At 40.4% G+C, this 139,129-nt stretch overlaps 5 protein-coding genes across 38 annotated transcripts in view; 4 read left to right on the plus strand and 1 right to left on the minus strand.

Moving 5' to 3' along the window:
* Positions 1-9,506: 9,506 nt before the first annotated feature.
* LOC118241146 (uromodulin-like) lies at positions 9,507-16,881 on the plus strand. Its single transcript, XM_035525062.1, has 8 exons — positions 9,507-9,576; positions 10,723-10,785; positions 11,765-11,972; positions 12,520-12,589; positions 15,371-15,562; positions 15,695-15,758; positions 16,452-16,574; positions 16,691-16,881. The coding sequence occupies exons 1-8, from the start codon at positions 9,507-9,509 to the stop codon at positions 16,879-16,881; spliced, it is 981 nt and encodes a 326-aa protein (XP_035380955.1).
* An 8,497-nt stretch (positions 16,882-25,378) lies between these two features.
* LOC113589463 (uncharacterized) lies at positions 25,379-63,644 on the plus strand. Of its 2 annotated transcripts, XM_081716692.1 has the most exons (45): positions 25,379-25,509; positions 25,915-25,972; positions 26,167-26,193; positions 27,307-27,783; positions 28,205-28,594; positions 28,677-28,745; positions 30,386-30,877; positions 31,085-31,474; positions 31,567-31,635; positions 33,275-33,757; positions 33,968-34,357; positions 34,454-34,522; positions 36,282-36,764; positions 36,925-37,311; positions 37,866-37,928; positions 38,467-38,865; positions 39,817-39,840; positions 40,557-40,943; positions 41,031-41,096; positions 43,805-44,311; positions 44,538-44,924; positions 45,032-45,100; positions 45,952-46,446; positions 46,669-47,055; positions 47,145-47,216; positions 48,324-48,818; positions 49,044-49,430; positions 49,529-49,600; positions 49,864-50,358; positions 50,890-51,279; positions 51,411-51,473; positions 54,899-55,306; positions 55,614-56,030; positions 56,543-56,626; positions 57,007-57,057; positions 57,767-57,841; positions 59,372-59,788; positions 59,876-59,992; positions 60,311-60,430; positions 60,549-60,733; positions 60,910-61,070; positions 61,243-61,488; positions 61,673-61,838; positions 62,900-63,002; positions 63,206-63,644. In XM_081716692.1, exons 2-45 carry the CDS (start codon positions 25,924-25,926, stop codon positions 63,211-63,213), a joined length of 11,091 nt encoding a protein of 3,696 aa, XP_081572818.1. In that variant the 5' UTR covers positions 25,379-25,509; positions 25,915-25,923; the 3' UTR covers positions 63,214-63,644. The 2 variants fall into 2 exon arrangements, with proteins under 2 accessions (XP_081572818.1, XP_081572819.1); XM_081716693.1 differs by lacking the exon at positions 57,007-57,057.
* A 622-nt stretch (positions 63,645-64,266) lies between these two features.
* LOC113589462 (GTPase IMAP family member 7) lies at positions 64,267-73,627 on the plus strand. The gene is given in 4 exon segments (XM_081715200.1): positions 64,267-64,569; positions 70,467-71,291; positions 71,642-72,316; positions 72,319-73,627. Coding segments are annotated over 3 exon segments (972 nt in total). The 5' UTR covers positions 64,267-64,569; positions 70,467-71,137; the 3' UTR covers positions 72,462-73,627.
* A 666-nt stretch (positions 73,628-74,293) lies between these two features.
* On the plus strand, positions 74,294-109,375 carry LOC113589459 (peroxisomal membrane protein PMP34). Of its 31 annotated transcripts, none has more exons than XM_027029134.3 (23): positions 78,334-78,355; positions 80,394-80,469; positions 80,584-80,766; positions 82,139-82,464; positions 82,574-82,631; positions 82,796-82,864; positions 84,239-84,444; positions 90,519-90,584; positions 98,137-98,192; positions 98,299-98,374; positions 100,557-100,718; positions 100,969-101,108; positions 101,263-101,373; positions 102,076-102,314; positions 103,253-103,421; positions 103,891-104,313; positions 104,606-105,217; positions 105,623-105,820; positions 105,914-106,021; positions 106,912-107,046; positions 107,793-107,879; positions 107,973-108,030; positions 108,119-109,375. In XM_027029134.3, the coding sequence occupies exons 7-23, from the start codon at positions 84,276-84,278 to the stop codon at positions 108,670-108,672; spliced, it is 3,363 nt and encodes a 1,120-aa protein (XP_026884935.3). In that variant the 5' UTR covers positions 78,334-78,355; positions 80,394-80,469; positions 80,584-80,766; positions 82,139-82,464; positions 82,574-82,631; positions 82,796-82,864; positions 84,239-84,275; the 3' UTR covers positions 108,673-109,375. The 31 variants fall into 31 exon arrangements, 27 of the variants coding, with proteins under 27 accessions (XP_026884941.2, XP_026884940.2, XP_026884935.3 ...); XM_081716700.1 differs by having other exon boundaries at positions 82,802-82,864; XM_081716697.1 differs by having other exon boundaries at positions 82,139-82,239; positions 82,358-82,464; positions 82,574-82,864.
* A 10,465-nt stretch (positions 109,376-119,840) lies between these two features.
* LOC113589465 (protein shisa-8) overlaps positions 119,841-139,129 on the minus strand; it is a 42,805-nt gene continuing 23,516 nt past the window's right edge. For all 3 annotated transcript variants that reach the window (XM_081716741.1, XM_027029146.3, XM_027029145.3), the window contains 2 exons: positions 133,975-134,088; positions 119,841-127,036 (listed from right to left, as the gene is read on the minus strand). In XM_081716741.1, the coding sequence (XP_081572867.1) occupies positions 126,573-127,036; positions 133,975-134,088 (578 nt within the window). In that variant the 3' untranslated portion in view covers positions 119,841-126,572. The remainder of the gene's footprint in view (positions 127,037-133,974; positions 134,089-139,129) is intronic.

A 139,129-nucleotide genomic window follows, 5' to 3' on the forward strand; every position in this document is an offset into this window, starting at 1 on the left:
ATGTTCCTTTAAAATTGAAGTGATACATTCAACCAGTGTGACAAAATCCAGCACTGAAATGTGACAAAAGTTGGTCATATGCTCATCTACCTCGTTCAAGGAGGGTGCGTCCTCCTGCCAGGAGAGCTAAGCTTGTAGCTCGCCTCTTATGCCATCCACAGGCTGTGATTATAACCAAGATTCTGGATTTAATCTTAATAAATCTCACTCCTCTCAGAATTTGCATCTGTCTCCCAAACGCTCCATGTTACAGAATGACCAGCCCACCAAGGACACAGTGAAGGACCGAGACTGGTATGTGTTTGTTTCGCTGGGACAAAAGTCCAGCTTTTTCCACACAGTCTGAATCTGCCAAGTCTCAACACGACCAAGCCAGAGACAACAAATCCCCTGGCACTGCGGGTACACACACATCTCATCGTTCCCTGGAAAAAACAGGATTCTATGCATTATGATCCCAGGTAAGCACCATGAGCATGCCTGTCTCTAGGAACAAGCTGCAGTGCAATATGTGAGTAGATGCAGTGAATGCACAGATAATTGTTGGTTTGGTTTGCCCCTTGTTGTGTTATCCATCCTTGTGCCTGTTTCTGTGCCTGTTCCTGACCCTTTGTTTTTGTCCCTGTGTCCATTCATGTGTCCATTCCAGTGCCCATTTCTGTTTTTGTTCCAGTCCCATTAGCCCTAGACTGGCCTATGTTGCATTTTTGTTTTCCTCATCTTTTGTACCTCCGGTCATCCATCCTTGTTTGTCATCTTTTGTTGTGTTTCCTCATCCTCCCTCCAATCCTTCTGTCATCCCCAGTCTGTTTGTGCTCCCACTCCAGTGTCTGCATTTGTTCAAGTTCAAAGTTCAAAGTTCAAAGAGGTTTTGTTGTCATTTCAGCTATATACAAGTACACAACAAAAATGAGACAATGTTCCTCCAGGACCATGGTGCAACACAAAACAACAGTGCAACAGACAACATGCTACACAAGTGCAAACAGTCCAATATAGTGCAAAAATGTCATTAAATAAACATTAAATAAACAATAATAAATACAGGACAGGACAAATACAAAATGAGTAGACAGTGCAATTATTTAGTCCAGTACACAGTACTGGGCATATGTAAAGTGAGTTGAGCATAGGAATCAGTGACATGCTACCCTGAACATAGCAGTCACTGGTAGCAGCCAGAACAGTTCAGAGTACAGTGCTGGTTTAGTACAGTACTCTAGCAGCAAGTAGGATAATGTGCAAGACTGCAACAGGACTGCATAGTTTATTTGTGTGAGGTTTGACTTCAGCACTAGTTCGATGCAAAACAATGTGTGAGTGTGTGTATAGATATGTATGTATGTACGTATGTATGTGTGTGTGTGTGTGTGTGTGAGTGTGTGTGTTTCAATTTTAAGTTTCAAGTTTGGTTTATTTGTCACATACATAGTCATAAACAATATAACTCGCAGTGAAATGGTTGAGAGTGCTCTTTCCAAACTGAGGAAAATGAAAACAGGGGTGCATAGAGAAATATATATATTCTAAATGTGTACAAAAATATATTAACAATGTATGTATAATATATGTATATTATGTTTATATACACAATGTATATGGTTGTGTATATATATATGTACACAATGTATATATATATACACACACACACACACACACACACACACACACACACACACAGTTATGTTACATGGTGGTGGTGGTCTCGGCCCGAATGGCCTGTGGGAAGAAGCTTCTCTTCAGTCTCTCTGTCTTGGTCTTCAGGGAGCGAAAGCTCAGAGAGAAGAGCCTATTGTTGGGATGGGTCGGGTCCTTTACAATCCTCCTGGCCTTGGTCTGGCACCGCTTGTAGTAGATGGTCTGCAGGTCAGGAAGTTCCATGTGAGTGATGCGCTCTGCTGAATGCACTACCCATTGGAGTGCTTGTCTGTCCTACTTGGTGCTATTCCCAAACCAGTGAGGATGCTCCCCGTGAGGATGCTCTCGATAGTGTAGGTGTAGAAGTTCTGCAGTACCTTTGAGGGCATTCTGACGTCTCTTAGGCGTCTGAGGTGGTAAAGACGCTGATGAGCCTTCTTTGCCAGGGAGTTGGTATGGCGGGACCAGGACAGGTCCTGCGAGATGTGAACACCAAGGTACCTGAAACTATCTACTCTCTCCACTGTGGCTCCACTGATCCTCACAGGTTGGTAGTGCCGCTCCTGCTTCTTGCTGCAATCAACAATCAGCTCCTTTGTCTTACTGTCGTTTAGGAGGAGATTATTTTCCTGGCACCAGTTTTCCAGGTGTTTAATCTCCTCCAGGTATGCCCTCTCATCGTTGTCGGAGATCAGGCTCATGACAACGGTGTCATCAGCAAACTTGACAATGATGGTGGAGTTGGAAGTGGCTGTGCAGTCGTAGGTGTACAGTGAGTAGAGCAGGGGGCTTAGGACACAACCCTGAGGAGCTGCAGTGCTGAGGGTGAGGGTAGATGAGACACCCATACTGATTGTGATCTGTCTGTTAGGAAGTTGGAGATCCAGTCGCACAGTGAGTAGGGAGGGGATGATAGTGCTAAATGCTGAACTGTAGTCGACAAACATAATTACCCCTCCCTTTGTCCAGGTAGGTCAGTGTGGTGTGGAGCAGATGTGCAATTGCATCATCAGTGGAGCGGTTGTGGCGGTATGCAAACTGCATTGGGTCCATGGAGGCTGGTAGTGAAGATGTGATGAAATCTCTGACTAGCTTTTCAAAGCACTTCATCACGACTGATGTGAGGGCAACAGGGCGGTAGTCATTGAGGCCGGAGGGTAGAGGTTTCTTCAGGACGGGGACGATGGTGGATTGCTTGAAGCTCGATGGGACGATACCGAGCGTCAGGGAGAGATTGAAGATGTCTGTGAATACCGGTGCTAGCTGGTCTGCGCAGGCATTGAGAACTCTCCCGCAGATACCGTCTGGTCTCGCCGCCTTCCTGGTATTCACCCTTTTAAACACTCTCCTCACGTCACTCTCCGTGATGATAAGAGGGCGCTGTTTTATGGTGGGCTCTGCGCATGCGCCGTTGGCTGCGCCGATAGTACCATTAGCACTAGTGCTGTTAGCATTAGTGCTACTAGATGTACCCTCGAAGCGAGTGAAGAATGTGTTCAGCTCGTTCGACAGAGACTCATCCGCACTCATTAGTCCGGAGAGTGGGCTCCTGTAGTCCGTGATCATCTGTAGTCCCTGCCACAGGGATCTAGAACAACTCTGCTGGAGCTGTGTCTCTAGTTTCCTCCCGTAGTGCCTCCCTCACCGCGCTGCGAACTCCGTATGCTGCAGACTTGTACTCGTGTTCCCGCTGATGATCCCCACGTTGTAGGCAGCAGTGCGAGAGTTCAGAGCCTCGCGGATGGTTTTGTCCACACAGGGCTTCTGTTTGGGAAACTTCTTGATGGTGGTTCTTGGAATCGTGTCGTCCACCAGTTTCCCAGTAAACCCTACTACTGCCTCCGTACTCGTTGACATCATCAGTGCTGCGCCGGAACATGTCCCAGTCTGCGTCATCCAGAGCATCCTGCAGAGCGGCCACTGATTGCGTCTCTGCTGAGAGCGTCTCTACTGTATGAGAAAACCTGCTAATGCTCATGACAAAGTACAGCTTGTGAAACATTCAGGGTCAAACACTGACATACACTACTGACAAAACAGGGACTTAAAAATACACCTTAACAAGGGCAGTGACAACCAACAGGTGAAACAGACAAGTAACTAACAAGATGGGGGCATGGTAATGAGGGAATATACACCCCCCCCCCCCCCCCCGTTTTTCTCCCAGGCGCTGTGGCTGCTTAAAATCCCCAATGACTATGACAAGCAGCCTTTTCTGCTCCTCCATTAACTTCATATTACAAATACAAACTAACAAGCCTGATCGTGTTAGGGAATATTATCTGATTGCTGACTGGCTATGTTCTTTCCAAAGTCTCACAATATCAAGATTGCCTAAAATCCCCTGATTTTGCTCCACCCATATGAAAAATTATCGAGGGAGCAGTTCAGTGTGACCACCTCTGTAGCATATACATACCATGATGTTTTAGCATAGACTGTATGCGTTTCTGTAATAATGCCATCGCCCCTTCTTCAGAATGCTGTGTAAGGCCAGACTGCTGCAGGCTTTAGTGAAAATTATACATTTCATTGATTAAATTTCCAGGTTTGCATGTACATAGCAGCAAGTTCCTGCAGCCATACTAATGAGCAGTTTTGATTAGTTCCACTCTCAGACAGAAATGCGTCCTACAGTAAAAAATAAATAAATAAATAAATATGACTTTAGGAATAGTTTGAGCTTTTTTAAAATTTCATTTTATTTATGAAAGATGTTTATAAATTTTTTTAATCCAAGTTTTGTTATCCCTTCTAAAGGATTTGAAGGGCCTAACTGCTCACTGCTGCACAGCATTAACAGGTATTAAACCACTCATTCTGCATGATATCCAAGTCATTCTATTATTAAGTCAAAACTTTAAAAATGCTGAAGTACACTCTGTACACTGTGCAAGGACGAGTCGTGTTTACACAAGCACAGATGGTTAGTTTAATACTTAAAACTGTAACAAAAACACAAACAGAACACTTGAAAACAAGACGAAGACACAGACACACACACAGACCACGTCACAGAAAGACAGGGAGGAGTCTAGGAGGACGTGGCTGTGCCGTGACACACTGTGAATATGAATAATTAATACATTGTTTATCTTTATTGTTGAAAACACTGTACTATATGTTAGAAACTGGTTCAAAGTGACCAGTCCTTCAGGTTCAATCTCCTCTAAGTTACCCTCTGCCTTCCATCCTCTGTAGCCGGATACAGGGAAGTCAAGAGACACTGACACCAGCGTAGTGAATCAAGAGAGTTCCACTTTATTGAGGAAAGCACAGAGTACATATGTGTCCTATATCGACTATCTAAATCTACAGGATGACGGGGGAAAGTGAGGCATGTTCTAAGGGTCTACATAGAAAGGAAAGAGGCAAGGTTGGTAAAGATTAGATTAGAGCCATGAACTGTTCCATGAGCCACCTGTGTGTAGGGAGAGAGAGAAAGAGAAAGGGAGGGGTAAAGGAGACACGAAGAGGGAGTGGATGACCTCGGGCGACCAGCTCACGGTCAAGCCGCCATGTCATGGCTGATAGGTAGAGAACTTGCGTTGAGTGCCTGAAGGCAGAAAGGCTCCAGTGTCTCTCAAGTGCTAGTAGTCACTGTATGTTCATCCTGTCACTGCTTGTGTTTCTGTACTTGTTATTTGTTCACTGTTTCTATCACGCTGCACTAGTTTGTTTTCTGTGACTGCCACAACATTTATGGCTAATCCATGTTTCATCTTGTTAATAAATTTCTGTCTGCGTCAAGAGATGCTTCACCCTGTTCCTTGCCCTGAGAAACTCGGGCCATCACAGTGAAAGCCATCTAGAGATCTACTCTTTCTGTCCAGTCTCAGTGCTTAAAAGGCTGAAGTGTAGCTGAAATGTTAATCAGTCTGCATGGGCATTGTGTAACGGCACCCCGAGTGCCGCAGGGCGTGGGGCAGGGTGCACAGACACCCTTGACTTGGTGAAACATTGATTAACAAATAACATAAAAGACAATGGTGGCACTCACATTCAATAGCAACGTTAAACACAAACACACTTAAACGGAACATTAACAGGAACATGCAAAGACAGTTTACATCTACATTAACAATGACATAAGCATGCTACATCAACAATAACTAACGAAGAGGCACACACAGACAGGGGTTTAATAGACAGAACACTGAACTCTGTGCAGGTGTGTGCCATCACAGAGGGCATGGCTAGATACACATGTGATCCCCCTGCACCACATAACTCGTGGCAGGGGGGAATCCCATGACACAATGTTTAGTGTACCATGAGATTTATGCCACAGCCATGCTCATCATTATCAAAATGGAACAGCAGTCTTCCATTTTGGACTATTCCTCTGCAGCTGGATACATTCAGGTCAATTTTTTTAAAGAAAAGAAAGAAAATATACCTTTATTCAACACAATATACAAACAGTAATGTCCATTTAATCCACATTCATAATAAAGAGGAATCTAAAATAGGTTTAGAAGCATTGCAGACTTATGGCAAGGCAGGTCAGAGAAAGTGAGTGAGTGAGAGTGATACTCTTATACCCTGATTGTCTCTCACATTGGTAATCCTCTGACTTTTTTTTTTACATATTAATTTGGTAAACCTAGAAGTTGTACAGGCATTTGTTTTATATATATTAACTGTAAGTGATATGGAAATATCTGGAACCACTTCACATAAGAGGAAGTGGTTTTCCATGTAAATTCTTTTGTTGTTATAATGGTAATTGTTGTTCTTGGAGGAGTGGTACTGATTATTCTTGGAGTGGCAGTGTTTGTCAGATTGATACACCTTGGTGGTAGTTCTCGTTTCTGGACTTCTTGTTCATTTTCCTGGACTGGTACTTGGAATTGGAATGTTAGTTGTTCCTTGTCTGACTGTTGTTCTTTCTGGCATGGTAATTGTTCTTGGAGTAGTAGCTTGTGTTCTTGTTCTTAAACTGATACTTGTTCTTGGAGTGGTGTTTGCCATTCCTGGACTGGTACCTGCTTTTGGAGTGGTAATAGTTGGTCTTTCTCGAGTCACAGTTATTGTTACTGGATTGTTACTTGTTCTTGGAATTACACTAATTGTTCCTGGAATGGTAGTCATTGTTCTTGCAGTCACAGTTTTTTCCTTTCTGAACTGGTAGAGTGTTTTTCTCCTGATGTGGTAGCTGTTGGTTCTGTGGTAGGAACTATTTCATGTAACATCTATTACATATCATCTCCCCAGTGACAAGTCCACACAATGACAAATTCACTGGACAACAAACCTTTACAAAAGGCATGCTTCTGAGATAAAATTAGCCAATTTTAATTAAGTTGAAGGAGCTGAGCACGAATCTGACAATAGAAATGTTGACTTGGCTACCGTTTCTTAGAAATTCACAGTTTTTTTATGCATTAGAAAAATTATGAAATAACACATACTGTAACAGAAGTCCTGTCTATTTATGACTTTGCTTTGCCTGTCGTTTGTGGACGTGCTCAGGCTCATCTCTGACTAGCGTCCAACAGTAGTCAGCCAACATAGAAGTGGACCACTTCCCCTGGTATCTTTTCTCAGATGCTGAAATGTCCCGATGAAAGCGTTCGCCATGCTCGTCGCTTACCATGCTGCAGTTTTCAGGGAAAAATTTGGAATGGGAATGAAGGAAATGGATCTTTAAGGACATTGTCGATCGAAGTTTGTGATACATTGACAACATGTCTTTAACCAATTCCATGTAGTTTCCAGCCCTGACATTCCTGAGGAAGTTAGTTGACACCAGACGAAATGCATCCCAAGCCTTTTTCTCGTCACCCTTAAGCAGGTAGTCGAACTTCTTGTCTATGAAGTGTTGACAGATCTGAGGACCCACAAAAATTCCCTCTTTAATTTTTGCTTTACTGATCTGAGGGAATTTCTCAGACAGGTATTTAAACGCTGATCCATTCTGATCTATGGCTTTTCCCAAGTTCTTCAACCGAGTTTGATGTGTAGGGGTGGTAGAAGTATTTAGTCTGGTTCTGCCAGTGCTGAATGCTGCACATTCTTCTCTCCAATCTTCAGAGACTTCCTCAGGGGCCAGTCTTTCTTCACAGAACGTGCTCTGCTGTCCCATTCACATAGGAAACAGCAGTACTTTGTATATTTCAGCTGCAGACCCATCAACAGAGTGACTACCTTAAGGTCAGAACAGATATGCCAGCCATACTTGCTGTATTCAAGACAATCCAGCAACTGTTTCATGCTGTCATGTGTTTCTTTCATATCCACAGTGTGTCTGACTGGAATAGAAGGAAGACGATTTCCATAATGCAGCAATACTGCCTTGAGACTCATTTTTGAAGAGTCTATAAACAATCGCCATTCTTCTGGGTCATGTTGGATTCTGAGGGCATTCAACAAGCCGTTGACGTCAGAACAGAACAAGTTTATCTACCTTTCTGAAGAAAGGCTCTAACAGCAGATGCCGCTTTCGATACAACGTTACTCGTACATTTTCCTGAAAAGATTCCATTGCTGAAGTCTTGAGCCTAGTAATTCTGCTTTGTTCTTGGCCAGCTCCAGATCATGAACAAGATCGTTCAGTTCTTCCTGCGTTATTCTGTGTGGCACAGATGATGCATCTTGACTGAAGTCAGGATCAGTTTATTTTTATTTCTTTCACAGGTGGACTGATTGAAGTATAAACAACAGGTAATGTTGCTTTTATAGTTGCAAAAAGCTGAACGTTTTGGAGGTTATGATTCATACTATTGGTTTATGGCCATAAGCTGTTCTAACATTTATTTAATAATAATAATAATAATAATAATAATAATAATAAAAGGTTAGTCCATCTTAACTGCTTTTAAATGAGTTAGACTAAAGAGAACTATTGGGAGCATTTCATCAGGGTGAACATTTTTGTATCTCACCACTTTTTTTTAAATGGAAATTTGTATCACCATGTCTTAGTCACCCAATCTTAACATACTCCTAGGCTACATAATCTACCTAATAATTACAAATTCCTCTACCCTCTACACATAGGCAAACGCCTACCTTCTTATTCATGCGAGTCCATTGTTTATTATTTCCAAATATGTTCACCCAAGAGTATGATATTGCAAAAGGGTTAACCTGCCAGTCCAGTGAAATGCAGGTCAATTAAGATGCCCAACTCCTTTAGTGGAAACCTACTGCCCTTATTAGTTTAACTCTGCCCTAATCTCACTCACCAATCTGCAGTCTGTAGCATCTGAATTGTTAGAACCAGGTGTGGGGGAGTTATATGTTGGATGTTTGACGTGAGGAGGTAAAGCAGGATACAAGGATGAGTCATGTTACACACAACAAATGTTTCTTTTGAGACAACTACTTGGTTAGCAGGCTAACCGGGTTTAAACATCGACAACACCTATACTCAGACACAAGACTTATATACATGCATACTAATGACACACAATAAGGAGCAGGTGTGAAACACAGGGAGGGTGTGGCTATACAGACAAACACACACACACACACAGGGAGATGTATTACAAGCACCTTGTATGTGTTCAATCTTTTATCATGCATCATTCATGTCAGACATCAAGCCCTTCAATAATGAGCAGTTTCTAGCCATTTTGTTATGCACATGTGACATTTTTGGAGTGAAGGACCAAGGCGTGAGTGAGAAAAAACAAAACAAAAACAACAAAGGCAAACAGAAATTGGTCAATCAAAAGTCAACAAGAGTCTTGGAGTGCATAGGTTTGCAAGGCACCTCCTCATAATGGAGATGAAGCACCGAGGAGATGCTCCCCTAGGCATAAATAGGAAAAGTGGAATGACATGCAGGTGTATGTGATAATTAATAAATGGGTGATTGTGACTGTGGAAGTGGTTGTGTGCTGTGATTGGTGGAGGGACTGATGATTGATGGGCTGCAGGTGTCTGATTGGCTGGAGGAGAGTGAATGGGGCTGTGAGGGTGATGGGCTGTGTATGTGTGTTTGGTTGGGTGTAGGATGGTGTGCGACAGCACAAAAATCTTATTATATGTCAGCTGACTGGAATGGGCAGCTGCATCTAAAATTTCCCAACACAGCATTCCTAAAGTTTACACAGCAGTACTCAGCAGCAATAAATTGACCTGATTGATTGATTCTTTTAGTGCCAAGCGATGGGTCAGTGGAGCATGGTTCTGCTGAAATGATCAAATTATTCACCATAGACGATGTCAATCATACTGCACACAGAATGAGACTAAGCAGGTAACAAACTGGTCTGATAGACCTATTCAACCTGTTCTGAAAAACAAGCTCAATCCCACCCTCTGTGAGCCAATCAGGAACCCTCCAGGGGATAGTCTTGAAGTGTTTTGTATTCCATTACTCATCAATCTTAAGGCTAACAATATAAGTTGTAACAGGTTTGGTCCCTGTCATTGATTGTACAAACCACCAAACCTGTTGAACAGCAGTTCCAATGGCACCATTTTAAAAACAGGAAGGGCAAAGAAACCGCACATCTTTTGCCTTGGCATAAATATATTCCACATTTTTACAGTGTCCATAGAATTAGTCCACATTAGTAAACCACTGCAGGTTTTCAGTTTGCATTGCCACCCAATATTTTTGCACCTTAATGTGGGACTTTAATGGCAGGTAGAAATAAATTATTTTATTATTAATAATCAATCATTTAGCTCTGTCAGTCATTCTCTCATCATATAAATGACAAAATTCAACAGAATATGTTTATTTCAGTGTGTGTGGTTTTTTTTTTACTGGCATCCATTCAATTCTAAGGCTGTGTTCACATTACCAACCTGAAGTGACTCATGTCCATTTTTATGATTTAATGCAACTCAAATTTGATTTTTCCAGTTCTATGTGGACAGACAAATTTGAAATTTTCTAATCAAATTTGAGGCACTTTCCTATGTGGCCCTATGTCAAATTTGTCAAATCGGCTTTGTGGCCTTATCACTTGAATGGGAAAGGCCAGATCGAAAAAGTGTTTTCACTGTGCAATATTTCTTCAAGTGACATGGAAGTGACCTGAGCTGTTTGTGTACTGTAAATATGTCATCAAATTGTAATCTTTTGCTTTTCAATTTCACTTTCCTCCTTCATCCTCTCTTCAGACGTGAACACCACATCTCCAGTTCTTGAACCCTCATGTGATGCAGAATCTAAAATGGCCCTGAGTGAGTTGCTGTAAAAACTATGAACCTTCCATTATCCTTTTGCGGAATGGATTTATTTCATTTATTTTTCTTTTCTTCTTGCCAAACTGCAGATACAGATGGACACTTGATTCCCACATACAGGTTTAAACAAAAACTAAAAAACTGAAAAATAAAATAAGCAGTAATACCATTGAATGCCTTAGAATACCTAGAATGAAAAGAAATATGCACACAGATTGTATTGTAATTGTAGCGATTAGAGAACAAGCTGAATTCAATGACCAATAAAAGGAATCATTTACGGCTTCTCAAAGGCCATTCTTCATGAATGGTGTATGCAACACGTTAGCTTCTTCCGCAGCAAATAGTATTCTTAAAGGGCTGTTCTTTGGGAGAGTGATGTCTCTTTCTGCCTTTTCTATGGGGGACTATTGCCCCTCTTTGTAATGTTATGGTTATTTCCCCTGCTTCGCCTTCCACCATAATCTCTCTATCCTCTCAGTCCCCCCTCCCTCCTCTTTGGCTCAGCAGTTAGAGCTCTGCTTTGTCATCTTGTATGTCTCCAGTTCGACTAGGAGGTCAGGAGAAATTTCTGCTTTAGCCTTCCTGTTTTTGTGGAGAAGCATTCAGACCAGAAAAAACCTGTGCTACCAAATTAGGTCTTGCATCTTCCCCCTTCTCCACCATCACTGTGCATCTCACAGCTAGCAGCACTGCTTTGCGCATTGGGCACCAACCTTCCATTCAAACCCTGCGCAAGCTGGGTGGATGATCTCTTTTATTTGGTTAGCCATTCTCCTGTCACACTCCTCCATCTGAGGTTGGCCCACTCTTGGGTGTTTTCCTCCATGGGTGTCTAGAGAGGTGGCAACTAGACAACAGGGAGTACTTGCCCCTCTGACCCAGTGTTGTTAACCCTGTTACTCTTTTGGACACCTCATTATTTTGTAATAAGATATCCTCATTGACATAAACTATCATGCTTATTCTTCTACAGCATCCCCTCAAGACGACTTCTCATTTGACCCTTGCAACTACTATGATATTGTTGATGATTACTGGAGGAACACAATTGAAATATACAATTTTTACATTGGTCATGACGACACCATTGTTGAGTGGGATGGCTGGTATCGACTGTTTCTCCAGGGCAATAGTGCTTGTCAAGCCAGATGTATCGATTCCAATGCCTACATACTGTGCAGGTAGAGTAATTCACATATTTATGTGGTAGTAAAACATCTATAAATAGGTTAAATCTCAAAAACAGCCTGAAACTAGAAATATTATATAATTATACCAGATCAGATTACACTTATTTTTACTTGCTAAAATAGTTTTACATACAGGGAGATATTCTGAAGGAAGACAAAAGGAGTCATAAAAAAAATTTAACAAAACATTGCTGAATTATATTCTCCATTTTCTGTCAAGTCTGTCAGAATGTTTTTATTTTGTTCAGTGTCTAAAGAAAAAAAGTTTAAAACAAACAAGCCCTATGTGGACCTTGACTATTGATATTTAAGGGATGAGGTTAAAAAATATGTAAAATGCAAATTTTATACTCTCTGGTAAGTCAGAAGCAAAAATTTAGTGGATTCACAGAAGAGTGTTTTGTGTTTCTCCATCAGTAAATTTTACATACCCAAGCACTGAGCCCTGTTATAACTACAATGAGTTGGACAACTCGTGGAGAGCCACAGACAATGCAGAGCACAACTGGTGGTGATGGTGGTGGACATGGTGTGACAGATACACCAACTGGAATGGCTGGTACCCGCTCTTTTACCAGGGAAATAATGTTGAGATGCCAGATTCATGCGTTAGCCCGGGCATGTGCTGTACTGATATCCCTTTTTGGCTCAATGGTTCCCTCCCACAGCTGGAAGATGGTGTGGTTGTACAGCAAGTGTGTGGGAGCTGGAACAGTGACTGCTGTTATTTAAAATGATTCCCCATCCAAGGGAAAGCTTGTACAGGAAATTATTACGTATATGAGCTTGTGACCCCAGCCTTCTGTACTGGTAAATATTCTATTTTACCCAGTGTTTCTTCCAAGGTGATTATCAGTTGTTGTGGCAGCTGGGAGTCACATTATGTTTTTGTTATTTTTCTGTTTTTATTTGTTTTTCTCTCAAAAATGCAGCAATGGATATGCATGTAAGGTGCTATATGTAAAACCTACCACATACACCTCATGACAGATCTGAAGCTTATAGCTGTTCTAAGCAATATGCGTTAAAAATGCTGATGCAAAAATATATTTAAATACTATGGACATTTCTGGTTGTTGTGCAACTATAAATCTAATAAAATATGTTGATGGTGACTGCCCTGAAATTTTGATGTAATCATCAAAAGTGTAATACAGTATGATTATATTAACCAATCAGAAAGCATATCCTTGTCTTTTAAACTTCTTTCAAAATGTGATTCTTAAATCCCACACAGATGGCAGTCAACCAGAGTGAAATGACTGATGAAATCCTATTATTGTTGACAGAGTATTACATTGTAAACACAATATTCAATCACTTGCATTTATTTGCTTCCTATTATTTTGTAAAATTAAATTTAGCCTGCCTCCATTACACATGCTGACACCATTTCACCAAATCCAAGCAGCACTGAAGGACCAACCACAGTGGTCACCACTCCCACTACTGGTAGACTGCTCACATACACTTCCTCCAATTGGAACTGGTGTCATTTTTATGAAGAGATAAATACATCATATATTTACTTTGTTTACCTAAAATTCATCATTATGGAAAAAAAAATATATCAGATGACAATAACAGCAAATTAGCAGAGTTAATCTGCTGGTATTGACATTATTGTCAATGTTAGAGGTGTTTGCAAGTGGACAGTCAGTGGCTACATTTACATTTCAGTGAACTGTTCATGTGCATCATAAATGCAGCAATCCAGTGAAAATATCTGTGCCCATCTACAATATATGTAATCTGAACAACATGTTGTGGATATAGGAGGAGATTCATTTAATATTATATTTATCATAACCAAGAAACATCTTGGGTGTCTTATCAGTATGTTACATGTTTATATGTGGACTATCTTCCATGTGTTTAACATGTCTTAGCTACAACCAGAAATTCTCAGACATAACTTCACAATGTGTGAGGAGAGGAGTTTGAGATATATTAATTCACTCACTTTCACTCACCCCATAGACCAGTAGAAGCTGAGAGAGTGTGTAAGAAGAATGGAAGGGGACAGAACTTGAGAGGGAGGGTTAAAGAAGAGTCTATAAAACTCTGTAAAATCAAGTTCAAAGCGCCATTGCTCTTGAATAAATACTGAGCAACTACTGATAACACATTTTACTGTTAACACAGTATTTTATTACTTCGATTTTTCTCAAATAAATTAAATTGAAAATGTCTTCATTGCAGATTACAATACAACAACAGCCCCACCAACTGGTAAACTACTTACACTTCTCATTTGTATTTTATGGTTTACTGTGTAAATTATTGTCACGGTACGGCCCCTCCCCCCTCAAGTCTGCGTGTGTGTGCATGTCTGTGTCTGTATTGCCACGCCCTCTTGTCTCATTCACCTGATCCGTGTTGTGTGTAATTGTCATGCGTGTATATAAGTCTCGTTTCGTATCGTCAAAGTTGTCGGTGTTTGATCTAAGTAGTCTGTGTTAATAAAACGTATGTTTATGCTCGACGTGCCTCGTATCCTGCTTAACCCTCGTCCGTCACAATTATGCAGTGATTCTGGGAAATAGTTAACCCAGCAATATCACGCACAAGGCAGTTTCTTTCAGATATGAAAAAGTAGATATTTATAAATCTGATATGTAACATCAATATTTCCCTAAGACACACACACATTCTATGTACACTGTAGGCTGGTAGAATAATTATAGTTTTGTTAGCTTCTAAGTTCATAGTCATTTCCACTAGCTTGGCTGTTGTTGCTAATTGTTATATGGGAACAAATGTTAAATGTTACAGTCTGACCTCTTAGCTAGTGAACAAACTCATTCTATATTTAGTTATGTTCAACAGTTTCTATCAGACTTTATATTATACAGTCATATAATCAGTGCTGTTAAACTTATCTAGGCCTAGATCATATTTAGTATTTCTGCCAAATTTTGTTCAATTGAGGTTTGTTGTTTACATGATAATCATCATCCTGTATTGTGTGTGTGTGTGTGAATGTGAGTGAGAGAGAGAGAGAGAGAGAGAGAGAGAGAGAGAGAGAGAGAGAAGAGAGAGCGAGCGAGCGAGTGAGCAAGAGGGTGTATGTCAGCAAAATATTAAAAAATATTGTGGTTTGGCTGCTATTAAAAATGTTCACTTATAAGGTACATTACAAGTCATATGCTATCCAAGCAACATTTTACAGCATTACAACTTTTCAAGAACACTGTTATGTTTTCATAACAGTGACTCCTCCGAACCCCTTTAACCCCTTTACGAACTACAACGTACAAAGCTGAGTGACTTCTGGAGAGCAATGAACAACCCAAACCATTATGACATTACCTTTCCATGGGGTCAGAGTGCATGGTGTGACTCCTTTATCAACTGGAATGACTGGTATTGGCTTTTCTACCTGGGAGAAAATGTCCTATGTTACTGAGGGCATGTGTGGCACATTTATCCCTCTCTGGCTCAATGGTGCTCATCCACAGCTGGTAGATGGTGTGGTCACACGGCAAGTGTGTGGGAGCTGGAACAGTGACTGCTGTTATCACAACTCCTCCCCCATACAAGTGAAAGCTTGTACAGGAGGTTATTATGTATATAAGTTTGTTAGTCTGATCATCTGTTTTTCTCCTTACTGTACTGGTAAGTAAATGTTTTACATTAACAAAATCCCATTTATTTCTATTAGAAATATCAAGAACAGGTAATATTAAATGAAACATGTGGGCCTTTCGCAGATGATGGTACTAGTACACCATCTACCACCACAGCCCACCACCGTCATCACCACTGCCTTTAATGGTAAACTATTCACATTTCCTCTGAGAAAAATCAACACTTTGTACTATATTTTGCAAACCATTTGCCCGTGTTACTGTCTTTTATATTTCAAACATTTGAAATATGAAAATGTTGAATGTTGAGAAAATGTTATATATTGAAAAAGCAATACTTAAGAAGAAGTCAATTCAGCATTTCCATGATTCTGTAATATGAATAAAAAATAAAGAATGTCGCGCACACACTACCAGAAAAAGATCAGAAGAATCCAACAGAGGTTTTGATCAATTTTATCTCATTAGTTTGTTTTGATATCAGCCAGTGAAACGAGCAAACATTTTGTCAGCATCGTCAGTGCTCATAGCTATGCTGAAACATTTGCTCTTGTTTCACTGGCTGACATCAAAACATACTAATGGAATAAAATTCGTCAAAACCTCTGTTGGATTCTCCTGATCCATTGAGGGTATTGTGTGGGCTACATTCCTAATTTTTGTGGATATTCTACTATTTGCTTCATGCACCTACAGCAAATGTTTTCAGTTTGTTTGCTTGGATTGAGCTCAACTACACAACATATTTCTATAATAGGAATATAAATGGCATATTTCATATATGACCATTTAAAATAGCATAGGAAATTCTTAACCAAAAATGGTGATAAAATTAAATTCTCAATATCTCTATAAAGTTTTCTCATTTTACTTCCTTTAGCAACAGTGGAGCCCTGTGAGGAGCTGAACTGCACTGGGGACGAGTGTTGTGGGAAGACAGATGATGTCTATGGATGCTTTTGTAATCACGATGAATCTAGACTACTCCCAGAGTCTTATGATAAATGCACATTTCAATACTCTGGTGTGGAAACATACTCAAAGTAATTTATTTAACACCAATTGATAAATTACTCCTCAATCTACCTTTCTTCACACTTCCTCTCTGTGTTCCAAATGTTATTGAAGTGTGTGAGGGGAGCTCTGGCACCATATCTCTGTCCATCTGTCAGCTCTTTGAAGCTGGTTTCCCTGGTAACAGCCTGCACCTGAATGACCACAGCTGCAGCGGAACAGTTCAGAATGGCAGAGTGATGTTCCAATTTGATAATGATGACCACATCTGTGGCACAAACCTCATGGTGCAATAAACACTACTCATGCAGACTGAAGTTTCCTTTACACAAAAATTAAATATCATACAAAATACTTTAATTAACACTAACTGCAAGCATGCAATATAAATTGATTTCCGATATGTTGTGTAAAACAATGCATAATTATCAAATTTACTGACTTCTTTTTCCTCACTAAATTGAACTTTTACCACTATCTACAGGTGAACTCTATCCAGAGCATAGTCAGCTGATTGTCTTTTAAAAACAGCTGATTGTCTTTTAAAAACACATGGCGCAGAAACATTACTTGTACTTCTAAAAATTAATTAGATTTTTTCTTTCCTATTACAAATTACTTCTTGAAAGAAATGATTTGATTTCATTATTATGTGATGCTGGGAGGCGAGGCAGGATGCAGAGGTTATTCAAACCAAAATGTTTATTTTAACATGTAACAAAAAAAGAAAGTATAACACGAAGCACAACAGATTAAAGCAAGAAGAAAAATGTATTGAAGACATGAATACATGTCATTAATGTGATCATTAATCAGAAAGTAATCATTTTTCCAATCAAAGCTGAGCATTGTAATAGGATATAATACCTGGGTGAAGAGGAGTATATTGATATTGAGAGTGTAAAATATTTCCTGTTCCTTACAGAGTGATTCTACTTAGTTACTTGCTGTACACATTGAACAGTCCTGCCTGTGTGTAACATGCTTGAGGGTAAGCACAAGTGAAGCAAGGAGATGGATGCAAGTGCAGAGGGACTTCATAATCAGAAGGGGCACAAATACAAACATAAATCAAACAAGACATGAGCAAAACATTAACGAAACCAACCGAATAAATGAAACCAAACAATGTAAAGGAACAGGCTAACAATATGAACATACCAACTGAATGACATAGAAAAAATAACCAACAACCAGGTGTAATGGAAAACATATAGTTAATCAACCTCTTGAACAATTTGTGCAGTAAATTAAGATGTTACAGGTACTTCCTCGTGTCTCTCTGACCCCTGACCTTGCCCAGGTTCTTGATGCTGGTGCTGGGAAGATAGATGCAGTTAGACATAACTCCTAGTAGGGAGTTGGTCCTTTTTCTCACTGCTTTGGATGTATAAAGGTGGGCTGAAGAAGGGGAGGAAGTCACCCTCTCCCTTACAGATGCCAAGTGCCTGTCCCTTACAGATGCTTGTGTGTGTGTAACTGAGACATCCTCATTGCATTAACTTTATTTTTTTTTACGCTTGCCTTTGAGTCATTTCATAGCACAGCAATTGCTACAATCATTATATTGTTTCTCTAACCTATCCAAGATGATTTCCACAACACAGGATAACAAAACTCAGAGCTTAAATATTCACTAATAAGGAATAACAAGACAAAGGTATAATGCATTAGCAGGCAAGTGTAGGTACCATGTTAATCCAGCAGGTGGTAGCACCTTCAGCAATGCATGGAGTAAGCATGCATCAAATGGAAAAAAGATGGTGTGTCTAAAAGCATACAAAATGCAGGTGTTTTAAATACCTTTATTGAGCACAATAAACACCTGAGCACAACAAGCCAAACAAACCAAATGAAAGAAACCAAATCAGACAGTAAAATAATGTAAAGGACCTGTGAAATCCCATGAAAATGACGCACAAGAAATGGCAAAACAGATTTAGGATGGATGATACGCCCCTCCGGGTCAGACCATCTTTATCAGGCCTACATCTTTGATCAGCCCAGTGGGAGCAGTCCTGTCATGTGCCCTGAACTTGTAAGAAATGCAGATCGATATCAGTCGGGACCAAACAATGAGAAAACATGGACACAGCTTCACATTTCCATGATATAGTGTATGGGCATGAGGGGGCATTAACATCTGCCCAACATGCAACCTCGTCTGCTAAGGCATTGCCAGAGGTCGTGTCAGATCCAAAGGTTGTGTCATGACCCCTGACCATTACGATAGCCAGCTGAGGTGGTAGTGTACATGCCGACAAAAGTGCAGACACTAGTCCTGAATTAGAAATGGGCTTACCGTCCAAGGTGCAGAACCCCCTGGAATGCCAAATCTTACTGAAGTCATGAGCAACTCCAAACGCATAACAGGAATCAGTATAGATGGTGACAACCTGATCCCCGAATAGATAACAGGCCCTGGTCAATGCCATCAGTTCAGCTACTTGAGCAGACCTGTAATGGATAGAGTAAGCCTCCCAAATGATGTTGGGCAGAGAGCAGATAGAATAACCACAGGAAAATTCAGTCAGACAGTTTAAAACATGAGTCACCTACAAAAATGTGATGGCTACCTTCAAGCAGCATGCTAGAGAGTTTAGAGTGCATGCTCAAGGACTCAAGGATAGCCTCCATGCAGTTGAGTCATCAGAATGATCTAGCGATGTCAGAAGCGATTTTCAGACATGTAAAGGTGGAAGGGCAGATTATAATTCGGCAGTCCAAGTACTGGAGCAGAGCACAAGGTCGATTTCAGAGTCCTAAATGAGTGCTACATGGGTTCAATCGAGGCCAACATCTCAGGACAGTCTTTTCCACAGCCCTGCCTGAGGACTGAAAGGAACAATCATGAAAGGAACAATCCGGCACCCATTGGCGGCAGTAGTTAACCACACCCAGGAAACTCAGCATGGCTTGTTTTGTGCTGGGCGGAGGGATGTCAAGTATGACTGCCCGATGGTCATCTGAGAGGCGGTTTTCACCAGCGGACAGCAGGAACCCCAGATATGTGACAGACGGCTTACACCACTGGAGCTTAGATGGTGAAACCTTAAACCCACATGAAGCCAGATGTTTCAGTAGTGAGCGGGACCCCATCGCGCAGCACTACTGCGTTATTGATGACAAGAGGATGTCGTCTGCGTAACTGATAACAACACAGCCCTCTGGATGGACCCAGGACACCAATGCGTCTCTTACAACAGCGGAGAACACAGCCGGGGAGTCCAGGAAGCCCTGGGGGAGCCAGAACCACGTGTATTGCCTACCCTGAAAATTAAATGCGAAAAGTGGTTGGCTGTCTGGGTGGACTGGTACAGAGAAAAAGGCAGAGCAAATATCCACAACAGTAAAATAGCGATGGAATAGTGGTTAGAATGGCAGACACATGAGGCACCAGCAGGGCTATAGGAACTACTATGTGGTGAATCAAGAGAGTTCCGCTTTATTGAGGAAAGCACAGAGTACATATGTGTCCTATATCTACTATCTAAATCTACAGGATGACGGGGGAAAGTGAGGCATGTTCTAAGGGTATATGTAGAAAGGAAAGAGGCAAGGTTAGTAAAGATTAGATGTTCTCTGCATGAACGAGCCACGAGCTGTTCCATGAGCCACCTGTGTGTAGGGAGAGAGAGAGAGACAAAGGGAGGGGTAAAGGAGACACGAAGAGGGAGCGGATGACCTCGGGCGACCAGCTCACGGTCAAGCTGCCATGTCATGGCTGATAGGTAGAGAACTTGCATTGAGTGCCTGAAGACAGAAAGGCTCCAGTATCTAACATTTACATATTTAAAGAACACTGATAAAATCCCATTTAACATGATTTAATAACTAGCTAGCTAACTAGCTACATTCAGTATGTATTACAAATTTAGTGCATAGGCTATGTTTTCATTCAAGCTTCAAGCTAGTTTAGCTGGTCTGCTACAATGAGCAGTTTGGTTAGCTGGCCTGCTACAATGACCAGCTGGTATGTAAAAACAAGTTTGTTGTTTTTACATCTATACAAAATATGGTTTGAAATCAATAACACTCTATAGTTTGGTATATGGGCAAAAACTGAGTTGCATTAGTATCTCCGTTGAGAAGTGTAGCAAGAAACTGGGAAAACTGATAACATACCTTTCTGTTAGCCTTTTCAATATTATGTTTGATAATGCTGTATGCTTTATATGGTTTCCTTTATATACAAAAAGAACGATAGTAGCCAAGTAACCTGGCTTGGGATAGCTGGGATAGAGAATAAGCCCTTCAGAGTATCCACACCACTGTCTGTGTCGCTCCATGCTAACTCCATGCATTAGTTACCCCGTAGCACCCGTTCCTCACTCCGGGTATGAATGATACAACTGGCACGGTCAGGTTTATATTTATGTCACTACAAGCAGTAGCAACATATGCAAGAATCCAAAGCAGAGGTAGTCCAGTTGTTCATTTTGTACCATATACCAGTGACAAAACCGTGGAAATCACAAATATAAATGACTTTTTCTGGTAACTACCAAGTGGCCAGTTACATTAACTGGTCAGTTAACTAACCAGGATGATATAAAAATTTGAGACCAGTTGAAATCTTCAACTGGACAGTAATCCTATTCATTGTTCATATTAATGGTTTGATGAGGCATATCCATACCAGACCTCATCACAAATATCTACATTATAGTAACTAATAATAGTTCATTATTATTATTACTATTTATTTATTTATTTTTTATCAAAGGCATTTGACAGACATGACATATTTATCAGTATATTTGTTTCCTGAAAAAAAGACCATGACCTTGCTTGGCTAACACCTCACTACTTGTTCTACCAGATGTGCTAGTCTAGCCAATAGCTACTTCCAAGTTGATGTCAAATGTACAAGAAAACAGAGTTATCCATATAACAGTAGCAGTGTTGAAGGGAAAGATAATCAGCTCTCAAAGATAATCAACTTTTGATTTCAGATTTCAGGCATATTAAAAATGTAAATGCAATGTACTAGGTTACATTAATTGTTAATATTAAATGTAATGTTGGGCAAGCTGCTTCATAGATGCAATTATCCAAGGTTCAGAAAATCTGTGATTGATGCACCTCTAGTTTATTTAAAAAAAAAAGCTGTGAGAGAAATTAACTATTCTCAGAAACATTTTTCTTATTAGCAGCCATAGCAACCAACCAACATGAAGCATTGTAAATGAAGAAATTAAAAGTTATGTTCATTATGAAAATGAAAAGTTCTTGTCTGATATTTTGCTGAGTAAGTATTTTAACTATTTAAGACTACTTAACTACTTATTTTATAAAGTAGTGACAACCATCTTACTACTGGAAAATGTAATTAAACAAATAGCTTCACTACTTGATTAGAACTCAAACTTTAGGATTTGGGACTTGAGTCGAGATTTGCTTGTTGCAACACAATGACTTGTTCTCTGATTTAGTTATTTATGGACTCTATAAATGTCTATTAGTGAAATAAATGTAAATGAGTGAAATTTATATATAAAAGTATGAATACACCTCTCCTCTCTAGATATAGATAGATATACACACACACACACATACTGATCCTTGTTGTATGTAATTGTCATGCATGTAAATAAGTCTTGTGTCTTATTGTTGAGGTTGTTGAGGTTGCCTGCATGCTACACATTATTTGGAAGTGTCGTAATAAACATTTTTGTCAACATACCTCATCCCCGCATCCTGCTTAAACCTTCCGAACATCACAGAAACACTGACTGATGAAGGATGCCTGGGAAGGCAAAGAGAAGAAGGGAAAGAAGCAAAGTAAACGCTCTCCCATAGCACATGCAGGAAAGCCCCTGTGTTCTTGGGCCCCCTCCTGACTCACACAATAGGTGAGCATGGTCCAGGTGAGCGTGGTCCAGGTGTGGAAGCAGGGGAGTCGTACAGAACCACGTCCGGGGCCAGGACTGGTATAACGTTTTCCAGTCCTCGGATTTGGACTCCATGGACTCCTACAATCCCATGGAGAGACCTTTGCTCATCCTGGCCTTGATCCATGGATCCACAAAGAGGGAGGAACCCGCTGGACGATTTTGGAGGGGCCCTGTGTATGCTCCGGGGTCGGACTCTGCGGAGTCCTACAAAGACCAGCTGGACTATGAGAACCGGCATATATTATTATTTTTATTATTATTATTATTAATATTATTATTAAGTATATAACAATAATTAGTGTATCCCATTTCCTGGCGAATGAAAATAATTTGAGTGGATTTTGAGGGCTGGCATGCAGGAAGGCAATAAGATACAAACTTGTGCCATTCTTTTAGCTCAGCCTCTGATCCTCAAGTCAGAGTATGTGAATAATCCCAACCATCTTCATACATTAGAAGATTTTTTTTCTTTTTTTCTGAGATTTTGCCAGTAACTGTACAAGGAACTATTCCTTACCAGAACTAGGGTTTGTTTATCTGAAAAACAAAAGGCTATAGATTTTGCAATACTTCACACTTGAATTGTATGCTTTCTGCAGGTAGTCACAAAGGCAAAATCTCATTTGCTGATAGAAAGAGAGATACAGAAAGTGAGACAGACAGAGAGGGAGAGAAAAATGTCTGTGTTCTGGTTTGTTAAATACTGTAATATAAATCAGATATACATAAAGCATGGTGCCCTCAAAATACTGCATGTGCAATCTGGATTTCATAACATATAGTTTTCCATGATGCCACACTACAAAGTTAATAAATAAGTAAAGAATAATTTGTAATGGAATGAATGATGGCTTTCAGAACAGCCCTACCCTCTTGGTACCTTTCTTTCTCCCGTTTACTGGGGCATCACACACTTTGTGCTGAGTGCTGCTGTCACACTGTGTCACGTTGGTCTGCCTGCTTGTGCTCAGTAACCTAATGACCTCCTGCCAACAATAAAGGCTCATGCAGATGACCTTGAACAAATGTTTTAATCAACTTACTTTCATGCTAGCAAAGACATCTTGCAAAACACATTCTGAATTATCCATGTCTCCAATACGTGTAGCTATGCAGTAGTGAACAAGGTAGTTTTCCTGATTAACCTAAATTAAAAACTAAGATGGAGAGAAAGTAATGCTATCTTAGTTTTGAAACTAAGATTAAAACTGATTGATTAATGTATCTGACAGCTTTGTATTTTGCATTTAAACTACACAACTGCTCTTAATGTTATATATGTCAATGTCAGGGCATGGGACTCTATCCAGGATAGTTTTACAATTAAGATTTCTCAGTTATCTACTGAAATATCTTATCTTTCTTAAGCAGAAGTGCATGCATTTTTATGTAATCTATTGTATCATAATTAGCCAATACTATGTTGAACACTCAGGGAAAAGCATTACATAACCCATTACATAACTGGTAATGGTAATTTATTTAGATATAAAAAATTCACATCTGGTTGCAAACCTGGGGACTAATACCAGGTGATGAAGCAAGTGTTACGCAAGAATATGTCTTGGCTCCAACGTAGATTAGGTTACAATAGATCCAGGCTGGTCAGTCAAGTAATCCATTCTGTGAGAACAGAACAAATGCAGAAATAACAGAAGCTTGCATTCTTCAAACTTATGTTAACTAATGTTAATGGACATGAATGCACAGGAGGAATTAGGAAACCAAAGTGTCTCACAGGGCTACATGAAGCGTAAGAAAAAAAAGCAGGACCAACAGACTTTGCCTGTTTTCACTTAAGTGAAAAGGTCAACATATAGTGAGTGATTCAACAGGGAGTGGTGCTCACGCACACACACACACACACACACACACACACACACACACACACACACACACACACACACACACACACACACACACACACACACACACACACACAGGTTTAAGGGAGCTAGAATACTCAAGTACTCAAATGCTTCATAGCATTTTTTAGAGGTATGTGCAATAAAGACACAGATATGCAATTTTCATACTGTACTACTGTGCTTAGTGTAGCTGTATAAAATTATTATGAATGTGATTGGATGAGGAGAGAAAAACTAATCCCAACACCCTCCTTGTGATATATTCCAGGGACTGCACATGTTATTGGGGAAGTTACATGACAAGATAGGACACAACAGGGGGACAGAGGGAGTTACAGGGCAGGACAAAAACACAGTCCAAAAATTCGGTTTGGACATATTTATTTTTGAGGTCATATTTATTTTTGACTTCTTATGCAGTAAAAAATGCTGTTACATTCATAATTTTACCTCTGACATATACATAAAATGCTCTCAGAGTTACTAGTTGGCCTTGAGGAACACAAAAGAAAATTAGCAACCAAAAACTATAGAACCATCAAAACCACAGAATTATAAAAGTCCCCAACATTAGCACCAGCGAGCGTTGAGTCAAACCATGGTTTTATTTACTAGTATGGCTGATTATCTTAACCAGAGTCATTCTCATCAGCAAGGATCGACAGCACTACAGCCTCCTCCAGCAATGCACCATGTGACTGCTGAAGAAATAAGAACATTATGTCAATGTAGTGCTGGCATCTGTGTTGGGAACATTATCATCACACAGATCATGTGTGCGTGCGTGCATGTGTGCATACATGTTATTGTGTGAGAAAATGAACGTGTGCATCAACATAATGCATATTTCTTTACAAGGAAGTAAATTGTTGAAGTGATGGACATACCTGAGATGTTCTTTAAAGAACTGGTTTAGGGCCTTATTTAAAAGTCATTAAATGTTCCTTCATGACCCACCCAGATTTATGAGTAAAGGTATAAATATGACGCAGAGTACAGGAGACCGAAATCAGTGGGTACAGGTGCAGTTGTGTTATCATCACTACACGCAGACACCACTAGTGAAGAGAGAGAGAGAGAGAGAGAGAGAGAGAGAGAGAGAGAGAGAGAGAGAGAGAGAGAGGGGCACCCTGAATTTGTTCTACTGGTGCCTGTTCAGGTAAGAACTTGAGACCACTCACCTTCACTTATCCCTTAACCTGGAGTTCATCTTTTTCATCATATACTCGGGTTGGGTTGTTCAGTTGAATATTTTGATAAATGTAACTAATATATTGTAGTTGAGTATTTTATCATGCTTTTTGCAGGTTTTCAAATCTAGAAAATAACATCATAAACTAAAAATCACAACTCAAGCATCTTTGCAGAAATAATTATTTTCTACTATGTTCTATTATTTTCAACTATTAAGTAATTAATGACATACTTGTCTTAATGACCTACTTATCATATAGCTTATGTCTTGACATATTTTAAGTTTTATATCCTTTGTGCTCTTTTCAATAATCATCTACATTTCAATTTAGCTCAAATTAGTAATCTTAATCTTTCATCTCTGCTGCAGTCCATCACAATGAGGTCTCTAATCCCACTGTGTTTATCACTGCTGTTGATAATAAATGGTAAGTTTCTGAAAAGTTTAATTATTGTATGATGTTTATATGGAAATGTGATGGGGAAACAAAACCTTGCAGTATTAGTTCTAGAAGGACAAGTCTGCCCTATTTAAACACTACTATTCTTCTTCTTCTTCTTCTTCTTCTTCTTCTTCTTCTTCTTCTTATTATTATTATTATTATTATTATTTCTTTCACAGTTGGAGAGCTCAAAGGACAAACAACAGGTAATTACATTTTTCAAGTGTTACGTTACACAGAGCCTCATATCAATTCACTCACCATAAACAATGTTGAATATGCTACATTCAGAATGAGACCAAGAATGCCAAAAAAAGAATACACATTTCATTATATTTTTGTCACTCTGTTAAGCACATGAATCATGAATTTAAATAACAGTAATATTGATGATAAACATACAAATCAACCATTATAATGATCAACTATTATTACACATTTAATACCTTTTTAGCACATTCGGGAGACATTCTTGGAGTGTTCTAGATAATTTCCTGTTACTCCTCACTTTTAAGGTGGATACTATAAGCTCTGGACATACTGATCTTATCATTCAGTTATTTATTTACCATTAGTTGATGTTATATAGAAGTAATAATTTATTTTTATTTGAAATAATTTATAAAATGCATGTGATGTTTATTAGTACTTATTAACATGTTCACTTAAAAAAAAACTTGAATCTTAAATCTAAGCCCAAACTAAATACAAAATAAATGCTCAAAAAAAAATGCTCATAACAATTCAGTATTGGTACTGCAGTTATGTACAAAACTAAGCTTAATCTGTGTCTTTATACCAGCCCTAGACATTTAAAATGAGACAGCTCTATCTGCAGACTCGCAGAACTGCACTTTTAGACTCACACTATCAGCTCCTTAAAAGTACACCTCTAGTGGTTCGTTCAGAATTGCAGTCACACTTTCCTACCCTTATGCAATAATTTTAATGTAGCAGCAAAGTGGATACTATATGTAATAAAAGTGCTTTCAGGTGGTTGATTTGCACAAGGAGGAGCTCAACCTAGTGTATGTTCATATGGTTCATGTGACAGATAAAAATAATATTGAGGTTGTGAAATGGGTATTGTTTGTTAGCTTGCTGTAAATTGGTCTTGTTTATTACTGGGATTTTGAACTCATATAGCTTGACTACCTTCTCACATTCACAATGGCATCAGACACCAGTTTATTTCATATTTAATCAGTGTATGTAAATAAAAAATACAGGTGATACCTAGATTTTTGTGTGTAGGCTGAACATGTGAAAATACAAGTTTTACTTGTAATTGTAAATGGTAAATTACTATATTTCCACAGAAACAAGTCTAACTGCATCCACGTATGACCCCTGTTACAATTACACTGTCCTTGATGACACCTGGAGAAGCACATACAGTTACTATGGCAATGGCTACTATACTTATGGATTCTCCAACTACTTCATGAGCCACGATGACACCACTGTTGAATGGGAAGGCTGGTATCGGCTGTATCTACAGGGAGAAAAGGCACAGATTTCTGAGTGGTGTGTGGGCTTCATGACATCTGGTGGCTCAACCCCACTGACGCTTGGTGGTTCACATCCCCTTGTGGAGGATGGCATTGTGACCAGAGAAATCTATGGCTCCTTTAATTACTGGTGGTACTGGTGGTACTGGTGGTATGGGTGGTATGGTTACCAGTGTAGTTACTACACATCAAACCCAATCCAAGTGAAAGCCTGTCCAGGACATTACTATGTCTACAGACTGGTCAAGCCAGACACATCAATCCCAAGACCTACATATGCTGCAGGTGCAATAATCTTTCCTATTTTATAAAGAACAATAATGAAGAAATTTTTTAACTGCAATGGAATTCAATATAGCTCAATGACAATATCATATAAAATGTAATAATACAATTAAATGTCTGAGGTGAAATATATAAAATGGATGAAAAAAACAAGAAAACACTTTACTGTACTGTACAATATATTTCACTTTGTCACTGTACTTCACTTTACAATAGATAGTTTTAATGCATCCTTCTGGTTGCTTTAAACAACCAGAAGGATATGATACAATGCGACACAGTACAATACAAAGGTTGTTAGTTTAAAACAAACATACAAACAAACAAACAAACAAACAAACAAAAACATTGGAAGGCATGGTAGTGAAAATAAAATAATTTAAATATTAATTTATTTTTACTATTTAAATGTCCATGACAGTTGCTTTAAACGGTCATACATCTTATGACCCCTGCGACAACTACGTCTCTCTGGATCAACCCTGGAGAGCCAATAATGCACCTGGTTTGGGAATTTGTGACAGCAACTTCAATTGGAATGGCTGGTACCGCCTGCTGTACAATGGGATGGACATCCGTATGACTGAGAGCTGTGTTGATGTTAACAGATGTGGTACTTTCTACACTCTGTGGCTCAATGGTCCTCATCCTCAGCTAGAGGATGGAGTGGTCACCCGCCAGGTCTGTGCAAATGCAGGCTACGACTGCTGCCTCTTCAAGTCCACCCCAATTCGTGTAAAAGCATGCCCAGGCAATTACTATGTGTACGAGATTGTCAGGCCAATCTTCTGCAATATGGCTTACTGTACAGGTATGACATTCTTTTTTTTCTTTTTTTTTACACATTTCTAGATTTCTACAGGATGTCATGTTGTCATATTCCTTTTCTTTAGATACAAGCAGCATAACAATTCCTGCATCTGCAAACATGTCAAGTGGAACAGAACTTACCACATCTATAAGTAAGTTGCTATAACCATTAATGTTGCAGTTTGTAATAAATGGATTATATGTGCAACATAGACAGTGAGGCTACATACAAACAAAATAACAATGTTTAAAAAAGTCTCAAACAGAAACAAAATCTTTTTAAATGTCCTTCTATATTTCAAGCCTAAAAAACAAACAAAAATATTTATCTTATTTTATAATATGTTTTTACAGGAGACACCCTTTTATGTTAAGATTGAGCAAGTTTTTAAAAAGACTTTAAAACTGCAATATTCGTTGACCCTGTGTGACAGTTGTGGCACAGAAAGAGCAAGAGGTGACTTCTGGAGCGTCTTTATTCTCAATAACAAACTCAGGCTCGTGTTCAGTAAAGAAAAGTGCTAAACAGCCTGCATTAAGAATCATGTCTTCAAGCAGACACAAGAAAATAGGTGCAGAAGCAGGTACACAGCAGCAGTACATCTTTGAGAAGATGTGAGAGAAAACCACCCAGGGAAGAAGTGGTAGCCTTCCATCTGTGAAGAGATGACTTAAAGAAAAGGAAGAGATGTAGGCTTAGACTTTGCGGAGATAAGTAGGGAAGAAAGTGAAATGTTGCATCTTATATTTGCTGTACTGACAAAGAAGTTGAGAAAGATTTTTTTCCGACCACATTCCTTCCTGGAAGATGATGCTTCCGCACTGTCCTTCCACTTTTTAATAATGAGTTGGACAGTTCTTAACCCGAATTTAGTAGTTTCAGCAATCTCCTTAGACGTTTTCTCTGCTTGTTGCATGCCAATAATATGACCCTTCTGAAACAGATTAACATCTTTTCCACGACCACAGAATGTGTCTTTACGACATGGTTGTTTAACAAATGAGAAGCTACTCACTGCATCAGTTAGAGTTAAATAACTTGTTGCCAGCTGAAACATAATCACCCATGCAGTAATTATCCAATGGGAAGCTCTTAACTATTTTCTTAGTTAAATCCAGGTGGTGACCTTTTTTTTTTGCCCAGGCAGTGTATATGCTATAGCATGTAATGGAACTCAGTAATACTGGGATAAAGGGGCACCACAAGGGATTTTGTACCCCATTGGCTAGATCCTGCAAGCACAGTTTGTATATATATATGAAATTATCGAACCAGAAATCAAAGTCTTATGTAATGTGTAAGGGCCCAGCCAAGAGCTGCCATGACTGGCCACTAGAGGGAGGAACAGTACTGCCACATGCACTGGTAATCAGGACAAATTGGCAGCACCTGTGCCTACCTCTACTTTAGCGAGACACAATAAAGTAAGGTGCAAGGCGCTTGAAATAATGCTCAGTCCAGGTATTTCAGTTATGTTGTATACAATGGAGAACACAGGTTTGAAACAAAATTGCTTCCATCACTCTCCACATGTGTGAGGAAGACCAAACCCCCCCCCCCCCCCCCACCAAAAAAAAAAACAAGGAAACAAAGCAGTACGCCTACAGGTCCCTGTATCTGTGGCCAAGCAAAGACTCCCTCACTTACATTGCATGAGTCCTCCCTCCAGGTTCAGATGGTGGTTCAGTCACCTTGTCCAGCTTTCAATAGATCTTGGTTTATACAGACACGGATATCTGAATCCACCTTGGTTTGAAGCACGTCATTACATTAATGTTTTATTTTCTACAGCAACCAATCCAGACAGCTCTACTTTTGACCCCTGTTACAACTACAATGTTCTTGATGACACGTGGAGAACTATGTACAGTTACAATGGATATGGCTACTACAATTTTGGATTCTCCTATTACTACAGCAGTCATGATGACACCTCTGTTGAATGGGATGGCTGGTACCGGCTGTATCTAGAGGGTGCAGATGCACAGATTGCTGAGTGGTGTGTGGGCTCCATGTCATCTGGTGGCTACACCACACTGCTGCTTGGTGGATCACATCCCCTTATTGAGGATGGAACCGTTACAAGAGAAATCTATGGGACCAATAATTACAATTACTGGGGGTACTGGGGGTACTGGGGGTACTGGGGATATGGGGTATATAGTTACCAGTGCAATTACTACAGGTCCAACCCAATCCAAGTGAAAGCCTGTCCAGGACATTACTATGTCTACAAACTTGTCAAGCCAGATGTGTCAGTTCCTCTGCCCGTATACTCTACAGGTACAGTGCTTTTTCCCACTTCATCATTACATGAGTTGCCATGAGAACATACCAAGGGTCCATTAGCCTTTAATATTCAGTGTTTATTAACAAACTGAACCTATCAGGCTTGACAGTGCAAATCCATTAAATAAATCTGTAAAAAATCATCTTTTTAAAAGGACTTAAATAATGATTAATGTTTTACTCTTTGTATATCCATGACAGTTGTTTTGAACAGTCTTACATCTTATGAGCCCTGTAATGACTACGTCTCCCTGGATCAACCCTGGAGAGCCAATAATGCAACTGGGTTGGGAATTTGTGACAGCAACTTCAACTGGAATGGCTGGTACCGCCTGCTGTACAATGGGATGGACATCCGTATGACTGAGAGCTGTGTTGATGTTAACAGATGTGGTACTTTCTACACTCTGTGGCTCAATGGTCCTCATCCTCAGCTAGAGGATGGAGTGGTCACCCGCCAGGTCTGTGCAAATGCAGGCTATGACTGCTGCCTCTTCAAATCCACCCCAATTCGTGTAAAAGCATGCCCAGGCAATTACTATGTGTACGAGATTGTCAGGCCAATCTTCTGCAACATGGCTTACTGTACAGGTATGACATTTTTTTATTTTTATTTATTTTTTTTTTTACACATTTCTAGATTTCTACAGGCTTTGTCATGTTTTCATATTCCCTTTCTTTAGATGCAAGCAGCATAACAATTCCTGCATCTGCAAACATGTCCAGTGAAACAGAACCTACCACATCTATAAGTAAGTTGCTATAACCATTAATGTTGCAGTTTGTAATAAATGGATTATATGTGCAACATAGACAGTGAGGCTACATACATACAAAATAGCAATGTTTAAAAAAGTTTCAAACAGAAACAAAATCTTTTTAAATGTCCTTCTATATTTCAAGCCTAAAAAAACAAACAAAAATATTTATCTTTTAATGAAAAAAAAAATCTTATTTGGTAATATGTTTTTACAAGAGACACCCTTTTATGTTAAGATTGAGCAAGTTTTTAAAAAGACTTTAAAACTGCAATATTCGTTGACCCTGTGTGACAGTTGTGGCACAGAAAGAGCAAGAGGTGACTTCTGGAGCGTCTTTATTCTCAGTAGCAATCTTAGGCTCGTGTTCAGTACAGAAAAGTGCTAAACAGCAGGCATTAAGAATCAGGTCTTCGAGCAGACTCAGGAAAATAGGTGCAGAAGCAGGTACACAGCAGCAGTACATCTTTGAGAAGATGTGAGAGAAAACCACCCAGGGAAAAAGTGGTAGCCTTCCATCTGTGAAAAGCTGACTTAAAGAAAAGGAAGAGATGTAGGCTTAGACTTTGCGGAGATAAGTAGGGAAGAAAGTGAAATGTTGCATCTTATATTTGCTGTACTGACAAAGAAGTTGAGAAATATTTTTTTCCGACCACATTCCTTCCTGGAAGATGATGCTTCCGCACTGTCCTTGCACTTTTTAATAATGAGTTGGACAGTTCTTAACCCGAATTTAGTAGTTGCAACAATCTCCTTAGATGTTTTCTCTGCTTGATGCATGCCAATAATATGACCCTTCTGAAACAGATTAACATCTTTTCCACGACCACAGGATGTGTCTTTACGACATGGTTGTTTAACAATTGAGAAGCTACTCACTGCATCAGTTAGGGTTAAATAACTTGTTGCCAGGTGAAACATAATCACCCATGCAATAATTATCCAATGGGAAGCGCTTAACTATTTTCTTAGTTAAATCCAGGTGGTGACCTTTTTTTGGCCAGGCAGTGTATATGCTATAGCATGTAATGGAATTCAGTAACACTGGGATAAAGGGGCACCACAAGGGATTTTGTACCCCATTGGCTAGATCCTGCAAGCACAGTTTGTATATATATAAGAAATGATCCAACCAGAAATCAAAGTCTTATGTGTAAGATCCCAGCCTAGAGCTGCCATGACTGGCCACTAGAGGGAGGAACAGTACTGCCACATGCACTGGTAATTAGGACAAATTGGCAGCACCTGTGCCTACCTCTACTTTAGCGAGACACAATAAAGTAAGGTGCAAGGCGCTTGCAATAATGCTCAGTCCTGGTATTTCAGTTATGTTGTATACACTGGAGAACACAGTTTTGAAACAAAATTGGTTCCATCACTTTCCACATGTGTGAGGAAGACCAAAAAAAACCCCCCAAAAAACAAGGAAACAAAGCAGTACGCCTACAGGTCCCTGTATCTGTGGCCAAGCAGAGACTCCCTCACTTACATTGCATGAGTCCTCCATCCAGGTTCAGGTGGTGGTTCAGTCACCTTGTCCTGCTTTCAATAGATCTTGGTATATACAGACACGGATATCTGAATCCACCTTGGTTTGAAGCACGTCATTACATTAATGTTTTATTTTCTACAGCAACCAATCCAGACAGCCCTACTTTTGACCCCTGTTACAACTACAGTGTTCTTGATGACATGTGGAGAACTATGTACAGTTACAATGGATATGGCTACTACAGTTTTGGATTCTCCAATTACTACAGCAGTCATGATGACACCTCTGTTGAGTGGGATGGCTGGTACCGGCTGTATCTAGAGGGTGCAGATGCACAGATTGCTGAGTGGTGTGTGGGCTCCATGTCATCTGGTGGCTACACCACACTGCTGCTTGGTGGATCACATCCCCTTATTGAGGATGGAACCGTTACAAGAGAAATCTATGGGACCTATAATTACAATTACTGGGGGTACTGGGGGTACTGGGGATATGGGGTATATAGTTACCAGTGCAATTACTACAGGTCCAACCCAATCCAAGTGAAAGCCTGTCCAGGACATTACTATGTCTACAAACTTGTCAAGCCAGATGTGTCAGTTCCTCTGCCCGTATACTCTACAGGTACAGTGCTTTTTCCCACTTCATCATTACATGAGTTGCCATTAGAAAATAGCAAGGATCCATTAGCCTTTAATATACAGTGTTTATTAACAAACTGAACCTAGCAGGCTTGACAGTGCAAATCCATTAAATAAATCTGTAAAGAATATTCATCTTTTTAAAAGGACTTAAATAATGATTCATGTTTTACTCTTTGTATATCCATGACAGTTATTTTGAACAGTCTTACATCTTATGACCCCTGTAATGACTACGTCTCCCTGGATCAACCCTGGAGAGCCAATAATGCAACTGGGTTGGGAATTTGTGACAGCAACTTCAACTGGAATGGCTGGTACCGCCTGCTGTACAATGGGATGGACATCCGTATAGCAGAGAGCTGTGTTGATGTTAACAGATGTGGTACTTTCTACACTCTGTGGCTCAATGGTCCTCATCCTCAGCTAGAGGATGGAGTGGTCACCCGCCAGGTCTGTGCAAATGCAGGATCTGACTGCTGCTTCTTCAAGTCCACCCCAATTCGTGTTAAAGCATGCCCAGGCAATTACTATGTGTATGAGATTGTCAGGCCAATGTTCTGTAACATGGCCTACTGTACAGGTATTTTACAGTTATATACGTTATTGTTTTTCCACAATTCTAATGTTCTACAGGCTTTGATATGTCATCCCTGTTTTGACATATTCCTTTTTTTAGATTCCAGTAACATAACAATTCCTGTGTCTACAAACATGTCCAGTGGTACAGAACTCAATGCTCCCATGAGTAAGTTGCTATAAAAATTTGGACATATGCATTTTTCCAGTGAGGCTACATTACATAATAAATAGTAGTGTTTATTGTTCAAAACTTTGCATATCAGTGACAGCATCTACTATATCCCTAACTTCATTCTTAAAAGTGTTCATTAATATTTTTTATTAATATAATCAATTATTACACAAACATATTTAGAATTTTCTTAATTCATGTCTTGTGACTTTTTTCTACTTATTTACAGTTCTAAGAACAAGTGCTAACCTTGAGATATGTGTGTTCTTAGATATTTTTCTTGATCTTACATTCACCTAGCACTTGAGTACAGACTAAAAAAAGGTGGTGAAGTAAGCCTCTAAAATGAACATTCATTAACTCTAAAGGAAAGACGCTGAAAGGTTGTAGTCCACTGATGTGCCATCTCCACTGAAATGTTAATCTTGTTTCACTTTGGTATGAGTTTTCACCTGACAACCTTATGAGCCTAACAGTATGACATATTGTACTTAGCTAGTTAGCCAATACGATTCTTAACATCTTAAAGATTGTCCGTTTTAAGCATTACAATTTTTAAACTTGTTCCTCTATGCAGGTTAGCAAAGCTAATGTTACATTATAGAATTTGTGCAGATACTGTTTGCTTAGATAATTTGAAATGGAAAAAAAAACACATTTTCAAGCTATTTTCGAAATAAATCTGTTATTACAGGTAAAGATATAATCTGTGAGGGATAAAACTCAGACACAGCATTAGGGTTCACATGCAGGGGTACTTTACTGGAATAGTAATATAACAGGGGCAGAGGCAAAAAATCAGAACTCAGGCAGACAGCGGTCTAGACCAACAATCAGATATGCAGCAATACACAATAAGGCCAAGCCACAAATCCAAATGATAGAATGCAAAGGCTGCAAGTCAGTAATCCAGAAAAGCAAAAGCAGTAAAAGGTGTGTGTGATTAATTACCATAGCAACCCCTAGTATTCCAGGGATGAGGACCTCTGGTGACCAGAAGATTGCACATCTGCCACTTCTCGGACAAAAACATAATTTTAGTTCTCTTTTGAAAGCAGTGGTATATCCCAGAAAAAGACTGCTTAAGGCATTAATTATGACTCTCCTAAGAAGGATTACTGAGAGATTGTTTTTCAGTTTGTTTTGCCTTGCAAAAAGCTGTTCCTCATTCTTTCATCATTTTAGAACCATACCACAAAAAGCCCAAATATACTGGGATCAGGCTACATGATATTTTTGTCTTTCACAATGGTATCTGCATGACCAATTGGGTAATCATAGTGGCATACATTCTTGCCATGTCTGCAACCCATTCTCTTTCCAAACTAATCATATGCAGAATGCTTCGGATTCATTACATACAAGCTGAAAGTGCCATTTTCCATCAGTTTCTGATGTGCATGACAGTGCATAGAAAGGTTCTACTCCATCAAATTTTGACACTGTTGGCAAAATGGAACATGATTTGTTCATAATGTTAAATGTGAAATTTATTTAGTACACTATCTGGTATTGGTTTGCTGAAGCCCTTCATCATGGTACTATATGAATATTCTGTGACAAATGAAATGTTATAAAATAAAGAGGAATTTTAAATCATTAGTATCATTTGATTTAGAACAAAATATATAAAAACAGATCCAGCAATTATAGTTTGGCCATACATGTGTAATTAAATGAACAATATTAAAACAAAATCCCAATTTAGGATCATATCGAAAATCTAAGTTCTGTGTAATGCCTATTTCTACAGCAACCAGTCCATCCAGCTCTGCATTTGATCCCTGTTACAACTACAATGTTCTTGATGACATCTGGAGAACCACATACAGTTTCTATGGTTATGGCTACTATACATATGGATTCTCCAGTTACTTCAGCACTCATGATGACAACACTGTTGAATGGGATGGATGGTATCGGCTGTATCTACAGGGAGAAGATGCACAGATTTCTGAGTGGCGTCTTGGCTCAATGTCATCTGGTGGATACACTCCACTGCTGCTTGGAGGTTTACATCCCCTTGTGGAGGATGGCATTGTGACCCGAGAAATCTATGGGACCTGTGGTGACTATTTGTGGTGGTACTGGTGGTACTGGTATTATGGCTGGTACGGTTACCAATGCAGTTTCTACACATCCAACCCAATCCAAGTGAAAGCCTGTCCAGGACATTACTATGTCTACAAAGTTGTCAAGCCAGATGTGTCAATTCCTCTGCCCGTATACACTACAGGTACAGTTCTTTTCCCACTTTATCATTACATGAGTTTCCATTAAAACACAGCAAGGAATTAGTCTTCACTACAATGAATGAGCCTACAATATACAGACGAAATTACTATATAAAAATGTATTATTTTTATAATAATTGCTGATAATCATATCTTTGACAGTTGCATTACCTAGACCATCATATGATCCCTGCAAAAACTATATCTCCCTTGACCAACCCTGGAGAGCCAATAATGCAACTGGGTTGAAAATCTGTGACAGCAACTTCAACTGGAATGGCTGGTACCGCCTGCTGTACAATGGGATGGACATCCGTATGGCAGAGAGCTGTGTTGATGTTAACAGATGTGGTACTTTCTACACTCTGTGGCTCAATGGTCCTCATCCTCAGCTAGAGGATGGAGTGGTCACTCGCCAGGTCTGTGCAAATGCAGGATCTGACTGCTGCTTCTTCAAGTCCAAGCCAATTCGTGTTAAAGCATGCCCCGACAATTTCTATGTGTATGAGATTGTCAGTCCAATGTTCTGCAACATGGCTTACTGTACAGGTATTTACACAATTATACATTTCAAATACATTATTATTATTATTATTATTAACAACAACAACAACAACAACAACAACAACAACAATAATAATAATACATTATATAGCACTCTTCTCAGATCCAAGGTTGTTTTTCAGTGCATATAACACAATAAATTCACACACACACACACACACACACACACACACACACACACACACACACACACAGAGGACAGATGAGATCATAATAAAAGTTCTAGATGAATAGTAATACTTTTAGCTGTGTTTTAAATGGCAAACAGAAGAACAGTCTACCACAGTCAATTGTTATGGGCCAGAGTATAATGAAGAACTATAAGGTGTAGGGAAAAGCTGAGGGGTGTAGGGAAACACAAAGACTGGATGGAGCAGGACTGTTTTACAACCATGAGTTAAAGTCTGCACTGAGTGCAGGAAGTCCGTATCACTGAAGATGGAAGTGACATGGAAGAGCTGTTCATATACTGTAAATATTTCATCATATTGTAATCCTTTGATTTTCAATTTTGCATTTCTCCTGCTTTCCCTCTTCAGATGTCAACACCACATCTCCAGTTCTTGTAACCTCATCTGGTACAGAATCCAGTGTGACCATTAGTAAGTTCTTTAGCCATGTCATTAGTCTGAATGGATCCAGTTTCATGATTTGTTTCCTTACCCAACTAATCTGCAAATAATTCTGTTGTCTTTGGTATTAATTAGCTTTTTAAAATTCATATGCCATCTAATTTTTGTATGGACTATTTTAAAGAAACATGACATGATAAGAAAAAAATAACCTAAAAGTAAAGAAGGTATATACTATTAAATCTCAAAACGTTAATCAGCTCTAAGAATAATATAGGGATGGGTCTTGGTGAACTGGGAGATCTGTTCCTTCCTACAAGATGTAGAGAATGACATGCAAACAGTGGTAATTGTTAGACCATTTAATATTAGATTATGTATGCACATAGTGTATGAGAGAGGTTTTCAGACCCTTTCAATTTTGGTATGTTACAAACTCATCTTAACATGTGGAAAACTTGAAAGCATCTGGAAAATGTATGTTTAAGCATTTGGGGTTCTATGGATACCTGATTGTTTTGTAATAAAATATTCTAATTGATAAGCTATCAATGTTATGCTTCCACAGAGTCCACTCAAGATGACTTCACGTTTGACCCTTGCTACTACTACGATGTCATTGATGACTACTGGAGGGGCACGAACACTTACAGCACTGGTCATGATGACACCGTTATTGAGTGGGATGGCTGGTATCGGCTGTTTCTCCAGGGGAATAGCGCTCAGATGTCTGAGTGGTGTGTGAGCTACGTGACGTGTGGTGGCTACACTCCACTTGTACTTGGTGGTTCTCATCCACAACTAGAGGATGGAATTGTGACCAGAGAAATCTACGCCTACTCTGATGGTCAGTGCAGCTCAGTGTCCAGGTCCCACCCCATCCAAGTGAAAGCCTGTCCAGGAAATTACTATGTCTACAAACTTGTCAAGCCAGATGTGTCTATTCCAATGCCTACATACTGTGCAGGTAGAGTATTTCTCTGTCTTTGTTTTAATCGATCATTTTTATATGTTCAGCTCTTATGTGTGTAGCCCATATGTTTAGTAATAAATTGATTTTATATAAGACCCTATATTTGTAAATAAAGCATTAGGAAAGGTTTACATTTTATCTTGCATGTTAGCCACTTAATAAACTGAGAGAAAATTGATACACAACAAACAGAGGATTTCACCCATCAGAAACAACCTGAGACAAATATTTCACAACAAAAATAGGAAAGAATGTGAATCTTTAAAAACAAACGTTTGCCATTATGTCAGGTGTTTAAAACAAAGGTCACAACTTTTATTATATTTTCTTTTTCTTTTATTTTTAATGGCTGTAAATGAAAGAAAATGTCAATCAAAGACCTGTATGTGGTATGACTAAGATGCCTCATAAGGGATAACATTCAAAGACAATATGTAAAAATTACATTTTGGACTGACAAATCATATATCTTAAAAATGCATATAATCTTGGTGATATTATATAGCATTTAAACTTTCTAACATCACTGGTTTGTTTCCTTAACAGTGAGTTTTAGATACCCAAATATTGACCCCTGTGAAAACTATAATGATCTGAATAAATGTCCATTTATTTTGGCATATAAATCCAGAAATCATACTGTGACAGCAGGTAGCTGACATGTGGTGAAGTTATGTAATTGTATTAGCTCCACCATAACTACAGGGAAAATGTTGGAATGGAACACAAGTTATAATTACCATCACCTGATTTATATTGAGAATAGACTAGAGTTGGGGAGGTCATTATGTAAAATGTTTATGTTTAAAGGAGAACCACTGCTGAGTACATATAGGCATATAGGAGAAATGCTATTTCAACACATATTTCCTCACGTTAATACTTGTATTTTTTGTGTTCGTAGTTTTCCTAAAACTACTCATTTTGAAAATGTTTCTATTGCAGATGTGGACATCTCTCACAATACCGGTAAACTACTCACTTCCCCTACATGGAACTGATTTTGAGTCATTTATACAATGAGATAATAAATAATTACTTACCTTACTGGTTTTTAGATCTATGTATATTTCATCATTAGGAAAAAAACATTTTTGATTAAAGTGTTTAATTATAATCACTTGTGTATTATAAACCTCTTGTTGTTGTCTAGTCTTTATACCATGCTGTGCTATGTATTATTCACATTAGCCATCTTCTAGCTCTTTTACAGTGATCAGTTTCTGGCCATTTAGAAGGTACACTGAACTTATTGAATGACTAGATGTGGTTCATGTGGCAGACCATCCTCAGCACAGCTTTACATTACACAGAACACATTTACACATTTTTACTGATGCTTAGACATTATATAGTAATACTTTGTAACCATTAACAAACATTCAGGTTTCTGTGCAAATTATCACAATACTCAGAATAAAATCTGATGCAAAACATCACCAAACTTGCTGAGAAAATATAGTGATACAACAGATTCCAACAATTGGCTACAGTACAATGATGTGGGGCCTAGTGGAACATGCAGTACCAAATGTGCCAAGCTGTGCTCTTCCAGAGTTAAGAGGGCTTGCTTTAGTTGGCATCCCAAGGGTTTCAGACGGGCACATCACACATCCTGCCACCACTCCACTATAGCGCACAAAACAAGAATGTATTTTTATTTATGTTTTATTTTTCTTTGACAGTTGCTGTCAATGATTCATCTTATGACCCCTGCAATTACTATGTCACCCTCGACCAATCCTGGAGAGCCAATACTGCACCTGGCTTGGGAATTTGTGACATCAACTTCAACTGGAATGGCTGGTACCGCCTGCTGTACAATGGGATGGACATCCGTATGACTGAGAGCTGTGTTGATGTTTACAGATGTGGTACTTTCTACACTCTGTGGCTCAATGGTCCTCATCCTCAGATAGAGGATGGAGTGGTCACCCGCCAGGTCTGTGCAAATGCAGGATCTGACTGCTGCTACTTCAAGTCCAACCCAATTCGTGTTAAAGCATGCCCAGGCAATTTCTATGTATATGAGATTGTCAGTCCAATATTCTGCAACATGGCCTACTGTACAGGTATTTTACATGTCTTTATTATTTTTTCTACACATTTCTAGAGTTCTACAGGCTGTCATCCCTGTTTTCACATTTTCTTTTCTGCAGATGTCAGCAGCATCACACCTTCACCTACATCTGAATCCAGTGGAACTGAACTCAACACAACCATCAGTAAGTTGTCTCAAAAATTTGTTTTCAGAAGTTTATTGACTTTCTGAATAACATCTACAACATAGACAAACGCTCATATTTACCAGTTTACACAAATTATCCACAAAGTAAATTGCAGTAAAAAACATTTTTGAAAATTACAGTCTACTTTTATTATCCATATACTAATGTAATACTAAAACAGTCTGTTACCTTGAAGCAGTGTGTTGCTTTGAAAACAGACACCAAAAGTGAAAATGGCAAAATGTCTTAATGTTGGCTTATGTTTGTGCTTGGTTCTGATCACATAATAGGTAGGTATGGTTTTATAATTGATAAGTGGACTGGTGATTGTCATTAGCACACTGAATAAAAATGTTATTTATAAAGTGCTTTTCTCTCACTTAATGGTGCTTTAAATAATAATATGCTTGGAGTAATTGAAAGTTTGTCATTTTAATCCTCACCATCGCCAAGTTGCCACTGCTGTGCCCCTGAGTAAGACCCTTAACCCTCAATTGCTCAAGCTCTATCAGCTAAATTACTGCTGTAGTACTATGTACCACATTCAGCTGGTGTTACAGTGGATTTCTACTGGTCAGGTAAAACAACACCATGCAAGGGATCCCATTCAGTTTCAATGGGAAGTGTCGATTCAGCCCATCTGGAGAGTTTAACTGGGAGACAAAAGAGAAGTGGCATTACCACAATCAAGCACGTTGCTACTGAGCATGGGGCAAAATTTGAAAATGTTATGGAGACTGTAGAAGGATTAATGAAGGATTAATTAATAAATCTTAATAAGAGACCTGATAACATTCAAATGAAAAGAGAATCAAAGATGAAAATTAAGAGAGAATCAAAAATGGCACCAAGATTATGGAAGTTTATGAGTACTTTATATTTCTCACAATGTAATGTTAATGTGCAACATTGATTGCAGTCTTGTATAATAATGAGTTGATAATGTGCATTATGATGGCCTCCTGCTTTCCTGGCCTGGAGCTCAGAAGTAATCCAAGGACAGGAACGGTTTGAGGGCACAGGGTGGATTGACAAGAGGGCATGTGTACTAGGAGCTTTATAGATAGTGTAATTATAGTTTGAGAGCATTTGCTTTGGACAGCATGGATTGGTAATCCAAAAAAAAAAAAAATGTGCATAGAAACAGAAAAGGACTGAAGATTAAGTGGATTAAGGTTATGAGAGGATATTGTGGTTTTCATCTCTGGTGTCCATAGAGGCAACATAAGACTAATGTCAACAAGTAAATCATCAGAGATCCAAATCTTAGAACCAACAACACCATTTAAACCAAGGGGATGAACCAAATCAAGTGAGTGCCCAAGAGAGTAAGTGGGGAAATCAAAGTGCTAAATCAAAACTCAAAAAATTCTACTTCAGTTCCAAAATCTTGAGCAACTACAGTTTGTATCGACATGTATGGTAAAGTCACCAAGGACAAATACAATAGGAGACATTGAAGAGACTGCAGTGAGTAATTCATTGACTCTGCAAGTGAAGTAAGGGTGTGATTTTGGCAGCGATAGACTAAATTCAGAAAAGTTCCGAATATGTAAGCGTATATATATATATATATATATATATATATATATATATATATATATATATATATAATGCCATAAAAGATGAGTCATGTAAGTCTATTACAGCAGTTTTTAATCTATTTCGACAATTAACAGACATCACTAGCACTCGTCAATCAAGGCTTTGACAGACAAATATAACTAGGAGTAAACTAGTTTAAATAATAATAGTCAATGGATGTTTGCTATATTTTGATAAGAAGCGGCATATCCAGAATTTTGTGTGACAGAATTTTCTCTGACAGAAAGTGACAGGTTCAAGTGACCAAGTAGCAATATTCTTATTTTTCATATAATAAGTCCTCTATATGGTTAAAAAAAAGGAGTAGCATTAAAATATATTTTTGCAAAAATTCCATGGTTGGAAGCCTAGATACTGCCATGAACTACAGCAAATGTTCAACATGGGGACTCCTAGTTAGTTGCTGTGGTAGCAAGCAGTTATATAAAATGTAAAAAGAAATATTTCCTTTTCATGTCACGTTATTTGGTATACATCTATATGCAACTCATTGATACTAGGATGGTTCCCCATCTTCATGCAAATTTTCTGTGGTTTTGGTAGCAGCAGGGAACAACCTGCTTATTATTCAGCCTAAAATATACCCTGCACCTGAATGTGATCTCAGCTTTCACATGTAGCCTTGAACACAGAATGGGATACACCTTGATCACCTGTTACTTGCCATAATAAATTCCAATAGGTAGACACACAGAGAAACATTCCTGTGGCCTCCATTGCTCAGAAAAAGCAAGGCAAAACCCTCGTTTATTTGCACTAACCAGACATGTTAGTAGTATTTATATGTATTGGCAGCTTTATCTTATCCTCCTATTTTACCATTCAGTTGTATTTTATAAGTGTAGTTACAGACTATAGGTCATCTATAGGCATGCACAGATCATGCAACAATTTCTAGATTTACTAGGACAGATAGAAGTGAGTTGGACACATTCAAAACCATTATAACCTTTGCCTCTGAAGGAGCACTATACTCATTGTAACTCATTGAAAATCATGTTCAAATTAACTCAAGAATGAGTTATATTTTCAACAATATCACTAGAATGGATGCGATGGGAAATATATGTAAAGATCGCCATAATGATGTGTTTCTACAGCACCCAGTCCAGACAGCTCTACTATTGACCCCTGCTACAACTACAATGTTCTTGATGACATCTGGAGAACCACATACAGTTTCTATGGTTATGGCTACTATACTTATGGATTCTCCAGTTACTTCAGCACTCACGATGACAACACTGTTGAATGGGATGGATGGTATCGGCTGTTTCTACAGGGAGAAGATGCACAGATTTCTGAGTGGTGTGTTGAACCCATGTCATCTGGTGGCTACACCCCACTGCTGCTTGGTGGTTCACATCCCCTTATTAAGGATGGAATTGTTACAAGAGAAATCTATGGCTCCTTTTCTTACAATTACTGGTGGTACTGGGGGTACTACTGGGGGTACTACTGGTGGTACGGGGGATACGGGTGGTATGGAAGCCAGTGCAATTACTACACGTCCAACCCAATTCAAGTGAAAGCCTGTCCAGGACATTACTATGTCTACAGACTGGTCAAGCCAGATGTTTCGATTCCTCTGCCCGTGTACACTGCAGGTAGAGTGCGTTTTTCCTACTTCTTCATCATTATATAAGTGCTCATGAGAAACTAGCTAGGGTCCATTAGTTTTCATTAAATAAATAGGTACATGACAAAGGATTCAGAGAGTGATCAGATATCATTAGAATTCATTAATATAAAAACATGATTAATGCTTTAAAAATTGTAGCACATTTTATAAAGGAATGAAGGACATTTTTACTTTTTGTATATCTTTGACAGTGGCTTTAACCAGCCCATCTTATGATCCCTGCAATGAATACATCTATCTGGACCAACCCTGGAGAGCCAATAATGCACCTGGCTTGGGAATTTGTGACAGCAATTTCAACTGGAATGGCTGGTACCGCCTGCTGTACAATGGGATGGACATCCGTATGGCAGAGAGCTGTGTTGATGTTTCCAGATGTGGTACTTTCTACACTCTGTGGCTCAATGGTCCTCATCCTCAGCTAGAGGATGGAGTAGTCACCCGCCAGGTCTGTGCAAATGCAGGATCTGACTGCTGCTACTTCAAGTCCAATCCAATTCGTGTTAAAGCATGCCCAGGCAATTTCTATGTCTATGAGATTGTCAAACCAATGTTCTGCAACATGGCCTACTGTACAGGTAGGACATTCATCTCATTCATTCATTTCATGTGTTTATTTTCCAACACATTTCTAGAGTTCTACAGGTTATGTTCTCTTCCCTGTTTTCACATTTTCTTTCTTTAGATGCCAGCAGCATAACAATTCCTGTGTCTGCAAACATGTCCAGTGGAACAGAACTCACAACACCCATGTGTAAGTTGCTATAAAAATCATTTTTAAAGTCTATAATAAATTGATTGATCGTCTCGATTACAGATTCAAACTTAATACAAAAACTAATGCATGTGGTCCACTGAGGCTAATAATATAAAAAGGAAAATCACTCTATCCATTTTGTCTTGTTGGTGGAAACCTTGACTCATCGAAATATAATTCTACAAGTACCCTTGGACACCTCCCAGTAATGCATTTGTACAAACGAGCCAAAAAGTATAAAACTCCCAAGGAAGAATACTCTGCACTTTGGAAGAATACTCTGCACTTTGTTATTAAGTAAGCTGATAAAGGTGAAGCTATAGCCATTTGGAGAAAAGACCTTTACAAGAATGATAACCTCATCCAAAAATGAGTGGCTAATACAGCTTATATAGGCACAACTGTTCTGACATCAATACACAGATACAGTGCTCCATTCAGTTGACTATTATTCATGCCATTTTGGCAGGGCATCTCTCACACATTCTGCAGAGGACCTTTACTGTCAATGATCTTCACTGTACAATAACAATAATAATTTTATATATATATATATATATATATATATAGCTACCATACCTACCATAGCTACCATACCTTTTTTCTCATGCCCATGGTCAATAGCACAGTATGGTAGTCTGCTTCTAGAAATACAAAGGGATGAGCTTAAACCAATGCCTCAGAAGGACACAGTCTGACCTCCTGAGCCTGGGGTCAGGAAGTGACACTTCATTCTACCACAAGCTGAATTCCTTGAGTCATATAAAGTATTTTTATAGAACACTTTCTTTTTTTAACATTTTACTTGCTATAAAACTAAATGAAACTCGTAATTATTCTTTTTACAGCAATCAGTTCAGTCACTGATACCTTTGACCCTTGTCACAACTACAACGTACTTGATGACACCTGGAGAACTACATATAGTTTCAATGGTTATGGCTACTACACCTATGGTTACTCTGGTTACTTCAGCAGTCATGATGACACCACTGTTGAATGGGATGGATGGTATCGGCTGTATCTACAGGGACAAAATGCACAGATTTCTGAGTGGTGTTTGGGTTCTATAACATCTGGTGGATACACCCCACTGCTGCTTGGTGGTTCACATCCCCTTATTAAGGATGGAATTGTTACTCGAGAAATCTATGGGACCAATATTTACAATTACTGGTGGTACTGGGGGTACTACTGGTGGTACGGGGGATATTGGTGGTATGGAAGCCAGTGCAATTACTACACGTCCCACTCAATAAAAGTGAAAGCCTGTCCAGGACATTACTATGTCTACAGACTGGTCAAGCCACATGTTTCCATTCCTCTGCCCACATACACTGCAGGTAGAGTGTTTTTTTCCTACTTCTTTATTGTTATATAAGTGCTCATGAGAAGCTAACTAGGGTCCATTGATCTTCAATAAATAAATAATTTCATGACATAAAGGAGTCAAAAAGTGATATCATTAGAAGTCATTAATATAAAAAATATTAATGCTTTAAAAATTATAGCACATTATATAAAAAGAATGATGAACATTTTTACTTTTTGTATGTCTTTGATAGTGGCTTTAACCAGCCAATCTTTTGATCCTTGCAATGATTACATCACCCTGGACCAACCCTGGAGAGCCAATAATGCACCTGGTTTGGGAATTTGTGACAGCAACTTCAATTGGAATGGCTGGTACCGCCTGCTGTACAATGGGATGGACATCCGTATGGCAGAGAACTGTGTTGATGTTTCCAGATGTGGTACTTTCTACTCTCTGTGGCTCAATGGTCCTCATCCTCAGCTAGAGGATGGAGTGGTCACCCGCCAGGTCTGTGCAAATGCAGGATCTGACTGCTGCTACTTCAAGTCTACCCCAATTCGTGTTAAAGCATGCCCAGGCAATTTCTATGTCTATGAGATTGTCAGGCCAATGTTCTGCAACATGGCCTACTGTACAGGTAGGACAAATGATACATGATTTTAAACATGTAAAGATTTCTACAGGCTTTATGCTGTCAACCCTCTTGTCAAATTTTTTTTTTTACAGATGCAAGCACCATCACTCCAATTTCTGCACCTACAACCATATCCAATGGAAATAAACTCAACACAAACATTAGTAAGTTGCTATAAAAAATTATTTTTCAGTCTATATAAATTGATCAATTGTCTGGATTACTTACACAAACTAAACAGACTACATAATGAATATCGTTCATTGGGGCTACATGCATTATCCACAAATTAAATGGTAGTGTTTATAATTTATATCTTTATAAATCACTGTCAGTTTCACCCCTTTTGTATTATGGTTCATCTGGTGAGAGCCTGATGTGGTCATGTTTCATATTGTACATCCTTTCTCAAGTGCACTTGTGTCTTGTTTATCCCTTACTAACAGTGGATTTAATCCTTTTGTTTTCCTATCCATGTTGCTTGGTTTTGTTTGCATCAGTAGTTTTCAATTAAGAATCTTTATTACCAAGAGTGTCCAGTTAATCCCTAGTTCTAGATTCCTCTCCATTCTTTATGTTCCTGTCTACTGGGTTCAGAAGCTTTACCTAGAAATAGGTACTGATGGAAAATGAATAAAATAAAACATTGTGACAAAACGAAAAATAAAATATAAAGCAAAGAATGACATAAATTAAATGGAAGTTAAGATTTTTCAGATAAAAGGATAACATATTACAAAATAAAGTACAGAAAAATACAATACAGAAATTGCTTAAGGTTAATTAAAGGCTTACCATTGAAGAAAGAGTAGATGGGAACAAGAGTTCATAGCCTGGACCTTAGCCAACACTGATACAACAGATCCACATTAAAAAGACCCTCCTTGTACTTAAGCTTGTTCACAACTTTACTAGACACACCCAATATATATATATATTTCAGTTGTATTTCATATATGTGCAACTGCAGACTAAAGACCCAAATATTAAAAATAACACAAAATCATACACCACTTTCTACATCTCCTGCAAAGTGGGGTAACTAGTTGGCCTGTATTTGATAAAGCAATCCAGCTTATGTCTTTCAATGATGGTTGTTCATATGCTAACAACAGACTATATACATTTTTTATTTATGCACTTAAAATCATGTTTAAACAGACACTGTATTTACAGAATAGACATACACATGTTGTTATATTGCAACTATTATCACAGTAAAAGGTCATATTTCAATTCTGAGATGTGTGTAACTACTTGTTTTTACACAGCAACCAGTCCAGCCACCTCTACATTTGACCCCTGCTATAACCACAATGTTCTTGATGACACCTGGAGAACCACATACAGTTACTATGGTTATGGTTACTATGCTTACGGTTCCTCTGGTTACTACAGCAGTCATGATGACACCACTGTTGAATGGAATGGATGGTATCGGCTGTATCTACAGGGAAAAGATGCACAGATTTCTGAGTGGTGTGTGGGTTCTATAACATCTGGTGGATACACCCCACTACTGCTTGGTGGTTCACATCCCCTTATTGAGGATGGAATTGTTACTCGAGAAATCTATGGCTCCTTTTCTTATAATTACTGGTGGTACTGGGGGTACTACTGGTGGTACGGGGGATACGGGTGGTATGGAAGCCAGTGCAATTACTACACGTCCAGCCCAATACAAGTGAAAGCCTGTCCAGGACATTACTATGTCTACAGACTGGTCAAACCAGATGTGTCAATTCCTCTGCCCGTGTACACTGCAGGTAGAGTGCATTTTGCTACTTCTTTATCATTATACACATGGTCATGAGAAACAAATTAGGGTCCATTAGTCTTCACTAAATAAATAATTTCATGACATAAAGGATTTGAAATGTAATCAGATATCATTAGAAGTCATTAATATAAAATGATTAATGCTTTAAAAATTGTAGAACATTTTATAAAAGGAATAAAGGACATTTTTACTTTTTGTATATCTTTGACAGTGGCTTTAACCAGCCCATCTTATGATCCCTGCAATGACTACGTCTCCCTGGACCAACCCTGGAGAGCCAATAATGCAACTGGTTTGGGAATTTGTGACAGCAACTTCAAATGGAATGGCTGGTACCGCCTGCTGTACAATGGGATGGACATCCGTATGGCAGAGAACTGTGTTAATGTTTCCAGTTGTGGTACTTTCTACCCTCTGTGGCTCAATGGTCCTCATCCTCAGCTGGAGGATGGAGTGGTCACCCGCCAGGTCTGTGCAAATGCAGGATCTGACTGCTGCTACTTCAAGTCCACCCCAATTCGTGTTAAAGCATGCCCAGGCAATTTCTATGTCTATGAGATTGTCAGGCCAATGTTCTGCAACATGGCCTACTGTACAGGTAGGACAAATGATACATGATTTTACACATTTCACAGTTTAGAGTTTTACATTATCTGCCATGTTATCATCTGTTTTCACATTTCTTTTTTTTTTCAGATTCCAGCACCATAACTCCAAATCGTGCGCCTCCAGTCATATCTAGTGGACGTGAACTAAACACAGCCAGGAGTAAGTTGCTGTATAAATAAATTTTGCAGACAGTAATACATTTACTTAGAGTGTAATACATTTATCATCAATTATCTGGATTACTATACAACTTAAATAGACACGCTAACACGTATTCAGTGATTATTCAGTTTACCATCTTTTAATAAATGTGCTGTTTTTCTGAATGACATTTACAACATAAATATACACAGTAATACATATTGTCCAGTCAAGCATATCAATTTATATCTTAATGTTCATTAATGACTATGTTTCTGCAGCACCCAATCCAGCCAGCTCTACTTTTGACCCCTGTCAGAACTACAATGTACTTGATGACACCTGGAGAACTACATACAGTTACTATGGTTGTGGCTACTACACTTACGGTTACTCTGGTTACTACAGCAGTCACGATGACAACACTGTTGAATGGGATGGATGGTATCGGCTGTATCTACATGGAGAAGATGCACAGATTTCTGAGTGGTGTGTTGACCCCATGTCATCTGGTGGATACACCCCACTGCTGCTTGGTGGTTCACATCCCCTTATTAAGGATGGAATTGTTACTCGAGAAATCTATGGCTCCTTTTCTTACAATTACTGGTGGTACTGGGGATACTACTGGTGGTACTGGGGAAATGGGTGGTATGGAAGCCAATGTAATTACTACACGTCCAACCCAATACAAGTGAAAGCCTGTCCAGGACATTACTATGTCTACAATCTTGTCAAGCCAGATTTGTCAATTCCTCTGCCAACATACACTGCAGGTATGTTCTTTTCCCCATGTTAGAACATAACAATGTTCTGGTTTTTTTGTGTTGTTTTTTTTTGTATGTAATGAATTAACAACTATAAAATGTGTATCATTTTTATTGTTAAATTGATTATTACTTAAAATAAATTGTAATGAGCACTCTGAATATTCTTACCCTTCAGGGTGTTAGTTGGAAGGCTAGAAACATTTGATAAATAAATAAATGAATGAATAGCAAATCAAACTTTGCCCATCAATTACAATAAGCATTTTAAATGTCATCAGGCATTATTTCATATCCATAAAAATGATTGTAGCTTTAAAATATTATTGAGAGTCACACAGAAGAATGAGGTACTTCCTCTTTTTAACGTTTTGGATATCCTTGGCATTAACCAGCCCATCATATGATCCCAGCAATGCATCTCCCTGAAACACTGCTATATTGTATTTGTATCCTTCTGCTAGCTTTGTTGTTAATTTAATAAAAATGGTTTGGCAATTTAAATATTAATTTATTTTTCTCTTTGAATATCCATGACAGTTGCTTTAAACAGTCTTACATCTTATGATCCCTGCAACAACTACGTCTCCCTGGACCAACCCTGGAGAGCCAATAATGCACCTGGTTTGGGAATTTGTGACAGCAACTTCAACTGGAATGGCTGGTACCGTCTGCTATACAATGGGTTGGATATCCGTATTGCAGAGAGCTGTGTTGATGTTAACAGATGTGGTACTTACTACACTCTGTGGCTCAATGGTCCTCATCCTCAGCCAGAGGATGGAGTGGTCACTCGCCAAGTCTGTGCAAATGCAGGATCTGACTGCTGCCTCTTCAAGTCCAACCCAATTCGTGTTAAAGCATGTCCAGGCAACTACTATGTGTATGAGATTGTCAGGCCAATCTTCTGCAACATGGCTTACTGTACAGGTATTTGACTATCTTTTAAGTGATGGAAGGAAGTGTAATTAAACAGATGTGTGCTGTTCATGTACTGTAAATATTTCATCATATTGTCATCCTTTGCTTTTCAATTTCATTTTCCTCCTTTCTTTCTTCAGATGTCAACACCACATCTGCAGTTGTTGAACACTCAAGTGATGCAGAATCTAAAATGGCCCTGAGTAAGTTGCTGTATGTAACTGAGAATCTCCCTGCTCTTAGTTAGCTTTTTTCATTCATACCAAACACTTTTGATTTCCATTGGCATAGTTTAAGCCAATAATACTAAAGTACCTATAATAATAATACCAAAAATACCTGAAAAGAAATGTGGACACTGATAAACTTTAGAGAACAAGCTGAGTTCACTGACCAATAAAGGGATACATTTAATCATCTATGTTCACAACATCTGTTTTTAGATTTTGGTAATTAATGTTGTGCTACCAGATCTTGTAATTTTGTTTAATACTTTGGACACAAATGTAACCCTATAATCACTTTGGAACAATTAATTTATTTTTCTTCTAGATAATAATAATAATAATAATAATAATAATAATAATAATAATAATAATAATAATCATTCAATTTATATACCACCTTTCACAATCCCAAGGACACTTTATGATAAGTAATATTGTAACGTTGAGCGGTAAAGAGACGGACGCATGTGCGGAGAGGAGGTAGATTTATTATAGGCAAATCCAAAATCAGAGTCATTTAGGCAGTCCAGGGTCATAGAGCCGACACGGAGAGTACGAGAATACATGACTTAACAAAACAAACACGCACGAAAGCAAACAGGGAAGCAGGCTATAACTAAGGCTAGGAACTATGAAGGCTAAAATAAACACAAAGGCATGGAGTACAAAGAAACAACCATAACGAAACACATTCAAACAATAATTCAAAGAATGTGAGGACAAACCAAAACTATGGAATGGAATTAAACTGAAGACAGGGAAAACACAGAACACAGAAGATGGAAGGGATTGATCGTGATAAATATAAAATATATACAGTTAGGGATTAGGGAACGAGATGAGGACAGGTAAAGAGAAGAAGAGAGGAAAGGTTTATGTTCTAAGTAAGGATTTGACAGAAGACAGAGTTGAGCAGTTACGAAGACACTGAGGCAGAGTTTGGGAGCAGCAGCACTGAAGGAGCTAAAGTGTGCTTTGTTAATGTAAGAAGTCTAGGTGCTGAGTATTTGATGTATTGGAGACGGTTGATCAATTTGACTGGAAGGCTATAGACAAGAAAGTAATATGGGGGGAAAAAAAGCATTAATCAACATTCTAGAGTCACTATCAATGAGAATGGGGAAGTATTACACAGATGATAAAATTACGTTTTAGTGATTAACTTAATGTGAAACTTAAAGCTGAATGAGGATTCAAAGAGACAGCCAATGAGAAATGTATATGATGAAGAGGAGCAGTCTAGGAACTGTTGCCCTTGAGAACACCTTGATCAACAGAGGTCATAGACGATTTGTGAGAGCCTATTGTGATTTAATTGTTGTCTATTGGCAAGATATGCTCATAGCTAGTTTAGGGCTAGGCCAATAATACCAACAGATGACAGTCTAGAAATGAGTATTTGATGATTAACAGTATCAAACGCTGCTGCAGGATGTTGAAAACGTTGGCATCTGTTGACAGCAGCAGATCATTGATAACGTTTATGAGGTCAGATTCAGTACAGTGCATGTTGCGAAAACCAGAACGAAAGGACTCATAAATTGATGCTTCACAGAAAGTCGTGCAGACATGCAGCTACAGCTCTTTCCATGACTTTACGTAGGAAGGGGAGGTTGGAGGTTGGCCTGTAATTGACCAATGAGAATGGATCGAATCCAGATTTCTTTAGTATGGGAGTCAGAAAAGATGTTTTAAGAAAAGGTGGGACTGCACCTAATGAGAACCACAGATTAATCGAATGTGCAGTAGGAGCAGAAATACCAGAAGCAGAAAATTTGAGAATAGCAGTTGGAATTGGGTCAAACTGAAACAATATATATATATATATATATATATATATATATATATATATATATATATATATATATATATATATATATATGATTTAGAAATAATCTCAGTAGAAAGATTGACAGAGGCAGTGACCGAGAGCCAATTAACAGGTAGCAGAGAGATGGTGGCTTGTGAAAGAGAGAATCAAGTTACCAAAGGAAAATGCTTAAAATGTAATTAATTTTATCCTGAAAATAATCCAGAAAGATTTGACTCTGGGCAGGACTGTTAAAGGTGGATGGTGAGGGAGGTTAGAATAAAAAAAGTGAGCAGGCAGGCATCCTTATATTTGAAAACATGCTCAGCGAAAAGTAAGAAATTAAATGTGAGCCCAGTTTTCTTGCACAGGCACTCTAAATGCCTGACATTAGCTCTCATGACTCTGAGCTCTGAGGTGAACCGTGGAACAGTGTGAGTAGTCCTGAAAGAACAAAAGTACAGTTTTGCAGAGACTATTGTAATTAGCGGCCAAATCTTCAGGTGAAGAATGTTTGAAAAAATCAGACAAAGAAGAGATATAAAGAAAGCTAGAAAAGGGACGAGTAGCAACAGAGTTGAGTTTACAGAAAGAAACTTTCAATTTCACAGATGATTGCGAAATAAGACCATCGCAAAGGCCAACTAGTCAAAAGAGTTAACAGAAAAAAAAGAGGGGGAAAATTTTCAAGCAGGAGGACAAAAAGAACACAAAGAGTAGGACAATAATAAAAGAGAGTAACAAACATGCAGTACGTAATTTCATCCAGAAATGGAAAACTACAGCGTAATGGCACATAGTGGAGAAAGATGGGGAAAATGACAATTGTAAGGGTCGGTGCCAGGCCGAGGCCCCCTCCAGCCACCTGAAGGAGGCCTCGAGTCAGGCACACCACTAATCAGGCTTAACACCCAACAGCTAGGCTAGACCTATATAAGCCCAGTGACCCAGTGCTGGATCTTTGCCAAAGTTCTGAGCCAAGCTCCTAGCCAGCAGCTTCGGGTATCGAGGTCTGTGAGCCCTTGTGCTACTTCTCACTTCTGTGCTGCAAGGATGTCCGTGTTTTTACACGTCTCATCCCCTCTCCAGTTTTCCCCCTCAGGTCTGTCTCTCTCCCAAAGCTCTCCCTAGCCATTACAGTTCCTCCCTGTTTTCTGGTTTTGTTTGGGAAGTTTTAGTTTGGTTTTCCCTAGTGCATCGGGGCTGCCATTCTTCCCATGGCATCCTTTGTTCTCCCTTTTCCCATGCTCGGCATGGTGTTTAGTTTTTTCCTCTAGTTTTGTCATCCTCCATTACTTTGAAGGGCGATATATATGCAGGTGGTTTTATAGCTGCTGCAGTCTAGCAGGTATTTGTTTACCTTGCAACAAAGCACCCGGGGTTCACTCCCAACCTTTGGTTATTTACTTTTCTTCTTGTTTTACTGGTTCTACAATCTAACTGTTTCGCGCACGGGCCCACCACCGTTTAAGTGTAGTTGCTCACCCAGTAGGCTGTTGGTGTCATCATCTATCTGACCTGGGTTTGAGCCCATGTTACAGCAATAATAAGATAGGTTATGTCAATGAACATCATGATTATACTTCCACAGCATCTACTCATGAAGACTTCACGTTTGACCCTTGTAACTACCATGATGTTGTTGATGATTACTGGAGGAACACAATGGAACTATATAATTTCTACACTGGCCATGATGACACTCTTGTTGAATGGAATGGCTGGTATCGGCTGTTTCTCCAGGGGAATAGTGCTCAGCTGTCTGAGTGGTGTGTGAGCTACATGAGATGTGGTGGCTACACTCCGCTTGTACTTGGTGGTTCTCATCCACGACCAGAGGATGGAATTGTGACCAGAGAAATCTATGCCTACTCTGATGGCCAGTGCAGCTCAGTGTCCAGGTCCCACCCAATCCAAGTGAAAGCCTGTCCAGGGCATTACTATGTCTACAAACTTGTCAAGCCAGATGTGTCGATTCCAATGCCTACATACTGTGCAGGTAGAGTTTTATTGATATATACATATATAGAGAGGTGCTGCTTTTAACCATTATCAACACACAATATTCACACAATTATTTTTATTTCTAGTAAACATTTGTGTGTAAACAAGTGTGTAACATTTTTTTTTCCAATGTCTGAAAAGCGAGAGTCCTGTGCGATCCCCGAGTAATAGAATTTAAGAAATGAGATTCAAAAACATGTAAATTGTAACATCCAAATTTGCTCTCCTGTAAGACTTTTCTTTAAAAAGGCAGAATGAAAACTTTATGATTCACAGAAGAGTGTTTTGTGTTTCCCCACCAGTGAACTTTACTTACCCAAGCACTGACCCCTGTTATAACTACAATGTGTTGGAGGAGTCTTGGAGAGCCACAGACAATGCAGAGCACAACTACTACAACTCCTGGTGGTGGTGGTGGACATGGTGTGACAGATACACCAGCTGGAATGGCTGGTACCGGCTCTTCTACCAGGGAAATAATGTTGAGATGCCAGATTCATGCGTTAGCCCGGGCATGTGCGGCACTGATATCCCTCTCTGGCTCAACGGTTCCCTCCCACAACTGGAGGACGGAGTAGTTATACGACAAGCGTGTGGGAGCTCATACAGTGATTGCTGTTATTACAAATCCTTTCCCATCCAAGTGAAAGCTTGTCCAGGAAATTACTACGTATATGAGCTTGTGAGCCCAGCCTTTTGTAACTCAGCCTACTGTGCTGGTAAATATTCTAATTTACCCAGTGTTTCCCGCAAGTTAGTTTTCAGCTGTGGTGGCAGCTGGGAGTCAGAATGTGTTTTTTATTTGTTTTAATTTTTTCCTTTAAAAAATGTAGCAATGATTATATCAGTAAGATCTGAAGCTTGTAGCTATTGTAAGCAATGGTTTAAAATTACTGATGCAAAGGATGTCTCTTAATACTAAGAGACATTATTTGTTGTGCTAATAAAAAGACTAATATATATAATAATGGTGACTGCCTTGAAATTTTGCTGTAATCAGCAAAAGTGTAACACAATGTGATTATATTAATGAATAAGAAAACTTGTCTTTTTAAGATCTCTAAAAATGTGATTCTTAAATCCCACACAGATGGAGGTCAACCAATGTGAGCTGACCGATGAAATCTTATTGTTGTTGAATGCATAGGGGGAAACTGTAAACACAATATTCCATCTCTTGCATTTATTTGTATCCAATTATTTTGTAAGATTTTAACTGCCTCCATTACAGATGTTGACACCATTTCACCAGTTACCGATCCAAAACCAAACAAAACTGTAGACCCAACCACATTGATCATCACTGCAACTACTGGTAAACTGCTTACACACACACACACACACACACACACACACACACATTTCCTCCAACTGTAACTGGTGTCATTTGCATACATATTTGCATACATATTTTCTTTGTTAATCTAAAATTCATCATTATGGATCATGATCAGATGACAACAGCAAAGTGAGCAGAGTTAGTTTTGTGGTGTTGACAACGTTAAAGATATTTGCAAGTAGACAGTCAGTGGCTACATTTACATTCATAGATTTCCGTGAACTGTTTATGTGCACCATAAATGCATCAAACAGATACATGTATCTGTGCCCATTTTCTCTCTCTCTTTCTCTCTCTCTCTCTTTCTCTTTCTCTCTCTTTCTCTTTCTTTTTTTTTCTATATATAAACATTATAGCAACTACCACATCAGCATTCCGCACTGTGTTGACTCCCAATACCTCTAACGGTAAACTGGTCACACTTCTTTACACACATTTCTTTGAATTATGTTATTATATAAAGAAATAAAAATAATTAACTAGTTACTTTCTAGGTCAATCAAAAAAAATGATCAATTTTAAACAATTTTTGTAAACACTTAAGTTTGAGCAAAAGTCCATATAACTTGCTGCTGTCATTTTGGAAACTCATAAAAGCTTTTATTGTTTTATCTTGCTGTGATTCTGACATTAGTATTTAACTAGAAACACCACTGTATTATAAACACCACTGTATTAGAAACCACTTGCAGGTGTTCAGTCTTGCTTTCTCCATGCATCTTTCAGATTAGCCATAATCTAGCCTTTCACAAGTTAAATTTCTGGCCATGTTATTATGCAGATTATTGTTAAAAGATTACTACTGAGCAGATAGTATTTGTATGTTAGACTGTTCTCAACACAGCACCAATAATAATGTGGCAGGGGTGCAATTGTGGCTTGTGCACTGACTTCAGTTCATAGACCAGCAGAATATGAAAGATTGTGTAAGAAGAAGGGAAGGAGCGGGGGTGGAGAAGAGTGCATAGGTTGACTTTGGGGGAGATCATTCTAAAAGTCAAGATCCAAGCTGCATTGCTGTTGAAGACATTTATGGAGTGAATACTGAAACAAAACATTTTATCACATGCATTTATTTTTCTCAAAGAAATACATTTTAATATGTCTTCATTACAGGTTACATTACAGCAATTACCACAGCAGGAATGTCAACATTCACGACTGGGTTCACCACTCCCAATACCACTAACGGTAAACTGCTCATGCTTCTCATTTCCTTAAATTGTCATTTTCTAAAGAAATAAAAATAAGTACCCAACTAGTTACTTTCTAGGTCTATCAAAAATTGATCCGCATGGAACATCAGGAAACAGTACCCATTTTTTAGCAAAGGACCAAATAGCCTGCCGATATCCTTTTTGGAAACTGAGATCATAGTTTTAAAATAAAAGTTTTATCTTGGTGTGTTTTTAATATTAGTATTAGTAATAGAAATTTATTAGAAACACCACTGTATTAGAAAACCCTTGCAGGTGTACAGTCTTTTGGTTTTTTCATGCATCATTCAGATTAGCCATCATCTAGCCCTTCAGCAGTGTTCATTTTCTGGCCATGTTTTTATGCACTTGAATGTTAGAAGATTACTACTGAGCAGACAGTATTTGTATGGCAGATTGTTCGGTCAGCACCGATAAGAATGTGGCCGTGGCATAATTGTGTCTGGTGCACTGACATCAGTTTATTAAATACTGTTGGGCTTTTACAAGTGTTAGTGTCTCTGCAGGACTGAGAGGAGTTTGCCACCTACAATAACCATCTGAAAGTGCTGATGTGCTCAATTGCTGCAGGACAGAGAGGGGTTTATCACCCATAATAAACAGTGGGTTTAGGTCTGGGTATGTGTTTTTAAAAAATCAGATGTATAATGTAGACCATATATAAGGACATACACTGGAAACAAATGTCAATACATTCTTCATAATTAGGGGCTTTCAGACAGGAGCAGTCACTCAGTTTATGATCTAGTTGTAGATTTAGATCTCCTGTCAAATATTTGGAGAAGCTAAATATTAATATTCATCAAAGAAAATGAATAGCTGCACATTAAATAAATTCTTCTTCAAAACAGTTGGCCCAATTTTGACTCCACGACAACTTCACTTAAATAAACCAAATATTTTATGGTTTACTCTGTACATCATGCAGTGACTGGGAAAAAGGCAATTTCTTTCAGATATGACAAAAAGTAGATATTTATAAATCCAATATTTAACATTAATGCACTCTTACATAAACGCACAAACACACACTCTATATACACCGCAGGATAGTAGAACAGTGATGGTTGCATTTGGTTCTAAATTCATGGTAGCCAGTAGCTTGGCTATTGCTGCTAATTGTTACATGGAAACAAATGTTAAATGTTACAGTCTGCCCTCTTAACTAGTGAGCAAACTCATTCTAACATATTTGAGATTATACAGTCTTTTATTCACCTCTCCATGGCTGTTAAACCTCTCTAGACCTACATCAGGTTTAGTATTTTTGAGATCAGCTTGTGTTCAGTTGAGGTTTGTGGTTTCCATGATAATCTTCACTCTGTATTGGGATGTGTGTGTGCACGTGTCTCAGTGTGGTATGGCTGCTATTAAATGTAAAACAAAAATGCATTTTGTGCACTCTTTTATGAGGTACATTAAAAAGGCGCATAGTGTATGAGCAACATTTTACTTTCCAAGTTCCAAATTTCTAAGAAAACTGTGTCATGATTTTTTATTACAGTGACTGTTACAAACCCAACCATTGACCCCTGTATGCAATATAATGAGCTGAGCGACTCCTGGAGAGCAACAAACAACCCAAACCTTTATAATGCTACCTTTCCATGGGGGCAGAATGCATGGTGTGACACCTTTATCAACTGGAATGGCTGGTATCGGCTTTTCTACTTGGGAAAAAATGTCCAGATGCCAGATTCATGTGTTACTGAGGGCATGTGTGGCACATATATCCCTCTTTGGCTCAATGGTCCTCATCCACAACTGGAAGATGGTGTGGTCACACGGCAAGTGTGTGGGAGCTGGAACAATGACTGCTGTTATTACAAATCCTCCCCCATCCAAGTGAAAGCTTGTCCAGGGGGTTATTACATATACGAGCTTGTCAGTCCGACCAACTGTTTTTCAGCTTACTGTGCCGGTATATGATATACATTAACACAATCACAATTTTTCTTAGAAATATCAAAAGCACATAATATTAATTTGAAAATATGGGTTGTTACAGATGTTGGCAACAGTAAACCATCTACCACGTCAGGAACACCAACTAACACTACAGAACCCATAACTACCACTACAGACCTACCACAGCCCACCACAGTGGTCACCACTTCCATTAAGTGTAAACTGTTCACATTTCCTCTTAAATTTCCACTTTGTTCCATGTTTATTAACTTAGTTTTTATTTTTTTTAAATAATTGCCTGCCTTATTGTCTTTGTCATACATCTGAAATGTCAAAATGTTAATCTATAATGTCATATTGAACATTTCCATGTTTCTATATTACTATAAATTGCATATTAATAAAATATCATTTTAAATAGCACTGGAAATTCTTAACCAAAAATAGTCAGAAAATAATATTCAATATCTCAGCAACTATTACAATGAAAAATTGACTTTTTTGTTTGAAGTTTTTTTTCTTTTTTGTCCTATAGCAAAAGTGGAGTCCTGTGAGGAGCTGAACTGCACTGAGGATGAATGGTGTGAGGAGAGAGATGATGTCTATGGATGCTTCTGTAATCAGGATGAACCTAGATTAGACCCAGAGTCTTATGGTAAATACAAATTTTAATACACTGGTGTGGAACATACTCAAAGTAATTTATTTAACACCATTTGATGAAAATTACTTCTGACTCACACCTTTCTTCATGCCCCTTCTCTGTGTTCCAGATGCTAGTGAAGTGTGTGAGGGCAGCTCTGGCACAATATCTCTGTCCCGCTGTCAGCTCTTTAAATCTGGTTTCCCTGGTAACACCCTACACCTGAATGACCCCAGCTGCAGAGGAACAGTCCAAAATGGCAGACTGGTGTTCCACTTTGATAATGATGATCATGTCTGTGGCACAAACCTCATGGTACAATAAACACTACTCATGCAGGCTGAAGTTTCTGCTACCTGTTAAATAAATAGCATGCAAAGTACTCCAACTCCGCTAAATTAGTCTGCCATACATGTTGTGTAATGGAATGCATATTTATCACATACACTGACCTTTTCCTGACTAAATTTAACTTTTACCAATATCTACAGGCCAATGGAACTCACATCATATACAAGAACTCTATCCAGAGCACAGGCAACTCAACAAAAGGCCCCATTAACAGACAGAAAACACTAGGACTGCAGTTCTCCTGCATCTATGAGCTCACTCAAACACTTACTATGGCCACTGCATTAAACCCTCTACAGAGGTGAGGCAGAAAAGTGTCTGGGGTCTAACAAATCTCTACTGACAAAAAGCACGAACATATTTGTGAGGATGCCATGACAGTTGTATTACATTTATATTTTTAATTTTATTTAATGTTTTGTACAGAGAGTATTGCCAAATACTAATCAGTGTGTGGTTGTACTTTTCTACAGCATAGTACACAAGACCCTTCCAGGTGGTGTGGGGATGTACCAGGTCAGAATGATTCCCTATCAGGATCCTGGTTTCTCCCACCCTTACAATGGCAGTGCAGACATAGAGGTCAATCAGAGGATCTATGTCGCAGTGATTGTCCAGGGGGTGGACAGCCGTCAGATTGCTACAGTGATTGATTCATGTTGGGCCACCCCTGAGAATGAACGCAACTTTGCTGACCCTTGGCACCTCATCATTAATAAGTATGGGGCATTTTCTTTATCTGTACATGCAGAGCTAACTAGAACTTTAAAAGCTTTTGCCAACAGGCACTTGGGAAATGTTGGGACTACCCAAAAACTGGTTTAACTCTTTTGGTTTAAGCATGGATTCATGTGTTCTTTTTAAAATCAGATTGTAAGATTAAATATCCACAATGTTTTTCAGGTGCCCTAATCCGGAAGATAACACAGTGCAAGTCCTTCAGAATGGTATCTTCACAACAGCCCGCTTCTCCTTCAAGATGTTCACCTTTAACAAATACCCCTTTAACAAGGTCTTCCTTCACTGCTCCATTCACCTTTGCCTTCTGCAGAACAACAACTGTGCAATGGTGAGTTCTGACCACTGCCCCCATCACAGAGGCACAGTGCTAAATAGAGAGCTTCAGCAATGCAGTGTAAATACAATGTTAGTGCAGAGAGGTAACAATAATGACTAACAATGTAGAATGATGACACACAGAATATATGTAGAACTGTAATACTCTCTTACCAAAAGGAAAGAATTAACATCCATTTTTCTCATTTGAGAAAATGTAAGTCTTACTACATATAAGCATTTCCAACAGTGTTCTCCACACTTTAATATACATTCATATATTAATATGCATTAATGTTGTATTGATGGTGCAAAAACATGCCTTGTTCTTCCAAAAAAAAAGTATTAGAAACTATAAGGTGAGCTCAAACCCAGGTGATGACACCAACAGCCTACTGGGTGAGCAACCACCCACTAATGGTGGGTCCATGTGCAGAACAGTTAGATTGTGGAACAGGTAAAACAAGAAAAGTAAATAACCAAAGGGGAGTTGAACCCCAGCCACTATGTTGGGAGGCAGACAAAGACCCACTAGCCTGCGACAGCTATAAAACTACCTCTGCGTGTATTGCCCTTCAGAGAAACGGAGAACGACAAAACTAAACACCCCACCGAACGTGGGAAAAGGGAGAAGCAAGGACACCACAGGAAGAATGGCAGCCCTGATGCACTGGGGAAAACAAACTAAAATTTCTCAAACAAAACCAGAAAGGAACTGTAATGGCTAAGGGGCACCTCAATATCCAGCTAGGCACTTGGCTCAGCACTTTGACAAAGACCCAACACTGAGTGACTGGGTCACTGGGCTAATATAGGCCTAGCCCAGCTGTTGGGTGTTAAGCCTGATTAGTGGCGTGCTTGACTCGAGGCCTCCCTCTGGTGGCCGGAGGTGCCCTCGGCCTGGCACCAACCCTTACAATTGTGAAACATTATGAAAGTTTATTGGAAAGGAGTAAATTGATTTCATCTAGAATGTGTTCACTCTTGAATATGTTAGTCTCTAATGATTTATTCTCCTAAATGAGCAGTAATGTTTATTAAATCCTTTTGACACCATCACTGTTTCTTTTTCAGCATTGTCACCCTGGATACCACCACAGAGCTGAGAGGTCTGTGGATGCCCATGACACCTCCTCCATCTCCATGGGGCCTTTTATCAGGACTGAGAGAAGCAGAGGTGAGACAACACAGCAGTCTCCATGTTTGCTTAGGTTTCAAATATCTAACATAATTACTGATGCAATATGAATAGTAACACACCTGCCGCAGGACTCATTCTGAGTTTACGTTTATAGCACCTAATAACATCACCGATATTAATCTTGATTTGAAGTGTTTTGGTTTAATATTCTGTATGAATGTGACATTTTTCTTTTACAGGCATATAGGTTTTAAAACTAGTCAGAGTGTCTTTGTGGATCTCCTAACTGTATGGATCATTCACTGAAGATCATGTGCATGCAAACAAAAAATATTTTCTACTATAATCTCTACTAGGCTCTACTATAATCTCTACTAAAATAAACTAGAATCTCCTTTTGTCAATCTGACACTAGGATCAGAATATGAAAATCTGTTTATTATTTTAAATCTCTGATCATTCCTTTATGAAAATCTTTATTTTATTAGGTTTATTTAACAATGAATGACTTTCCATAACTTTACTGAATTAATGTTGGTGTAAAATATGTAGTGCACCTTGCATAGTGATCATGAAAAGTTTTAGATTTTTGTTTTCACATTTGTTGATTTAATTTTCAAATTTCTCACATTTACCTTTAATATCTGTTTCAATAAATTTCATTATTAGCAAGAACAATGTTGTATGAGTTTTTACATTTGTTATTTCTTTGTTTCTTTTATTTTTCATCTTGCTTACTTGCTGTACACATTTAACCATACTATCTGTGACAATATATTTGCTATATTGAGAAACAGGAAAATATTAAATACATTCAATATAAATATAATATAGTCATTCAACATTCAATATAAATATATTATAATATAATAAAACAGTACTTTTGAGCATAATTGAAAATATGAAAAAACATTAATATTTATGTATGCAAAATATTAATAGATTCCCGAATAGATATGTGCATATTGCTCTCTCCATTTACCACTTTGTTTTGCTAGAACTATCATAACAGCAACATTAGGCACCACATCTAATTACCATGTCTAGGAAAAATACTCAAAATACTGTAATTAAAAATAACTGAGGTAGACTACACAGCCGACCATGCACCCTTCCATGTGGCTAAAGTGGACATACATATCTTGCTCACACTTATGTTCCTTTAAAATTGAAGTGATACATTCAACCAGTGTGACAAAATCCAGCACTGAAATGTGACAAAAGTTGGTCATATGCTCATCTACCTCGTTCAAGGAGGGTGCGTCCTCCTGCCAGGAGAGCTAAGCTTGTAGCTCGCCTCTTATGCCATCCACAGGCTGTGATTATAACCAAGATTCTGGATTTAACCTTAATAAATCTCACTCCTCTCAGAATTTGCATCTGTCTCCCAAACGCTCCATGTTACAGAATGACCAGCCCACCAAGGACACAGTGAAGGACCGAGACTGGTATGTGTTTGTTTAGCTGGGACAAAAGTCCAGCTTTTCCCACACAGTGCGAAGCCGCCACCAAGCCAGAGACAACAAATCCCCTGGTGCTGAGGGTACACACGCATCTCATCGTTCCCTGGAAAAAAACAGGATCCTATGCATTATGATCCCAGGTAAGCACCATGAGCATGCCTGTCTCTAGGAACAAGCTGCAGTGCAATATGTGAGTAGATGCAGTGAATGCACAGATAATTGTTGGTTTGGTTTGCCCCTTGTTGTGTTATCCATCCTTGTGCCTGTTTCTGTGCCTGTTCCTGACCCTTTGTTTTTGTCCCTGTGTCCATTCATGTGTCCATTCCAGTGCCCATTTCTGTTTTTGTTCCAGTCCCATTAGCCCTAGACTGGTCTATGTTGCATTTTTGTTTTCCTCATCTTTTGTACCTCCGGTCATCCATCCTTGTTTGTCATCTTTTGTTGTGTTTCCTCATCCTCCCTCCAATCCTTCTGTCATCCCCAGTCTGTTTGTGCTCCCACTCCACTGTCTGCATCTGTTCAAGTTCAAAGTTCAAAGTTCAAAGAGGTTTTATTGTCATTTCAGCTTTATACAAGTACACAACAAAAATGAGACAATGTTCCTCCAGGACCATGGTGCAACACAAAACAACAGTGCAACAGACAACATGCTACACAAGTGCAAACAGTCCAATATAGTGCAAAAATGTCATTAAATAAACATTAAATAAACAATAATAAATACAGGCCAGGACAAATACAAAATGAGTAGACAGTGCAATTATTTAGTCCAGTACACAGTACTGGGCATATGTAAAATGAGTTGTGCATAGGAATCAGTGACATGCTACCCTGAACATAGCAGTCACCGGTAGCAGCCAGAACAGTTCAGAGTACAGTGCTGGTTTAGTACAGTACTCTAGCAGCAAGTAGGATAATGTGCAAGACTGCAACAGGAATGCATAGTTTATTTGTGTGAGGTTTGACTTCAGCACTAGCCCGATGCAAAACAATGTGTGAGTGTGTGTATAGATATGTATGTATGTACGTACGTATGTATGTGTGTGTGTGTGTGTGTGTGTGTGTGTGTGTGTGTGTGTGTGCGTGTGTGTGTGTGTGACTGTGTATAAGCATGTATAGAAATGCCCATTTTGGAATCTGAATTGGAATTGGAGTTAGCCAGAGTTCAGGAGTCTAATGGCTTCTGGGAAGAAGCTGTTGCACAGTCTGGAGGTCCGGGACTGGATGCTGCGGTACCTTCTTCCAGATGGCAAAAGGGTGAACAGTTCATGTGAGGGGTGTGTGAGGTCAGTATTCAGTATTTCAGTCAGTCAATCAGGACTGTTCTTCTGCAGTAGTTTGGTAGCATTGCTGTTATTCCACAAAGGTAAGGTGTGCTTATTTCAACCATCAAACACACAAGGGTGAGACATCACCTGTTAGGTAGTCACTACCAGTAAATGAGTGTAGTGCCTTATGGGAAGACATAGGATAGTTTCCTTGAACAGGTCAGTTCAACCATGTGGGTCTGTGTCATCTTTAGAATGCCCATAAACCTGAGTTAAGCTGTGCTTTGAAAATTATAAAGTGGTCAGAGTGCACATTACTTTCTGTTGGTTCCAGGTTCGAGTCCTGGGTAGGGTGGCTGCCTTCAGCCTTTGATACATTCTCTCTGTCACTGTATTTATAAGTAACATTCAGGTTGTTTTTTCTATGCTGTATAGCTGGTACTTTATTATTTACAGTATAATTTGTATATTATCATTACAATAACTCCCTCATTCTCGTATGTAACTAATTGACTTGTATTATGATAGTAAATCTTGTGTTGCCTTCAAACCTCATCTCTTTAGATAGCATTATATAATGTAAATGTTTAGATACTCACTCACTAGAGTGAAGAACCATCTAACACCATAGTATTGCATAATTTATAGACACCAATTCCCTGTAAAGTATATTACATTTTATTATATTTTTATTAGTTCATATTATATGCAAATAAAGGATTATTTTGAAGGTCTAGGAGAATCCCTTTGATGCACCTGAACACAACACCACCTGAAGATATTGGTGAAAAGTTACAGATGGATGTACTGACTTCACTAGACTACCACTTTCTCAGGATTGATGGAACTTTATTCAGAACTGAACATTTACATGTTCCTGTGTTCATTTAAAACATATTTGACTTTGTCTGGTGAATGTTTGTGACATGGGAGGCTGAGAGGGCGAACACACTCACGGAGATGCATCACTTCTTATCAAGGAATACAAATACTCTGAGTTAGGGATGTATGGAATGGAAGACTTAACTAGAGAGAAAGCAGACAGACAAGATGAGTACAGCAAAGGATATGTTTAATAAACAAACAGAAAGTAGAGATCTATCTACAAGAAGGGAAATGTAACAAGACACAGGATAAAACTAAATACAACAATCAGGTTAACAATATCTGGAAAGATAAACCGAAATGAAAACCAGAGGTGGCCAAATTAAACACAGACAGAAAGACAAGAATAACCAAAACTACAAAAAATGGGGGCAGGCTAAGCATAAACCAAAGCTAACAGAACTAACAGGAGGATTAATAAATAAACAGCAGGAAAGCTAGATGAACAAGGAGAACTAGTGAGACTCAACAGAAGGAAAAGAGGAACTAGGCATGATTAGGACAACAAACACAGCTAAACAGCAGAAGAACCAAGTTGAACGGGAAAAGCTGAAAGAGATAAATCAGGAATGAATGGAAGATAATGTGCCAAACCAGATGGAACAGGTGGAGCAGAGTGAATGACCAGCAAAGATTGAGATAAAATGTAATGTTCAAGACGCTAAAGAGGGCTAAATGCGAGACGAGTGGAAGAAATCAGAAACGGGAAAAGCATCTCCAGTGGCCATGGGATGTGGCCACAGGAACAGTTTGAGAGGATGGCTGGTCCGGTAGGTCCGGAGGCAGGTCCAGAAGCACAGCCTCAGTAGGCACAGAAGTGCTGTGGGGCAAGGGCATGGGAGTGACAATGAGTGTGGGAATGACAACTTGAACGGTATCCACAACAGCGCAAACAGGAACAGGCTGACTGATGTCCACCACACCGGGAAAAAGAACAGGAATAGGCTGGAGTCCACCACACCTGGAACCAGAGAATTGGTTTGGTCTTCCAAGGAGCGCACAGAAAGAGACCAATACAGCCTATAGAATGGAGCTGGTGGGACTTGAGAGCCAACCGTATGCCCCCCCCCCCCAACCACAAAAAAAAAGGAAGTTATGTTATCCTTCAGGGCAGCTGGATTAGGGAGAAAAGAAATTGAGGGAGAACTTTATTCTACAACACACTAAGAAAAATGTTTCATTACCCCTCCGGCCATCTGGACGGGGCTCACAGCAGCACATCATATTTTGCAAACTCCCATAACATACTGAGTTTGATAGAGAACTTTTAAAAGTGTTAGCTTCTGTTTCACGATTAAATCTGCCACTGAATTATCCAGACCCTCCAAAATTAAACATCCCTTTATGATTAAGCCAAACCTTTAAAATGCTTGACCCTGTCAATATGAGTTTGATACGTCTTATCTTCTTTATTGTTGTGGGTACTGCACCGATTATAATAGTAGAACTGTAGAATCCATAAAATCCATAACATTAATGTAAATATTCATTTATTCTATTTTAAGAAAAATCTACTTCAGGGTTTTATTTTGCATTTTTATTGGCTTCACAACATATTGAACTGTTTCAATATAAAAAATTACAAACATTGTACATGTGATGCTATCTAATGTACATTATTACAATTCAATATTTAAATAATTGGTAACTACAGTAAAACACCATAAATTCATCCTACACTTCATCCTGTTGTTCATGCTGTATTGGACAAAAGCATCTCATCCACTTCACACCTGATCTTCTGTCTGTTGATTGGCTGACAGAGTTCATCTTCAATAATTTCACTCTGAATGTTTCTTATCCTGATAGCACTGCCTGCCATCACTATATTATGAATCTCTTCTTAACTTAGCATGCCCTCTGGTGGCCGCTCATGGAGTGAACAGAAGTGGCTGCATGGGAATTAAGGTGTCTTTGCAGATGTGGGCAGGCTCTGGTGCAGAGTACTGCTGAACTGGTCCCAGAGAGAAAATCTACAAAGAGAGAGAGAGAGAGAGAGAGAGAGAGAGAGAGAGAGAGAGAGAGAGAGAGAAATCAAATCAAATCAAATCAAATCACTTTGTAATACTGCACTTAAACAGAAATGAAAATGAATGAAAATTGTAGCTACTTAGCCTGTTATATCAGAATACACAATATGTACTAATCATTATACACACTAGAGTCTAGTTTCATTAATCATTATACAAACTAGAATCTAGTCTCACAGAGGACCGAATGCACAAAATGCACTAATCATTACACACATTAGAGTCTAGTCTCATAGAAAATACTGTTCCATGTCTCATGCAGGTTTGAGGATAAGCAAAATGACAAAAATATACAAAATGTTCTTTATTACAAAGAAAACAAATCTGAGCAACAGAGGAGGTCAATAATGAGAGTGAACACTGACTAGCTAGTGACTAGATAGTTGTGGACAATCTTAAATCTCCTATGGGACTCTGTAAATGTAGGATAGCTATCCTTGTCTTCTCTGATTGGTATGCTCTAATTTTCCAAACTCAGTGGGTTTCTGATTTTCCTAATTCTCTTTATTTGCCCTTGCACAGCCTGCAGTAGTCAAGTTTATAAGTCAAGTTGACTAATGTGAAAAAAAAATGCTTTGGCAGATAGGACCAACCAGTGGACCATTTATTACAATTTAATAGGAAATAGATATGCATTATAGTAGTGCATTATATATATATATATATATATATATATATATATATATATATATATATATATATATATATATATATATATATATATATATATATATATACTGCCTGGCCATGGCATCGTTTCCACAAGCTTCCACAAGCTGTCCAGAGTTGCATTAATTTTTCCCCAAGATGTTGTATTAATGATGGGAGATTTGGACCACTGTGCAGTCTTCTCCAGCACATCCCAAAGATTCTCAATGGGTTTCAGGTCTGGAATCTGTGGTGGCCAATCTATGTGTGAAAATGATGTCTCATGCTCCCTAAACCACTCTTTCACAATTTGAGCCTGATGGATCCTGGCATTATCATCTTGGAATATGCCTGTGCCATCAGGGAAGAAAAAAATCCATTGATGGAATAACCTGGTCGTTCAGTATATTCAGGTAGTCAGCTGACCTCATTCTTTGGGGACATAACGTTGCTGAACCTAGACCTGACCAACTGCAGCAACCCCAGATCATAGCACTGCCCCCACAGGCTTGTACGGTAGGCACTAGGCATGATGGGTGCATCACTTCAGCTGCCTGTCTTCTTACCCTGGTGCACCCATTACTCTGGAACAGGATCAATCTGGACTCATCAGACCACATGACCTTCTTCCATTGCTCCAGAGTCCAATCTTTATGCTCCCTAGCAAATTGAAGTCGTTTTTACCAGTTAGCTTCACTGACAAGTGGTTTTCTTAAGGCTACACAGCTGTTTAGTCCCAATCCCTTGAGTTCCCTTCGCATTGTGCGTGTGGAAATGTTCTTTCACTTTCACTATTCAATATATCCCTGAGTTCTACTGTTGTGTTTCTACAATTTGATTTCACCACCCCACAATGACTTTTTTTTTTTTTTTGTATATATATATGTCTGGATTCTTGTATCCCACTTATGGGTACTACAGGAGCGAATCTTGAACAACACACACCTACTGATTTGAACTATAACTATACCATAATAAACTCACAATCTCAAATGTTTAGTTTCCTCACTCCAGTGCCACTAGAGGGAGACAAGTCTGTGTGTGCATACTTCATTTACACTCTGTTCTTTTTTATTAACACTTTCCATAACCTCTGTATATCGGTAATTTTTTCAGTATCTCACTGGGATAAAATCTCCAAAAACACTAAGTCATTTTGGAAAAGCAATTAATATTCATGTACAATATTCTTGGCTATTGTTCCAGATGTTTCTCTCCTGATGCATGCCCTTCTTCATTGGTGAAATACCATTGCTGAATTCAGGATAGAGAGCCTGGTGGCGTTGGCTGACGTAGGTGCTGTGCTGAAATTGTCTGTATGCCTCAGACCATCTGCAGACAGGGAAGGGTCATTCCTCTTCGTGTGAACCTGGAGTGTAGGTGTAAGATAAGTGCTTGGTTATTTTGCTACAATTAAATCTACTTTAAAATAACTGTGTGTAAAAGACAAACTGTATGTGCTGCAATATAGAAATTAACTTTGAAAAAAGTTATATTGGCTGAAGCGTCTGTTTTAGCAGTGACAGTGCTGATTATTCATGTTTGAGCTGTATTATGTAGTTTTTTCTAGGTAAAAAGCCATGACAACAGAATATGACATGTGGAATGGGGAGACGTTTCAAGAGGGAGACAGGGATGCTGTCATCCCCCCCCGAGCTGTGCGAGTTTTCTCTTCATAAAGATACCCTATACACATTGTCAAAGCCACTATCCTGTATGGTACTTCTATTCCTTTTTTCTTGTTTTATGTTTCTTTTTTAAAATCTTATGAACTCAGTGAATTACACAAGCATATGCCTCTGTTTTGGTGGCAAGGGGCTTCCGAAACTTAAGCAAATATGTAGTTAACATTCCAGACAGCATTCCAACGTCCTTAGATGTCAAACAGATATGAAATACTTCAGCGCACACAACTCCAGAGCTGCAGAGTGCAATATGGCCTTGACTGGAAATTGATAACATTTTTCCCCCTCAAGCTTGATAGTGAAATTTGTGAGTTGTCCAGTTCACTGAGATCCCCATTCTCACAAGGTAGGCCAAGCCACTGTGTCTGATTAAGCAAATTATAAGTATTTCACTTTATTGAGATCAGACCTTCATATACTTCAGACAGGCCTGCTTAAGATGTATGCAGTTGCCAGTAGCAGATTAAGCATGCATTAGTGCGTTAGCAATCATTTTAACAACTGTTCTATACCCGTAGTACTCACTGGCTATTTTATTCAGTATGCATACCATATCTTAGAAGTACATTATCTAGTTGTGTAGATGCAGGCCATATGATAATGTGCACCTCTTTGTGCTATTTGGCCCGCCTTAGCTTTTGATTGTAAGCCACATGTGCGCTATGTTTCAAACAAAGTATGTGGCATGTGGTGTAGGGCAGGTGGAGCAGTGGCATATCATGCTGCTGGGTCATCGCGGGGTGGGGAAGAGCTCCACGGGCAACACCATCCTGGGCCACCACAGCTTCAACACGGACATGCAGCTGGCGCGTGTAATACAGCAGTGCACCAGGGCAGATGCCAGCATACAGGGCAGGCCCGTGGCAGTGATCGACACAACGAGCCTCAAAAAGACCAAGCATATGGAGAAGAAGGTGTTGCAGGACATCCTGAAATCCATGTTGCTGTGTAAGCCAGGGCTGCATGCCTTCCTGCTTGAGCAGCCCATTGGGAACCTCACCAGGTAGGACAAGGACATGCGCAAGCTGATTGAGAGCATGTTCGGAAAGAGAGTGTGGGAGTACACGATCATTATCTTCACACACGGCGATCGGCTGGAAAGGATGCCCGATGATGTCATCATCATAGTCCCTGTCTCTGATAAGGCGCTGCGCGAGTTCATCCGCTGCAGCAGCAGAGGGTTTATGTTCTTCAAGAACATGAAGAGCTGCAAGCAGGTGGTGAAACTCATGGAGAAGATTAAGACTTTAGTAGCGATCAACGGCAGGAAATACTGCACCACAGTGCTGTATCTGCACTCTGAGAGGAAGGTATGAGAGAGGCAGGAGGAGATTCTGAGGAAGGAGCAAGAGCTGGCCGAAATTTACAAGGACAAAGGCAGAAACAGAAGCCCTGGAGAGAGGAAGAGGAAGATGTGAGGAAGCTTGCAGAGAGCTCACAAAAACACAAGGTTTCCATTAGCTTAATGAAGACTCACTCCTTTAGCACTAATAAACTAAGTACAGATGTCAACTAAGTACAGATGCCTTAACAACCTCTGACCTCATTCTCTCTGTTCACTACTATTGTACAATCAGGTCTTCCTCTCCCTAGAGATTCAGCATTTGAATGATCCAGCACATTTTGTCACGTGTAGCACAGTCTGAATTAGATCACTGACGAACAAAATATAAGACAAATCGACCTTATAGCTACCACGAGAGTTTTAAGATCACTTTGTGTTTAAACTCCTGGGTCAGTAACAAACCAATCAAAGTACAGATGCAACTGTGCATTTACCAATGCAAATAACATATTACTGTAAGCTTTCTTTAAAAATTATTTTATGACGACATGCAACTTGTAACTCAGCTTGTAACATGATGTGAAATGTGATCTGTGTTTATCTGATTTATGCGTTCACAATTCTTGTTCTTACTTCTGGACTGTTTATGAAGAAACATGATCAGATAATATTATTTAATTGAATGGTAATCAGTGTAGGTTCACTAGAAACACAGTGCTTTTCTTTGTTGGGTTTATTTTGGACAATGATGATGAGGATGATGACAACTTCTCATAGGACAGCTAAAAGATGAAAAATCAAGCCTGATTTTGAAGAATGTGAGTAGCTATGCTCTATTGTAATTGTTTAGACCATAGGTGTCCACCTGGCCAGAATACCTTGCATAGTGTTCTTTCCTTATCAGCATTATGTGTTCTGCTGTTCATTTTCTGTTGTTCATGTTACTTCCAGCAAAGCAGTCTTTCACTTTTGCTGCTTGTTTGTGCATATGTATGGGAATCAATAATTGTCCTTTCTAAGTAATTAAAAAGGAAAGATTGTACATCTAGTGTGCACATCACCATCACTGCATTCACCATTTCACCAGGGGACCAAAACCAATAAAGCGAAAGCTTTTTGTAGTTTTTCATATTTTATTCCATAATAATAATAATAATAATAATAATAATAATAATAATAATAATAATAATAATAATAATAATGATGTCCTTTCAATGCAGTTCTCAGTTTCGCCACTAGAGGGATAAACTAGCAGCGCTGGCAGAAGGTTCGCTATCTTATAATAAAAAGTGGCATGCTTCCAAAAGTAGGTTACATTAGCATATGAAGGCTTATATCAATGTTGCATACAATTATAATGCTGCATTCTCTTGGAATACTTTATAGAAATAAACCTGTTTTAGCTCATGAGTGTTTGCGCATGTAATTTCTTTTCTTGGTTATTGTTAATGTGTTATTTTCTGTTTTATCTAAACCAGGTGTTACCTGGTAGAAAGGTAATATACATATTTTGAATGTGACTGTATACTTCGACCAGGAGGACTATAATATTTCAATCAATTATTTGATCTCTTTTTGATTCTTTGCTCTTCGCTGGAATGCCTACTGCACATAGGGAACACGTTTAGTGCAGTTGGTAACTATACGAAGGAGTGCGTGACCTTGACTGATTGGTTGAGTTGCAGTTTACCTGAGGTGTCTGGTTAGACATACATAACTTTAGGGATATCTGGATATCTTGTGTTATTAACGCATCTGGGCTCAGTTAAAATATACTAGAGACTCCACCACTTATAACTTCCAACCTATACACGCAAATAAATTAAGTAGGTTATATATTAATGGTCTGACCGTTAGATTACTTGTAAGCTCCGATATTGTTCTTTAATTTAGCCTTAGTAATCAGGATAACGGTTGATTTGATCAAATAATTATCCAATCACAGAGGTATTTGAGTGACGTTTTTCAATATTTGTGCAATCACCTTCGTGAACTGGAGAACGGCCTGTATCATTGGCTACAGTCAACCCGAATGTGTCAACGTCACAATAAGTCGACTGGAAACCTTTGGCCAAGCGACAAACAAACCGAAAACGGAAGGTAAACTGTTAGCGGACGGCATTTGGATTATGGTTTACAAACGTTAATGGGTCGGTCTGGTGCTTCTTTTCTTGCAAAAATGGCTCCTGATGACTTTAAACTTGCGGATGTTTTCTCATACGGAAGTCTCGTGCACGCAGTGGCGGGAGCAATGGTAAGCAGGAGATGCAGGAAAGTGTCGGCGCGGCGCATTAGTGCGACTAACATTAAAACTTACTCCCTGTTCGCCGTTGCAATGCTGTTCGTGATATAAGCCATAAGCTGTATATGTTTTTGTAAGATTCTGTATTAACATGGCAACACAGTATCTTATTTCCTGCAAGTCTGCGGACATTGTGCATACTGTCATGTGTAAGGAATGTTAGCTTTACATAGCCTATACATCGCGAGTTTTGCCACATGCTAGTTCACCAGAAAAACGAAAAGGAAAGAGAAACATATATTGCTAGTCTTTCATATTTGTGTGTATACTGCATTTGCTCAAGGTCTGTTTTATGTACTTACATGGTACAGCTTGAGTACTGTATACTGTATAAAGGGAATTATGTGTGTAAGTAGAAGAGGGGAATTAAGAAGAAAATAATACACACTAAGACAGATAATTCACCTGTTTGTGAACATATACATGCTTGGGTCATGTTGTGTGACTGGGTGTTTTGGCATGTGTGTAGGGCAGTATGACAGCAATGACAGTTTTCTTTCCCCTGGACACCGCAAGGCTTCGGCTGCAAGGTAATCACTGACTCTCTTGTCCACACTGTAGCCAGCAGCAAGTCTCACTCTCAGATACAGCACGCCCTCAACATGTGACTGCAGACCTGCCTCAGATTTCCCTCATAAGTCACCTGTCAGACTCATTGTTCACGACAGTCAACCACGTTTGCATGATTTTGACAGGCACGTGTTGGGGCTCTCATACTGTGCGCTGATCTGGCACATGCTGGGTCTTGCATGCCGCCTGTGTTGTTTTGCAGTGGATGAACAGCGGAAAGCAAGGTCCACCCCAGCAGTTCTGGCTGAGATTGTGAAGGAGGAGGGCCTGTAAGACCTGTCCCTCTGCACTCCCTCACACACACACGCACTGCTCTTACACTGCTGAAGCCTCTTTACTCATGTGCTCTTTGGAAATAAACTACTGCCTTATTGTCTAAAGGCACTGTACAATATCAGATCTTTTGCCTCTCCTTTACTGCATCACTTTCTCTGTCTGTTTAATAAATGACTGCAAACTTCTGTTAATCTCTGAATACTCTCTCTCCATCTCACAGGTTAGCTCCCTACAGGGGTTGGTTTCCAGTCATCTGCAGTCTGTGCTGCTCCAACTTTGTCTACTTCTACTGCTTTCACAGTCTGAAGGCCACATGGCTCCGGGGTCAGCGGTCAACCCCAGGCAAAGACTTAATTATCGGCATTGTTGCAGGTAAGCTCTCAAAGTGACTGATGAAATTAACAGATAAAATAAGGACATACTGTGCATGGTACTGTATTACCTATATGACATCTGAGTTTTGTAGACAAGCCATATTTATTTAACGTGATATTTTTACCTGAACATTCCAACTTCGTTAATAGTGCAAGCAGGTAGTAGATTCCAACAACAGCATGCTAGCTGGTGTCTACTGCTTCTGTTGTCTCAGTGAGTGTTGAAGGTATACTACCTCAGACAAGGACTGAACATGGAAGTCAGTGCTGCCAGCTGATATAAATGCAGCACAGTTTCTGTCAGCCTGTGGCCTTTCCACATAATGTAAGTTCACTTCTAAGGTCATGGGCAAAAGTTAAGACTAGCACAATTTTTTTTCAGAAAGTTTGCTGCTTCATTTTTTTATGATGGCAATTTGCATTAACTCTAGACTGTGAAGTGATCAGATTAATTGCAATTAATTGTAGTCATTCCTTGTCATCATTTTTCATCACAAATTACTGCATTCAACAAAAGGATTTTTAAAAAACTGAGGCAGTAAACTTTGTGAAAACCAACATTTGTCAGTCTCAACTTTTGGCCATGACTGTATAAAGGTAATCTAGCCTCCTCATGTAAGATGACTGCTAAAGTAATCTAGCTCCACCTAGTGTAAAATCAGTACAAAGGTAATCTAGCCTCCGGGTGTAAGATTACTGCTATGATCATCAGACCCTCACAGTATAATAACTCTGGTAAGATAACCAATCCCCTTGCAGTGGACGCTGGCACACATGCTTTGGGTCATGGTGCAACGCACACTCACCTGGAGGATGGGGTTACCCCTCATCTGACTACTGTTGCACTGACTCCTACTTCAAAGAAGCCATACTTACCGGTCCATTGTTGTGTGTGTGTGTGTGTGTGTGTGTGTGTGCAGGTGTAGTGAATGTTCTCTTAACGACTCCGCTCTGGGTAGTCAATACCAGACTCAAACTGCAGGGGGCCAAGTTCAGAAATGCAAACGTACAACCCACACAGTACCATGGGATTATGGGTAAGAAGTGTGTGTTCATGTTTATGGTGTTACCTGTTTGATGGACTTCTCTGCAAGGAGGTGTGTGTATCTGTGACTCTCAGTTCACTTCTACAACAGCAAGACCTGTAAATAGTACATTTTTCTTTTTTTATCCTCTATGATAACTGCTCTGTATGTACTCAGATTATCAGATACCATTTGATGTCAGACCAGCTGCAAGCAGAAGTCCTGCAGTATATGTAGCAGAGGGAATGATCCATGCTGCCTGGGGGCGGGGCAATTAATCGAGTGCGATCAGAGAGAGTCACACAGCTTGGTCAAATTTGGGATTGGTGTTGTTTATTTTAAGTAATAAGCCCCCCCCCCCCCCCCCCAAAAAAAAAAAAAAAAAAAACTAGATGCCTTGGTGCAGATTGTCCAGAGAGAGGGAGTGGGTGCTCTTTGGAATGGCACATTTCCTTCTCTGTTGCTGGTACTGAATCCTGGTGTGCAGTTCATGATCTATGAGGCTTTGAAGAGGCAACTGAGGAGAGGGGTATTACGAGAGGTGAGCACCCCACAAACCTCACTGCACTCTGCTTTGAATGAGAATTGTGACTGATCATTAATCCCAGAATTCCACTGTACTGAATGCCATCATGCGACTGTGCAGTTTGTGTCTGACATTAGTGCCACATTTGTCTCCAGTGCCTCGGCAAATGCAGCACTGGGAATTTGTGGGCTACAGATCTCCTGCTACATTACTCCACTGTCCTCTTTGCATCTTGTAGTTGTCCTCTGTGGAGGCGTTCCTGATCGGAGCTGTTGCCAAGGCAGTAGCTACCACGGTAACCTACCCACTGCAGACAGTTCAGTCCATCCTACGGGTGAGATGTTAACATTTCTACAGTTGGGGAAAGATTTATTTTAGTTTTGAATTAGTAGTTTGAATTTTGTATAATCTCAAATGTTTGTTTTAAGAGGTTTGGGTGTGTGTGTGTGTCTTTCTGATTGTGTATGTGTTGGTCAGTTTGGTCAGCACAGGCAGCCAACAGAGCAATCCAAACTACTGAACAGCCTGAGGAGTGTTACATACCTTCTAATTAACAGAGTCCGGTAAGCACACACACAGCCAGCCAGGAATGTTGCATGCTAGATATCTTCTCAACAGAAAAATACACCCAGAACCCTATAGACGACCCACCCTGAACAATAGAAATGCATGTTTCAGTTTAGTGATGAACTGTTGTACTTTACCACTAATGACTAGCAGATTGTTGCCCCTAAGCAGTTTCAAAGTACTAAACCATATCATTATTATAAACATTCCACACCATAGTTTAACACACTGTTTTGTTGTTGCACTGTGTATGGCAAGTCTGTACTCCTGTTTCTCACTGAGTACTGTTGCGTTGTGTTGCACTGTTGTCATGTTGTAGGAGGTCGGGTGTACAGGGGCTCTTTAAGGGTCTGGAGGCGAAGCTGCTGCAGACGGTCCTTACTGCTGCGCTGATGTTTCTGCTCTACGAGAAGATCACTGCTGCCACCTTCAGGGCCATGGGGGTCAAACAGCGGGTCCCCTCCCGCTGATCACCTCAACTGGTGGTAATTCAGGATGCCTTGGGGCTGCCCTGGCTTAGTAGCTGCTAGGCTTTGTTTGTTTGGTCCAAGTTAAATAGTATGTATTTTTGTATTTCTGCAGTTCTGTGTACATGCGTGTTCAACATTTGTGCTTTTGCTGTCAGTGAGGCATTTGTAGCCTGTTTACAAACATAACTGCAGCTTTCCTCCATACCACAGGGAACAGCAGTGAACGCTGGTGCTCGGAGCATGTCATTGTGGTCATTTAGACCATGCCTTACAGTCTGATCTCACAAGATGTCACTGTCGTCTCTGGCTTAAGAAGGACACTGCAATTCAGTGTTTGTTATTCAGATCACTTGTATTGACACTTCTACAATGAGTTGAAACTGCAGAAGTTACAAATGTGTTTAATTTTCTTGGTCAATCACAGCAACTGATTGATTTGAAAAATAAATGATGATTAATTTTAAGATGGGTGACTGTGCGTGTAAGGTGTAATTAGTCTAGTTTCCAGACATGTCTGTTAAACTAAAGAGACAGTCTGTCTCCCCACCTAAAGGTTGTCTTGGAGTTGCAGGACTGACACACAGTGGCCAGTTTCAGAGATTGTGAACTATTTTAGACATGGCAGCCTCTATGACCCACTCTGTGGAGCATAAACTAGGTCATTCGGGGACTACAAAGCAATCTAATTCTTCATCTCGTTTGCGGCACTTTAGAGAAGGGGAAAAAAAAAGTTTTTAAATATTGTTTATATATAATGAAGAGCCTGCATTCCAATCCACTTTTTGACATACAAGCCCTGCTTGACCAACTTCTACTCTGTTTCTAAAATGAGCACCATTTTGGGCAAAATTTATAAATAGACATGGCCAATATCTATTACAGAAGAGTAGCCTGAGCTTTCTGCTTCAAAGGGCCGTCTCAGTAATGTAGCACTACTGTAAAAGTAAGTGAGAAGTAATGGAAATTAATTAGAAGTAACTGACTTCTTTGGCTTAGGTTACATTACCAGTAATCTTACAACCCAGACCTGGTTGTAAATGTGTTTTACATAACAATTAAGACTCATCAATAAATTGCAAATATTACACTGTTTTTAATAATGCTCTATGAAAGTGATCTTTTTGTTGTTGTCGTCACCAAAAAGTATGTAATCTAAACATTGTCTTGGATTACTAAACAGAACCTGGTATCATTTGCCTGTGAAGCTAGAGGCAAGTGTTAAACTTCATTGCCCAAAAGTTATTATTTTTCAAGTCTACTCATCACATATGTATGGAGAAAGTGGGGGCCCTATAAATTGGCAGACATGCTAAAGAGGGAGGTTCCTGAAACCAAATATAGGTGAAAATCACATACCCACACTTTTTATAAATATGTTTGTACACATATTAAATGTAATAGCCTTGTTTATGAATAATACTTATTTCAAAAGGTCACTGTTCTGTCACTTACAAACCATGCTTGATAGCACAATCCTAACATTCAAATTAAGTAATAAAAAAAAAAAAGTTATAGAAAGTCCGCCTATTTAAGTTTGTGGGGCAAAAAAGTAAAAATTGTTGCCAAGTGTAATCAAAATGACCCAAGGACGCGAAGCACCTATCCTTACCCTTTTCAATCCGATATACAAAGGCACACAGTGGGGGCGAGGGGGGGGGGGGAGAGAGACTAAAACAGGAGTTTGTGACTAAATCTGTTAACTACAACTATTGCACTGATTTTAAATATTGTTTAGATTTATACAAATAAAAATGCCTTAAACATGTAGGCAGAAACATTTTATTTTCTTTGTGCTCATCCTATTACCACAGTGGAAACTTGTGACGTTTTTAAGCTTCATGTCCTTTAATACAGAAACATAGAAATAGCATTACATCACATGCCACCCACGGGTCTCATCCCATCTCTCGATTACGTTGCTGGGAAAAAAATTAAAAATTACTTGTGTCATGACATCTAAATCCAACTTTTCATCATGACGACAGCTCTCAGAACAGTCGATAAAAACGTTTTCTATAGACAAAACAATAAGTGGTTGTCTTTTTTTGGCCAGGTGTTCCGGTTGAAAGACGGTAACGGAAAAGGACCTTGATGAGCGGAGTCCGTGGAATGCCGAAGCGCGTGAAAATGTAAGCGCAGTGAATACGTTCTTCGGAAGTATTACCCACGCGCTTCGCACAGGCGCCCTTGTAACGCCCGAGTGTTTGCCGTTGCTGGATATGTGTCTGGCTTTTTTTTTCTAGGAATAGCGAAAGTTTGTGATCGTGGTTTGACAGTTGAGCCGAGCTCTCGAGGTAGGTAACGCTTGGACGTGTCTACGAATTGCGTGACATGTGGTGGTAACATTTGAAGCTATCTATGAACTGCATAACTTGAAAAGCAACGGATCAGAATCACCTAGACACCGCGAGCAACATCTGGTCACGGTAAGCAACGGGCCGATGAGGTCCCGTTGGCGCGTTACGTAATGTCCGTCACGATTTTTGAAGCGTTTCCCTGGCTGATCAGCAAAATTGCAAATATCTTTTGGTGTCCGCAGCACATGTAAACCGGTTGCTTTGGATAAGGGAATCTGCTTAAGAACCGAAACTTCCCGTTAGTGAAATGAGACTTGATGCCGGGGTTTCTAGTGTAGAAAAATCCGGTTGTGTGCGGTGCTGACTCGGTTCTCTGGTTCACCTGTGAACCCGCACCTGATCCAGACAGCAGGGCATTGTTGTCAGTATCGTACTTTACCCCCACCCATCCATCTAGCGCTCTCTCTCTCTCTCTCTCTCTCTCTCTCTCTCTGTTTTGAGTAGGTCGAGGCGGTGCGTGGGAAAAGTGCAAACGCACTGTATTTGTCTATCTGTCAGATAAGTCAAGATATATTTATTGGCATGACTGTACAAAGTATAAAATATTAAATATGCAAAATAAATATTGCCAAAGCTTAATAGAACAATGAACACAAGTTCAAGTTGAAGTTCAAGTTTAAGTTCAAGTTTGGTTTATTTGTCACATACATAGTCATACACAGTATAACTCGCAGTGAAATGGTTGAGAATGCTCTGTCCAAACTGAGGAAAAAGAAAATGGGTGGGTGCATAGAGAAATATATATTCTATATATGTACAAAAATATATTAACAATGTATGTACAATATATGTATATTATGTTTATATACACAATGTACAATGTATATGGTTGTGTGTATATATATGTACAGAATGTACAGATCCATTTTGTAAAATGGCATATTTACAGTTTTTATGTTACATGGTGGTAATAGAATATATATATATATATATATATATATATATATATATATATATATATATATATATATATATATATATATATATATATACAGTTATGCTACATGGTGGTGGTGGTCCCCACAGTTGATCAGTTTCCCTGATTCAGGGCCCAAATGGCCTGTGGGAAAAAGCTCCTCTTCAGTCTCTCTGTCTTGGTCTTCAGGGAGCGAAAGCGCATCCCTGACCTCAACAGAGAGAAAAGCCTATTGTTGGGATGGGTCGGGTCCTTCACAATCGTCCTGGGCTTGGTCTGGCACCGCTTGTAGTAGATGGTCTGCAGGTCAGGAAGTTCCGTGTGAGTGATGCACTCTGCTGAACGCACTACCCTTTGGAGTGCTTGTCTGTCCTGCTTGGTGCTATTCCCAAACCAGACTGTGATGTTCCCCGTGAGGATGCTCTTGATAGTGCAGGTGTAGAAGTTTCGCAGTACCTTGGAGGGCAGTCTGAAGTCTCTTAGGCGTCTGAGGTGGTAAAGACGCTGACGAGCCTTCTTTGCCAGGGAGTTGGTATGGCGGGACCAGGACAGCTCCTACGAGATGTGAACACCAAGGTACCTGAAACTATCTACTCTCTCCACCATGGTTCCACTGATCCTCACAGGTTGGTAGTGCCGCTCCTGCTTCTTGCTGCAATCCACGATCAGCTCCTTTGTCTTACTGACGTTTAGGAGGAGATTATTTTCCTGGCACCAATTTTCCAGGTGTTTAACCTCCTCCAGGTACGCCCTCTCATCGTTGTCCGAGATCAGACCCATGACAACGGTGTCGTCAGCAAACTTGGCAATGATGGTGGAGCTGGAAGTGGCTGTGCAGTCGTAGGTGTACAGTGAGTAGAGCAGGGGGCTTAGGACACAACCCTGAGAAGCTCCAGTGCTGAGGGTGAGGGTGGATGAGGCACAGTTGCCCACCCATACCGATTGTGGTCTGTCTGTTAGGAAGTTGGAGATCCAGTCGCACAGGGATGTATGCAGTCCTAGATCCTCTAACTTTGTAGTGAGTAGGGAGGGGATGATAATGTTAAATGCTGAACTGTAGCAAATGCTGAACAATATCACCACAGATGTCTTAATAAGCAAACATCAAACAAATGTGTTTTTCTCTCTCTCTTTCTCTATCTCTCTCTCTCTCTCTTTCTCTCTCTCCCTCTCTATTTTGAGGTCTAGGTTGTGCTGTGTGTGGGGTGGGGAAAGTGCAACAGCCTGATAATTAGGGGTAAAATAGGCCAGGTGAGTATAAATCACATCCCTCATCACAGGTTTGTGCGCATATAGCTCCTGCAGAACTATATCATTAGTTTGTCATTTCCCATGCTGTATGTGAGGGATATATAGTTTAATTCTGTTTACGAGACAATCTCACAACTTCCTCCTTATGCACATCCCTGCACATTTACAAGCAGCAGAAAAAACATATCTATCCCAAAAGTGGCAAATATTCTTATCAGTCATATATACTGCCAAATACATTGTTAATACATTTAATATGCTAGTATTTTTATTATAACAGTGCATTATGTAGTTAATTAAAATACTGCTATCATTAGAATTTGACACACCTGAGACAGTAATCTCTTCATCGTGCTGTCTTGTTCAAGAAAATGTTCTATTTGGTTTCACACGGTCATCTCGTTAGCGTCATCTCGTTAGCGTCATGGTGTGTGGTTCAAGAAAATGTTCTGATTCTGTTCAGTTTCACACAGCTCTGAAGCTTCACTGCACATTTGTGGATCTTAACAGATTATCATGCATTAATTAATCTAATATTCCTATTGGTCAGACAGCCTGTCAGTCACTAATCCCCATGGTGACAAAGTGACTGCACAGAGGTTTCCATGGGAACATACCAGCGATTCCTTAAGTAGTTTTTAATTTTATCTCTGGATTTGTCGCAGCGTGCAAGTCATGAGCACACCGACGCACTGTACTCATGAAAAGGCTGTTTTGTGTTTTGCGTGTGTGAATATATGTGTTTGAGTGATATTTTTCTGAGTAAATGTTTTTAGTGGAGATCTGCTATGGATGTAGGACAGAGGCTTTGCTAAGATGAGAATGTGCTGGACTGAGAATATGACCTCAGCCACAGAAACTGCTTTCATCAGCTGCTTTCTCCTCACCACTTATTAAACCTTATTTACCTCGTACAAAGGAGTAAAAGTTTGTATAACTCTCTTTGAGAAACACCCACAAGGAATCCAAATCTATCACCGTTCATGGTAATATATGTGTTCTCCTACAACACTCAGTGGAAACTGCTGTGTCTTTTAAAGGGGAATACCTGGTTTTCTTCGGTCCTCCATGTGTGCTGGTCTTCTGCTAGTGCTTTACCTGTGAAGAACTTGCTGGAACATATTTTGCAGCTGCTTGTAAAATGTACAAGTTTTGTGAAGCACTGCACTCTTCAGTGCCAGTTTGTTCTGAGAGCAGATAAACTATCCCAGCCACAAACTCTTCAGTTCTTGGTGTTGAAATGTTAGTGCTGGATGTTACATTAGTTCCCGAGCTTTCCTCAAAAAGCACCATGGCTCTCAGACGCCATGACTCCCAGATGCTTTCTGCTGAGCTAAACTTTCTAATCTCCCTTTCACTCTCTCTCTTTCTCAGACCTGTCATGTAACATTTCTCTGTTACTTTGGCAACCATGGAAAGCCTGCAGGAATATGGATTGACCTCCACTGATGCTGTTTCTGTAGCTGGGGCTTCAGGTCCTTACCCCAGCTCTAAGAGTGACGCGGTGACCAGTGACCTCCAGGAACTGTCTCTTCAGCCCACCCCCAGCCTTTTGTTGCCCATTCAGGAGCGGAGGAACGGTGAGGGATTCAGTGAGGGCCACACTGCTCTTCCTGCAGGGCCCTGTGGTCTGGGTTCTCTGTTCAGAGCGGTGGCTTAACCATCAGTGGAGAAAAATGCAGCTGTGATGAGTTCCTGTGAAAAGTTTCTCTGATGCACTCCTGTTATTTTTTGTTGTATACTGTATGTGTGTGCCGGTGTTGTGTGCTGTGTGTGTGATTCTGTGTTGTGTGCTGCGTGTGTTCTCTTCTGTGTTGTGTGGGTGTATTTTGGTCCTTACTGCTGCAGAAGGGGAGTCTGCCATCATGAGCAGGCTACATGGAGACTATAGATTAGAGTCTGAGGAGGCAGGGAGAGTGTCTGTAATTCAGAATAAACTCCATCCTTGGGAAGACTCTTGTGTGACTGCTGGTTTTAGAGGGCAATGTCATACACAGCTCACCACTCTGACCTTTGATACATGAATAAATTGCTGAACTTCATTAATGACAGACCAATTTCAGAGCAAGAGTGGTGAAACTAACTTAAACAGGATTCCTGAGTCAGATGGCAAAATTTGTTACATGTGCTGCCACCTGGTGGGTAGAAGAGGTCCTGCGCCTGGGTTCAGCAGACAAGTTTAGATAAAGGTCACCTGGGTGCTGGTGTTGACAGTGTATCTGATACATATACAGGTCTTTTATCTGAACTGCTTTATTTTAAATATTAATTAAACTGATAAATGTTTTTTTTTTATTGTATACATGTGATTAGAGATGATCATGCATTAATACGTCATTATATAAATGCATCTAATTTTTAACCCACTGTGTAATTAAACGACTGAATTATAATATCATTAGAATTTGACAATCTGAGACAGTAATTCAGTTTACTACATCTTTTCATTATCGTGCTGTGTTGTTTAAGAAAATGTTCTGATTCTATTTGGTTTCACAGTCTTATTTGCACATTTTGATACTTAAACAAATTAAAGTTTGTGTGTGTGTGTGTGTGTGTGAGTGTGTGTGTGTGTGTGTGTGTGTGTGTAAAGAAACTCTAGCTAGCCACTCTCTCATGGTAGAAGTGATATGCTGCTGTATATAGTTGTGCAGGCCAGCTGGACCAGTTATTTAAAACTGCATCCCCAGGGAAGCACATGTGTTTGTGTGTGTGTGTGTGTGTGAGATTGTGTGTTCATTTTGTGTGGGGAAAATACTGTATTTGCTCAGATTTATTTATTTATTTATTTAGATTGTATAGATTAAGTACTGTGTAAAGATAATACTGTGTAATTAGAAGATACATTTAATAGAAGAAAAATTCACACACATACACACACCTCTAGATATGTGTTGTGTGATTGGGTATTATGGTGTGTGTGGTTTTCACTATTTATATGAAAGTCTTTTTCTCACCGTTTTAAATGCCCAGTGTGAAGCAGTTTGTCAGGCAACACACTCACACACACACACACACACACACACACACACACACACACACACACACACGCATACATAGACTGTGAAATAGTATAACAGGGTAACATATGTAAAGCACACATATGTGCATGTTATTCTGGTTAGGATTGAGAGAGACAAGAGATCTGAATGCTACAGTTCTGTGATAGCCCTGATCACAGCAACACATTTTGTGTCTCTCTCGCACACACACATTCTCACTTTCTCCTTCTCCCCCTTCACTCTCTCTCTCCCTCTTACTTACTCTACCTCTCTCTCTCTCTTTTTCAGTTCACGCTGCTCCACTTAAGTGCAGACCACTTACAGTGCAGGAGCCCACTTAAGTGCAGAGCTGTTTATAGTGCAGGAGCTCAGAGGGAATTACTTTTAAAATTACTTTCTCTCATATTTCTGCATATTCTTTTCTTTTTTTGCATTCTTCTGTCGCTTTCTGGTCTTTTTGCTCATCAGTATCTTCCTCTCCCTGGTTTGAGAGCCCTGCCCTGGGAAATGTATATGGGAGCATTCTTGTCGCTAGCATCTGCCTCTGAGCTCTGTGCTGCATTTGTCTCTGCTTCAGGACATTTCTATCTGCTTCAGGAATTTTCTGCTTCAGGAGTTTTCTCTTGTTCAGGACCTTCTTGTTCTTCAAGAATTTTGCCTATGTTTCAAGACATTTCCACTTCAGTAGCTTTTTGTGTTTTTGAGCTCACCATTAATTATTTTTTTTTTTTTTCTGATTCAGTCTGCTCTGGTTTGTCAGTGATAAATGCAGTAAGTCATAAACTATTGCTTTGTTTAGGCTGATTTTAGCTTTATTTACTGCTTTGAAAAAAAATATTTCACCATGCTGGACACCAGCCCATGTCTCCACATCAACCACACCCCTTTTGGGCCAATCAGCAGCAGCATAGAAAAACAAGGGATGCAACTGGACCTGGAGAGGCGGGCTTGCCCAAGTGTTAGAGAAGGTAAGAAAGTCACACGCGCACACACACCCAAACCCACACCCAGACATACAAAACATGACATCTAACGTTACTGGTTTGTGGTAATATTTACTGGCATATTTACTCCATTATTAACTGGCTCTAAAACATTGTGCATTTGTGTTTGTTAATTTAAACCTCATCCTGGAGATGTAACCACAGTAACCCCTAAACACACACATACAAGACCAGTCACCCAGCATTCTGTAATCCCCACTCGCACACACACACACACACACACCCCACTTTCACTCTGCTTATCTCACCACCTCCCACTGTGTCTGCAAATATTGCAGCATAGGAGCCACAGCTGCCAGCGAGTCTCATCCTCATGTGTTGTGTGTGTGTGTAGTGTGTGTGAACTCCAACATGTTCCTTCATCGTGTGATGTGTGTGTGGTGTGTGTGAACTCCTGTTTCTGTGCACACACCACTTCCCTTCCGCTGACTCACATAACAGCACAGCGGTGGCTCGTGTCTTATATATGTGCCTCTGTTTCTCAGTCTTGTGTGTCTCAGTATGTCTCACTGGAGGCTTGCTCCCTGGACACTAACAGGGTCTATGAGTTCATTTGTGGCATTATTAGTCTGGGGCACAGTAATGAGGTCAGCAACTGTCTGAGAGAGTTGGAAGAGGTCAGGGTTCTTGCCCAGTCCAGGGCTAATAAAACTACATCTGATACACACAGACACACACACAAGTCTTGAGTGTAGTTTTCATGAAGGTTTCACTTTAAGAGGTGGAGTCATAGTTTACATTCATACACTCAGCAAAGTACAGTGAGGACAGCAGAGAGCAGAAGAGGGTTGTCAGCTGCTGTGGAAAGAGAGAGAGAGAGAGAGAGAGAGAGAGAGAGAGGCAGAGGGAGACAGAGATGGAGAGAAATGGAGGGAGAATATTTTGTGGGTATAGCATCCTGTAAGACAACTTGCACTTTTGAGCATGTTTTATCACTTTCAGCAGAAAACTCATTGTGTGTCAAACAAAACTAATTAGACTATTTATTGAGACATTTTATATTTGTAAGCAAAACATTCAGAATTTTAAAGAAAATTTTAAATAATTTCAGTTTACAGCCAATGCTTTATTTATTTTTTGTTACATAGTTTTTAGCATTTAAACATGAAGCAGCTCACTCCTTCAGTAGCAGTAAAGGCTTAAAGGCTGCGCAAGACCGTATGTGTTGGTGTGGTGGGGAAATGGAGAGGGTATACTGTGATGCATGTGTTCTGCATCAGCTTGCTCTTTATTTTCCATTCTCCCTCTATTAATCCCAGGGACATACACGCTCAAGGCGCTGACACATGCTGTGTGTCCATGACTGTGTATTTCTAGCCCAGATGAGCCGATGTCACTGGCACCCTCTAGAAAGTTGCTTGGCAGATGAGTACACTTACTGTGTTTCAGACAAGGGTTCAGCCAACATGTTTAAACCAGCCAAACTCGGGCAGGTTTATTACAGGCTACTCTCTGAGTGCTAAAGTCAGAGCAGTGACATTTAACATACAAGGTGTGTGTGGTTAAAGTGTTTAGTGCACTTTGTATGACTAATACTAAACATGCACTTACCCCCCTCCGACACATGCAAACACCCCAGACTGGGTTCAGACCTCTGCACCCCCACAGGCCAGAGCAGCATCATGACCTAGTACACAATTCCTGCTACAGGTCTGGACGTCACTCTGGCTCTCAGCTAAGAGAAGGCCACAAGACAACCTATTCTCAGGCTGCTGGGAATGTGGGACCCGCGTCCGGCTCAGGCCGGTGATCTAGCACCTCAGTGGGGCTGCAGACACAGCCCACTGATTAGTGTCCCAGCAGCTGCGAGCCAGGACTACAATTTAGTAATCCAACAGGTGCTGGGGGATGTCGCTCTGGGACGCATATAGTCCCTGAGCAGGTGCTCTGTGGATAAATGTGGACAGGAACGTAAGCGTTGCTTCAAGTCCCAACCCACGACTGTACATGGGGCGACTTTCACTGTGGCAGTATTTGATGCCGTTTGTGATGTCATTTCTTTACACATGCAGAAATTAGACAGAACCGGTGTGTTGATGAAGCATGATCATCTTTCGACACTGATCAGTGTGATCAGTGTGACACTGATGCAGCATGCCCTAGAGGTACACGTACACATAATAATCACGTTATTTAGGCTTTGATGAAGCACAGACTGGATGTTCAGCAGAAAAGGAAGGAGATGCGAGTGTTGCTGTCAAAGCAGTGCTCCCTTGCTCACAGCTGCCATGCTAGTGAACCACAGGACGACCATATCTCTTCCTCTGGCAACTCTTATTGACTTCTTAGAGGAAGTCTGTCAGTTCCCCACAGTACTGAATTAGTAGAAGCATGCATGTGCCATGTTCTTAATGTGCTTAGTGCAGGATGTCGGAGGGTGATCAGAGATGACAGAGGATAATCAGAGATGCCAATGGATAATTAGCTTTTGCTTTCTGTGCAGACACATGGGCGGTGATTAGTGGAGTCTCTGCATAGGAGTTCTGATCTAGGATAAACTCTGTTTAGCCCAAAACTCACATCCTTATTTCAGCTCTCAGAGGAGTCAGATACCATGCTGATTGTCATTATTTGCGTTATTATTCATGGTCTCTGAAGGTCGTATTATGGTAGACAGCAATGATGTGTGTTTTGATATGTGCTGGCTATTGTTTTAAGAGCATCATATAACAGATGTGCAGCTCTACAATTTTCATCCTTTTAGTACAGACTTTAATGCCCCTAATCATGCCCTACAGTTCAGGGTGATCAGAGTATGTTTGGAGGTAGTTCCAGTCTGCCATTTGGGTGTGTATGCACATTTACTCACTTTTCCTCATTTCAGACTGGAACCTGAAGTCAGGTTTGAATTATCTGTTAAAATATAAGTATGCACCAGCCAGCTGTAGACACATCACACATGCACTTGCACACACACACAGGCGTTCATTTCTCTTTTTAAGAAGATGAAGAAACAGGAAGAGGAAGTTTGTTACACACACACACACACACTCATTCTGTCCTTCTGTTTCTCTCTTGCTCTCACTTTCTTTTGCCGTATGATACATTTTCTACTGACTCTACTGACGTCTGTGTGAAGGAGAGTTAGAGCTGCTACAGGGTCTTCATCAAGTTTCCTGGCAGCTGATGAGACTGAATGGAGCGTGGCTTTGTGCTGTGTGTAAGGTAAAACATGGACCTCTCTAGGGTGTTGTTAGCAGGACTTCCTGAGCTGCTTTGATAGAATTATCGTAGAATAACAGCTTTGCTGAACGGTTACGGTGGCACTTTAACTCCTGTTGCAAACAGCGGCCTCCACAGCTGCTGTTGAGTGTCCTGTGAGGAACTTGTGATCAGTTCTGGCTGATTGGTGAATCCTTAGTGGCTGGGCTGATTTGACGAGCAGCAGAATGTTAGCAGCATTGGCTGCTGGTATTTCCCTGCTTATGCAGTGCTTTACTCAAGGGATATACAGTCTATTATCAGCTCAGTCTATTATCAGTGTAATTTGCTCATGTGTTTGAGTGGCACAGGCACATTTCTGGTTTGAGTTGTAAAGACTGTGTAATGGTTGTGTAGATCTTCCTGTAGTTAGGGATTCACTGCGCAGTGGAAATGTTTCAGACTGTTGGCATTGCTCACTGGTTCTTTCCCTGTGGTTTCTTGCAGTGCTGCAGATCAAGCTTCAGCAAAGACGCACACGAGAAGAACTGGTCAGTCAGGGCATCATGCCACGTAAGTGTTCCCTTCCTCACCCTAAACACGAACAACCACAAAACCAGCACAACCCACAACCCACACTTTTTGCTTTTGTAGACATTTGTGAAACTGTAGTATAAAATACCTGTATAATACACAGGTAAACTGAAGCCTGCTTACCAGTGATTAAACTGGCTGTCTCATTCTGCCCTTTTTCCTCGTATAGCTTTGGTTTGTAGATTGTAAGATTGAGTAAAACTCATTTCCCTTTGCCTTGTGGGTTGCATTTCCGCTCTATTTTATCTGCCATTCAAATTAAAACTACAGTCATGGCCAAAGGTTTTGAGACCAACACAAAATTTGATTTTCAAAGTTTTTTAGTTCCTTTTATCAGATGTTTATATGGTATAGTGAAGTACAATTATAAGCATTTCAAGTTTGTTTTTTTCACTTTTTATTGGCAATGCTGAAAGATTTGCCTAAGAACACTGAAAAGTTTACTCAAAAATTTGCCTAAGAACACTACCATAAATAAGGAACATCCTCCAAGAGCAACTTCTCCAAATGATCCAGGACCAATCTGGTGATGAACAATACTTTTTGCTGCATGACAGAGGACAATGTCACAAGGCAAAAGTGATAACCAAGTGGCTTGTTGAACAAAGCTTTGAAATTTTGGGTCCATGGCCAGGAAACTCCCCAGATCTCAGTCCCATTGAGAACATGTGGTCAACCCTTAAAAAGAGGGTAGACAAGCAAAAACACAGAAACTGTGATCAACTCAAAGCACTGTTAAGCAAGAATCGATTGCCATCAGTCAAGATTTTGCCAAGAAGCTGATATCCAATATGCCAAGGCTCAAGAGGTTGGAGGACTTAAATTGGAGGAGTTATATCAGCCTTTGGGATTGTTTATGGTGTTTTTGCAGTAATGCAAAAAGCCCTGTAAAACTAACATTGAGATTTTTTTTAAACACAATTGCCATTTCCTTTCATACATTTATAACTGGACATATTTAACACATTTACAATATAAATATATTTTTAATACAGTATAACGTATTAAGGAACTATGATCATTTCACTATGAAATGTCCATAATAGTTCTGTACAAAATATTTATTTATACAGTATTGTATGTAGTGTTTGCGTATTGGGACGAGAGGCAGAGGGATGTTTGAGAAAGCATGCACCCTCTGGTCTGAGACAGCTAATGCCTGTCAGCTCTAGAGAGACAAAGTTTTGAATTGCTTCTTTAGTTCATGGTGGCCGTGTTGAACAGAGCACATGCCTGAGTGGGGCTTAACCTATGGATAGTGGGCATCTCTCTGCTCTAGCCTCCAGTGGCTGTTTGAAACTGTGGCTGTTGGAAAGTACCTTTAGTGCCAAGTGTGGTGTGCATGATTTAAAGTAATGGTAATTTGGGATTACATTAGCCACATGCGACAAGATGCACCGTGCAGATCTCCAAATCATCTCCCCTGGGCTGTTATATGTGTGTTATATTACAGGCTGCTGTATCCCACCCTCCCCTCAGGCTGTTACATGTATGTTATAAAGGCCGTGTTACTCTCTTGGTGAGGCATGGATCTGGGCCAAGTTGAGCCTGTGTGGTCTTCATTAAACCTGTATCCAGTCACATTGCTTAAGGCATGAAAGGCATGTCCTAAGACTCTCTACCAAAACCTAGGTGGTGATCAGCTCTCTTTCCCTGAGTACACTGTGTTTGTGAACCCCTTGCTGGGTAACTCATCCGAAAAAGCTGGTAGATAGGTGCTAGCAACAACACAACAACCAGGGTGATTCTCAGGAACACACACTGTAATACTGAGAAACATGTCAGTTACTCCGTAGAAGTGTGTCTGCTGAGGATGTAAAGTAACTGTAAGTAGAAGGTGTGATCAAGTTAAGCTCCTTCTATTTACGTATCCGAGAATGTTAAAGGGCACCGGTTAACATTAAGTTTCAGCTTCCAAGAAACTGAGTAGGAGGGGAACCCGGTCTCAGCTTTTGTCTGATACTTTACATGCTTTTCTTTGTGGAAGATTTTGTTTCATTCCTTTTAAAATGTCCACACCAGTGTCTTCAGATGTCCCCTTGTTGAAGATGCCATTCTGATACAGTGTGGTGAAGATGAGGAAGTGCAGTCTCTCAGGGTGTGTTCTTCCTTTTTGCCCTCTGATTCTAGTAGACCTTCTCCACAACTGTAAACATGTGCTCTGAGACCACATAACCAAAAGATGCAACCACTAATGTTCTGGAATTATGTTAAACATTTCAGTGGAACATTCCATACATTCCATGGTGTAATCTCACTTCCAGAAGAAGAGTGGTGAGTTTTTAGCCACTTGGCCAAAGCTCAGTGTAATTCTGGCAAGGTAAATCAAGGATTAAATCCTGTGGGGTCTTGAAGCCTGTGAAATATACCAGGATATATGTATCCAAGAGAGTGAGACTCAAAACAAGATGAGCTGTATCCCTTCCCTCACCAGGACAAGATGGGAGCCTCATTTCAGTTTTATGAAGGCTTAATGTGCTGGAGGACTATTTTCCATCTTGAGCTTTTTCTAAGTGCATGAGCAGCCAAGCTTAGGCATGGGTGTGCTGCTATGACGCATGCACGCATACATGCACACGCACACACACGTGCACACACACACGCGCACACACACACACACACACACACACGTGCACACACACGCACACGCGCACATACACGCGCACACACACACGCACACACGTGCACACGCACATACACGCACACACATGCACGCACGCACGCACACACGCACATACACACACACACACACACACAGAATGCTTGGTCTATATTAAGATGACCTTGCTGGATATTTTTATTTGCACTGCCCCTTAAGCCAAATATTAATTTCTGATAAATATTCCAGCAGACACATTTTAACCTCCATGAATATTTTCCTGTGGTTAGCAAAACCTTGTGAGGAAAAGCCTTTTCTGTTTTGTGTTGTGTGTGTGAGAGAGCGCATGTAAGCAGTAATTCTTGACAGTAGCGTGGTGTCGTGTCATTGATAGAGGCCTACAGTATGGAATGAGCCCCCATTCTGTGGTGACCTCAAGTGTCTCTGTGCAATCTGTCAGGTTTCTTAAAGCAAAGGAAAGGTTAAAGGTGAAATGAGGCCTCAGGGGTAAAAAAAAAAAAAACACTGGTGTTTGTACATATTAGCTCAGGATTGGTGTTTCCTGGAACCATACTCAGGGCCTGGTAAACACAGCCTTTATGTTCACACACACACACACACACACACACATACATACATACATACATACATACATAAACACGCTGTTCAACATCACTGATTCACAGAGCGTCCATGGAACTGTGGTGTGTTTAAGACTTGATCTAATGAGCTAACTAAGGCATGTCAAGGTGTCAAACGTACAACAGGAACGAGAAAGATCTGATTAGACACACTGAGACACATACACACACACACACACACACACACACACACACACACGCGCGCGCTGTTCAACATCACTGATTCACAGAACGTCCATGGAACTGTGGTTTGGTTGATGTGTTTCAGACTTGATCTAATGAGCTAAATAAGGCATGTCAAGGTGTCAAATATGTACAACAGGAATGAGAAAGATCTGATTAGACACACACGCACACACACACACACACACACACACACACACACATGCACACAAAAGCATGCATACTAGATATGATTGCTGCACTGACATAAAGGAAAAGAATCAGTCATGCATCTGTTAACTAAAAAAAAAATCTAGACCTGTTCTACATTTATCTGGTCTCTGTGACCTACAGGAAGTAAATGGACAAGTTCAAAGCTCAAAGAGCACATTGCTTGAAGCCATCAGCTGGGGTTGAACCCTAACCCTCTTCAATAAAAGATGAAGCTACGTCTTTGAGTGCTTGTCTGCCATCTGTCCAGGAATAGAAGCAGACGTGAAGCACTCTGATTCTGAATGCCCATGTTTTTTTTCCAGGATTTTCTTCCAACTGCCTGGCTTTGCTGATGAGTTAAAACCATTAAGTGGAATTAATTAGTGAAAACAGCCAGGTGCTACAGAGTCCTAGCATGGCTTTTATAGCCTGGACCTGAACTTGTGCACCTCTGTGAGGAAGCCAGAGGGTATGTGCTTTAAACATATTTAAGACGAAACCTAAAGTCTAGCTCAGTTCTGATTAGGGTCTTGAATGTTGTGTAAAATGCTGAAGTATATGTGTGTGTGCCTGTGTGTGTGCCTGGGTGTGCCTGTGTGTGATCTTTATATAAATACTGACTTCTGCACACTGAGGTTGGATGGAATTGCAATATCACTCACAGGAAGTGGAACAGGGAATATAATTACAGAGAGAGTATGTACACACATGCGCACAGACACACACACACACACACACACACACACACACACACACACACACACACAAATGTAAATGACTGGCACATGGAGCATAGCTCATGACAGACACATTGGTATATGTACATGTTGAAATGGTAGTGGAAGATAGTGGAAGATTACTATGTGCAACGCTAGTACTACATGCAACACTGGGCACCTTCTACACCAGAGCAGAGGCAGGTTGTTTAACCACGAGTAAGCACGGATGTAACACGAGTTGCTCAGGCTTTGTTGTAATACTGAAGTGAATGGTTTTACACACAAGAGTTGGGCAGTATTGCCTTTTATCAAACTATCATACCATCTTCAAATAATCTCGTGGTATACAGTATTACCAGGGGTTTGGAGGGGGGGCAGGATGAACACACTAACATACATTCCATAAACAAACATATGTTTTATTTGAAAAATATTTATTACAAATGTTACTTATTTTGCACATCACAATATGGAAAAATCTGAAAAAAAACCCCACATTTAAACCTTTTTTTTTTAGGTTTTTTAAACACACCTAGCCTATACTATTCAGCCATTAGTTTCAATAGATTTAATCTCTTGCTAAATACTGTCTAAAAACAGAGGCAAAACTTTAGGTTTTAACAATTAATAAGACAAAAACATGCGCATTTATGGAGTGAACACAAAACAGTTCAACAGTTCAATGCTGATTTAGTAGCAAACTGAAATTGGCTTGTATGTGGCATGTTACAAAATGTATAATTATTCAAGGTATTTTGTTTTATTCAAGGTACATTATATACATTAAAGATTAAGATGTAGGCTACAAATGTAGGCTACTACAAAACCACAGAATAGGCTTGTAAAAAATAAATGGACAGTTACCATGTGTTGAGGAAATCCCAAGTCCACTTGGTTCTTTCTCAGTTCTCATTCCCAGGCCAGCAGTGGGAGAAGCCACAGTAATGGCATGGCAAATTCCAAGACAATGATCTGGTTTTTGTTTTTGGTCTTGTAGTGTGCTTGACACTGCCAAATTGAGACCATGACCACAACATTTTAACCATGGTCAATGGTCAATGCTTGATAGCGGCTGCAATATTAAATCCATTATCCGTAGTTATAGCAGAGAGCTTCTTTTCAACCAGTCACCATTCTCAGAGTTCATCACCTAGCCCGCCAGTAATGTTGGCATCTGTGTGACTTTCTGGGAAAAACGTTGCTTTGAGACATTTAGATGGTAATATCCAGTATGACGGTCAGTGACATGTATGGAGTCATGTTCAGGTATGACCACATATCTTGTCAGTGAATAGCTGTCTGCAGTCTACGGCTGCATGTGTTTACATCTTGTCGATCTTTGTTATAAAAGTTGGGAATCACTATTTTAGAAAAGTATTTCCTTCCAGGTAGCTCAGACTGGCAATCAAGTGTTTGTATCATGGCTTTAAATGAATGTTTTTTTGGCCATGTGGATTGAAACCATTTCTTTAGTGAGGTATTTTGCAACCGCTAATGTACATGCCTTCCATCGCACACCACCCCTTATATATTTTGTGGATTTGGTGAAAGCACCTGCTACCATTTGTTGTGACAGTCATTGTGGCTTTACCAGCAGTGACCATGTGGCTTTTTGAGGTCAATGGCATTTGTGAAGCAATTAAGGGGCTCTTAATTTTAGATGAGAATGCATATTCAACATGTTTCCATCCTTGGATTCCATCCTTAGATTTTAGACAAATGTTACATACAGGTTCATCAAGGTTTGCTGGTTCTCACTTTTCATTTGGAACAAATCCAAAATGCTGCCAAATTGCAGCAGTAGAATTTTTCTTTGAAATTAGCTTGCTTAACTCACCACTATCCATGTTGTCTTCCCCATCTCTGTCAATGTATGACCTCAACAAACAATAAGCACATCAATCACCAATCTGTAACCTCTAAAGCTCTGCACCGTCCCTGCATGTGTTATTACATGTTACAAGATAGAAGTGGAACAGACATGTTCATGTTGCCATTTTGAAATACCAACAATAATTATTTTAATTACCATCACCATTTTCAAATACAGGGCATTACCTTCTTATCACCCAACCCTATTACACACATTGTTTGTTATTTACTCAGTTAAAAAGCATTGAGCCTCATTTTCAGGTCAGTGCCAAAAACAGACAGACAGACACTTCTTGTTTTGCTTTATTTTCATGTCTGTTTTCTGAAGAGGAACATTTCCTTTACAGTTTTGTAAGAGTGCTCTTAATAGAATTTACCAGTACAACTACAATGCATACAATCCATCACAAATCAGCACATCACTAATACCACTGCCGAGTCTACTGGCATCACAGCTGTGTGTACCACCAGGTGGTCCATCTATCTTTCTTTCTCTCTCCTTTCGGTCTGTCTCACTCTCTGTCTGTCTGAGTTCCACTCTTTTTTTGCTTACCCATGATCCCTGAAATGGGGTTTTATGTTCCCCACTGAAAGTGACACCCAGGGCACTTCAGCAGTTAGCATGACTGAGAAGTACAACAGCACGTCTGAGACACATTCAAGCACACACAAACACACATGCGCGGGCAAATACTCACGTACACACATGTGCATACAAGTACATACGTCCACACTCTTCAGGCTCTCTGAGAGCAACTTTAAGCTGCTGTGACTGCAATGCCACTTAAATGAGAGTTTTGCTGATGATATAACAATGGTAACTATATCAATAGCAACTAATCAGATTCCAGACCCACACAGAGAGTTCTAGAAATACATGCAGAAGAAACTTCTTCCTGAATGGCTTTCATAGACAGAATGCAGGCCTCTGTGGGGTCATCCACTATCCATTGCCTCATTCTTAGTGGGAGGTGAAAGGAAACGAATCTATACCCCAGTTCCTCGTGGTTTGAGATTCGCCTCCCCTCAGTGCTTTTATGAAAACAAAAAGAAAACTACAAATATGAAGGCTGATATCTGTCAAAATAAAGAGACTAAAAGTCAAATTCACATGGAATGATTTCTGACTTCACCACATATGTGCACAGTCCAGACCATTATTCGACAAGGAGTGGAGAGTAACATAATGCTGAGTGTTGGATGTGCAAGAAACGTTTTCCCTGCAACTCTGTTTGACTGTCTGTGTGTGTGTCTACTTCTCTCTCTCTCTCTCTCTTTCTGTGTCTGTTTCTCTCTCTGCCTCTCTGATTCTCTGTCTCTATCAGCCCTGAAAAGTCCTGCTGCCTTCCATGAACAGAGACGCAGTTTAGAGAGAGCCAGGGTGAGTGAGATTCTCCCACAGTGCACTTCCACGATCACGCTTTCCCTGCACTACTCATCTCTTTTTTACTTTCACTTCTCATCTCTCTCTCTCTGTTTTTCTTCAGACAGAGGACTATCTAAAGAGGAAGATTCGCGCTCGACCAGACCGCTCTGAGCTGGTCAGGATGCATATTCTGGAGGGTAAGTCACTCACGGTGCCCCCTTCAGCTACCCTGCGTCCACTGCAAAAGCATTATCATGCAGTGCTACCATCCCCTAAGCCACCAGCTTGCAACCAATCCATTCAGGACCTGAAAACCCAGCTAGCATTTCAACGTTTATTCCCTGCTGAATCAGTGCCATGGAACAAGGATGAATGAATGTTGAATTATGTTTCAATTTTGATAAGTGAATCAACCTTGAAACCGCAACATTGTTTTGCTTTTCAACATTGAATATGCATTTCAACTTTCGATGGCAATTGCATCAACATAGCAGTGCTGAATTTTGTTTCAATTTTAAAAAGTGAATCATTGTTGATATTGCACTGTCAAATTTGTTTTTAACACTGAGGACATTTCATTTACTTTTCATTTTACAACATACACAATTATGAATTCAATTATTCTATAAGCTAGTTTAGAATTTAATTATTTACCCGCTTCATGTTTTCAATGCAATACTGTTCACATTTAACTTACTTGCCATAACATACATACATATCAGCTTTTAATGTGATTAAATGGCACAGTCAGATTTCCACAGTTGGAATGTTCTACATTGTACATCTCTATGGTGGTGGCTCAGTGGTTTAGGTACTCGACTTGTAATCGGAAGGCTGCTGGTTCCACCGCCAAGTTGCCACTTAAGGGCCCCTGAGCAAGGCCCTTAAGGCCCTCAGTTGCTCAAGTTTTACTCAGTCATAACTGTAAGTCGCTTTGGATAAAAGCATCAGTTAAATGCTGTAAATATATGGAAGGGAAAAAAAGCACTGTATAAGATTCCAAAATTAAAACACTTTTTAGAATATTTAGAATATCAGAGAACTAGAAGAGTACAACAAGAAACTGAATAAGACAGGCAATTAAAAATGCCAATAATAAGAAATGTAAATAATACTATGGGTCTTACTACATGATGTTATAGCTAATCTCTGTATGGTGAGTGCTAAAGCTAAGGCGTGAATAGGAAGTAAGAGAGGGATGGGGTCCGTGTATGTGTGCTTTGAGTGTCTTACTATACTGACTTCAGTAAGTGGCAGACTTCAACATTCCCCAATGTATTTCTAAGAGCAAATTTCAAGTCTATAGCTACGTTAAGCTGTTCAGCTGTACTGATCACAGAAAAGTGGAGAATAACATTAAGAAAATGTATGATCAATAACAATACTGTTTTACAAATGCCTGTAATTATTAATTCATTCACAAACTATTTATTGAGCTAGTCAATCTATTCCCTCCCTGCACGTTTTGTTGCTTATTCTAAAAAATAGAAGACAAATCATACTTATTTTAATTGAATGAGAAGATTAATTTATTCATAGTAGTGCAAACTTTCACATTTTAATGTGGAGAACATACAAAAAGATGCACAAATCACCCCTAGCCACCCAGTGTAACTCTTACACTGTCAACTTGTACTTTTGTAGTTGTTGGTGACATTGTTTCTCATCGTTTCCCAACCGCTAGCTAATTTAGTTAGCTGACGCTAGCCAAACTGTGTCGTTAGCATTAACCAAGCGTTGTCAGAATGCATTTTAGTAACATCACTTTCTATAACAAAGGTTATGACCTTCAAATATATGGCATACCTTTAAATGTTGGGGCACTCTATCCCTGTCTTTTTCCTCTTTGTTCTCTGTTGACAAAATGGCGTGAAGGTGTTACGTAGAGTTATAAACGCGCGCGAATAAACTCCTGTGTAGTACTCACACGCAGAGCCGTTAACTACCTTACCTCTGGGGTATATAAAATAATGTTAGCTTTGTTTGTTTTTTTTCCGTGAGATATCGATTTTTGACTTTTGAAGTGGTCATGATCAAAATATTATAAATGCTGATGTTGATTCAGTGTTGATTCAGCATTTTTAAGTTTGATCATGACCACTTCAAAATTCTGTTGATTCAATGTTGATTCATTGTTGAAATTCCAATGTTGATTTATAAGTAATTTGTTGTACCCTTTTCACAATGATTTACATTAAACATTTTTTTTCAATGTTGAAACAACAACCGACATTATTTCAACCACATTTCAATGTTGAAGGTTGGTCAAATGCCAGCTGGGCAACCAGTTACAAAATGGCATCACTGATTTCCAGGACCTTACTGATTATTCTAAGAGTCTTTGGTAATGGTGTGTGTGGTGTGCATGTGTGTGTGCAGAGACATCAGCAGAGCCCTCTCTGCAGGCAAAGCAGCTGTTGTTGAAGAGAGCTCGCCTGGCTGACGACCTGAACGATAAACTGGCCCAGCGGCCTGGGCCCATGGAACTTATCCAGAAAAACATCCTCTCAGTCAACTGCAGCCTCACACAGGCTATGATAGGTATATACACACATACACACTCACACACACACTTTCACACACACATAAATATGCACACACATACACACAAACATTTAGGAGTAAAATCAACATATCATTAACACTACCTAAAACAAGTAAGCATATTGACTTCGAACCCTCACTGCATGCAATCAGATAATCCTAATAGCACTTAATCATCTGTTTAATCTCTGTAGCTCTCTGTCTCTCTGTGTCTGACTCTCTCTTGCTTTCTCACTGTGTCACTCAGAAGAAGCAAACACTTCCTGTGATGACGAGAGCAGTGATGCTTTTTCTCCTGATCACTCCATCAGTCATCACTCTCCTCTTGGCATCACCCTGCCAACTTCATCATCTGATTCACTGCCTAGCACCTCCTCACCTGCAGAGGTACACACAGACACATATACATGTTCACATGTGCATGCATACACATACGCACTCACATAAATGCACACATACATATTTACTCTGCAATACTGCAAACTACACAGATATATTGAGTGTTCCCCTATCTTTCTTCTCTTTGCTGGTCCTTTCCCAGGTTTCTCCTCCCCCACCCCCTCCTTTACCTGTGACCACTGCTCCTGCCCCTGGGCAGAATCTGATCAATGGGACGGCAGCACCCCAAAGGCACACATCTGGACAAGTTAAGGTGATTTGTTGGCATTTAGCTAAAACTTTTATCCAAAGTGACTTGCTCAGGGGCCCAACAGTGGCAAATTGGCAGGCAACCTTCTGATTACTAGTTGAATACCTTAACCATTGAGTTATAACTGCCCTATGTTGCAAAATGGTCTCTTCAACTTCTCATTTAAAAATGTTGTTCACAGCTTTTAAGGTCTTCATTGTCACCAGAGCCAAAGGTGTCTGGATTTTATTTCCAGATTGGCTTTCAAATGTATGAAAACCAACTTTTAATTTATACAGGAAAGAAAATCAGAGGTATCAGAAAAGGTCCCTTATACATATGATTCACACAGTGAGAGTATAGATTGAACACTCCCTGCTCACTGTTGTTTGATATCTTCTCTGTCACTCATTCACTCTGTGAATCTTTTTTTCTGCCTTAACCTGGTTCTCTCTCTCTCTCTCTCTCTCTCTCTCTCTCTCTCTCTCTCTCTCTCTCTCTATCTATCTATCTCTCTCTCTCTCTCTCACTCACTCTTTCTCTCTCTCACACACACACACACTCTCTCTCTCTCTCTCATTCTGCCTCTCTTTCACTCTCTCACCTTTTCTTTCTTTTTGTCTTTCTTCCTTACCCTGACTCTCCTTTACTGTCCTTCTCTTTCTCTCTCTCTCTCTCTCCCTCTCTCTCTCTCTCTCTCTCTCTCTCTCTCTCTCTCTCTTTCAGGGTGGTAAGGCAGCTCCTGAGCGAAGTAAGAAACAGAGAGACAGCAAGCCCAAGGTGAGAAAGCTGAAGTACCACCAGTACATCCCTCCTGACCAGAAAGTGGGGAAAGAACCTCCAACCATGTTGGACTCCACCTATTCCAAACTGCTCCACCAGCAGCAGCTCTTCTTACAGCTGCAGATCATCAGCCAGCAGCAACAGCACTGCAACTACCAAGCCATCCTCCCAGCTCCACCCAGGTATGGCAGTGGGTAACACTGTATATCCTCCCAGCTCCACCCAGGCAGAGCAGTGGGTAACACTGCATATCATAGCCCAATCCAGGCAGAGCAGTGGGTAACACTGTATATCACAGCTCCATCCATTTAGGGCTCCATGCACAACACTGTATTATCCCACTAACCAGATAGAACAGGGTATTATTGTTGGCTTCACAAACTCTGTTTATTATTTATGCATTTCCAAGAACATCTGGGGCCAAAACTGACAAAAAGTTACAAATGAAATACAAAGCTACTTTAGTACTAATTACCCTGCCTTCTCCTAACGCTGGCCAAATAATCCTGCATAATAATAATAATAATAATAATAATAATAATAATAATAATAATAATAATAATAATAATAACCTTCTCCTCACAGTGGCCAGAGTACAAATACATGTCACCAGATAGCCTAAGATGCTTTCGTGCAGTATCTCCCTGCTGGAAACAACTTGGTGCCCAGATAGTGGCCAGGCTACCATTTCACAGCCTAGTCCTGACCTGGGGTTTCCAGAGTCCCAAGCATCTTTACACACCCCTTAAGGCATGCGTTTAGCTATGTGAAGCCAGCTGAATGTGCCAGCCCCACATGCCGCCAGCCCCACTGCAGTGCTGAGGACACAGCGGCACTGAGCATCCTTTATCGCATGACCCCTATTTCTGGGCACTTGGCTTTGTATGAACAGCGGACTTTCTCCAGGCCATGTGAAATAAACTGTGCCAGATAACCTGAAGAGATTCAGTTTTCCTTGTGAATTATTTTTGTTATTGATTGAAATTAAAATTAAGCAGTCTGCAATGCATATTTGTTTGTACCTTTGTACACATGTTCTGCTTCAGTTATGTAACTACTGTATTACTACTGTTTCGTTTGAATATTGGGGTTTTTTTAATAATAAAATGTATTCACTCAGGCCTCCAGCAGACCAGCAAGCACCTTCAACCAATGGCATGACTTCAGTGAGGTCCACACCACCCTCTCAACCAACATCCACCAATATGAATGGCCCAAGTCGCCACCCCATTGCAGTAGCACTTGACGCTAATCTACCACCAGTGCCCTCTAACCTGGATGAACTAAAGGTTAGTCAGGCACCCTTTAAATAAATCATGCATGAGTCAAAACACACTGCAGGTGCATTTATGCAATGTAGCTTTTAAGGTGCAATTCAGTTTTTAAGAGGTCTTTGTCAATAGAATTAAACCAATTAAACAACTGATTCACTAAATTACAATTGCAATTTTAATAAGGGTAAAGGAACACAAAAAAAACCCAACAACAACAGCAACAACAATAATTATAATGATGATAATAATAATGCATTTTATTTATGTTTTTAATCCAACAACGGCAATATTATGTCATTATACTAGTATTACACTAAATCAAAACAGACTATTATTACACTAGATTAGTAGTAGTATTATACTAGGTTAACATAGACTACTGTTACACTGGATTAGTATTAGTATTAGACTTGATTAACATTGTTAGTTATAACTACCCATAAACCATTGTGAGCCACTGTGTGTGTCTCTCTTTGGCCTGTAGGTGGCAGAGCTGAAGCATGAACTCAAACTACGTGGCCTCACTGTCTCAGGGACCAAAAACGACCTTATAGAGCGCCTGAAAAACTTCCAAGAACAAAATGGTGGCAATGCACCATTCAGTACCACAGGGAGCACTAGTGTGCCAGCTGACTCTAATACCAGCACATCCCAGTCAACATCACAGCAACCTACCCAATCCCTAGCCTCCACCACTGTCTTCAACCAGTCAGGAAACTCTGGCATGGTTGTGGCAGCTTTACCATTGGTTGCCAGTCTGGGAGGGGGTGGAGCTCAGCCTGCAACTCAGTCTCATTTTAGCGGTTCTAGTCCCTCATCTCCTGGATCTCCCACCCCCTCTGAGCACTCATTGGCTGGGATAAGCCCAGATGACCAGAGCTGTAATGGAGATGCTTTTGGAGACATGGTATGTCCAGTGTTTCATACCCCTAGACAGTGACACTGTGACTACAACCATAGACAACTAAGCTTTTTAATCTCCCCAATCTAACTTTGACACCTTAACTAATGCCTTGTTTCTTTAGAAGGATTTATCCAGTGATTTCTACTTTATGTTAGTTTTAGCTTGGACTAAAGTCATGACCTATTAAGATGGAACTGGCACAACATACAGCAGTTTGCTGAAAGTGAATACAAATGTGTACCCCTAATACCTGTCTGGTTTTCTAATAGCTGTCTCGCCCTCCTCTTTCTGCTAGGTGAGTTCTCCTTTGACCCAGCTCTCCCTCCAGCATTCTTCTCCTGATCCTTCCTTTGCAACCCCGCCCTCAGCACCCCCTGCTGCCTGGCCCCTCGCTGAGTCTGGCCCCTTCCACCTTGCTCGGGGGGGAGTGGACAAAGACAGAATGTTGCGGGAGAAAGACCGGCGCATTGCGAAGCTGACACGCATGCTGCAGGAGAAGCAGCAGCAGGTGGAGGCGCTGCGTTCCCAGCTGCAGGATCAGCAGGCTGGGGGTGGAGCTTGCCAACCACATCCACCAATCACCATCAAGGAGGAGCCTCAGGACATTCCTATGGAGGAGGTGGAGCCAGAACAGCAGTGCGTGGTGGAGGAGCAGGTGCAACTGCAGAACCAGCTCAACCTACACAGACAAACGCAGCACAGGAGGAAGAAAATGTACAGCAGGTTGCAGAACCACATGTTTTCTGCACAGCCAGAGACTTACTCCCCGCAGACCTCCCAGCAGAGCTCCTCCCAGCAGACCTTCCAGCAGAGCTCCTCCGACCAAACCTCCAAGCAGACCTTCCAGCAGAGCTCCTCCCTCCAAACCTCCCAGAAGAGCTCCTCTCAGCAGTCCTCCTTCGAGCAGGTATACTTCAGCACAAAGTTTAGGGATTGCATTATGATTACTGAGTGGAGATTACCCTCTACACTGCAGTTTAAGATTTGTCTTGCTTGTTAGTGCACTTGATTTCCACTCACTACAAACCACTTCAGCAGAGCAGGGCAGCATTGCTATACTGTGCATGCTGGAACTAAGAAACAGTGATACACACACTAAAAAGAGAAACAGTACAATGGCATTAGTAGTTCCCAGGTTAAATAAAGGGATATGAATAAAATATGTAGGAGTATGTGGTTATCATAATTATTCACACCATTATTCACACACTGAGCGTGAAAGGATGTGAATTTGATGGGATTCTATTTATTTATTTATTTATTTATTTATTTATTTATTTATTTATTTATTTAATTTCCATTGTTCATGCAGGTGTCTCAAGTGTTTGTCAAGCAGCAGTCAGGAACCCTCCCCTCGTTGTCATTGGATGTCCTTAAATCAAACTCCTCCCGAACACTAGTGATGGACAGCAACGGCAATCACTTCCTGCTAATGCTGACCAATAACAACACTGATAACCAAGCCAATGACAACCCACCTACCAACATGGCCAATCCAATCACTCTTCAGGTGCCAGGCAGAGTTTGTACTATGCCCTAAATTAATAAATATCACACATTGTTTTGCTTTATTCAATAAAATGCCCGCTAATGTCATTTCCAGAGAATGGAGTCCACACCCACCAAGCTATCCAGTCAAGCAGCATCTCAGATACCTATCAGTGACGTCAAATCAAAGCCCCTGACAATCTGTAAACAACCAATCAAAAAGGTGAGCGACAGGTCACTGCTGTTGTGCTGGATGGAGCTGTCTAATACGCCAGTGCTTGTTTAGTTTAGTGTATTTAACAGCTCAATGAAGATACACTTACATCATCATGTACTCCCATCATGCACCTGGAGAACCACTATACTTCCCTGCACTTTCAAGCACTTTCCCCCTCCGATGCATCTTCAATGTGTGTGCGTGTGTGTGTGCGTGTGTGTGTGCGTGTGTGTGTGCGTGTGTGTGTGTGCGTGTGTGTGTGCGTGTGTGTGTGCGTGTGTGTGTGTGTGTGTGTGTGCGTGTGTGTGTGTGAGAGTGTGTGAGTGTGTGTGTAAGGAGTAACCCACAAGGGCATGGGGCAGGGTTGCTTCTTGTGCAGGATTTCCAAACAGTGATGTACAGCACTGCATAGAAATGATGGGCATGGTGTCCTGCACACACGTGCTCTGCTGGCACACCTACTGTATAGATTAGTATTCTATTGCTGTCAAGAGCCAGGTTGTATAAGTGGTAGAAAACAGCATGGACTATGCTGGGGTAGGCACACTGCTCTTTACCCTATTGCTAACTGATCTAGGGAAGATTCTGGTTAATGAGGGCTATGAAAGTTAGTCTGAGCTTCTGCAGCACAAAGTAGTTATATAAATTATGCTGTGATAAATATAATTAATAGGCAATTGAGTGTAGTAATAGGGCTTATAATTTCACTAATTGAAATGCTAATGTGTCTCATAGTTGTAGATATTCCTAAAATTAAAGTTTCACTGAAATGGCCTATTAACACAATAGGGGCTAATGGGGTCACTGCCCCAGATTTTGATGTATTAGCATAGAACTATTAGTATAGCATGCTCATTAGCATGGCTAATTGAAATGGATTTCTTTTACCTTGACAGGCATTAAAACCTGAGAAACATGTCTCACCCAATCACATGAAAGCACGCTATGCGCTGTCCAATGTACAGTCATTTTTAGCCAAGGTAGATCCTGTCTCCACTAATGTTCTGATGGACTCCTCTTCAAACCAAAGAGTAAGTGTTACAGGTTAATTGTGATATTTGTTCTGTGTGTTAAAGGTTAATTGTGATGTTTGTTCTGTGTTTTAAAGATTGAGTGTGATGTTTGTTGTGTGTTAAAGGTTAATTGTGATGTTTGTTATGTGTGCTGATATATCATGTGCTATATGAAGCAGCTCAGGTAAATAAGGTTTGTTTGAGCAAATACTTAATTGCATAGTACTATGTACTTCCTGGATTTATTATATATACTGTAGATTAAAACATATAAACTGAAAAAAAAAAAAACCCATAATAATTCCAACACAGCTTGGGACAGCTACATTTAGCTATCTTCCGGCCACTAGCTGGCCTAGCAGCCTAATTGGGTTGGATGATAAAATTGTAATGATAGAATAAGATAGGTCTGGCTGAGCCTTGAGAGCTCAGGCTAATCATAAACAAGGCTATATATAGCAAAGATGCCTAAATGTAGCTGATGACCTAGACTCTGTGAGACAGCACAGGTCGGTCATGTTTGTCTTCCAAATGGCTAACAGAGCTAGCAGGTTAGCTTGGTCCCTCTACTATGGTCCTTGAGACCTTAGACTTTCATCCAGAGTGAGAAGGCTGGGTTCTGCATGACCCCTCATTTGGATTATTTTGCCATTTGAAAATTCTACCCTTCTACTCCTTCTCTAATTTTCTCTTTTCTCTGTTTCTCAATGAATGAATGTCCATCCATCTCTCTCTCCTCCATCCCTGCCCATCATCCCCATCAGAAGGAGATGCGTGTGGGTGCAGACCAACATACAGTTTTCTCTCCTTCCCCCTTTAACCTAAGGTCTACCCTAACTTCACGCCGAAAGGTGCGACTTTGCTCCATTTCTCTTTCTTTCTTGATATACATAGCTGTAGTCTTGTGTCACTGAGCGCATGTGTTTGTGTGGGTGTGTTTGCAGAAGAACGGACGCACTCAGCGTGTGGATAACCTATTTGACACCCTTGTTCAGAATGGTGGTGAGTTCAAAACAGAAAGGATCTGTTTTTGTTTGTTGTTTATTAGACAGTTGTTTATTCTTCTGTGCCATCTCTGTTTGCACTGCAGAAATCTCGGAAAATTTCAGACCGACTCCCGATCCTGCTCTGTCCTGCCTCTGCCCACATACTCCGCCCCTTTCACCAAGCTCCTCCCCTCTTCAGCTTTCCCTGCCCTCTCCTTCCATCACAGAAACCCCTCGGGAACCTTTAATGGATGGGTCTTCTGCTCATGGAGAACTTCTTAACTGCAGTGCTGGAAGTGGGCGCCTGGAGGACTTCCTTGAAAGCACCACTGGAAAACCTCTTTTGGGGGTGGAGCCTGGTGGTCATGTCACTCTCATTGATGAACTCCACAGCCAATTGTTAAGCACACCTAGTATCCTGGACCACCCTTCCTCACCAATGGACACATATGACCTTGGGCTGCCATCCAGTCATACGGGGCTAGAGCTGGCAGAATCCGCCCTCAACAGCATGGATTGGCTAGATCTTGGTTTGAGTGGAACAGGTGGGGATGGGCCAGGTGTAGTGGGCCTCAATGGACACCCTTCCACTAGTGTGTTTTCAACAGACTTTCTGGACAGTTCTGATCTTCAGCTGCACTGGGACTCCTGCTTATAACCAAATGAAACTCACACAAGGAACTAAACACACACACACACATGCAATTAACCACACACATAAACACACACACACACACACACACACACACACACACACACACACACACACACACACACACACACACACATTTGCTGTTGTAGTCAGTGCCCTTGTGGTCCTATATTGCCAAACAGCCGAATGTTTCCTGTCATACTGAGCCTTCTAGTGTCTGCTGTCGTTTCACTTGGAGTAACTCTATAAAACTACACATCAGTCCAGTTGCTTCAAGAGACCCAATTGGTTAAAAGATTGCAGTTTTGAACACCTCTTAGCCCTCATAATGTGATTTGTTTACTAACCACATTCAGGAGGTATTGGGTGGCTGAACATGCAAAAGAGATGTAGTCTCCCTCATTAGCTAACATTTGAACATCTGACAGTTTCTAAGATCTAAATCACATTGTTATTGAGCAGGCTGCCTGGTCTGTGGGGTCAGGGGTCATTGTACTATTGTCATTTTTAAGGAAGCTGTAGTTTCACTGAGGTCATTTTTAAAACAGTGAATGTTCTGACACACTAACACACAGATTCTCTGACTGGACAGCAGCATTGAAACACTAGTGAATCAGTTTTCTTGTGCTGGCTCAGGGCCACGTGGCCACGTGGCTAGGCTCTGGCACCACACGCGAAGAGCACACTTAGAGCTGTGACATCACTAAAACATGCACTGGTGTGTGCACAAGGGCCAGAGCTAACTCTAACCTATGTTTTAACATACCATGGCCAACATCAGCTTACTTTCCTTTTGTCTTGAGTGAGAAACAAATGGCTATCTATAAGAGCCAGAGGCAGCACGTATCTAGCTATGGGCTGACTCTGGCTCGTTGACATCAGAGATCCTGTATCCCACTGATGACTTTAGCCCACACATGGCCCTCTGTTTGATAACATGTACTTCAGTGCATGGTAACTCCAAGCACAAAGTGCTCATGCATCACCCAGGTGAAGAGCTACTATCTGTTCTTGTACAGTAAGGACACAGTCCCATGTACTCGTCTGTGGTGTGTAAGACCCAGAGCTTGTGTTAGAGCAACCTCAATTACAAGTGGCAAAGACTGGATATGTGACAGTCCAAGTCCAGGAACTGAGTTACATCTGTGCGTTTGTGTGTTTATAACCACTGGTGAGATATAGATTGGCTGAATTTACATAAGAGGTACATATGCATGACTGGTAAGCAGGCACACACACACACACACACACTCACTCACACACACACACACACACACACACACACACACACACACACACACACACACACACATTCACACATTTCTCTATTTCATTTTTTTACTTCAGTGTATTTACTGTGTTGCTGCTTATGCAACTCAGGATCCTTGTGTGTGTGTATGATCTGTTTGTCTTGTATGTTTGCATACATGTTAATATATGGTATATAATCATGCACAGGGGAATCGTTATTCTGTAATGCTTCCTCTCTCAGTGTAAATGTGCACTTAGAATGGCTTGGACTGTGTGGTTAAACCCGGACTGGACTTTTGCTCATGGAATGGGCTCTGAAAGCCAGTAGCCAGCAGTCCCATTCCCACTAGGTGGCTGGACATGTTATAGCCTCCCTGTCACTGGCTGTTACAGTGTGTTACAGCCTCCTTATCACTGGCTGTTACAGCTTCCCTTTCACTGGCTGGCTGGACGTGTCACAGATAGGGCCTAAAGTTTGTGCATTTATAATGTTTGTTTTTCCCTTTAAATAAATGAAAAATAAAAGTGTTTTTTTTTTTCTGCACTGATTATTAAAGAAAGGAGTACAATGTTCCTATCACAGTGTAATGATGTCATATTCACCAGAACCTTAAGACTAGAAGTAATAACTCACATTTGCTAATATAAAAGTTGTTTGCCAGTGACCCAGTTTACCTCGCTCTGAGAAGTTGAGAGTTCCAGGAGAATGTTGCATAACTCCTGAACCTCAGCACTTCTTCTCATCTGCTGTGGCAGAAGCCATCTATAGGCTATTACACTGTCTGCAGGTCAATACCTCTGACTGACACTGTCTGCAGGTAAATACCTCTGATTGACAGCGTTTGCAGTCAATACCTCTGATTGACACCGTTTGCTGGTCAATACCTCTGACTGATACCATCTGTAGGTTAATAACCCCAACTGACAGAGACACAGTGCAGAATGGGCCGGTTCACCCTGGAGTTCTACAGCCTGAACCTGCCTCAGGGCCTGACACTGGGACTGTGATAACACATGGCCTGGATGATCCTGGGGATCCAGATTGAGCAGAGCAGTGCAATGATGTCACTCTTGCCACCAGAGTCAGATTTATTTCGTTTATTGAGCTTTTCTGCAGTACAGATCTGTGTGTAATACAGCTCTCTGTGAAGTACAGATCACTGTGCAGTATAGGCGCACAGGAGCCAGGGTCAAATGATAGGTGCATTTCACAGGCAGGGCTCATGAGTGATGTTTCACTTCATTCCACACATAAATGATATTGACCCAGGGTATCCAGGGGGACAGGTGAGGTGAGATGAAATATTCTTCCATGTGCTTGTGGCCTCTCTGAAAATGCTTTCTGGTGCTGGGACACAGCAGCAAAACTGTATGCAGTAATTTTAAGAGAGACCCACTTGATAGTCTGTCCTGGTGTTTAGGAGGGCCCCTTCTGCAGTACTGTACTACTGTTTAGGAAAGATTTTCTTGCAGTACTGTATCGGGGTTTAGGAGAGACCCTCCTGCAGTACTGTCCTGTCTTGAGCATAATTACAGTTATAGACTTCTTCAAAATTAACAACGACAAGAAGATAAACAAGATAAGTTACATATAACACGACACACTTACCCAACAAATAACGGCAAGATGCTTACTGTATCCAACTCAGCATGCCAACTCAGCTCCAGTGAGTAGGGTCTCCTGGTGCTCACTAATGGCAGTGGTGATGATGATGATGATGATGATGATGATGAAGTGTGGCTGTATGCAGGTGCAGGCCAGACTCCTGCTGCATTCCCCGAGCTAACTCGCTTCCCTCAGCCTGTTAATCAGAGTCCTCATCTGGGCTAAATCATCTCTCACGAGCCTTCCAACAAGAAGGCTGTGCAGTGGTGTGCAGTGGTGGACTTCACTGAACTCAGCTTTGCGTCAGGACCAGTCGAAAACGACAGACAAGCAGACAAGACAAGTTTAAACTTGTGAAGACAGGTATGCTCTGCTTTGGAAGGTTTCTCACGGGCTGCTGTACTGACTATAAAATAACAGGTGCATAACCTACTTGGTTCATACCAGTAAAATAAGTGCTTTTTGGTTCCTTTTTCAAAAGTGAAAAGGTAAAACTTACTGGGGTTAAGATAATGGTTGGGATTGGACATAGAAACTTCTTACATATTACATATACAAATAGTTACATATAAATATATACAAATATATTACATATTACATATACAAGTAGTTACAGTACAATACACATACACATGTATTACCCATGTACTGAAAATGTATATAAACAACTGGATGTAAGTGTGTGTGTGTGTGTGCATGTTTGTCTTGTGTTTCTGTGTGTGTGTATGTGTTTGTTTGTGTATCCTGCAAATCGAGGCTCAGATGTGTGAGATGTGTGTAATGTGTGTATGTGCGTGACGTGTATGTATGTGTGTGTTAGGGGGGGGGGTGCATATATGCATTCTCTCTTGCAAATAGAGACTGAGATGTGTATGGCATGTGTGTGTGGGTACATGCATACATTCTTCTGCAAATTGAGGCTGTGGAGTGTGTGACGTGTGTGTGTGTGTGTGTGTGTGTGTGTGAGAGAGAGAAAGAGAGATGTGTTTTAAGAGCACTTCAGCTCTCTATCCATTAACAGCCTTCTACCATGTATATATGTGTGTGTGTGTGTGTGTGTGTGTGTGTGTGTGGCGTTAGCACTGTGACCCTGGTGTTAGAAGGATGTGTTTGTGCATGTGTGTGTACGTATGGTGGTAGTGCTGCCCTCGTGCATGTCTTGCGTCTCCTCTGTGCAATGGTAGCTCAGTAGATAAGGTCCTTGACTAATAATCAGAAGATTGCCAGTTCAAATCCTACTGCAGCCATGTTGCCACTGTTGGGCCCTGTTGGCAAGCTGGAGATCAGCTTCTTGGCAAAATCTTGACTGATTGTGACCCATTCTTGCCTAATCAGTGCTTGGAGTTGATCACAGTGTCTGTGTTTTTGTTTCTCCATCCTCTTTTTGAGAGTTGACCACAGGTTCTCAATGGGATTGAGCTCTTGGGAGTTTCCTGGCCATGGACCCAAAATTTCAATGTTTTGTTCACCAAGACACTGGGATATCATTTTTGTCTTGTGACATAATGCTCCTTCATGCTGGAAAAAGCATTGATCATCACCAAATTGCTCCTGAATCATTGGAAGAAGTTGCTCTTGGAGGATGTTTTGCTACCAATCCTTATTCATGGCAATGTTCTTAGGCAAAATTTTGAGCAAACACACTCCCTTGGATGAGAAGCAACCCCACACATGAATGGTCTCAGGATGCCTCACTGTTGGCATGACACAGGACTCATGGTAGCGCTCATCTTTTCTACTCCGGACAATCATTTGTCCAGATGTCCCAAACAGTTTGAAGGGGGTTTCATCAGAGGATTTTTTTTTTAATTTTTTTATCCCAGTCCTCTGCAGTCCAATCCCTATACTTCCTGCAGAATGTCAGTCTGTCCTTGATGTTGTTCTTGGAACGAAGTGGCTTCTTAGCTGCCCTTATTGACACCAAGCCATCCTCTAAAAGCCTTCGCCTCACTGTGCATGCAGATGCACTCACACCTGCCTTCTACAATTCCTGAGCAAGCTCTGCACTGGTGGTGACCCGATCCTGTAGCTGCATCCTCTTTAGGAGACAGTCCTGGTGGTTACTTGACTTTCTTGGGTGCCCAGAAGCCTTCTTCAATGCAATTGAACTTCTCTCCTTGAAGTTCTTGATGATTCAATAAATGTTTGATTCGATTACTGGTTGATCAGCTGTCTTGTCCTCATTAGCACTTTCTAGAAGCTCACTGAAATTATCTTAGCAGGCCATTTTGTTGCAGAGCTGAAATGCAGTGGCTGGAATGCAGTCATTTTTGTGATTAAGTTAATTATCATGGCAAGAAATGACTTTGCAGTTAGTTGCAATTCATCTGATTACTCTTCACAATCTAGAGTTAATGCAAATTGGCACAAAATTGCCACAAATTGCCCCAAAACTGCAGCAGCAAACTATGTGAAAAAAAAAAAAAAATATTGTGCTAGTCTCAAAACTTTTGGCCATGACTGTAGAGTACTGGAGTGGTATTGGAGTCTGGTACTGTAGACTGATTCTGGAGTTTGGTAACTCCTGAGGATATTTTGCCTCTCCATGACCTCCAGCTGTACTATCTCATGATGGTTGGAGGCAGCTGAGTGGGGCTTAAACAGAGGAGTTGGGAGAGAGCGCCCTCCTGTGGTCTGTTCCATAGCTAACTATACGACATCACAGGCTCCCATTTCCTGTTCTCCTCGTGTGTGGCGGTGAGGGGGATATATCCATTAGCTATAATTGTTTGCCAACTCAACCCCTCCACCACACACCCACACACACACACACACACACATACACACACGTGAGCACATCACTGCTGATTTATTTGGCAGGAGAATATTTCAGAGAGTTTGAGCGCTTCAGCAATGACAATGTTTTGGTTTCTTCCCCTTCAATAAGGCAGAGCTGCATTTCCTGCTGCAATTTCTGTCCAACATCTGTCCAGCAGATGGTGCTGTTTTCAGCCTGTGCTGCCTGCTTCTGGAGTCCCAGGAGGGCTTTATTAGCCCACTGAAGATGGATGGCTCAAGCTCCTCTGCTTCGCCCACTCCCTGATCTGCTCAGGATCGCTGGAGTGAGAAGAGGTGTGTGATCGGCAGGTAAAAGTTCTAGAACTGTCAGGAAAAAATGAATGAGCTGGACAAAAAAGAACACATCTGTTTCACGCCATTCGACCTGCTGTCTCTCAAGTACAATCAGACAGGGGTTAGTGTAGGGGTTAGTGCTGTGCTTATTATATTCACACACACTCAGACAGCTATGTAGGGGTTAGTACTGGGACTACTGGACAATTGCCAGTTTTCCTTGCTTCTATATCTCATATTTAATATTCTGTATGTCTGTCTCTCAACTTTTGCTGTACACAGGACCAGTGGAGAGACTAGTGGGGCTGCAATTAGCCCTCTAGTGAGTGTATTTGTGACTGTGAGTGTGTGTGTGTGTGTGTGTGTGTGTGTGTGTGTGTGTGTGTGTGTGTGTCTGAATGTGTGTGTGTGTGTGTGTGTGTGTGTGTGTGTGTAATTGTATGTGAGACTGTCTGTGTGTGTAGTTGTATGTGAGACTGTATGTGTGTGTATATAGTTGTATGTGAAACTGTGCGTGTGTGTGTGTGTGTGTGTGTGTGTGTGTGTGTGTGTGTGTGTGTGCGTGTGTGCAATAGATTGATGGTCCTCACTCTGAAGCATTCACTGCATCAGCATCTGCTTCACTCTGCAAAATCAATCTTAATGATAGTGTGTGTAGGTGTGTGTGCGTGCCTATAGTCACACGCGTGTGTGTGTAGGTGTACTATGTGGGGATTGTTTATCTGTAATAGCACACACGTCTTCCTTTCCCATGAGCCATTCTGCTGACTGACATTTCTATCTCCTCTCTCATCAACTTGCTCCATCTCCTCATGTGTTTCCCCTCTCTCTCTCTCTCTCTCTCTCTCTCTCTCTCTCTTTCTCTCTCTCCCTTTGTCTCTCCCTATCTCCTTCAGCATCCGCAGACATCTGCGAATATCTCTCTCCCTCTCTGTATCTTTCTCTCTCTCTTTCTTTCTTCTTCTCTCCATCTTGTTCTTTCCCTCCATCTGCTCTTTCTCTCAGTCTTTCTCCTGCTCTCTCTCTCCTCCTCTCTCTGCTCGTCTACTTTGTCACACACTCCTTGTCCTTTATGTCCTGTTGCTGCCCTTCTTTATCTGTGAATGCATTCAAACCTCTTCACTTTTAATTGTGAACATGTAATTTTAAAAGTATGGCACTATACACTTTGTTCACAATTATTAGGCAAGTTGTATTTTTGAGAATTCCTTTTATAATTGAACAACTACAGTGCTCTCGGTCAATCAAAATGTTAATAAACCTCAAACATTAATATTTAAGAAAGTAAAAGTGAGGTTTTTGAGAGAATATCTATGTGTGCATAATTGTTCGAAAACTATTAGTGTCCAGAATTATTACACAACTAAATGAAAAACTGAAATTTTCCCATCTTACTTGTTTATTTTCATCTGTTAAATAATAATAAACAAACTATTCAAAATGTACAAATAAACATTTCTGACTTTAAAAAAAAAATCAGTGACCAATATAGCCATCATTTTTTTCAGTAACAGTCATAAACCTTCCATTCATGTAGTCTGTCAGTTTCTGAATCTGTTAATGATCAACTTTTAGTTCAGCAGCAACCACAGCCTCCCAGACACTGTTCAGAGTGCTGTACTGTTTTCATTCACCGTAAATCTCTCTTTTAAGAAGGGTCCACAAATTCTCGATAGGGTTTAGATTAGGTGAGGAAGGGGGCCATGTCATTATTCTTTCATATTTAAGGCCTTTACTGGCTAGCCATGCAGTGGAGTACTTCGATGCAGGTGATGGAGCATTGTGCTGCATAAAAATCATGGTCTTCTTGAAAGATGCAGACTTTTTCATGTAAACCTGCTTGAAGAAAGTGTCTTCTAAAAACTGGCAGTAGATTTGAGAGTTGATTCTGAGCACATCTTCAACCCAAAAAGATCCAACTAGATCATCTTTAAAAATACCAGCCCATACCAGTACGCCACCTGCACCTTGCTGGCATCTGAGCTGAAGTGGAGCTTTGTGCCTGTTACTGATCCAGCCATGAGCCCATTCATCTGGTCCATCAAGAGTTACTCTCATCTCATCAGTCCATAAAACTTTTGAAAAAGCTGTCTTCAGATATTTATTGGCCCAATCTTGATGTTTAACTTTATGTGTTTTGTTCAGTGGTGGTCGTGTTTCAGCCTTCTTTATGTGTCCGAGTACTGAACACCTTGTAATTCTGGACACTCCAGGTAGGTTGCAGTTCTGGAATACGACAGCACTGTAGGATAACAGGTTCCTGGTCACTTCACATTTGATTATTCTCAAATCTTTGGCAGTTAATTTGTCTTTTTTTTCTCAACGCATTTCTTGTGACCCTGTTGACTATTTGTAGCAAAATGTTTGATGGTACTGTGATTACGCCCCAACATCTTAGCAATTTTAAGTGGGCTGCATCCCTCTGAAAGACTTTTTACAATTTTTGACTTTGCAGTATCAGTTAAATCTCTTTTTTGGCCCATTTTCTCTGAGGAAAGGAAGCTGCCTAATAACTATGCACACCTTGATATAGGATATCTCCTTAGGTCACACCCTCCCTCATTAAACAAACAAACAAACAAACAAACAAAAAATGCACTTGATATGCTTAAATACAATAAGAATTTAAGATAATACAGCTTGGAGTTGGAATATGCATAAAAAATGTTGATATGGTCAAAATACTCTCTTGCCTAATAATTGTGCACATGGTGTACTGTAAAGCAGTTATAATGCAAAGTGATCAATAGTTTCAATCATTCCTAAAAGTACCAAGAATTAACAAGAATGCTGGGAACTGTAGTAAGTGAATAGCATGGGTAGTAAGGGGCCAGATTACCTTTAACCAAGAATACTGGATACTGTAGGCAGTAAGTAAACAGCATGAGTAGTAAAGGGGTTCAGATTACAGTTGCAGTTTATATTGGCATGATGTGGTGCACAAGCTTTAGCAGTAAACCTGTAACTTATTGAACAAGTTCCTCAGACCAGTGACCTTCCCGGAGGAAAACAACTGTAGGGCTCTCTATTTGCTGCTGTGTCGGCTGTGACGGCCCAAGTGCCGCAGGGCAATGAGCAGGACGAACAAACACCTCTCAATGCAGACATATTTATTTACACTAGACGAGACACGGAAAAACAATAAACGTTATGGCACTCACATGAAACAAATGGTGCAGCGTGATACAAGCGATGAATAGTAAACAAGCACAGACACATAAGCATTAGCACAAAGTATAAATGTGAGCGGGAACATTAACACAGATGCTAACACCTACAATAACCAACTGCTACACACACACAGGGGTTTAAATATATATATAAATGATGTCAACAGTAAGGTTCAGGTGTGTGGTAACAATCAAGGGGTCAGTCAAGGGGGCAGTCACATAGAGAACAGTTAACAGTAAACTCACACTGCACGTGGTGGGCCGTACCATGTGACAAGTGGGAAGGGGAGCGTACCATTACATCTACTATGTTTCATATTCTTATTTATCAATCTTTTTGCTTTTGTATTTGATCTTTATATGTATCGCTTTCATACTTTTTCACATTGGTATAATTTTTCCAATGTCTGGAAAAAGCAGTGGCGTTATGAATGTCGTGATGCACGGCTACTTTTTGCGTGACACTGAGTCAGAGTGAGTGGAGTGGAGTCATGGGCTCATTTTTTGGATCTTGGGTTGGGGGGGTTTCAGCCCCCAGTAGCTGCTAACCTCAGTCTGTGAGGTTCAGCTATTGCTTTCTGCCTTTCCTTCCTGTGCCAGCATTCCGACTTTTGGAATAGGTGCTCATTATTTCAGTTCTCTCCTATCTTGACACGGGGACATTTTTAGACATTTCGGTGAGGCTCGCACTGTTGTCCCTGCAGGTTGGGTTCTGAACTGACGGTCCTCTTTCACAACCTGTTAAATGTTGCTGTAACTATAGATACTTCCTGATACTTCCCCCAACCCCACCCTGTATATTGTCTTAATAGCAAAAAAAAAATTGATTTGCCTTCAAACTATAAATGCAGTTAACAAAAGGGGGAAAGATTCATACTACTTACTTACTAAACTACTTAAATGATCTTTCCTTGTAGTTGAAGACAGACATGGAAGATGTGGAACATGTCAACCTTAAAATTAAAGGATATTTAAGAAGTAATAATCTCTTCAAATGAAAGGATATTTAAAATGTAATAATCTCATAAAATGAAAGGATATTTAAGAAGTGATATCTTAAAATTAAAGGATATTTAAGCAGTAATAATCTCTTGGCTATTCATTTGCTGAGCATCAACTTCTGTGTATGTTCAGAATGCTTTATGATTTCAGGAGCCGATAGATCATCAAGTGGCCTGCATAAAAATGTATTAATTAAAATAAACATGCACAAACTGAAACATGTTAGCATTGTTTTGCTCACCCTCTGAAAAAACAGTGATGATACATGTGTATGTGTGTTCATCTGTGTGTGTGCCTGTATGTGTTTATATATCTCTGTGAGGACCAAATGTCCCCACAAATACAGGAATATTTGACATTTTTGACCTCGTGGGGACTAATTCAGACAAACAATTTACTTGTGGTCACTGAGGTAAAGGTTAGGATTAAGGTTAGGTGTAGGTGATGCATAAATTATATACAGATATCTATCATTATGTCTGTGTGTGTGTGTGTGTGTGTGTGTGTGTGTGTGTGTGTGTGTGTGTGTGTGTGTCTAGAAATCCGGTTCTGCCCATTATACCTGCTGCACTGCCTGAATGATGAAGCCTCTGTCAGATTTCGGCTCTCTCTTCACCACAAGCACTGTAACAGCGAGAAAGAAATGGGCAGCATTGTTCTGTAGTAGAAATCCCAGGTAATTCCAGGTAATCCAGTGTAATCCCAGGTAAACCCAGTTAATTCCTAATCACTTCCTGGTCTGTGAGCCCTGCCCACTGAACGGCTGCTGGATTAGACATGACATTAAAACAAAAATAGCAAACAAATTCAGTTCAGTTTGTTTCTTGCATACACTGAGTCTACAGATAGAAATATTAAGACACACACACACACACACACACACACACACACACACACACACACACACACACACACACACACAAGTTCAAACTAGACTCCAATATCCTCACAGCCCCTGACCTCACACCCATCAACCATCACTCCCCCGACCTCACACCCATCAACCATCACTGTCGATCTCACACCCATCAGCTCTCACACCATAAGCAATAACCACACATAACACTCTAAAGTATTTTGCTCTTCATTTTAATTTTTGTAGTAAGTTTATACAAAGACCATTTAGTAAGGATTGTCTATAAACAGATGCTAAAAAAACATACAGGTTTCTGTAAGTAGCATTCTAAAAACCTTTATCGTCAACATCATAACTAATAGGAATGTTAATATTAAGTACTGTTATATGTCCAGAGATGCAGTTACAACTCAGTTCGGACCATTTGAACCAGAGCAAGTTTGCTGTTCTCCATTCCACAATGGTTCATATGGTCATATAGAGTTTTAGAGGTTGGCTGATGTCTGAGGAACACAGCATGATTCATGAAGGATTCCCAGGACAACATGACATTGGTTTCATACTGAAATTGCTTGAAATACAACTATGGAATGCTCACCAGTCCTCTGGGCTGATTTTTTTGTTTCTTTCTGTTCGCATGGGTTTGATCCTGGGAAGCCAAACATTATACATGTGCTGCTGCAATGGTCCATAACACCTGTACAACCTTGTTCCTGTCTGAAGTATGTCATAGAAATGTTTTAAGTTGCTCAGTGGTACACTTTAGTAAGTGCTGGAAAACCCTTACCGTAACACACTGAGCCTATAGATTGACCACAGCTGGAAAATTCTTCAGTGAAGGATTAAAGAGAATTTACTGAAAGATTGAATGAGGAGGTTCATAAAGAAACTGCAGAAGAAGGAGAGAGAGATGGGGAGAGTGAAAAGTTAGCTGAGGTGAATTTAATTCAGCTCCAAGCAGACTGAGCGTATGGGAAGGATGTTAAGATGGATTGGCTCTCACTCACGCTTGGGCTTCAAATGAACTCAGACATCAGTGCCATCTGGGACTTCATTCTCTCTCTCTCCACCAGTCTTCAGTCTTTCTCCCCACAAGCCTTCTCTCTCTCTCTCTCTCTCTCTCTCTTTCTCTCTCTCTCTCTCTCTCTCTATACCAGCCTTCACTCTCTCTCTCCACCAAAGCAGGATGGATGGAGAGAATGAGGAATGCAGAGGTCGCAGGAGAGGAGAATGGTTCAGAAAGTGGACTCCTACCTTCTAAATGCCTTTTCCCAGATAAGGTGGCCAACCAGGTGTGATGGAGAAAGACTTCAGAATAAGCTTAGAGTAGCAGAGACCTGCTACTGTAGACCTGTGAGCAGCGGTGGTGGTGGATGGCACTGCAGGTCTATGGAGCTGGGTCTGCACTGGGCACCATAAAGGTCTGCATTTGGACAGTTGGTCCACTCAGCAGTGTAATCTCAATGAGGATTCTTATTAGCAGTCAAGCCAGCCACTGCACAATCACCTGGTTCTAGAATACTCAGTGGGCTTCCACAGTCAAATGGACTGCTTCTTTGTACTAGTTGTCATTGCTACATAAAGAACAGCTTCTTTGCTGGTGTGTCTTCACTGTGACTGCAAGCCCCTGGCAGAGCAGCAGAGCTAGGCTGCTCAGAGCAAAGTGCACTCTGCACCCACGGCCACTACCAAGGAATATATGTAGTGTGTGTGTGTTTGTGTGTGTGCATACATGTACATGCTGATGTAGGTTCACATTTTATACACAAAAAAATATTTTTCACATGACATATATTTACAGTATCTTTTTGCTCTAAACCATTATTTGTGCATAAATATGAGATAATTAAAATTTACAATTAACAGTAGATGAAACCAACAACAAAATCAAAATTCCTGCCAATGGGATCATTAAAAACAAGTGCATGCCTAATTAGTTCTCCTGTAAGAATTGAGCCTGGGTCATGCATGGCTCTTCATTAGCTATGACCTGTTTATAGCAGCTGACTAGAGGCTTCCTCTGAGTGCTGGTTTCCCCAATTATTTTGTGGCTTCTCCTGTTTTACATAATGCTGCTGCCGTCCAAGCATTATATTCAAAAGCACCTCAGAACCAATGGAGGAGGTGGCCTTTCCAGGCCTTTTATTATTATTATTCTTATTATTAGTTTCTCTTTATCAACTTATGGTAATATTAAGAAACAAAGCCAAAGCCACTGATCTTAATAGCAGTCAAACATCTCCAAAGGCTAAGGTCCTTCTTCTGGAATTTCTCTGGCCAAAGCAATGTGAAGATGAAAACCATTTACTCCTCTGCCCAACAGATATAGATTTAATTGTAGACATTTTTTTTATTATTGCTGAAGGTCAACATACAAGCTATTACCTTCTGTTAGGCTTTGACATGCGGTAGCCTAGAACAACCCACAGAAGCATATTCCAGTGTACCCCAGCATATTCCAGCATACCAGGCTGTGTTCCTTTAGTCACACCTGAAGCACTTCACCTATGGAACAGTTTCTCTAACCATACAGTCAATTAACCCTACCAGTGTTGAAGGAAAATAAGGATCATTTGATTGCTCAGAGTGGCTGCATGGGTCTTGTCACACATCCTCCTCAGTTTCTCAGCCCATAACCTACATGCCATTCTGTTGCCTTTATTTTAGCCAGGTGCTGGAAATTGTCATCCTTGGACTCTCAAACTGGGTTGTTTCGTGTTGGAGAATCTGGAATTAGTTCAACGTTTTTGTGCATCTTACACATAAAAGCGGTTTTCCTTATTAATAAGCCCTTATATTAACACAAATTCAAATGTAATCACTGACAAAAGGTACAGCTTACATGGTTATATGAATACACAGCAATTAAACCACCTGTCACAGAATGCTTGCCTCCCGCGAGTCACAAGGTTTGGCCCGCCATGTGAAGTGGGAGGATATTTGTTTGTGGCCACGCCTATACACACCTGCAACTTGTCTTGTCTTTATGTATACAAACCTGTGTTCTTGTGTGCAGGGTGTTGGTCATTGTTGATGTAGGGTGTTGATGTAAATGTTAGAGTCGTCATTGTCAACTTGTACTTTTCGTCATTGTTAAAGGTAGTCATGTTCATTGTTCTGTTCAGTGTTAATCGTTAAGTATTCACATTTATTGCTTGCGTTATATGTAAGTGCCGTTATGTTTTATGTAATTAAATGTTCGTCCATGTCGAGAGAGTCTGTTTGTCCTGCTCCATGCACTTCGGCAACTCAGGCCAGCATGTTACACTACCAACAAATGGAAAGTTTTAAGTTTGATTATTTTTTATACACTGTCCAAAATCATTTGATTAGCAAGTAATCTTTCACCAAAACATTAATGCATTGTTAAAGGAGATTATATTAAACATTATTTACTATACATAGAACAAGTTTCAAACATGGCAACAAAGACATCTTTAAACTGTGAAAGGGCCATGTCAAAAGTGTACTGAAACTCTGGAAGCACTTCGACGTGCTTGTCAAATGCTACAAGTTCAACTCAACATTCAGTATTTTTAAGTTCTGTACAAAACATAACAGGTAGAACTGTATACACTGTATTGCTAGCGACAAAACACAAGCTGTGTTTAGAGTATTGGACTCCTGGTCATGTTCAGTTGGAGTACGGAACTCATGGCTGCGTTCAGTTGGAGTATGGAACTACTGGCTGCATTCAATAGGATAACAGAACTCTTTCAATACAACAGTCACTGAGCTCATTTGATATTTACACCTTCTGGAGACAGCATCAAAGAGGTTTATTTGCTGTACTCTACCCTACTCTATTCTACTGTACCCTCCAGTATTCTACTCTACCCTACTCTACTGCACACTATGGTATTCTACTTTATCCTATGATACTGTATTCTGCTTTATTCTACTCTATCTTACTGTTATCTACCCAACTGTACTCTACTGCAGACTGCCATACTCTACCATACTGTATTCTATCCTATGTACTCTAACCTTGTGTTTTTACATGTTGGTCCTGCTCCTGCAAGTCCAGGACAGATGATAAATGAATCCAAGGTGTCCAAGGTTTTCTTAGGCTATGGAGTGTCTGGAGGAGTACTCTTATGCTTGTCCTTATGTTGAAAGCCAGAACACATCTCCCACACTGCCCAGGATTCTGGCAGATTTTGGCACCTTCTCGTGCCCTCCAGGTGCCCTCCAGCTGCCCTTCAGATACCCTACAGGAGTCCGCTGGTGCTCTAGTTATGAAGAGGGGTCTCATCATCACAGAACTCCCTGCTCTATAGGAGAAAGTCAGTGAACATCTGGAGGATAACACTGTTGCCTTTGCAGTCTGTAATGTGGCTGTGTTCTCTTTCTCCCAGGCTTTGTCGTATGCAATTGGCTACATGTAGAGACAGTGGCTGATAACATCTGTGTATCAGGCTGGCTGGTGACTGAGTCCTGTGGGTTCACCCGGGGCCAAGAGATACTCCAGACCAATCTCCATGGAGACAGACCCATGGATGGTAGCAGGGCCAGATAATTAAATCGCATCGCTGTACTCAGCACCACCCCATGAGACTGTGTGGGAAATTTTGTTTAAAACTGTTCGTTGAAACCTCAACAACTGCATTTTATACAGGCCTGTCCTGACAGTTTGTCACTAAGTAGAAACGAACTCTTTTTCTCTTTTTCAAAATGCACCCTGCTGGAAGTAGAGAGAGCGAAAGGGTGAGAGGGAGAGACTGTTTTTGTTGCTGCTATAGTTTAGCACTAGTGTAAAGTGCACTTATTCCAGTGGTGACACTTTGCAGAGTGTGACATTTTGCATGAGTGTGGCATTATTTTTCTGATTCCTGTAATTCCATCTCATCCTGGGTTCTGAAGCATTTGGAAGTAGTGCAGATCAGGAAATCCCTTCAAATTTTCTTTTTCCACATTCATGATCCTGTAAAAATTACAATTCAGTCATACGATACTTTGCTCTCTGCTACTATTAAATTCTATCTGGGCAAAATTTGTTAAGGTCAAATTGTCTTATTTCTGTAGTCAAAAGGCAGAATTTTTGCAATTGGCCAGCGGCAGTATCAGCTGTAGAAAGTGTATGTATGTCCGGCTCTGGATGAGGAGCTGGGGACTTTAGCTCTGTCACATCACAAAGGGGCCGTCGTTAATTACAGCGCCCCCTGCAGTGCAGTGTGTGCCATCCCAGCTGCCAGAAGCAGGCCAGCAAACAGATTGGAGCAGCATAGGCGAGCTGAGATCCAACAGCAGTCATCAGTCATTTTCCCCTGCCTGGGATCGCTTTGTGCTGCACAGCACCCATCCCTGCCTCTTATTCCATGATAGCACAGCACAGTGCATGTCTCTGCCTGTACTAGCACAGCATAACATGCATCTCTGCCTGGACTAGCACAGCATAACAGGCATCTCTGCCTGGACTAGCACATCATAACACGCATCTCTGCTTGGAGTAGCATGGTTTAGCATCTCCTATGTCCTCACAGATACTAGCTTAGCATACATCCTTGGTGGGTTATTTGTTTCTGTTATATATGTCACCCAGTGTTGTTTTGGCACTTAAAAAAGTCTACAAAATAGTGCCCATGTCTGTGTTGTTTTCTCAGAACATCTAGCCCAAAATAGTGGTATCATCAAGGGTGTACATGCATCAAAATAGCAATGCAGTCCAGCTACTTTTATGAGCATAAGCATCCTGTGGTTCTGATGCAGGTCGCACTTCTGAAACATAACAATTTTTTGTATCTACAGCAGAAACGGACTTTTCTGAACTCCTACCCAGCTACCTAGACAGTCGCTTGTCTGTTGCTATGGCACTCCCATCTTCTCAGGCCACTGTTGTCCCTGGTGATTTCTGCGTGTCCAAGTTTCATAACATTGCCTATACCTGTAAACTTTATCGCCTGTACCGGGTGATGGTGCAAATAGTAACAACTGGAGAGGAGCTGTCATGACTACATGCAGGAGCAGTGTTGACTGACTGGCAGCAGTAAAACTTGTTTCTGTCCCACTTCTGCTGTCACTTAAAACTGTAACTCTTCCACATCTGTACCCAAGCCTGACACAAATGTTCGCAAGCCAATTAACACCTGGTGTCTTCCTGTTGCCATTTTGACTTCTATTCCTATTCAGACTCTTGAGAACCACAAACCATGCCTCCTGTCAATGTGGTCCTCAACCCTGTTTAGACCAACCATGTCTTCAATTCATATAATAAATGACACTGTCCACAAACCAGGAAACAAGGAACCCTGATGCCAATCCACTTTACACCAGCTCTGTCTCCAATTCAATTAATAAACTACTTTATCCCCAAAACAGAAAATAATCAACCCTATTTCCATCCCAGTTTATACCACCTCTGTCTCCAATTCAGTTAATAAATGACACTGTCTCCAACCCACTTTAAACCAGCTCTGTCATTAACCTTCACAACTCTGCTTGCTCTCCCTCGCCTCATGCTCCTCTCTTCTCACCTCCTGTAGTGATGTCTCCCCTGTGTAAGCTGGAGGTTGGATGGGAGCTGACAGCACAAGGGTGTAAGGTCTTGTGGGACACAGGGCTCCTGAGAAGGTCCAGCTCCCTCACAGTATTTCGCAGAATCATGGACAATGGAGGGCTGAGAGACTTAATGGAAGGTAGATTAAAAATATGACCCAGAGATCCTAAAGTTCTGTGAGACACTGACCACTCACCAAAATACTTTCCTTTTGTTCAGAAAATGTTTTGGTTGACCCAGTCAGCTGTTACCACCACAGCATCTTATTAAACCCATTTTCAAGCTACTATGTTTCTAATCATAAACCTTCCAATTAGCCTTGACAGTCTCTTCTCTTCTCTTCTCTTCTCTTCTCTTCTCTTCTCTTCTCTTCTCTTCTCTTCTCTTCTCTTCTCTTCTCTTCTCTCTTCTCTTCTCTTCTCTTCTCTTCTCTTCATCATGCTAGGCCTGCTTTCACACAGTCACCTCTGTCTTGCTGTTTGTCGGCAGCTTGTGTTTGGGTAGGAGGTGGGGGGACTGTCTGTACCCAATGGGCTGAGGGAACATCTCTGGCAATGTCTCTATGCTGAACTGATGCTTGTAAGAATAGGCCTGGTGTCGGCTGCTGGGGTGGGAGAGTGGCAGCTGCGGCTGGCCAATAAGGGGTACATGGTGGAGGGCAGGGCTCTTAACAGGGTCCCAGGCTCTGAAGGCTGAACTGGAGGTGAGGGGGTGGGTGTTGGTCTTTGAGATATTGGGCTTGGGGAGGTGAGTGGGTGTGATGGTGATCGCAAGCGGGGCGTGGATGTCTGGTGGTGGGAGGAAGGGCTTGTCTTTTGGGTGGAAAGCGATGGGTTGGAAGGTGGCAGGAGAAGGCTGGCGGTGTATGTAGTCCACTACAGGATAACTCTTGTAGTAGTCTCTGGCAGTTGTATCAACTGTGAGAAAAGGAGAGAGAAAGAGGGAGATAGAGGAAATTATACAAGGCATTCAGAATATAGAACAAAAAGTAAATGTTTCTAGAATCAGTTGAAACCACATTTTTCCAAAGCAACAGCATATCCATTACAATTTCTCTAAAGCAGGAAGGAAAGGTATAACATATTGTAGAAATTATGAATTCTGGCACCCTTAGAGAAAGCACATTTAACATCTCTACATCTATTCATTAAATAATGTAGCATAATAACTAATAATGATAGATGGAACATTTTAAAGAAGAAATATTTGATTTAACAAAATGCTATTCAAAAACTGCTATGCTGATCAACTTACATAATTATATATACTCAATATATACTTATGTTTCTGAATGGTAAATGCAGGGATATGAGTTGCAAAACAATTGTAGTAGTAATTATCTTGTGCTGTGTGCGATGGTCATTTAAATGAAGCATAATTTAAATACAGGAGGCTGAGAGTCACTGGTTCTGGCATAGTCAGATGTGCCCTTGGGTTTCTCTTTAACACATGCAAACAGAGTCTTTGGCCCCATTTAGCATTGGAAATGAATGTGCTGAAATGAAGTCCTTGCAGTTAGTGTTTGTGTAGGGGGGATGCTCTTAGTGAGGGGTCCTGCAGTACTCCCGGTGTAAATATTACACACTGACAACATGCTAAGCCAGGATATGGAAAAGTGGTGGCAGTCAAGTGATGGCTTTTTGGTAAGTCAAATGTTTTCTTATTTTTATCCATATTGCTGCTGAAAAAAGCACATGTGCCAACAATTTAACAAAAATTCAACAAAGGAATGGCAACTGTTTGATAATTATGTCTTATTATAATTCTATATAATAGCTACATATTTTGGTTAGTAGTGGTAGGCAAACAGAGAATATTAGTATATCAGAAAATATTATTAATAAGTATATTGTGCTAGTATGTTAACATATTAGTTCATATTAGGTGGTGCATAGTACTGTAATATGGACTGTTATGTTATGTCAGTATATGAGCAGTAGCAGTGACAAGGTTTAGCATGTTAGCCATACTACAGGCAGGGGTTAGCATATCAGCAGAAACAAGAGCAGGTGTTAGCATTTTAGCTATGAAGAGAGCATAGTACAGTGTGGTAGGGTATTAGCAATGCTGAGCAGGCTGTAGCACATTGTGTTAGCGTGTGTTAGTGTGGTGATAGTAAACTAAACTAATGATTGAGTGTTAACCTCTCCTATTGGATTAGCCACTCTCTGCTGTGCCCTGTTCAGTGAGGCCACATCCACCAGTGTCACTCCATCACACTCTAGCAGCTTTGTGCTTGTATTTGGTGTTTTTTCCTCTTTAAGGGTTAAGAGTTAAGAGGAGAAGAAAAAATCTCTCCATTAGCACAGCTCATTTCACTGGTGAGGGAAGGAAAACGAGCAGGATGTTACAGTGTATTTGTGTGTGGGCAAAGCCTGCATCCACCACCACACCACATGCTGCACTTCTTACGCTCTTTTCAGTATGGAGACAGTACAGTCAAGCTAATTCACTAGTGTAAATGTGCCAATGGACTCATATGCTCAAATGGATGCTAATTCAAGCGCTAATTTGTTAATATATGCTGATATGCAAATTAGCACTTAGCTTAGCATGTGTGGCTTGTTTCTGTTGACTTCCTGGATTTTAATGGGTATTCCTGTTACTTCATCTTATATACTGGCTGACATTCCCACTGTAAATTTATACTGGCAAAACTCTGAAATGAGGGCAGACTGTGTTTCAGGGAGCAAGTGTAAAGTGCTAATTTATTGTTTAGGGGGTGGGTATAAAGTGCTAGTTTATTGTTTTGTTAATTTCCTCATAACCTTTTTGAGTGCTAGAAATTTTAATACTGTACTACATAATAGTAATTGATCAGTATTTGAAAATCTAGTGGTTTGTTATCAGAAATATTATTAAATCAATTTTGGAAACATGTCTATATTGGGACCTAGCATGATTGTTCTGGTTCTCCCCAGTGTCTATACAGTGGCTTCATAACTACAAACCGCCCAAATCCTTTTGCAAAAGACCACGGGTGAGTCATAGCCCAGACGACTTTATGAAATGGCAGAATGAGATGAACTGGGGGACTCCCTGCCTCTCCCCCCCGTCTCTCTCTGTCTCTCTCCCTCTATCCCCTAACCCTACCAGGTCCTGAGCTGGGTGATGTGGACAGAGTAGCATCCCACTTGAATGTAATGTCTTCAAGCATTTCGTGTCACAACTTCTAGGTAAATAGAGATTTTCATTAACAGAGGAAGAGCCTGTTCTGCTGAAATCAAATCCCATTTACAGCAGTAGTAGTTTTGATGGTGGCAATTATGTATTCCCTATGCTGTTGTTGTCGTTGTCACCTGACCTTGGGGACTGTGAGAGCCACTTTTTGCAGCTGTCTGCTACTGAGAACATGACCTTGGAGGAGGTGTCTGGGAAGACCCTCTATAGAGCCTGTGTTAAAGTATTAAATAAAGATAAACGAAATGGCAGGATCGATACCCTTTGGTGCAAGAAACTGGCTCTTAGGGAAGGGTTCAATCCAGCCTGGAGAGCTCTCCATAAACCACCTTTGGCAAGGCCTTACAGTGATTTACAGTGGAGAATTTTACATAATATAGTAACGGTTAATGCTTTTGTTTCAGTTTTAAACCCAGCTGTGAGTCCTGAGTGTCAGTATTCTGGCATGAGGGAAACAGTTTTTCACTGTTTTATGGAATGTCCCAGGTTGACATCATTGTTTAACCTCTTAATAATTATTTTTGAGCGATTTGGTGTGGTTTTTACATCAACACTCTTTATTTGTGGGTATAATTACATACAGAAAGCACAATGTCAACATTTTGTCAATGTTTTGAATTTAATTTTAGGGCAATCTAAGATGGCAGTGTGGATCAGTAGGAAGTGTTTGAAGCACAGACTGATAGTAGTATTGTAAATATGTTTAAAAGATAAAAGTTTTATTCTACTATGAATATATCTGAAAATATTTGGGGTTACAATGATGTTTTGTGCACTGTGAAAGATGAGGGAGTGGTTTTTGATGATTTATTTAGTTACATTTTTCTTTTTCCTTTTTGAAATTGTAAGGTGTGTTTGAATGTTGTGTGCTTGTATATCGTAATTGATTAATATCGTGAAATATCAAAAAACCTCTCTCTCTTCCTCTCTCTTTCTCTTTCTCCCTCTCAGTCTCTCACTTTTTTCTCTCTCTCTCTCCCTCCCGCTTTCTCTCTCTTTCAGTCTGATGGTTTAAATGATCATTCCATTGTGTATCTTTTGAAAAACTGGACTCAGGTTAACAGCAGTTCTTTAAGAAAAGTGATCAAAGATCATGTAAGGAAAATCACAGTTGAGTTTTGCTCCAGTAAATCCCTCTGCTTCTGCTCTGACACAGTTAGTGTTTGTTTAGTTAGTTTAGAGTTAAACTTAGAGTTTAGTTCCATTGCTCCACAGTTATTCCTTTGTAAGGTCAGTCAGGAGGTTGTGAAAATAAACAACCCCATTAATCCTCATGGTGTGGGCTTGAATGCACAAGTGCACAGGTGATTCCTCCACTGGGCATTAAAAAGAGGCTCTTCCTGCCCGTGCCTGTGAGCGTGTGTTGGCGTGCATGTGTGTTGGCGTGTGCGTGTGCGCTGGAGAATGTCTATTGGTGCATACATGTCTGCATTGGGATGATGACGCGAGAGGAGCACATGTGACAGAACTGCTCAGTGGCATCACATGCACAGGAAGTGCTGGTGGGGGCAACATATGTCCCTGAGCTAGCAGGAGGGCTAGGTCACCTCCCATGGCCATACTGCACTCTCTCTCACACTCTATTTCTCTCTCTCTTCATATCTCTCTATCCCCCTCTCTCTCTCTCTCTTTGTCCCTCTCTGCCCCTCTCCTCTCTATCTCCCTCCCTCTCTCTCTCTCTCTACTTCTTCCTCACCCGCTCCTTCACTCAGTCACTTTCTCTCACTCACTCCTTCACCTCCTCTGTCTCTGTTTCTGTCTGTTGTCTCTGTTTTTCAGCTCTACCACTTTCTCTCCCTCTACCTCGTTAGTGTTTTTAATTAAGGTTGCGTTTGGGCCAATGACCTGCTGACGCACCTGTCACATGTTGGCCCCACTCCTCTCACCTTCACTCAGGCCCCTCCCCCTCTCACTCTTCCTCCATTTGATCTCTCTCTGTCCTTTCTCTGTCCTTTCCTTTTACTGTGACTGCACTGTTGGATTCGAGTCGATTCCAGGTGAAATCATCCACATAGAATGTGTGTGTGTGTGTGTGTGTGTGTGTGTGTGTGTGTATTGGTCCTGAGCATATGGCTGCAGAGTCTTTATGCAAGCATTAGCTGGTAGAGACATATGCAGTGTGGCTGTGTTTGTGGGGGTGGGGGGTGGGGATGGGGGCAGGTGTGTGTGTGTGTGTGTGTGTGTGTGTGTGTGTGTGTGTGTGTGTGTGTGTGTGACCCATTTAGTCAGAATAAAAAAATATTTCCCTAATGCAAAAGTCTGGGTACAATTGCAGATTTTAATATTTAATTTATTTTATATTTATTGTTACATCAGTCTTCTACATGTGGTTATTTAAGTGAGGTCAGAGGTCAATGGTGGAAGACTAGAGAGCAATATCTGCATTTGTATGTGGGATGCACCAAATAATGAAAATAGCTTTAAGCAAAAAATGTGTCTGAATTGCACATACACAGAACCCACCCCCAACCCTGGCCATATATTCATATTATATGTTCATTACAATATATTTTCTGTGTTTCATACCTTCAGAGACAGTCATATCTGGTTAGATGAAGAAGATCCACATCGATGCCATACAAACTGGTGTTCCCCAACCAACAATACTTGGTCCTCTCTTGTTCTTTCTCTAGAACTTTTAGTGAGGTTATATCCTCACATGGTTTCTTATACCATGTCTATGCTGATAATACTAAACTGAGTTTGTCTTTTCCACCCCCACCCACCCAACATTCAGGTTTCTGCTCGTATCTTGGGAGGCCTAGCAGACATCTCTTCATGGATGGCAGCTCATCACTTGAAGCTAAATCTCAGCAGGACTGTGCTGCAATATATTTCAGGAGCTGTCTTCCTTAGTTAAGACCTTGGGATCTCACTAGAGAACACTTGGATCACTCCAACTGACTCCAAAAGATGTGCAATCTTGGGGTACTGCTGGATAACCAATTCTCTCCTCATATTGCTACCTTGACTCAGTCATCAGGAAAATCTGGCAATTTCTCTCCACAGAGGCCATTCAGATGCTTGTACTGCAAGAGGCCTTCCCCTCTGTGCCATCAGACCCCTTCAACTCATCCAGAATGCAGATGTAAAGTTCTCCCATGTCACCCCCCTGCTGCGTTACCTCGACTGGCTCCTTGTATTGGCTCACATCAGATTGAATACGCTTACACCTACAAAGCCATGAGTGGACCAGCTCACAGATACCTAAAAGCTCTAATTAAACCCCTCTCTGCCCTAACTAAAACCACCCTCAAGACACAATGAAGACATGACAACATGCCTCTTCTTTCAATGGCTGTCTCTTCAGCTAAATCTGGCTGTTTTGAAAACTCACTCAGTCACTAAGTAGTTAAATATTCACTTTAAAAAATCTTCTTTTCCACTCTAGCAAGGGCTTTATGCTGATAATATTCTTAACCCCGACCTTCTATTGTCACATAAGAATACATATTTGTTAGCTATTCTGGATGGTGTGCGGAGCTGTCCTGGATGGTGGCCAGAGCTTCCTGGATCGTGGGGTTGCAGAGGGCTCAGGGCAGAAGGAGATGCAGCGGTAATGATGCTTTCTGTGAGCAGCAGCTGGACTGCTTATACACAAGCTTATCTGATCTGTGTGTGTGTGTGTGTGTGTGTGTGTGTGTGTGTGTGTGTGTGTGTGTGTGAGGTACTTGTGAGATGTGTCCTCCTGCAGTTGTGGTGTCTGTGAGAGCACTCACTACAACATGGCTATGCCCACAGCAGGCTTAGAGCCTCTAAAGCCTCTGAACAGTGAGGTCATCCAGGGGCCAAGAGAGAGATAAATAAAAAAAATAAATAAATAAATAAAATAAAATATATATATATATATATATATATATATATATATATATATATATATATATATGAGAGAGAGAGAGAGAGAGGCAGCTGGAGATAGATAAAGGGATAGAGGGAGAGAGATTTAGAGAACTAGAGAGATGTAGGGAGGGAGATTTAGAGAGATAGAGGGAGGGATATCGTTCAGTCCTGCTGACCAGCAGTGTGGAGAACCATTTGTGTTTGTAATCAGTAACTGGCTGAAATGTGACCTTGCTCTCTACCTCATACACCTCTGACTTGCAGAACTCTACCTGGCACATCTCTGATTCATGCCTCTACCTCACACACCTCTGACTAACCCAGCTCTGACTCACAAGCCACTACCTCAGATATCTCTGACTCACATACCTCTAATTGCATATACACATTTATCTCACAAATCCTTTGACTTACACACCTCACACGCATCTACCTCACATGCATCTACCTCACATATGTGGAACTCGCATACCTCTACCACATGCCACTGACTCACACATACCCTCTACATCACAAGCCTCTACCTCACACACCTCTGACTTACACACCTCTACCACACACACCTCTACCTCACACACCTCTACCACATGCAGCTCTGACTCATACGTCTCTACTTCACCCACCTCAACCACACACACCTTTACCTCACACACCTCTGATTCATATGTCTCTACCTCACACACCTCAACCACACATGACTCAGTGACTCACACCCCTGTGACTCATGATTGTGTGACAACAATTTATGATCAGAGACAGTGGGTAAAAGAAGACTCATGCCTCTGTGTGTGTGTGTGTGTGTGTGTGTGTGTGTGTGTGTGTGTGTGTGTGTTACCTATGGGTTTGAGAGCGGAGTACTTGTAGGCCATGGAGAGGTTATTGTGGGGGTGGGAAAGAGTCATAGCAGGAGTCAGAGATGGAAGAGCTGCATTACTCAGATGATTCTGATCTACAGAGGGAGAGAGGGGAAAAAAGAGAGAGAAAAGATGAACACCTTTATGTACTTATTTAATTACTTATTTTTTCCCATTCCTATTGTTATTTATTTGTTTTTCTTTCTTTTTACTCATTTCCTTTCACTTCTACCAATTGTTATTTCATAGCAATTACAGTTCTTTATTATAACAGAATTGTTAATTACCTTAATTGTAAAGGTTCACTCATGTAATACTGCTTTGGCAAGACTGTTATTGCACATGGTCATGCTTACTGAATTGGACTGAATTGAATTGAATTGAATTGAATAGAAAAGCGGGTGAGAGACATTGGAAGAAAGAAAGCGAGGAGAGAGTGAGAGAGAAGGGAGGAAAGAAAGCCAGATAAAAGGGAGAGCCACAAAAAAGAGGCAAAAGATTGTTTAGTTGCTGTTCGTGAGAATGTTTAGTGTGCATGTGTTTGGACCTTACAGTACTGGGTGGACTACCAGAAACTTTCATGCATATCCATTACCCTGCTGTGCTACATTAGTGTGTATGTGCTGTCAATATGGTTCTTTTGAGTGTTTCTTTGGAGGTTTGCACACAAGTAAAGGATATAAGCAATTGCAGTTTTGTGTTTGTCTGTTTACACCCTTCTCTGTTCAAATGTGTGTGAATGCTGTAAACACATGTGTTTTAAGGTTAGGCATAGCTAATCATTATCATCACACACACACACACACACACACACACACACACACACACACACACTGGGAACTTGGAGAGGAAGATGTGAAGCCTGAGAGCAGAATTTAGTGTGACTACATTGACTCTGTCACATGAACCATACAACAGATGGCAGAATACACACCTCAGTGTGTATGAGTTCACTGAGGCTAGGAGTGAGCGAAAGCCACTTTATATACACTTCAGTACTTGTAGACATGATGAACATGTACACATCTGTGTGTGTGTGTGAGTGTGTGTGTGTGTGTGTGTGTGTGTGTGTGTGTGTGTGTGTGTGTCTGTGTGTGTGTGTGTGTGTGTGTGTGTGTGTGTGTGTGTGTGTGTGTGTGTGTGTGTGTGTGTGCATGCGCTCATGTTTGTGTGCAATAATCTGTAATGGTAAGTGGCGTCCAAACTAATCAGCTTTGTACACTAAACTGCATGCAAGATTAAGAGATTAAGAGAGATTTTTATGCTCTGGCTTTGCATCCTGCTGTCTCCACCACACACACAGCTATAGTTCATCTGTTTGTCTTAGCTATGTACTTGTTCTACAACACTGCCAAAGAACTTTCCATCTACTGAACTAGATGACTGTTGATGTAATCTAGCAGAGCAGTTACATGGCTGTTGAGTGATGTTGGAGTTACAATAAGATATGTGTTGGACAGTGAGTTACAGTAAGATGTGCTCAACCATAGATTGTCCATTTGTTTACAAACTAACGATGGAAATACATACACAAGAATTCAGACCTAAATTATCCAGTTCTAAATGATCCAGTTCTTCAGCTCGGACCTGGTAAATCTGATTGCTTTATCTCCTGATTTTATGATATGTGTGTGTGTGTGGGGGGGGGGGGGGGGGGGGTGCATTTTTGATAAGAACTTTTTAATTGAGTTTTCCTTTCACTCTCATTACATAAAATACAATGTCTGAGATTCACACGTCAGACAGTTCTGTAAATGACACATCACTTTTAGAACCTCTTCCATCACACACACACAGACACACACACACACACACACACACACACTCACAAGTTCAGCAAAGCAGGCAGCAGCTCACACACTAAGCTGCAGACACAGAAAGTTCTTGATAAAGAAAGTTGGACAAATATATGGAAGCCACATTTAGTGCTTTGTGAGTGTGGGTGGTTTGATATAACTTGCTGAGTACTCTTCTTCTATAGTCTTGCAAAGAAATAAAAGATCTAGAAGAGACATCGTGAATGCCCTAAAATCAGCACTACCCACAAATGTCAAACTGTCCTCAGGGACAAATCATACATTTGCATTAGCAAGCACATTAGCATGCACGTTTGTCCTAGCTCTGCATGTGCCATGGTAACACAGCCTTGCTAATTAATAATGCATCAGCTCACAAAGTAAACATGCACAAGAAATGTGCATATTAACTTCTTTATTTAAATATGACCAGACACATAGAAAGAGAGGGGGGTTGTACAGTGAGTGTGTTACACAGTGAATGTTCCATATACTGAATGTATTATACAATTAATGTGTTATACAATGAATGTATTATAGTTACTACAGGGCAGTCGTTGAGGCTGTGATCGAAGATTTGTTGTGATGTGATGTAGTGTGTGTGTGTGTGTGTGTGTGTGTGTGTGTGTGTGTGTGTGTGTGTGTGTGTGTGTGTGTGTGTGTGTGTGTGTGTGTGTGTGGTGTTGGTGTAGTGGAATAATGGGCAATGTGGATGAAACCCAGGATGTTGTGTTCAACATGAACCTGTGTTACCACTCAGCAACAAAACTGTCAGCATTGTGAAATAGTTTCACCATCTAGGTACACTGTTTAATAAGTTGAGCTTTACAAGTAACACTGATGTTATTTGCACAAAAGCTAATTGACAATTGCTCTTACTCAGGAAACTGAAAGGCTTTCCAGTCACATAACAAACAGTCTATGTCAGTCCGCAGCTAATATTATTGTATGGTTTAGAAATCTTTGTGTGAAGTGCATGAACTTGTTATCGGGCTTGAGATGTATGTGTATAGGTGTTGTGTGCATTTATTTGCAATATGTGAGTAGGATTGTGTCTATTTTTCTGCAGTGTTTATGAGTGTGGTTGTGCGTGTTTTTCTGCAGTGTGTATAAATGTGACTGTGTGTGTGTTTTTATCTGAAATGAGTGTGGCTTATTATTGTAAGTAAACTCTTATTGATTTATCAATGCATCCTGATGTAATCTCTGCAGAGCATTAACTAAGTGTGTGTGTGTGTATGTGTGTATGTGTGTGTGTGTGAGTGTGTGTGTGTGTGTGTGTGTGTGTGTGTGTGTGTGTGTGTGTGTGTGTGTGTGCACATGTGCACTAGCCACCCTTGCAGAACCTGATTGATTCTGACATGCTAACATTCTTATGACCTTCAGAGCACCTCTAAGCCTCAACCTGTAACCCCCTCTCTGCCCTGCAGTTGGAATGTTCCAAGTCTGGTAGTATGAGCTTGCCGTAAAACATTAGGACTGGCTCACTGACACTGCTAGAATGGGTGGGTTTACTAGACTTCATGTGATTTCCTAATTGACACACATAACTTACACCTGCTAAAGTTAGAATGGAGAGAGAGAGAAAGAGGGAGAGAGAAGGATAGAGTAAGAGGTATAATAAAAAAGATATATAATAAAAAAGGGACAGAGAGGTGCTTGTAAGGGAGAAGAAAGAGAATAGGGGAAAAGTAGAGTCTTAGTGAAGAGATGGGCTGAGACCTAAGGACAGAGAGGAGTCAGATGCGCTCTGTGTCATACTAAACAACTCTCAGATATGGAATTGAGCTTCTTTTGTCCTGCTGTGGTGCTGGTGGGTCTGGGTCTCAGAGTAGTTTCAATTCCAGAACTAGTGTGGTCCACTTCCATTTTAGTGTACTCTTCTTAGGAAACAGCCAGTTAAAATAGGACTATAGGGCTGTGAAGAGAGACAGGCTTCTATTTTTATGGATTTTATCATCAAAGAATGCAAATCGGCAAATGACAAATCAGCAAATGACAAAGAGATGAGAGGATTACACTGTGTGTCTGCAATAAACTTACAGACACACACTCTCACACACACACACACTTTTATCAGACTGCCTTAAGCCCATCTGTGTCAGACTAATAAGCATGCAATGAGACGTTTACCTCTCTTGACATTTCACTTGGTCTGTATAGATCTTTTTGATCTCACACACTCCTTCACCTCAGTTTTGTGCTCTGTTACTGTATCTATTCTCCATTGTTCTAATTGGTGTGTCTATGGCGGTTAAGACTCCAGGTGTATTAACCCCATAAATAATAACAATGTGACACACACACACATTTCTCCTAGGTTCTCTAAGTTTTTTAGCTGTCACAAACAGTGAGTCACTGAGTGTGTGTGTGTGTGTGTGTGTGTGTGTGTGTGTGAGAGTTTGAGAGAGAGAGTCTCTGTGTGAGAGGGAATGTGTGTGTGTATTTATGTGTGGGCGTGTGTCTGTCAGAGAGAGAGAGAGAGTGCACTATGCACTTCTAAAACAGCATGCACTGTTGTTCTAGCTGCGTGTGCATGGGTGTGGGAATATTTTGTCCATATGTCCGTCTCTCTCCGTTCACTCTGTGTCAGTCTCTTCTCTTCCTCATATCTCTCTTGCAACCCACTGATTTCCCACAGGCACCGAATATCACAGGACACATTATTTCATGCCTGGAGAGCTGCGAGTTCTGTGTGCTTCGACATAAGCGCTGTATGCACTGAGTGGTCCCCACCAAGCAATTCAGTTCAGTTCAAGAAAGCTTTAAGAGCATGCATGCAGAACGATACTGGCAAAGTTTAAAAATACAGACAAAAAAGAAAGACTATGAGAACATTTGAATACATTTAGTAGAAAGAGTAGCACTAGCAATAATAATAATAATAATAATAATAATAATTGGTGTCAGACTGCCCTAGTGGACAGCACTGCTGGGGATAAGTGAACGTCACACTGCCCTAGGGGGCAGCACTGCTGGGGGTAAGTGAACGTCACACTGCCCTAGTGGACAGCATTATAAGCATTAGGAGCTGTTCTTACCCTAGCAGGTAAAACTCCAAATTCCAGATTAATCTGATTAATATAGTTTCAATATCTATTTTAGGGTGTGTGTGTGTGTGTGCATTTGTGTGTGTATGCTTGTGTGTACGTGTGTGTGTGCGTGTGTGCATGTGCGTGTCTGTGTGTGTGTGTGTGTGCGTGCATGTGCGTGTGTGCGTATGTGCGTGTACGTGCGTATGTGTGTCTGTGTGTGTGTGTGTGTGTGCATGCGTGTGTGTCTGTGTGCGTGTGCGTGCTGGTGCGCGTGTGTATATGCGTGTCTGTGTGTGTGTGTGCGC

This window comes from Electrophorus electricus, chromosome 6, assembly GCF_041902795.1.
Source record: "Electrophorus electricus isolate QZ-2024a chromosome 6, ASM4190279v1, whole genome shotgun sequence".
Taxonomy (NCBI): Eukaryota; Metazoa; Chordata; class Actinopteri; order Gymnotiformes; family Gymnotidae; genus Electrophorus; species Electrophorus electricus.

Bases quoted from the DNA above. Each gene is read 5' to 3' on its own strand.
- LOC118241146 (XM_035525062.1), top strand. From the start codon at position 9,507: ATGATTGATGGGCTGCAGGTGTCTGATTGGCTGGAGGAGAGTGAATGG. The intron at 9,577-10,722 runs GTATGTGTGTTT...TCCTCTCTTCAG, and splicing joins CTGTGAGGGTGATGGGCTGT to ACGTGAACACCACATCTCCA. The intron at 15,759-16,451 runs GTAAACTATTCA...TACTTCCTTTAG, and splicing joins CATCACCACTGCCTTTAATG to CAACAGTGGAGCCCTGTGAG.
- LOC113589463 (XM_081716692.1), top strand. From the start codon at position 25,924: ATGAGGTCTCTAATCCCACTGTGTTTATCACTGCTGTTGATAATAAAT. The intron at 28,595-28,676 runs GTATGACATTCT...CCTTTTCTTTAG, and splicing joins CAATATGGCTTACTGTACAG to ATACAAGCAGCATAACAATT. The intron at 37,312-37,865 runs GTATTTACACAA...TTCCCTCTTCAG, and splicing joins CAACATGGCTTACTGTACAG to ATGTCAACACCACATCTCCA.
- LOC113589459 (XM_027029134.3), top strand. From the start codon at position 84,276: ATGGAAAGCCTGCAGGAATATGGATTGACCTCCACTGATGCTGTTTCT. The intron at 100,719-100,968 runs GTATATACACAC...TGTGTCACTCAG, and splicing joins CCTCACACAGGCTATGATAG to AAGAAGCAAACACTTCCTGT. The intron at 104,314-104,605 runs GTATGTCCAGTG...TCTTTCTGCTAG, and splicing joins GAGATGCTTTTGGAGACATG to GTGAGTTCTCCTTTGACCCA.